Below are 144,179 nucleotides of genomic sequence, written 5' to 3'. Positions count from 1 at the left end.
GAAGTGATTGGAACGCTGAAGGCAAAAGATCTCGAGGTCGTTCTCGAACAAGATGGACCGACCAAATTAAAGACTATTCATCCAAATTCTCCACGGCTCATAGAGACGTGCTAGATAGAAACCGGTGGACAGAGCTCATCTGGTCTCTAGAGTCCGATTCTGACCCCGATCCTCAGACATGAAGGCCACCCTAAGGAGAGAGAGATCATAAATTATGACTATCCAAATGTTTTGAATTTTCTTGAGTGTTAATTGCGCAAATATTCGTCTTCATGTTTTCTTTCTTCACGTATTCGTGTTTCGCCTCTACGAGGCATCCTCAGGAGATGTTGACTCGCCAAACTCTAGCAGGAGACTGCTCTCGCGGAATTAACACTCAAGAAAAATCAAAATATTTGGATAATTGTGGATTTCCACAAAATAACGCCTGTTTCAATAAAGAAAAAAAAATATTACAAAGTTTATGCAATAACCATGCTGATTTAGTTAATTTAATGCAGCTATTTTATAATGTAGGACAAATTATCAATCAAAAACTGCAGAGTCGAAATATATTTAGGTACCGAATTGTTCCTGTCATAACAGTATTTTTGTAATATCGATTTATCAAACGCCATGTTAAAACGCAACTTTAACTCTTTCAGATATGTTTTATTTTTGAATGGCAGGATCCACAGGACAAAGGACCTAGAGCTGGCGAACAAAAACAGCAACTACTAATAATAATAAAATGAAATACAAAAGAATAATTTTGTGTCTAATTATCATTAACATTCTTCTTCGAACAACTGTTAAAGAGAAAAATATTCGACCCGAATGTAACAATAGGTCTTGCGTAGAAATTCAACGAACGACCAAGTTAGAAGTTCATCCCTAACCTACCCCTACGCTCAAACTGTTGACTTGACAATGCGTCAGTTCTGCAAAGTTTCTACTTTCTACTTTACGAATATTAACTCGCGGCGTGCCTATATTCTTTTCTTTTTTATGTCTTATGTTTACGATACCTATAACGTATATATAATAGGAAACTCAATATCGCATTTGTGTGTTTTTGATAAGCTCAGTAAGTTAGTACATCTATGAAAATATATTATACTTTCACAAAAATCTTTATCTTATTTTTGCTCTTAATAGTGATTTTCATCATTATAACACTAGAAATAAGGGATTGCTTGTAACTAATTCTAATAGGCTTTATAAGATACATATTAGCTTTAAGGGTAAATGTATACACTTTTATAATAATGTAACAGCCACTGTTCAGGCATTATCTATAAATAAATTTATAAGTTTTATTTAAAAATGGCTCTGTCGTAAATCCTACTACTCCACAGCTGAATATATATAAGTGATCGGACAGCCTGGGACTAGATTATGATTATTTTATATCAATAGCAATGACCGTACAATATTGTATATTTTATGAAAAAGAGCGCAAAAAAAAGAATGCTGGGAAAGTTTTTTGTGCCGCTTTTTTTCAGAGGGCCATTTGTTTCCGAAGCGGTAGTAGTGTCTAATATATTAGAAATGTCATCAAAAAGAATTCTAATAGAATCAGTTTTGAGAAAATTAATTTTTTATGAATTTATTTCTTTGTTTTGTTTTCACGCCTAACCTGAAGACTGAACTAGACATCATGAAGTTCTGCTTACACATACTCAGGGGTACAAAAACGCATTATTTTATCCCGACATTTTTAATAGCCTAAGCACATGATCGGATTGGTACGGCCTAAACATCGGACGCGGTCTGTTACAGGACCATATTTGACGATATTTCGCATTGGTCATCGCACAAAGGTATTAATATTACCGTTCGGACCATACCAAGTACGATGGCTCCACAGTGCGGTTTTCAAGGAGCTTTCTTCCACGTACTATAAAGCTGTGGAATGAACTTCCTTGTGCGGTGTTTCCGGGACGATACGACATGGGTACCATCAAAAAAAGCGCGTACACCTTCCTTAAAGGCCGGCAACGCTCTTGTGATTCCTCTGGTGTTGCAAGAGAATGTTGGCGGCGGTGATCACATAACACCAGAAGACCCGTACGCTTGTTCGTCCTCCTTTTCCATAAAAAAAAAAATTGTGCGAGGCTCTTACCGGACCGTCCGATGCGGCCGAACCACATCCGACCATATGTTTAGTCTATAAGCGTCCCCGAAGGAACACGTTATAAGCGTTTTCCATGCAAAGTCACGACAGAAGCTAGTGTATGTAAAGATATTATTATAATTTAAGTATGTTATAATAATATGTAATAATTATGTGTGTAATTTGCGCCTCTCTGCTTGCGCCTCTTTTCCTCTGGAGAAGGTTGCGTTCTATGAAGGCTTAGAGGGCATTTGCCCAAAGCCAACCTCAGGTTTTAATGGGTAGGATATTAGGTTTTACGTGAGCCCACATAACCAACGCAGTATGCATGAGCATTCATCACCTCCCTCCCGTCGTTATCCCGGAGGATAGGCCAGGCCTTTCCCTATGTCTGAGCGCAAAAAAAAATGGAATTTAATTTAATTGTGAGTCAACTTTTAAGTAAGACATAATTTTGTGACAATTTTTTTTTAATTGATTATTTTTCTTTTTCATGTACTAATTTGCTTCTTATCATGAATTTTATTTGCGTCTATAATTAAAGTAGCACTCAGCTTGTATATTTGCAAATATTATATTACAGTATATGTATTAGTGTATACTTTGTTGGTGCAATAAATAAATATACTATGTTATGTTCTTAATTAACATCAAACAGCAACCGAAGCATGACTATAGAAGTGGAAACGAAAACTTTGAGTTGTCCTGTGCAGGATTTAAACTCTTTGTGGTTATATCATGCTTACAATAAACTAAAATAGGCATTAAGGCTGGGGACCGAGCGAATGGCCTTGAGGAATCGAGCGAAGCTAGGTTACCTCTCACGTACAAGTCCGCCATAGTTTTAATTCGGAATTAGAAACATTTTTAGTTTATTACAAACATAATACAATCTTCTTTACAAAACTAACAAAACTATGTCATGTTAAATAGTATTGGTGTACAATAATAAATTTTCGTACAATTTTTAGCTAGATTGAATGATTAGCATGGCCTCAACTGTAAAAATTAGGGGTAGGTTTGGGACTTCTTGAAAAAATAGAAATGTAAAGAATAAATGAATTGTTTTCTAATATTCTGTAGATATATAATTATTTTCTGTAAAATATAAGCTTTATATAAACCGTCAAATGGTTTCAATTATGCGCAATTTTGGCGATTTCTTGGGATAGTGGCCTTAATGTGAAAAAAATATTATGGATAGGTAAAACCAGTAACAGCTGCTTTTTTAAATAGCTGTTTTTTTCTTTTGTGTTCTATGAATAAATAAGGGTATGTGTAGAAACCCTAACAGAAAAACCCTAAAACAAAGAAATAATTAAAAATTGATTCACTTAGTTCAAAATGACACTTGAATGAATATCAAAGATTTTACCATTGAGCTTAAGTTGAGCTCTAATGAGAACAAGTGGCAAGAAACTTATTGCCGCTCCATTATATCTATAATTACAATTTCATTATTTCACAATAAATTTTATACAATGTATGGAAAATGATGTTAAATAATCTGCACATAATAATGTCAATATAAACAATTTGATATTGAAGTGATATTTGAATATTTGTAGTGATTTCACTTCCTTTACCAGTGGGAGGCTCCTTTGTACAGAATGCCGGCTAGATTATGGGTACCACAACGGCGCCTATGTCTACCGTGAAACAATAATGTGTAAACATTATTGTGTTTCGGTCTAAAGGGCGCCGTAGCTAGTGAAATTACTGGGCAAATGAGACTACATCTTATGTCTCAAGGTGACGAGCGCAATTGTAGTACCGCTCAGAATTTTTGAGGTTTTTCAAGAATCCTGGCGGCACTGCATTGTAATAGGCAGGGCGTATAATTTACCATCAGCTGAATGTCCTGCTCGTCTCATCCCTTATTTCATAAAAAAAACTTCTTTAATAAAATATATAAAATTTAATTTAATGGACGATGCGGAATTCAAGCTCGCGCCACTCTGAATATTTAGCCAACGATCCTAATGACACAGTATGCATAAATATTGGTATGTTTGTACAGGTCTCAAGTTACGGCGTCATCTGTAGGATCTAAATTACTGTTGATAACATAAATTGGATTAAATTAGTATATTTATTCCCAGCAGTTAGGAACACACACACACATACTCACGTCTTGTTCCTGTCGGAGTATGCAGAGACAATAGAATGCCACTTGCTTATTCTTACAAACCTCACGCGCTTCCTCTACATTCATTACTCTTTTCATACATACTCGCCGACTCTGGGTGCTTCACACCTTTCCTTTTCTCAAAAAGTCCTCAATTTGGTCGACAAATGTTCTACGAGGTCTCCCGCGACTTGCCGTGGAGTTAGGAAATCACTTCAAAATAACTAATTGTTTGGTACATAAGCACTGCAACCGTGACCTAAGTTGTAATATCTCATGTGCCTGAAATTTGTCGAAATATAATTTATATACAATGTTATCGGCGCTGTATATAGACTTCATGTATTGAACGAAAGAAAAAACGTATAATATTGTACAATAAACGATAAGCACCTCATAAAAGGGGATTTAAAACGGTCCGAAAAGTGTAATACCGAATTTTGGGGAGCGTTCTGTACACACAATAGCGTTACCAGAAACAAACATCAGCAAGCGCGCGCGTTAATAACGCCAGCGCCTGCATCCATAGCTCTTTTCATTCGGTGCGACGTGCATGCTATGTCAAAGCACGTAATTAGTATTTAGGAAGGTGGTAAGAAGGCGAGGTCGTGGGCCAGACGTCGGCTATCGATCCGACCTGCCGCACGCTCGCCTCCACCTGCCTCCAGCCAGGGAGTGTGGAGCCACGCACATCACCCCACCAATTGACACACTTTGGCTAATACTTACAACTTACCATACGTATTAAATTTCCAATATGAACTTATACAATTACAATATTCTTAAATTAAGCAATTTAACATAATAAGCCCTTCATAAGAAATATTCTCAACATATTTTATCGGAAAGTTTTTCAATGGTTGTCTTCGAGAAGTGTTTTCATCATACTTAATTTCATAAATTATCATAATTAATCTTTTAAAATAAAGTACAATTCTGAATCCCTTAAATTGGGTATAAAAAATGGATTAAGTATGTAATGAATTATGATTTTCATGTACAAAACCGCATTGGACTTTTGTTTCTGGTTCGGAGCAATCGATGCGCCAGTGTATGCACAAAGTCGGTTATCAACCTTCCAATTAAATTGACTGCAGTTTTGAAATTACGTTTGGTAACGCTTTTTAATTTAAGTAATAATAATTAAGAGATTTATTTGGTTGAAAAAGTTTACAGAAATCTTATAAGTAATAATATGAACAGTGGATTATTACCAGTGGGAGGCTCCTTTGCACAGGATGCCGGCTAGATTATGGGTGCCACAAAGGCGCCTATTTCTGCCGTGAAGCAATAATGTGTAAGCATTACTGTGTTTCGGTCTGAAGGGCGCCGTAGCTAGTAAAATTACTAGGCAAATGAGACTTTTGACATCTTTTGTCTCAAGGTGACGAGTGCAGTTGCAGTGCCGCTCAGAATTTTTGGCGTTTTTTGAAGAATCTTGTTCGGCACTGCATTGTAATGGGCAGGGCGTATCAATTACCATCAGCTGAACGTCCTGCTCGTCTCGGCCCTTATTTACATAAAAAAAAAAGAAAAAGAACATAAAAGAACCAAAATGGTGTGTAGTCAGCATTATATTAAGAATTTTACACCGTAGAAGCCAGACTTCGAGAATTAAATATTTATTAATTAAATAGATATACAATTCAAATTCTGATTCAAATATTTTTATTCAAAATAGCAATGTAATATCGTAAAATAAACATTTATAATTAAAGAGCCTGAGGGTGACCGCTTCATTCCCAGTCTGTGGCATCATTAAGATCAATTCCCCAAGAGTAATGCTACCATAAACATTGACAATGAAAATGATATAAAAAATATTATTAATAAATTATTAATGAAAAATAAGTACGTAAGTAAGGTACTCGTAGAGACCCGAAATAATCGTTATTTTTTAAAAGTCAATCAGGAATGTATCTAAACTATTCCAATATTATATACGAGGGAATGTTGTACTTTATCCATTTTACTAAATTATTTGACAGCTCACGCCTATGAAGTTTCGTATTGTTTAAAATTTCATACAAATAATATTGTGCCTACTTCATGGACGGGTATTAGTGATGTGCCACACATAACGATTACTACGATTGTGCCATAGATTACAAATAATCGGTAGAAATAAATGATAATATGTAAATAAGGTGCAATATGAGAAAAAATTAAAAGAGAGCTGTTGGTGCTATATATCAGCTTGGTTATAGACAGTCCTTCAAAGAAAAATTTAAAGATATATATATATATTATGACTGTCCATTGTCAGTACATTTATGAAAATTTAATATACGTTCACAAAAATCGTCACCTTTTTGCTCTTAATAGTGATTTTCATTATTATAACACTAGAAAAAAGGGATTGCTTGTAACTAATTCTAGTAGGCTTCATAAGATACATAATAGCTTTAAGGGTAAATGCATATACACTTCCGTAAATCCTATTACTCCACTGCTGAATAACTAAATGATCGGACAGCCTGGGACAAGATTGTGATTATTTTATAGCGATAGAAATGACTGTACAATATTGTATATTTTTATTGAAAAGAGCGCAAAAGAAAGGAATGCTGGGAGAGTTTCTTGCACCGTTTCTTCTCTCTCAGAGCGCTATTTGTTTCCGAAGCGGTAGTAGTATCTAGTAGTTATTAGAAATGACATTAAAAAGAATTCTAAAGGAATCAATTTTGAGAAAATAAATGCCTTTTATGCCTTTGTATGTTATTAATAATCTATTTAAAAATACTTAAACGGAACACTTAATGTTATTTTCTCAAGGTAACTTATAATGAACTTTATATATTTATATCTGGTTGTGGCATAAGTAAGTAAAGGTAGCTGCCTGATGCGCTGAAACTTGCAGAAAGCTCGACCCAGTTGGCTTTAAGCCCGACTTTGGTTCGTAACAATATAACGCTTGGTAAGTTTATTACTTAGCCTTGAATTTATATGATTAATCTCGAATCATGTCATTTTTTAGGAAGAAAAAGAAATGTGATTGTGATTCATTAGCTATTAGGTTAAATGATTAAGGAAATTTTAATGAAGAAAATGGAGAAAACGCATTGTCAAGTTCAGGAATATATAGACGATAAAAATGTACGAATAATATGAAATCTGCAAAAGAGGATAAAATTTGCTGAGATTATTTCCGGTTTTTCTCAGAAAAAGGCTCCTGGTAGTCTTTAGAACCGATGGCATAAAAACTGACTGAAATACATAAAAACTTAATAATGAAATTAAATAAAAGAAATTTTAATTAATTTCATTATTAAATACTTACCTTAGTTTAACCTTGTAGATGACTAACATTTAATTCCGGATACGGCGTTAAAAAGAAACATCAGAAAATCTAAAACTCAAAACATTATGAAATATATAACAAACTATGTAGTAACTATTTGAAAAATATACTGTGTGTGTAATAATAATAATATAATATAATAATATTGACACACTTTTACACAAATTATATGTACTATGGGTACAAGACAACGATATATCCTATATATAAAATTCTCGTATCACAATGTTAGTTACCTTACTCCTCCGAAACGGCTTTACTGATTTTAACTAATTTTATTTGCATATTCAGTAGGTCTGAGAATCGGCTACTATCTATTTTTCATCCCCCTAAGTGTTAATCATGCTCATGTTCATCCACCTAATTTTTTTTTTGAATTTTTTTTTTTTATTTTTATTCATCATTGAAAAATACATACAAATTTAAATTTTCGCCCTTTTACGACTTACAACTATTTTTGTATCACGATTTTTATATTATTCTGTTCCATCCACCGAACCGATATAGGGTTGCAAGATGGCAATCAAATACAATAATTGTAGTTCGATATATTTAATAGGTCTGAGAATCGGTTGCATCAAAATTTTAATAATTGTTTTTTTTTTAATGTGTTATATAGCAATACGGCGTTTGCTGGGTCAGCTAGTTTAATACAATATACTTACTTAAACATACATAAATACATATAAACATCCATGACTCGGAAACAAACATCCATATTCATCATATAAACGTTATCTATCTAAATATAAATATATTAACTAATTTAAACGACATATATAAGTACATGCTACTTTTAAAATTAAGCTGATAAGTTTTTGATTCTAATGTTTCAAATAATATATAACATTTACAACAATATTAGACTTAATAACAAAACACCTCAACAGTGAATATCATATTTTAATTAAAACTTAGCTCGTGATTATTTAACTACAACGAAGTTACTAGGTAGATATGTACTTTGCGAAGACAATTTCCTTCAAAGGAATTAGGGTTGAAAATAAGCGAAGCACGCAGATTGTCCGGAAAGACGTCGCCTTGCACTTTGGGTGGCTCGGGGGGGTTCGGGACATTAGGAGAGGGGGGGTTTAGGTGGTGCAAAATCACCCGCAATCATTTATACCCGAATTGCCTCTAGAATTACTAAACCTTACCAAATATCTAGCGCTTTTAGTTGAAATACGTGCATTGTTAGCTTTAGTTTAGACGTCTTGAACAATAACTTTGTAAAGGAGAAATGTATGCGACGCAATTTAGTATATCCGTTCAAACAACGATGCTAAAGTATAGAATATTCGACGTAGTATTCTAACAGTAAAACAATACCTATATACCTAAATCTGACATGACAATAATACGTATTTCTAAAGAACATAGGTTAAGGCGGAACCTGTTGTATGGGTAACCTAACTTTTTGTTCGAGCCTAGTTTTGACTTATTATCACCCAATTAAGTTGGGTGTCAGTTGGTATTACTATCTTACTAAGTACCTAAGATGGAGTCAAGTAATACGTGCCATTTAATAAGTTAGCTAGAGTTAAGGGCTTCTTCATAGGTCTTGGTATTCAATTTAACATTAAAATACCAGACAGTATACTAGGACTTACTGAGCACAATTCAAGATATAAGTAGGTATAATACAGCTTCTTTGACAAAGAAGGCTTACTGTAGTATATTAGATTATATAGACCATATTTTTTCATGGTCTATGTCGGGTTCTGCGCAGGCCACCTAAAATGTTATAAAATGATATTAAGTGGGATAAGTTGTTATATGATTTAAAAGATGGGCTGCGAGTTTCTTATCAGTTTTTCTCTCCGTGTCATAGTCCCTTTACGAAGTGACTTCATGACGTTAACCAAGAGTTATTGCAATATGTTATGTTATTGTCACTCCCTATTTCTATTTAAGTATATTTCAAATAACGTTCTTAATGTCTAAATGTTACGCTTGTTATGTTATAGTTTTGGAAATACTAAGTGATTGCTAAACTGGAATGGCAGTGGGCAGGGCACATTGCTTGACGGACAGATGGTAGTTGCGGCCGTAAAGTCCGGAAACGACTTACCGTAAAACGCAGTGTTGGTAGGCCTCCCACAAGATGGACCGACGATCTGGTCAAGATCGCCGGAATAGGTGGATGAGGGCAGCGCAGAACTGATCGTCGTAGAAATCTTTGAGGAAGGCCTTTGACCAGCAGTGGACGTATTCCGGCTGATACAATGATGATAGTGAAGTATTAAGTGTCTACCTACTTAATCGAAACATCCGCAGTCACGCATCGACCGTAAATCTTGGTACCTATGTCTTGTTCAACTCTCAGGTTGTGGCACCATCTGCAGGATCTACTTTTCTGTTGATGACCTGTCCGCATCGTCCATTGGTACAAATTAGATGTGTTTATATAATCCCAGAAGTGTGAGGTATCACTTAAATATATCGACGACTTAACTTATATATATGACGACTGTATAGCCGAGTGGTTAGCGATCCTACCTACTAAGCTAGAGGTCTCAGGTACGAATTCGGTAGGTGCAAGCCGAATTTATATGATGAATACGAATGTTTGTTTCCGAGTCATGGATGTTTATATGTATTTATGTATGTTTATATGTATTTATCTATGTTTAAGTAAGTATATTGTATTAAATATATCGCTGTTGTCTTGCAACCCATAACACAGGCTATATATGCCTAATTTGGGGCAAGATAATTTGTGTAAAAAGTGTGTCAATATTATTAAAACAAACTGTCACTATAAGAACTAATGTGTTTGGCAATAAAGACTTCTTACCACAGGATGCTGGCCAGGTGATACGGCGACACATTATTCTCTCATGAAGCAGTATTGTGCAAGGATATTGCGTTACCCTTTGAAGGGCACCGTTGTTAGAGAAACAACTGTGCTAAGAGACGTAACATATTATTTCTCAAGGTGAATTTTAGGTTCAATCAAAACTCCAGAGCGGCATTGTATTATAATGGGAGGACGTACCACCTACCATCATATTAAGGTATTACTATCGTGTGGTATTTTTTTTTAAATCCGGAAGTTACAAATATTTTGTAAAAGTACTGAGTAGCTATGTAACATAAACAATAAATGTAAAAACAATAAAACATACAAAAATACTCTAAAAATTGAATCGATCATAAAAAATTGAATTAAAAAAAATAAAAAGCAATTGTGGTGAATCTTATTTAATAAAAAAAATAGATAACATAAATAGAACAACAACAGTCATTACAACTACAAATTAAAAAATAAAAACTACAAAGTAAAAACAAAAACTACAAATTTCTACCATGTAACTGCAGCATCCCTACTATAGTTATAGTTATCTACGTTGAGAATATGAGGCCACGTGGTTGCGATGCCGCTATTTGTGTCAGGAGTTAACATCCGTGACCCACTTACGAACACCCCATCCCTGCTCTATTAACGCTGCCGTATATTTTGGTCTAGGTTATGTCATTCCGTCGAGAAGCTATATGTTATATTTGTATAAACTTACAGCTATTTAATAAAACAAAATATAGATATGAAATGAAATTTTATTTGCAAGAAACATTGTACTTAAGATGTTAACATAATATTATTGATAATCCAATATGTTTCGTCAATTGACATGCAAAATCTTAATATCTATAAATGTCGTGTCACAATGTTTGTCCTCAATGGACTCCTAAACTAATGAACGGATTTTAACGGGGATTACTTCATGGAGTGCAGTTTGGTCAAACTTGAGAGATAGGATAGTTTTTATTTCGATTTGGGACCCAAAATTATTTTTTTATTTTCAATATTTGTTTTGTATGGACATATTTTCTATGAGAGAATTTAGTGACGCACGGTTTGACAGTTCCGCTGTGAAACAATTTCATTATAACAGGAGCATTTTTTACGAAATAAATCTTGATATTTTGAAATATTATTGGCAAATTCCTATAAAACTGTATGTTTTATTTTTATAATCTACAGAACAACGTCTGTCGGGGCAGCTAGTATGTTATAAAATTGTCTAAATACCCACACACTACTGTTATACTGAAACATGTCGGATTTTCAAATGCTATCATTAATATTTATAAAATTAAAATTTAATGATATTATAATATGAGACGTAAATAATTTAATAATTTATTAGTACTTATGTATAATGTTAGCAACTAAGTGTTATTTAAGTGTAAATTTAAATATTAAGTGTTCTTAGTGAAACTGTTTAAGGAGACATCCTTGTGTCCATATTTCTATTTTTTTTTTCTACTTTATGTTTCAGGATGTATCTGTATTTGTTTCCAAATAAATAAATAAATAAATTCAATGTCATAAAAGAAAATAATTTACATAACTATGTTCTCGAATACCATATTGAGCGCATTTATCTGATAACTTTTCATGACAAACATTGTCAAAAGCTTTGCTCACATCAAAAAATACCGGCGTTACAGGAATTTTTTGTCCATGCCTTCTGATATTTCTTTTATTAGTGAAAAACACGCTAAAGTTGTTGATATTCCTTTTTGAAATCCATTTTGTTCCTTCAAAATAATATTATGTTTTGACAAAAAAGATGTTTTTCGCTTGCGCAGTGTCTTTTCGATTTTTTTTGAAATTATAGGAATGAGTGTGATTGGTCGATTCAAATTCAAATATTTTTATTCAAAATAGAATTTAAAATCACTTATTGAACGTCAAAAAACTACCACCCATTCAAAAGAGACTGCCTCAGACCTGAGAAGAATGGGTGCAAGAAACTCAGCGGGCTTTTTTTTTAATAAAAAATATGGATTACAACGTGATATCGTACAATAAACATTTATAACTAAAGAGCCTGAGGGTGTTCGCTTTATTCCCAGTCCGTGGTGTCATTAAGAAAATCGTTAATGCTATAGTAACCTTTCCCACACAAACGTTTTTTAACAATTCTTTTAAATTTCGTAACACATTTGTTTTGTACATTTTCTGGGATCATATTGTAGAAGCATATACATCGCCCAACAAAAGACTTGCTAACTAGACCCAACCGAGTAGTAAGCACAACAAGTTTATGTTTGTTCCTCGTGTTAACATTATGGATGTAACAGTTTCTAGAAAATTCCTCAATGTGGTTATGAACATACATTATCAAAAATATATTGAGAAGCAACAGTCAAAATGTTTATTTCTTTAAAATTTTTCTCTTAATGATTCTTTAGGACCTAGGTTATAAATCGCGCGAATAGCCCTCTTCTGCAGCACAAAGATGGTATTAATATCGGCTGCACTGCCCCGTAACAATAGTTATAACGAAAGTATACTAATCTCGCCGTATCTATGTCAGTTAACCGTCTAATTTTCTTAACCGCATATGCTGCAGAACTAAGCCTATTCGCCAATCCTTCAATATGAAGATAGTTGTTAATTTCCTTTTTGTCTTATGCTTTCAGTAAAGGTGTTACTTTTGACTTTTTTAAATTTGATGGAAACTTACCTTCTTCAAAAGATGTATTAAGTAGGACTGGAGCTAGTTCCTTTGCACATTCCTTTCTTACCTTTGTTGCTATTTCATCACAGCCCGTGGAATTTCAATTATTATGTGACTTAGTAACGGTTATTATCTCCATTTCATCAGTAGGCATTAAGAAAATATTTGAATTATTATGCTTTAATTTATATGCAGGATTTTTTTTTATTTACTTATATAATAAATAATATATATAACATTAGCAAAAATAATTTCTAAACACAGTGAAGTCATAAGACAATATTATTAAAAATTTATTATCTAATAATAATTAAAAAGTATGTTTAGTGTAAGTAAAGATGTAACAATGGCTTATTTTACTTTTACTTTCGAATCCCGGTAGGTGCAACCATTTGTATGGTGAATATGGATGTTTGTTTCCGAGTAATGGATGTTTATATGTATCCATGTATGTGTAGAAAAATCTGGATCAGAGCGAAAACAATCACAAAAACCAATAAATAAACATACAAAATTTCGCCTTTATAATATGAGTGTAATCTTTGATTAAAAACGTAAAAAACCTCCGGCTGAACAGATCTAGATCAGAGAATAGGGACAGACTGACACACGTAAAACTTATAGCAACCCTCTTTTTCGTTTAGGTTTAAAAAAATACCACTGATGTCAGTGTCCAAATTTGGTTCTGAATTCAAAATACGCAGCTTAAACTGAACACCTGTTTACATTGCTGCCTATTGAACAATAATATTTTAAGCAACTGGAGTAAACGCAGAAATGTATAGGCATATCAGTCGAAGCTTATTTATGGTGTCTTTCATGTTGTATGACTTGCATTGTCTATATGTATAGAATGTCATTGCATAGAAATGGTAATACAAAAATAAAATTTGAAATAAATATTACCCTATCTCTTAAGTTAGATCAAACTGCACACTGTGCTAAATTTCATTAAAATCGGTTCAGTGGTTTAGGGTTTCATTGAGGACAAACATATATTTAACTGACCAATAACGTTATGTTGTGATTGTTACCTGACCAATTAGCATTCAGTGCGCCCGCTCACGTCAGCCGGATGACTGAATTGTTTACATTGCTAGTATATACGTGCCTACATATTTGCAAAGAATATATTGTAACTAGTGGACCCAACAGACGTTGTCCTGTACACATGTTTTAAATTTGAAAAATCGGTCCAGCCGTTAGGAGCAGTTCACTAACATACACATGAGCAGGAGAATTATATTATATGGGCGGAATTGAGAATCTAAACCAATCTCAAATTCACTGGAACACACAAAAATATCATCAAAATCGGTCCAGCCGTTTAGGAGGTAGTTCAATTGTGAATCTAAACCATTCTCGAATCCACCTGAATACACACAGAAAGTTTGATTAGAATCGGTCCAGCCGTTTAGGAGGAGTTCAGTGACATACACACGCACACAAGAATAATAATAATATATAAAGATAGTACAAGTTACAACCTTCTAGGTTATAGGGCCGATAGGCATAATGGAGTCTAATCTGGTGAACACCTATGAATAAAAATCTTTAGTCAGCAAAGCTTAAATATGCCCAAAGAAAACAAATGGGGTACCCCGTCCTTTTTTAATTCGGAAAAAAGAAAATAAGAATAAAATACTCTGTACCTTCATTTTCATCATTAAATGTCAAATCCTTCCTATTCCTCTTTTTTCTTTTGCGTTGATTGATTCGTCATTTTACCTGTACTGTTTCCTTTCTATTATAAAGGCTCACAAATTGTTTAGACATATATAAATAAAATAAATCTCGCATTCACCATTGAAAACAACTTCATAATACAACTTAAGTTATTTAATTACGTTGAAGCCACTCCCTAATTGGGAGGTGATTTTTCCTCGAGATTATCAAATGTGTGCGCCAGTAACGATTCAAATTAGCATACATATGCATAATGAACGGGCCGTTGCATCTGAGTCACGATTACCCCTCATTACAAACTTAATTAAACCTAATATCACATCGCACGTGAGATTATTATGAAAACCATCACATTAGACGCATGCGAATCAGTTTTATCATTTTAATGAAAACACCTTAGCAAATCGCTGCTTTCAACGTACACGCTTTCGAGTGCGATTTTATCGGACTGTTCGACTTAAAGAGTACAAATTAATTATAGTTGATCTAATGCACAATGATATGTTTTTTATTGTTTTGATTTTATAAAATGAGACTGCAATTTTTCGAACACATGAAGGGGCAGAAAAGTCCTCGAAAGGGGACCACGTACCGGAAGACGTAAGTAGGCCCCCCACAAGATGGACTGACTGGTCAAGATCACCGGAATACGTTGGATGAGGGCAGCGCATGACCGATCGTCATGGAGATCTTTTGGGGAGGACTTTGTCCAGCAGTGGACGTCTTATGAAATTTCCAAGGATTTCGGGGTGGCTGATAAGGATTCGAAATTGATAACCAGTGCAATTTGTTATATATAATGACGTTCCATACACATATAAGGACATATCATTCGTAGTCTGATAGCGGAACTACAAAAGTGTGCTTAAAGACAATGTAAGCACACTTTTCGCCTTAGTCGCGTGTTATCTGTCACTGTCCGAATCAAATGTTTACTGAATAAAATGTTTTACATTGCTGTTTCAATAAGCAATCTCAAGCTCCAATTGTTTAAATATTCTTCGTATTGATGAAGTATATGCGGCAATGTATACATTTTGGTGTCATTTGTGGCATGTTCCATATTTCGGCTTTGTTTTTATACATGACGTGAATTGTCTATACAATATATAGAACATCATTGATTTCTAAATATAGCTGCATCAAGAACAGACCCCGAGGATTCACAGAAGCGTTGATGGACTTTTAGAAATGTTTACGCTCATTTTTGAAGGTAGGGTAATTCTGGAGTTGATGGCCCATCGAAATAATTCGTGAACTGTTGGCTAGATGGCACTTATAATAGTTTCTATCATTAAGAGAAAAATTTGAAAAAATAAACATTTTGACATTTGCTTCTCAAAAAATTTTTGATAATGTTCTGTATGTTCATAAGCACATTGACGAATTCTCTAGAAACTGTGACATTAATAATGTTAACACGAGGAACAAACATAAACTTGTTATGCCTACTACTCGGTTGGGTCGAGTTAGTAAGTCTTTTGTTGGGCGATGTATATGCTTCTACAATATGATCCCTGAAAATGTACAAAACAAATGTGTTACGAAATTTAAAAGAATTGTTAAAAAACGTTTGTGTGGGAAAGGTTATTATAGCATAAACGATTTTCTTAATGACACCACGGACTGGGAATAAAGCGAACACCCTCAGGCTCTTTAATTATAAATGTTTATTGTACGATATCACATTGTAATCCATATTTTATTTAAAAAAAGCCCGCTGAGTTTCGTGCGCCCTTTCTTCTCAGGTCTGAGGCAGTCTCTTTTGAATGGGTGGTAGTTTTTGAGGTTCAATAAGTGATTTAAAATCCTATTTGGAATAAAATATTTGAATTTGAATTTAGTTCGTTTCGTGACGCACGTTTAGCAAAATAAAATCAATAAGTAACTAAAATTGTTGTTATTTGTTTTGTGTAGTGGAATAATTTTTAGGGGGTTCTTGTTTTAGGTTGTCGTGTAGTTTCGTAAAATAATCGTTATTTTTGGTTTGGTTGCAAAGTATATGACTAAAAATGTGTTATAACCTCGAAATTACTCGCATCGTGTCGCGATCTTTTTTTTAGGTGTGGTCATCTCTCCCGGAAGAAAAGGAGAGATGGTCTTAGTCGGCATATGATGGGCATATATCAAAACTTCGACGTTTTAACAAAAAAAAAGCCACTAAAAATGATAGCAAAGAAGAATAAGAAGTTAAATGAAAGAGATAATGGTCGCGGATGTGGAGAAAATTATTATGAAACTCGTCTGCGAGGAATGGCTTCAATGCACGGTGTGCCAGTTTTGGGTACACTTAAAAATTGCACTGAATTCGAAGACATGTGTTCTAAATGGGGTGCGGAGAAAAAAAGGCTATCAAAAAATAAGAAATAAGACCAAAATTTACGAACAGAATTAAGGATATAGCCATCTTACCTCTTATGCCATGGTCATCATACCCGGATACCGCGGGAGAGACGGCCAATCGTGATATAAAAGATTTTTTTTTAATTGTTCTCATTGGAAATTCTTATTTCTGTTTCTATAATTCCAACGTTAATTGTTTGAAGTTTAAATACAAATAAAAATTTCTATAATATGTAAGGTTTTTTTAACAGCATTTAAGAAAAACTATGGCCAACAACTTACCCTATACACTAATCGAGCCAACATATTGTGTAGTTCAAAAATGTTATATTATGACTGGTTCCCTCATTCATAACGCATACATCGTCCACGTATTTGACAAACATTGACACTATGTCAAGCGCGCGAATAGTTACCGTTATCGTGTCATGTTCAGAACCTATCACGTAAATCACATTGGGCGCAAGACAAAGTAACTGAAAAGACAACCTAATATCGACCTAGAGTCAATACCAATAATGCTCTTTATTCTGCATTGATAGATTACTGTATTGTAACTTTGTGTGACTTGTTGGCGCTAATAATCAATGGTAGATAGTGTGACAAGGCTGCTTCTATCCTACTAATATTATAAATGTGAAAGTATGTATGTCTGGATGTATGTTTGAACTTCTTTAACGCAAACACACCAGAATAACATATAGGCTATAATTTATAAAAATATTGTGTTAATTATCTATTGTGATATTGAAATAACCGTTTTTTACTAAATGTATATTATGAATACATATACGGTACATACACCTAAAATAATTTTTTTACAATTTTTGTTTGGCTGTCTGTCTGTCTGTTTGTTCCGGCTAATTCGGCGACTTTACTCATTGCAATAAGGAGTAACTTAGGCTACGTTTATTTTAGAAAAATAAAGCAATGTCCAAGAAACGGTCTAACTCTAAAAATAATTTATATGGCAAAACAACGTTTGCCGGGTCAGCTAGTGTTTTATATGTGTTGAGTGCACATTATACACCACCAGTTGTCTTAAAAATGTCAAATTCATTGATTTCAAATATGGGCTGGCAGTTTCTTTTCAGTTCTTCTCCCCATGTAAAAGCCCCTTTTCGAACTGATGTAGCTTCATGTCATTTACCGAGTGTTCTTGCAATATGTTAATTTTACGTTACATTATCACTCCCTATGGTAAATAAATATAAAAACGTACTCGCTAAATATTTTTTTTCATTATACCAGATAACGGCCTGTTAACGCTATCTGTCTTACATTGTCCTTTAAGACAGCGTAAAACATAACAACTACACGGCTTACTTTAGAGCTCTTGGTGCGATATTCCGGACGGGAGGAGTTTGGAACACTAAGCACCGAATTTGAAAAGCGCAAATAATAAATCCCAGTGGCAGACAGCTATGCCGCTCAAGGATGGGCAATGCCTTACAATGCCCTGCGGCTACACATCCGACATACTGGCCAACCGACATGCAGAAAATACCAGATATATTGGACATATTTTTCTTAAAAAGTGAAAACTACATCCTCACCAGAGAACGACGCTGATCTATCATCTGAGCATTCCCCGTCATATTAATAGTAAACAACCGCATACGCATACTATGAGAAATTAGCCTAAATTTTATAATTAATGTGGAATGTGTGCCTAATGTGGAAAATATTAACAACAGCATTCAGGAAGCTACGAGAAAGATGACAAAAGATTAGAGATAAACAATACCCCACTATCATTAAGGGAAAAAATATAAAAAGGAAAGCATCTCAGAAAAAAATTGCAAATATCACGGGATCCGGCAGATAAATTCAACTTTAATCGTTACTCAAGACAATTGACCGGTATTATAAGAGACAGTGAGACTTTTCAGCAGAATACTGCTGAAATTCCAAATATGGAAGGCCTTTTACAGACAGCAGAACAGATTACTCATTGTGGAAAACCACTCCAAAAGTTAAATGACCGCCTCAGCAAACACCGCCTCTAAAAATAAAGTCGGTAATAATGGGCTAGTAGATACCAAGGGAAACCAAATCTATTTGATGAGCGAAGTTGTTCAGCCAAATCCCAGAACGGAAAATTCAATGCCTAACGAGGATATTCAGGCATTCTTGGACTCCTGTTACCTACTGTCGCCCATCAAGTGTCTCACCGCGGGAAATTAGATACTTTATAAATTGTCTAAGCCCTAACCAATCGGCCGGATAAGATTTAATAACTGATAGATTCTTCACAGGACTGTCCCGCAGGCCTACGGTGTTGATTGTATTTATATTCAATGCAATATTACGAACAGGGTACTACCCCGCCCAATGTAAAATCGCCCAAGTTATTATGCGAATGTTAAGAGCTAAGCCAGGAAAATCCCTAAATGAGCTAACATCTTACAGGCATTGGCCGTAGACATATTGATGTCTACTGCCAATTTTGTTAAAGCTATTCGATAAAGTGCTACAGGCGAAGGTTAAAACCCAACCTTAAACCAATAATCTATATAAATATTAAATTTCTATATAAATAAAACAAATGTGTAAATATATAACTATTTATTTAATCTTTTTGTGTCTAGCACATAATTATCGATGGCAACGCCCACAAAACGACGCCGCTATCGATATTTCAATATTGCCACGCATGTGATATATCCTGCATCATGGTACGACTAACCTAATAAATAATATTATAAATTGGTTCAACGATTATTGTTCAAAAATGTCAAACAATGAATTTAAGTGTCATATATCACCAAAAAGTTTATATAAAAATTAATGTACATTACTCTTATTATATTCGCTTGATTAATAACGCTACAAGCAACTTCAGTTACTTTCTTAAATATTATAAACAAAACTTACAAATAATGAGAACACACTGAATACAATCGTTCTTATATTTAATTAAAATGCACAATGTTACTCTGTACATTTTAACAATGTTATTTTATCATGGTCCGTGTAACTTACTCAAAACAGACTCAATATCAATATTTTGTATATTTGCAGGATCAAGTAAATACTGTTTATCGGGTTTACTTTTTTTATTTTCACTTGCATTATCATCAGCGCCACTTTGTAGTCTTTTTCTTTTTTTGTTTTCCATTCTACTTACACTTAAGTTATCATTCTCGAAAACTACACTTGTGCTTGTATTTTCGTGTTCCTTAGATGTAGGGCTATTAGCTTTTAATGGCGTATCTATGCTTGTAAGGGTTGAATCAAAAATTTCGAAACATTTGGCTTTGTGATCTTTAATTGGAGTGTAAAGTTTGTCTATATTACAAATAGAATTTACAGCAGACTCTGTTTCTTTTACATCGTAGCTTGGAACATTTTGTGCATCTTGCTCAAACAAAACCTTAAAATCTATAGCTCGCAGTCGAATAGTCACTCCATCATCGATACAAACTTCCATGGAGAATTTATCTTTCAGCACAGTTATATCTGATTTAATTTGACTGTTGTTCTCATCAAACACACAATTAAAGAAGTTATTGCAGTCCAAGTTATTTTCGTGAACGGTAAAATCTAAATCTTCAACATCATCATCTTCATCATCGGCCGCATAGCTACCCATGCATGCATCGGCTTTACTTAACGTTATTTGTTCTTTATTGGTAACAAGCATTTGTTGACTTTTATTTGAATTGTATTCAGTATTTTCCCCACTTGTAGATTGAACAGCACCGTCTTGTATAGGTGGTGTATCCAACAAGTCCCTTTCTAATATTCTAGCAGTCTCCACATCAAATCCTCTTTTAATTAAATCATTTTGTAAGTTCCCGGTTCTTTCATTCATGAAAGGATTTACCGTGTCGATAGTATCTTCTATGTACTCTTTAATTTTAGTTATAATATCATCACTCTCTTTTGTAGTATTTTCTTGGCTGTCTGTGTCTGTCTTGTTTGGTGTTTTGTTTTTTGGTTTGTCATCTAACCGTCGAAGTGATTTCTGGGCATGGTCTGCGTTACTAACATCATGTGCATCTTCATGTAGATCGACCGAATCTCTGCTTTGAAATGTGTCCGGTAGATTATTGTTATTGTTTGATGAATTTAGCAGTTTAGTACAATGAAGCTTCCTAGGGGTGGAAGATTTCCTGCGAGATTTAATAGGTGCAAGTGACTCTGTTTCATTAGTGTATTCAGTTTTATCTTTGCTCACACTTTTTTTTCTACAGCGAGAGGGAGATACTTTATTTTTGCTTACGTCTTTAATGGGAGTGACACGTCTTGGTTTAATCTTCAAGAAAATTTTAGATGAATCTTTCTTACAGGGCGATTTATTCTTACACTTTATATTTTCTTTATCTTTATTATTTTTTCCAACTTTAGGTTTGGGTCTATTGGTGTCCTTTTTAACACTCAAAAGACTACCACTTTTAAGTTTATCTTGCTTGTCATTGTCGGAAACATTTATGTTAGGACTATTGTAATATGACACATTTTTTGTACATTTTCTGACAGGTCTACCTTTGGAAGACTTGCCCTTGTCTTCAGATTTATCTTTGTTTTCATATTTTTCGTCTTTAGGTCCATTTTCTATTGAACTGGATTTATTTTTCACATTTGGGACTTCAATATTATTAAGTTCAGCTTCTATCGGAATATGAATGTAATCATCGTCTGGTTTATAATAAGATCCCCCACTTGAATAATCAGTAGGGCGAGAGGAGTACGAAGGAGTAGCTTGCGCTGGTTGAGGTGTAGTCAAGAATCGAGGTGTTGGAATATTCATTATTTTAATGTCGGACACAGGCTCATCGAGTAACTCAGGTCCAAGAAACCTGGGTGTTCCCATTTGTATATCATAAATGGCTTGCTTATACGGTGTTTCTAATAAATCAGATATGTTTAATTTAGCTCCAATTTCATTTTGTAAACATAATCTTTCTGTTTCGGGAGTCTCAATCAAATCTTCACAATTGTTTGTATTATTATTATCTTTTAAAGTGTCTTTCACTCTGGAAACGGGAACATTTTTACGATCTATTTCGACAACATCAGAATTAAGTTTGTTGGATTCATTTTCACTTACTGAAACTTTTACAGTGCCTCCTTTTTTCAATGCTTGTTTTTTCTTTTCAGGTCTGTCATTTGAGCCACACTTATTTTTTGTTTTTTTGTTTTTCTTCGGAAGTGATTGTTCAATCATTGTGTCACATGATGCTAGAAGACCACGAAGGTCATCATCCCAGTTACGTTTTTTAATAAAACTATTTTGTTTAGTGGTTTTTACTTTTGCCTCCGGCTGAGATATATTTATCACTGGTTTAATTATATTGGTATTACAACTTTTTGTTTCTGTTGTTTTAGGTGAATCACATATAATTACCACATCGTCATTGTTAGGTATTTTTTCGTGATCCAAAATTCGCCGTGGAGTTGCGAAATCAAGAACTCGAACATGAGAAGTACGCCTTGGAGTAGAAGACGATTTTCTTACAGGTGGCAAAACATGTGGGGTACCTATTTTATCCAATACGGTATTCTCTTTTGGCAAAGAGGCATGAACGACGGTATCAACTGTTTTAATAAGACCAATTCCATTTGATTTTGTAACTGTTTGTAGGACTGCAGATGAAGTATCTAATTGAATGCTTTGGGTTGGCACTATATCAACTGAAGATACGTTCACAGTCAGTGGCATAAGGTCGGGAACTGGTGCTTTAGTAACAGTGGTTTTAACATTCATTTGGGCAGTAGTGTTACAATTTTGTCTATTGCTTCCTGCGACTTGCTGAGAGGTAATGCACTTATGCGGCCCTATAAAAATAATAAAGCAACATTTAAAATAAGAATTTTAGATTTTGGCATTCATAAAAGTTTAAGAATTATAATTACCTGAAGAAGGTACTATTATAATTGTAGGCATTGCCATAATTTCATCCTTTGAATACGAACTCATTTTAGATATCTGACTTTTTTTCGTGTATGCAGGAGTACCATTTATCAGCATGGTTTTCATTTGCATAAGTGGAGTTGAGGAAGTAGGTTTAAAACTAGTACAAGGATAACACTTATCGACTTTAACATCTGAGAGAATGGTTACTTTGGAATCATGTGCTCTGTTTACGTCTAAGCTATTTCTCATATTACTATTATTCGGATATAATTCTTGCACTTCTGGTGGTCCTTTTATATTTGTTATTGGAGATATATTTGGTTTCGGTGCTCTGAAATCGAAGGCAGTTATAGTAATTATCATTGTATATATTTTACACAATACGATACATATAAAAGATTTTTTTCATTTTCATAACTAAATGTATGTGTTGAATTTGAGTGTTCGGGTGATAAGAATGATTAGTAAATTAATGCCGACGCAGCAATAAGGGGTTAATACGTTTAAGTGTGTATCGTTGATTTCGCCCTTAGTTGGATAATAGCAGTACTATGAACATTAATCAGCTTCGATACTAAACTTCCTTGCTAAAGTTGAACTTTCCTTCACATAATGTCCACGTCTCGTCGTTAGTAAATGGGAATCAACCAAACACTGCGTGTACAACTCAACGTATGTACAATTTGTTAAGTTTTTAAAGTGATAACCCTCACTTCTAGGATTAATACACAAATAAAATTTGAAAAACATAATTTTATTTGTGTATTCAATCAAGTCAATTTCCTAATATGCAAATATTGGGGTTGAGCAGGTAATCAACTGTAAAGTAGATTCTGTAGATGAAGCCACAACCTGAGAGTTGAACAAAGCAAACAGAATTTTATAACGAGGCGGTAATCGAACGGTTAGCTCAGTGGTTTAGAGCACCGGCACGGAACGCCGGAGGTCGTGGGTTCGAATCCCGCATCGTTCATAAAATTTTGTTTTTCAAATTTTATCAACGTATGTATGCAACTTTCGTCATGCTCACTAATAACAAGTTTCGTCATGCTCACTAAAATGGCATAGCTTGCGGCGACGTCGTGCCGGGTCGTCTCCTTCCTACCAATATGTGCGAAAGGAAACGATGGCTGGTCCATGTGTCAACTCGTGAACGAGTGCTGCTTGAGGTCTCAGGTCGATCTGTTATAATTAATAAATCATTGTATTTGTTGAAGTCGATAACTTATTGTGACAGTAATCACGGCTAGGATATTCACGAGGCATACTAACACATACATTGAAATCAAGCTCTAAAGGTTGATGCATCGTATTGTATAGACAAGGTGTAAGATAATTTATAGTTTATGCTTTATCAATCTTTATGTAATATTTGATATTACATACGCTTTTGAACCTTCAACACGATTCATATATTGGATGCAGCACCTTAGAAACTATTTTTTATGCATATTGCAGCCATTGTAAAATACTCTATTGATTCAAAAGAGTGGCTGTTGAGTTTCTTGTATATTCTCCTCGCAAGTTCTACTTTTTCCAAACATAATGTAGATGAGTTTTTGAGTTTTACTTTGATGACATCTTAACAGATACAATCGTTTGTCTTTCTTATCCCATTAAAATACTCGACAAAACAAAACAAATATTATAGTATGAAATGGAACAGGAAAGTGGTTTCACATCAATATACACTTTCTCAATTCTTTTAAGGCTTTTGTCATTCATTTGCAAACAAAGAGCACTTTTCATATAATTGTAATATGAATATAGCTTTATATTTATCAATAATACTTACATAGGAATGTGTATTGGTGTTTTGTAGTCAGGCAATCTCATATTGTTGTCAGAACCTAAACGGAATAAAAAAATTATCGCCATTATAATATGTACAATTTTTTTTTAAACCGACTAAAAAAACTAGATTGTAATAACTAATAATTTGTCTAAATATGTGTAGTCCTACTAAATTTTGCAATGCAGCAATGAACGTAAGTGCATTGCAATTTGATTACATACAGTTAGAAATTCTGCCACAGATCCCACCCTTACTGTAACTCATGAAGGAGTTCCATTGATCATCATATTCGACTATGACACTTACTTGACCATAACGACGTTACGGTATGTGACTCAAATATCCGAATATCATAAAAAAGAATCGAGTATCGTTAATTTGCTCCTAAGAATTTAAGAGTTGCGTTACTTTGTCGTGGATCCCATTATCAGAACCTAACCAAACTCTTACTTTTGAAATATAACCCTTTCCAATAAAAAATGGACCATCGAAGTCAGTTGGCGCGATATTGAGTTATTCGTATATTTGTCGAGCACATTCTGGTAGCAAATTAAGGCTTTTATAGTTTTCTCATGGATGCCAAAACTCAGATCTGGACCCCCGGAAGCACCAGCTTTCAAATAAAAAAAGAATCATCAAGATCAGTTCACCCAGTCGAAAGTTCTGAGGTAACAAACTTAAAAAAAAATATACTAACGAATATCTGAAGGACTCTTCACAAAGATTGTCACACGTCCAAAAGGCTCAAAGAAAATATCGATGTATATATCTACATACAGGTATTCACGTGAAACAGATATCTAATTATGCTCTCTAACTGTTAAAATTTTAGTTTGCATCTGGGGATGTAACCGTAGTTCGCATTTGTTTAGTAAACTAATGAAATGAAATGAATTGAAATGAAATTTTATTTGCAGGAAACATTGTACATAAGATGTCAAAATAATATTATTGATATGGATTATCATGTTTCGTCAAATGACATGCAAAATATGTTACAAAATTGTCTAAACACCACTGTTATACCGAAACATGACGGATTTCATAATGCTATCATAAACATTTATAAAATTAAAATTTTAAGATATTATAGTATGAGACGCAAATAACTACCCGAAATGCCAGATAGGGCGAACAATCAGTATCAGATTCGACAAAGGAACTAACGAACGAAAAGACCGATCTAGTTCGTTAAGGACCTGCGAAATAAATTGAGCCTAGCTCAGAGGAAGAACTGGCCAAAGTGTGTTATTCTATAGATCATGTCTTGTTGAGTTATATTACTGAATTCTCTTTAAAAAGTTCTAAATTTTCATACCTGCAACACCAGATGCAAATTCCTTGAATCCTTTGGATTGGCAAACATTTGAAGCGAGATTTCCATTTGAAACAATGCTCTCCATTTCAGTATCTGTAGTTGAACTTTTATTGCAAATTTTTTGAAGAATGGAGTTAAATTCATCTTTCAACGGATCTTTGTTAACCTAAAATATAAAGGGTAGAGTATTTTGGTAAGTAAATTGATAGTAAAAGAAAGTTCATTGCAGTTTGATTGTATGTAGTAAAATATTTCTTGAAGAACTAGTATGAACTTCAAATAATTATTTGGTCGACCCGCACAACCGAGTGTATGGGACATTCTCTTGCAACACAAGATAAATTGTGATTCCGGAGCATTGCCAGCATTTTTAAAAGTTGTACTTACGCGCTTTTTTTTAAAGTACTCTAGTCATATTGTCTTGGGAACACCGCACATGGAAACTTATTCCACAGGTTGGTTGTTTGTTATAGAAAGTTTCTTGATAACCACACTTTGGATGTACGTAAACGATCTAACTAATTTGTGGCATGTGGTGGAATTCAGCAGCAGGAGTCATGTCGAACAGATCTTCAGAACACTACCCGTGATAAAAACTGGCAGAACACAAAGAAGCTCTATTCAACACTAAGTGATCTAGCTGTTCACAGAGCGCTGTTTCTTTGGGGCAAATTTGACTTTGCTATCCAGGTGACCCCAGAATTGGCTGTGATACAATAAATTTTGTTTTTTTAAGTGGTTATGAGTGAAACACACAAACTTGAGTTTGCGAATATCATTAATAAAATGAGCTCATTGGTCAACGCAGGGAGATTTTTGTCATTTGATGGCTGACTGCATGACAAAAGTTCTTAGTTATTATGACCCAAGTGAAATCATCATGAAATTTCATACGAACAAAGTAGAACAGAACGTTAAACATACCTGAAGTGGATGAACACTCTGCGAATGTATATCAGCAACACTAATTGGATTATATAAAACATTTGTGCATATATTATCCCCTATTGGTACACTACTCAGTGATATACAGGGAACAGCTGATGCTTCTTTGCAATCTCCTTCCAATGTGCTGACAGTTCCATTCAAAGTTTTCTTTTTCTTTGTTGATAATGTGTTTCCTGAAATTGGCAGTAACATATTATGTTTGATTTTTTACCTAAATGCTTGATTATATATAATTACTAGCTGACCCAGCAAACGTTGTATTGCCTATATTAAAATCGCGATACAAAAGTAACTGTTGATTGAAAATTTTAAGTTGTATGTATTATTAATGCTAACTCATAATCAAACAAATTTAAAAAAAAATGTAAAAAAAATTAAAAAACAAAATTTCGTGTGGACCACCCTTAACCCTTAACATGGGGATGAAAAATAGATGTTGTCCGATTCTCAGATCTACCCAATATGCACTCAAAATTTCATGAGAATCGGTCAAGCCGTTTCGGAGGAGTTCAAAGTTTAACACCATGACATGAGAATTTTATATATTATCTAATCATACATGTTTTACACAATTAGACTGGAAGTTTCTCTTTTTATAACATGGCTACTAATTAACAATTTATTTACAACTAATGATAATTATAAATTGAGGATTGTAAATAAAGGCTATTATTATAATGATAATTAAAGATTGTATAATGAAGTTATACATCATATATATTTAAAAGGCTTAACTCACATTGGTGTAGGCAACTTATTTCAGACCAGTCAGAGCTCCTTTATCAGAATGAGTGTGATATCTTTGCTGACACAACCCATCTCACACTGCATGCTTGAGCTCTTAGCATGCGGCTTTATAAAGAGGTGGACACAGGGTTCACCAAAGGTTTTGACTAACACAGTGAGACCAATGCTTTTATGCCACTATTGTTGTTTGTCTGTGCACAAAATGACCTGGAAATGTCCACTACATAATTTTGTCGACAATAGATAGGTCTAATTGAGAGACACATTCTACACATTATTAACTGTGAGTGAAGCCATTTAAATATGAATAGTTGATAGGTATCATAAATATTTTAATTTATATGTTAAATTTATATGGTGATACTGTAGTCTCAGAATATTGGATAAAATTAAGAATCCTGATTTACAATATACTCCATTATAATATACAGGGTGTACTATTAAAAGATAATTGTTAATGATATTGTAAAACTATATGTAAAAAAAAAATGCATAGTTTTTTTTTGAAGTACCTCTAGTAGTTACATGATTTTATTAGAGAGTTGAGATGGAACACACTTTTGGCATAAATAACTTTATTGCGATATCTAATTGTATGTTATGTGTAAATTTTAACACATAAATTCAAATTTATTAATTTTATGAACATACTTCATAACCAAACTATCTCTTAGATCATAGTGGCAACATCCAAGAATTACAAACATAATTTAATCTATTTTATCATAAACTATGGCAAGTTTTTAATTTTATAAAAATGTGAGATCCATAAAAAAAGGATTTAAATTAGAACAGTAGCATATATTTAAAAAAAAATAGAAGACTTTTTGGGGATACCAAAGATTAGTTACCTGGTAGTTCAGCTAATGGTGTTGCTTCTACAGATTCTGCTACCATCTCAAGACCACTGGAAGGATTCTGTTTGGTACTCAATTCTATATTACTATTTTTATGTTTGCAAACACAATTACTTAAATTCATAGAGTTGCAGACGTCACAATCTGATATCAAACTTGATTTTGATATCTCAGGTTGTTTAGTACAACTGCAATGAAACAGTTCATTTTAGACACAAAATATTCATTTGATAATGGGCATAAATTCAAATACAGAGTTTTAGTTCCAAATTCAAACTGCAATTGTCTCAAAATATTAGTACATAAAAGCAACAACAACATAATGCACTAAGACACATTTTCATAATGCCAGTTAACAGAAACTTTTAACACTAAATCAAATCTTACCTTGGCTTCTCATAGCTTTCTTGAACCTGAAGTTTGTAGGGGTCAATCAAACTCACAAGACATTTTACAACTTCCAAAAGATTCGAGCACTGAAACAACTTCTTGCGCAATGAATGTGGTTTACATGTTTCAACTGAAAAATATTAACATTAAATCCATTTATTGATTATCTTTCACAAGTCCACTTTAGAATTTTTATGGTAACTTATGTACAAACCATATATTTTTATTGCTCTGTATTCAGCCAAAATACTCCTGAGTGATGTCATAAATATTCTGTCAAATTCATTTCTAAAGACATCAAGATATGGGCTTTCTTGTAAAAATTCATCGTATGCAGTCATCAACTGCTCTTCTGCAAGGTATCCTAAGGACAGTAAATATTCTATATTGTAATAAAGAAGAAATAATTGTTATGGATAACGGTTAAAAACAGATGTCGATTACATGCTCCCGCCAAATAAAATATCTCACCCAGAACGAGCTTTGCCAAATCTTGCGGTGGAAACGGAGGTAGAGCCATTTAAATTTTTTACTATTTTATTCTTATTAAGATCCAAGCACATTCTCCAAACAAATACAAATATCAAAGATTTCCTCCAATTGTTTACATAAAATATTTAAATTGATACACGAACAACGAAAACGCGCAAAAGATTACCTACTTATTTTTTGTATCAAATAATCAAAATTCAAAACAATGAAATGTCAAGCTTGAAGTTGTTTTTTTTTTCTTAATTCGTCCATTAAGGGCAGGCTATAGTCTACAAACCATACCGCCTAGTCTTTCATATAAAATGAAGTTGGTTACTTCTTAGTATTTTTTTTAAGTGAGAACTTCTTTAGCGGCATTGAGCACAGTTTTTCTTAGGATGGGCATAAAATGTTAAACGGACATCAGGGCACGTGGCCTGATAGATAATTCGTAAGACAGTCGTTGAAATTATGGATAAAAGAACTTCTAACTATTTATAGTTCGGCTATTTCATCTTAATCAAATCATACGGTCATCAGACCAGTGGTTGAATTATAATGTTTACGAAGCCGAAGCACTGCGAGGGTGAGGGAGCGAATCTCAGCCATGAAGTATTTTTACGCTTTATTATTTTTATGTTTCTAAGACATAAGCTTTTAAAATAATTGTAGTAGGTTGTAAGTGTTAAATTTTTTATGTAACCACATTTATCCTGCCGCCGAATTCCATCTTCGCACGACACGCCACAAGTTAGAATATCATCCCCACCATCTGGATGTGTGGCGGTCCTCCACAGTGCGGTTTTCAACGAGCTTTCTTCCACGTACTACAAAGCAGTGGAATGAACTTCCTTGTGCGGTGTTTCCGGGACGATACGACATGGATACCTTAAAAAAAAGTGCGTACACCTTCCTTAAAGGCCGGCAACGCTCCTGTGATTCCTTTGGTCTTGCAAGAAAATGTAGGCGGCGGTGATCACTTAACACCAGGTAACCCGTACGCTGGTTTGTCCTCCTTTTCCATAAAAAAACCTACAAAAAGGCCTATAGGAGTTTAGTGTTTGTTTTGAGACTCTTATAAGTTTACTAATATCACAACCGTCAAGGTACTTTATAATTCACTGGTAAGGAGTCGTTTGGAGTACAACTCGGCCATATGGGCCCCAAAACAAATTAATTAGGCACCTATACTTCAAGGTATATGGAGTGTACTCATTTTATCCACTTATGTACCCGACACTATTCGTGCTGGGTATGATAGGGTATAATGAGTTGAGCGTCTGTAGGGATTTTTTTCTAGCAGCGTATGTGGTGACGTTGTTGCGCAGGAAGGAGTACAACCCGGGAGTTCTGTACCGCTTGATTTCTATACTACTTTCGTTAAAATAAGATCTATGTTGTATTAACTGTAATAAATAATTGTTCTTTTCTTGTTAAAACATAAGTGTTATTTAATTTTAAGCGGTTTTACACACGGAGCTGCTTCTTAAAGTTTTTGTGTGTGTTATTTTATTTTAAGCCATAAACTACATTGTATTTTAAATAAATGCTTAAAAAATGTAGCGTTTTATTTACTTGATATACCGATGTTATTGGCAACGGTCGAAATTTAAAATTCAAATTCAAAAAATCTTTATTCACTGTAAAACTTTATAAGGTATTTAGTGCAAGTTAGGATGAAATATAAAAGTTACAATAGCATTCAAATGAGTGTAGCAATAAATTAAGAAACATAAACCCAACCATCTATATATCTTTATCATTCAAATAATCTTTCACATTATAATAGGCTAAATGTTAATTTATTTTTTACGATACATTTAATTTTTTTTTATTCGTAATATTTAAACATCATTTGGGAGTTTATTATAAAATATAACACAGTCCACTTGAAAAGATATAGCAATTTTACGGAGCCTAGTAAGTGGAATTGCGAATTTATGTTTGTTTGGAGTAGCTAATATGTGTATGAGCGTACAGGAGGTTCTCGTATATGAACAAGCAGTGTAATGTCTTATTATTAATTTCACTAAACTTTTCTATCAATTAATCCCTTTACAGAATTTTATAGACTGCTCGAATTACCCTCTTCTGCAGCACAAATATCTTGTCGTTGTAGTTGTCAACATCTGCGGCCCTACCCCAAAATATAATTCCGTAGGACATGACACTATGAAAGTAGCTGAAATACAAAAGTCTAGCCGTCTCAACATCTGTCAGCTGCCTAATTTTTTTTAATGCAAATACGGCAGAGCTTAGTCTATATATCGCTGCTTTGGAAGAATAGTGTCTTATTACAAAATACCACAATTTCGAATTGCGACGTGAATTTTAAGGCGAAGACAGGTTATTTCTCCGTAAAATAGTCGTAACGCGAAATAAGACCATGATCATGTGTTGTTTTTTTTTTATAAAAGTATATTGTTTTGTGTTAGTTCACTAATCGATATAAAACAGAGCCATTTTGTTTAATTCGTTTCGCTTTACGAAAACGCTTACGCTTTAAACGAATACCGTTTTAGATACAAATAAGAGGAATAATTTTGTCACTATTCTTATTAAGACGCTTTAACCTAAAATATCAAATAGGTTTTACTACTTACTATCCTATTTAAGAAAGAAACGGTACTTATTGCAGATATATTTTTTAATGTAATTTGGCATGATAACGACACTAAAAATGTTTTTATATTTTTGTGGCTAATCGATGAACGCTGCAAATGTATAAGAATTTGAATATTGTGATGAAATTGTCATGCAGTCACCTTTAATTGAAATTAATACACAAGTGTCTAACGATGCACATTCTAAGAGTAAAGGTGAGTTCGTCACCTACAGTCTCAGACACAAAATCGTATGACAAAAAAACTAAAATCAAAAATGAACTGGATATCTATGAAAGCAATGGTTTCTTGAAATCAAAGTCAATCCTATTCGACAAAAAAACATCCAACTTCAAAAAAACGATTCGAAAACAATATACACTAAAAATTAAATAAATAATTGCGTCTTCTTCTCAACTTTTATATTCAACTTATTTTTAGAGTTAGCCAAATTATTACGACAATATTATAATTTAGTTATTGTAACTACTACTAATAATATAATAATGATACTAATACTTTTTGTTTTCCTTTCGCTTAAAGGTAAGTTATTAAAATTAAACCAATTTATTGCTTCAGCAATGTCGTTGTCAACCGGTCTGAATTTTGCTGGCGTTTTATTCTAAATAACAAAGATGTATCGTCAGCAACCAGGAACAAAAGGGACCCAAATTTGAACTCTGTGGTGCACCCATTGATATTATAGAGCTAGTTGATTTTTTTTCTAATGGCTACTCTTTGAATACTACTACTTAAATACGATTTTATTAAAGCTAGAGAAATATCTCTAACCCCATAGTGGTAAAAATTTTTAGGTAAAGTTTCATGATGGACGCAGTCGAATGACTTGCATAATTTACAAAACAGTAGGTACCTTGTAATAAGATTGGTACCCCTAGCGTACCCAACATAGATCTAAGAGAGTTTCGTTAGGCTGATGTAGTCTGTGGTAATAACTAAGTATAGTTTTTAGTTATGTCGAGATGGACGAACAGAACCAAAAAAGTTTTTGGTTATGGGCGAAAAAAAGCGCGGGATCTCTTGATTGCTTAGGGCGGTCTTTTTAACTATAAAATTAAATATTTCTATTATATTGTATATAATCCTCATATTTTTGAAAAGAATATAAGTATTTGTATATGTTTATCATTTAATTTGTTTAGTATAAGTAAAAGTCTATATATTTAGTGATTTAGGTTTGTGCTAAGAGATGTCGAAAAGGCGGAAAAAAACCAAGCCGGAACGAGATAAAGGTGAGTCTATTTTAGATTCCACCTCTGAAAGTAGCGAATACTCAGATTCGCGTACAGTTTTGGAAGACCACGAGGACTTTTATTTGACATATAGGGTGGCCGACTATTGTCGCCGATATCCGGAAGACGCAGGTGCCGGTCATGAATTTATAGTCTTCATAGAGAGTGTCACTGAACAGCCACTTGGTAGTCGTGACATGCTAACTCTTAGTAGCTACTTATCGCGCTTCATTAAAGGCATTAAATATCTTAAGAAACTCAACAAATATAAGATAGGAGTAGTGTTTGAACGACCCAATTTGGCTAATACATTCCTAGACAACACGACATTTTTAAGGGAACAAAATATTAAGGCGTCCATCCCAGCTGGTGCCACTGAATTGTCTGGAGTGATTTCCTCCGTACCCACTGATATGTCCAACAAAAAAATTTTCAATCTTTCTCAAGTACAAAAAAAAATATTTCTGTTCGGCGTATAATGAAAAAAAAAACAAATCCGATAGTGGTTTTATATTACAACCTACACAGGCAGTCATTATTACTTTTGCATCATCTACTTCACTCCCAGATTACGTTCACTTAAAGGTGTGGCGTCTACCAGTGCGACCTTATGTGCCGCCAGTTAAGCAGTGTTTCCGATGCCTTAGGTTTCACCACTTGGCTAAATTCTGTAAGAATGCTCAGCGTTGCTCAATCTGTACTGAAAATCATTCATATAAAGAATGTACTGTACCTACTGACAAAGCAGTATGTGTGCACTGTAAAGGTAACCATCTTGCAATATCAGGTCAATGCCCTATAAAACAAAAAAAGATATTGGATAGTAAAAATAAAAGTAAAACACCATTATCAGATTTATTTAAACATCCAACAAACTTTATAAGACAGAGAACACACAAGACATCATTAATTTAATTTTATCCAATCCAGCAGCAATGAACCTAATCACAGAATCAATAATAAAAGTCATTACACTAAATAAAACACAGACACAAAGCATTAGCTCACACGCAATTAGTTCAGCTATTAAAGATACCATACAAATTAAAAATAAAACATCACATTCAACTGTCACAAACTTAACATAGTACAGTGGAATGCTCAAAGTCTGTTGAGTAACAGACTTGAGCTTCAAAACCTACTTTATGAGCAGGACATACACATAGCACTTATATCAGAAACTTGGCTTAAACCAAATATACAGTTTTCTATCAGAGGTTATACAATACTTTTTTTTTTTTTTTTTATGGAATAGGAGGACAAACGAGCGTACGGGTCACCTGGTGTTAAGTGATCACCGCCGCCCACACTCTCCTGCAACACCAGAGGAATCACAAGAGCGTTGCCGGCCTTTAAGGAAGGTGTACGCGCTTTTCTTGAAGGTACCCATGTCGTATCGTCCCGGAAACACCGCACAAGGAAGCTCATTCCACAGCTTCGTGGTACGAGGAAGAAAGCTCCTTGAAAACCGCACTGTGGAGGACCGCCATACATCCAGATGGTGGGGATGATATCGTAACTTGTGGCGTGTCGTGCGAAGGTGAAATTCGGCGGCAGGAATCAGGTTGAACAGCTCTTCGGAACACTCCCCGTGATAAATGCGGTAGAAGACACACAATGAAGCGACGTCTCTACGCAACGCCAAATGATCCAGCCGTTCACAGAGTACTGGGTCCCCGACAATTCGAGCTGCTCTGCGTTGCACGCGGTCAAATGGATCGAGCTGATACTGGGGTGCGCCAGACCAGAGATGATAGCAATACTCCATGTGAGGCCGGACCTGCGCTTTGTAGAGCGCTAGAATGTGGGCTGGCTTGAAGTATTGCCGTGCTCGATTTATGATGCCCAGTTTCTTTGAAGCCAGTTTGGCTTTGCCCTCCAGATGGCCACGGAATTGCCAATTGCTCGAGATTTCGAGACCCAGTATTCCGATACTAGGCGAGGCTTTAAGGGAAGTGTTCTCGAAGAACGGTGATACGGCAAATGGGGTTTTTTTTAGTGGTAAACGCGCAAACTTGAGTCTTCTGGGGGTTAAATTGGACAAGGTTCAACTTACCCCATTCCGCGACCTTCTCGAGAGAGGACTCGATAGAAGACACAAGTTTCTCCCGGCACTGGTCGACGTTTTCCCGAGAGAGACCTGCATGGCCCGTGTATACGCCATCACCAGTGCTGTCGTCTGCATAGCAATGCATGTTGGCGGTGTCCAACATATCATTGATATGCAGAAGGAACAGCGTGGGAGATAGCACACAGCCTTGGGGCACACCACACCGGGCTTGGGATTCGAGCAATAACCGTCGATAACGATCTGTATGCTGCGCCCAGTCTGGAAGCTGGAGGTCCACTTGCATAAGCTCTCGGGAAGCCCAAATGATGGAAGTTTTGCGAGGAGCGCCTTGTGCCATACACGATCAAAGGCCTTCGCTATATCCAGACCAACTGCCAGGCCTTCCCCTTGCTTTCAATAGCCGCCGCCCATCTATGTGTTAGGTATACCAGAAGATCACCAGTCGACCAACCATGGCGAAAGCCGTACTGCTGGTCGTTGATCAACTGGTGACCCTCAAGGTATACCAAGAGCTAACGGTTAATTATGCTCTCCATGATTTTGGAGAGTAGGGAGGTAATAGCAATAGGCCTGTAGTTTGCCGGATCCGAACTGTCTCCTTTTTTTGGGATGGGATGGACAAGGGCTGACTTCTATGAATCAGGGACTACGCCTTTTGAATAAGAGTGCCGGAATAAACGCGTTAGCACCGGCGTCAACTCAGGGGCACACGTTGTACTATTGGAGAAATGCCATCGGGCCCGCTCGACTTCCTGACGTCCAACGAAAACAGAGCTCGACTAACAGTTTTCTGTCGGAACTGTACTTCAGGCATGGAGCTCTGACACCGCGGGATGGTTGGCGGTGTTTTTCCGCTGTCGTCAAGAGTCGAGTTGGAGGCAAAAACAGTGCACAGGAGATCGGCTTTCTCTTTTGCCGTATGGGCCAGGGTGTCATTCCTCATGTGCAACGGCGGCATGGACGGCTGGTTGAAGTTACCAAGAGAAGCTTTTGACAACGACCAGAACTTGCGTGTTCCGGTCGGGTAACTGGAAAGCTGCTCGCCAATTTTGACGACGTGCTTTGATTTCGCACGGGCGATTTGCCGCTTAAAAAATCTGGAGGCACGGTTGTATTTCCTCTTCAGAACTTTGCAGTTCGGATCCTTTGAGCCCAGCGCCGCAACCCAAGTTCGATACGCCTGTTTTTTGCAGTCAGATGCTGCTTTAACTGACGCATCGAACCAGGGCTGTGATCTGCCACCGATCGGTACTACAGAGCTTGGTATAAAAATATCCATGCCTTGCAGTATCACATCGGCTACTGCAACGGCGCAGGCACTAGGATCATCCGAAGGGAAACAAACCCTGCCCCAAGGGTAGGATGCAAAAAAGGAACGCATCCTATCCCAATCTGCTGACTTGTAGTGCCAAACGCGGCGGGTCGCTGGTGGTCTGCGACGTTGGCGTCGGATAGGCACTACACTCCTGACCAGGCAATGGTCGGACGTTCCGAGAGGGGCGTCGACAGAGACGTGGTAACCATCGGGATGTGTAGTCAGCAGAAGATCTAATAAGGACGGCATGTGGCTATCCACATCCGGGAGCCGCGTCGGCGACTCAACCAATTGGGACAGACCATACGCCAATGCAAAATTATGCACAGATCGCCCTGCGTAGTCTGTGGTACGTGATCCAAGCCATTCGGCATTGTGCCCGTTGAAATACCAAGACTGTACCCAAGACTACGATTTCAGCGGAGGGGATCTGAGCAAGCACGTCATCAAATGCCGCTTGAACGCAGCCCATGAGGTGATCCGTTTCTGCGTTACCACTATGGGACCTGTAGACACACGCATAGATGCGGAAGCGGTCCTCTAAATCTACGCGGAGCCAGAGAGTAGACAGGCCCCTACCCTCAAAATTGCCGAGACGGCGACAGCAGATATCCTCCCTTACGTACACACATACCCCGGCATGAGGCATGAAATTATGCTCAATTTTGTACCCGGGGTACGTTAAATATGACGTATCGCTAGGTCGAGATATCTGCGTCTCCGTAAGGAAACACAAGGCCGGCTGCGCCGTCTCAAGGTGGTGGTGGACGGCGTTTAAGTTGGAGTGAATTCCCCGGATGTTACAAAAGTCCACCTTAAGCGTGGAGCGGGGTGCCGTGGTGTTGCTGCCCTGTTTGTCCTGTGACATACGCGGTACTGTGCCCTCCCCAGAATACGAGGGGCAGCCCGAGCGCGAATGCTCGGGGAGGGATTCTCCGGCTCTACAAGAGCCGGTACCCTCCTGGGGTAATTTCTTGTTTAGGACCGCTCTCATATTTTGTTGGGGGGGGGGGGAAGGACGGGGGGGAATGGCCTCCGGTCCGCGACACTAACCTATGCGAAATATAGCGGCACTAGGCCGCTACTTCACGCCGGTATTCTGTGCGAGTGTGGTAAGTAACCCGGACGAATCTGGCCCGATTGTGCTGACGTCATAAGACAGCAGCGTGACTCTTCCACTTTCAAAAAGCCCGTAGTCGCCTCTTACGACACCCTTGGACCTGGGACTACCCTATTCTTTTTACGCCCCGGGGCAGCACAGGGCATAATACTAAGAAATGATTGTGGTAATGATCACAATGGTGTAGCAATTTTTGTTAGAAATGGCATTTATTTTCAAAAGTTAGAAACATTTTCTGATAACTCCTTGCAAAATGTAGCAATCAAAATTAAATACAAACAAAAAGACATCTCAATTGTTAGCTTTTATAGTCCTGGCAACAGTGTACCTAACTTTTAAGATTTGTATCTTAATTTAATAGACTGTTGCATATTATTCCAAAACCACTTATAATTGCTGGTGATTTTAATACTCACCATACCATTTGGGGTTGTAATAGAACCAATTCTAGAGGTAGAGACATCATGGATGTAATGGATGATAATGACTTAATGCTCTTAAATAATGATCAACCAACTACAGTGGGTACTATTTCTTGGAGACCAAATGGACTAGATCTAACAATAGTATCATCTTCATTATTCCTGTGCTGTTAATGGCAAGTTCATCAGGACTCTTTGGGCAGCTATCACTTGCCTACAATCACAAAATTTTCCATGGTAGTGTCGGAAACTGAATCTTCTTCAATTCCATCCAACATTCCTCCACACAGTAATCTGAAAATAGTAAATTGGGACCAATATGAGAACTTAGTAAATGACTTGTTAAAACAATTTGATATAAATAATTGTAATCTACAGAAGTCTTACAATAACTTCTGTTCTATAATTCTTAGAGCGGTAGAAAATTCAGTTCCTAACCAAAACCAACTACCACTGTAACAATATTACTAATCTACCTAAAAGAAAGTGACAACTTCCCTGGTGGAATGGGCAATGTACTAAAGTGGTAGAAGATTGCAAACAGGCTTATCTGTTATTCAAATCAAACTACATTCATTTTAAGCAAGCTCAAGCAAAGAAAAAATGTATATTATGACTTGAACGTCGTAAATCCTGGACAGATTTTTGCTCCACCATAAATACAGGGTGGCGCAATAGAACGTGCATATTGCATCATCTTTTTTCGGGGGGTAGAAAGTGCGCGGGCGGGAGGAGTCTACATCGTTGGGTAGGCGGGCTCATGTAGTTTTAGTCACTATGAGTCACTTCGACGGGAAGCGTCGCGCATTTTGCGTGCGCGCATTTTACGAGGACTCTCGTTCATACATCGTTACTAGGCGTTTATATTGATCTGAATATGGACTGCGGCAAATTAGTGAAGCTCCGAGTGCTAATTTAATTAAAATATGGGTACAGCGTTTTGAAGACTGGTTCAACGTTTAAACCACAAGCAAAAGGTCGTCCAAGAACATCTAGGACCGACGACAATATTGAGAGAGTTATGCAGTCTGTACGAGGAGATCCACAAATGTCTACTCGCAAGAGATCGTCTGTCTACACTTATCGAGATAAAGTTTGCAACGAATTTTAAACTTGGATCTTAATCTGCATCCTTACAAGCTGCAATTAACACAAGAATTGAAAGAGTCTGACTTCGGAGCAAGGCTCGCATTTGCTAATGAAATGCTTAATCGATTTTCCAATTTTGACAATATCCTTTTCTCAGATGAGGCCCACTTCCATATCAATGGGTTCGTAAACCGTCAAAATTGTCGTTACTGGAACAGTGAGAATCCCAAACTCAAGCACCAGAAACCACTGCATAGTCCTAAAGTGACAGTATGGGCAGCAATCTCTGGTAGAGGAATAATTGGACCGTTTTTCTTTGAAAATGCACGGGGGCAAAACGTCACTGTTAATACCGAACGCTATGTTGCGATGTTGGAAGGTTTTTTGGCTCCAGAGCTTGAAAATTCAAGAATAGTGAATTCTAGGACTTGGTTTCAACAAGACGAATCTACCTGTCACACATCAAATGACTCCATGGCGGTTGTGAAACAGATGTTCCCTGGCAGACTGATTTCGAAAAGAGGTGATATCCCATGGCCCCCACGTAGTACAGACGTGACGTCTCCTGACTTTTTTTTTGTGGGGATACCTCAAGAATAAAGTCTACAGCAATAATCCGAAAAACATCAATATAAGGAAGATGTTTATAGTATGCTGTCAGAGTGGCAAAATTATAACCAACTTTATACTGATGGATCTAAAAGTAATACTGCTGTCTCTATGGCAGTTTATGACATACAACTGCGGAGTGGGTTTGGTCATAGGTTAAATACCTTGGCTAGTATATACACAGCAGAATGTGCTGCCATATATGCTGCTCTAGAATATATTGGAGAACAGTCATATAATTATTGGATCGTTATAACAGATAGCATGAGTGTCTTTAAAGCTTTACAATATCCTAAATGTAATGTTACAACTAATTTCATCATTTACAATATTAGAGACAAATATCAATGCTTATCCCTAACAAAATATATTGATTTATTCTGGACTCCTTCAGACATAGGCGTGGAAGGAAATGAACAAGCTGATTATCTTGCTAAATCTATTGTGAATAGTAATCAGATACATACTGCTTTGAACATTCCCACACCACACACAGATGCACTGTCTCATTTTAAAGGTACATTCTTGCAAGACTTTCAGAATTATTGGCAACAAGTTGTTCAAACAAAGGGCAAATGGTTAGCCGACATTAAAAACGAAATCTCTCCTCCCTGGTTTGTTAAAAAGAAAAAATACTTACACAGAAAATTTTACACCACAATTTGTTGGTTACGTCTGGGACATTCTCGTAGTGGTGTTCATTTATTTAGGATCGGTGTTTTAGATTCTCCAACTTGTCAATTCTGTAATTTATCCATCGAAACTCTTGATCACATTTTCTTTGACTGTCCCCAATATAGTCTTCAAAGATTTACATTGATAGACTGCCTCTTGGATATTTATAAGAATGCTGAAGACATCCCGCGCTCACTTCAGCAGTTATTGAAAACTTATGACTGCTTCGTGCCGCTTTACAAATTTATAGTTTCAACGGTAGGCGAAATTTGAATATACGGCTTGGCTTTTGACACAATCCCTTACACAGACTTAAAACATATTCGTCCATAAATTATTATTGGACTTGTGTTTATAATGTAAATTTTAATGTATAAATGTAAATATTATATTTGTAGTTATACCTTAAATTAGTTTCATATTATCTTATAATTATATTCAACTAATATTCATCATTACTACTTATAATTCATGCATAATATATTTCATCCAACATTCCTCCACACAGTAATCTGAAAATAGTAAATTGGGACCAATATGAGAACTTAGTAAATGACTTGTTAAAACAATTTGATATAAATAATTGTAATCTACAGAAGTCTTACAATAACTTCTGTTCTATAATTCTTAGAGCGGTAGAAAATTCAGTTCCTAACCAAAACCAACTACCACTGTAACAATATTACTAATCTACCTAAAAGAAAGTGACAACTTCCCTGGTGGAATGGGCAATGTACTAAAGTGGTAGAAGATTGCAAACAGGCTTATCTGTTATTCAAATCAAACTACATTCATTTTAAGCAAGCTCAAGCAAAGAAAAAATGTATATTATGACTTGAACGTCGTAAATCCTGGACAGATTTTTGCTCCACCATAAATACAGGGTGGCGCAATAGAACGTGCATATTGCATCATCTTTTTTCGGGGGGTAGAAAGTGCGCGGGCGGGAGGAGTCTACATCGTTGGGTAGGCGGGCTCATGTAGTTTTAGTCACTATGAGTCACTTCGACGGGAAGCGTCGCGCATTTTGCGTGCGCGCATTTTACGAGGACTCTCGTTCATACATCGTTACTAGGCGTTTATATTGATCTGAATATGGACTGCGGCAAATTAGTGAAGCTCCGAGTGCTAATTTAATTAAAATATGGGTACAGCGTTTTGAAGACTGGTTCAACGTTTAAACCACAAGCAAAAGGTCGTCCAAGAACATCTAGGACCGACGACAATATTGAGAGAGTTATGCAGTCTGTACGAGGAGATCCACAAATGTCTACTCGCAAGAGATCGTCTGTCTACACTTATCGAGATAAAGTTTGCAACGAATTTTAAACTTGGATCTTAATCTGCATCCTTACAAGCTGCAATTAACACAAGAATTGAAAGAGTCTGACTTCGGAGCAAGGCTCGCATTTGCTAATGAAATGCTTAATCGATTTTCCAATTTTGACAATATCCTTTTCTCAGATGAGGCCCACTTCCATATCAATGGGTTCGTAAACCGTCAAAATTGTCGTTACTGGAACAGTGAGAATCCCAAACTCAAGCACCAGAAACCACTGCATAGTCCTAAAGTGACAGTATGGGCAGCAATCTCTGGTAGAGGAATAATTGGACCGTTTTTCTTTGAAAATGCACGGGGGCAAAACGTCACTGTTAATACCGAACGCTATGTTGCGATGTTGGAAGGTTTTTTGGCTCCAGAGCTTGAAAATTCAAGAATAGTGAATTCTAGGACTTGGTTTCAACAAGACGAATCTACCTGTCACACATCAAATGACTCCATGGCGGTTGTGAAACAGATGTTCCCTGGCAGACTGATTTCGAAAAGAGGTGATATCCCATGGCCCCCACGTAGTACAGACGTGACGTCTCCTGACTTTTTTTTTGTGGGGATACCTCAAGAATAAAGTCTACAGCAATAATCCGAAAAACATCAATATAAGGAAGATGTTTATAGTATGCTGTCAGAGTGGCAAAATTATAACCAACTTTATACTGATGGATCTAAAAGTAATACTGCTGTCTCTATGGCAGTTTATGACATACAACTGCGGAGTGGGTTTGGTCATAGGTTAAATACCTTGGCTAGTATATACACAGCAGAATGTGCTGCCATATATGCTGCTCTAGAATATATTGGAGAACAGTCATATAATTATTGGATCGTTATAACAGATAGCATGAGTGTCTTTAAAGCTTTACAATATCCTAAATGTAATGTTACAACTAATTTCATCATTTACAATATTAGAGACAAATATCAATGCTTATCCCTAACAAAATATATTGATTTATTCTGGACTCCTTCAGACATAGGCGTGGAAGGAAATGAACAAGCTGATTATCTTGCTAAATCTATTGTGAATAGTAATCAGATACATACTGCTTTGAACATTCCCACACCACACACAGATGCACTGTCTCATTTTAAAGGTACATTCTTGCAAGACTTTCAGAATTATTGGCAACAAGTTGTTCAAACAAAGGGCAAATGGTTAGCCGACATTAAAAACGAAATCTCTCCTCCCTGGTTTGTTAAAAAGAAAAAATACTTACACAGAAAATTTTACACCACAATTTGTTGGTTACGTCTGGGACATTCTCGTAGTGGTGTTCATTTATTTAGGATCGGTGTTTTAGATTCTCCAACTTGTCAATTCTGTAATTTATCCATCGAAACTCTTGATCACATTTTCTTTGACTGTCCCCAATATAGTCTTCAAAGATTTACATTGATAGACTGCCTCTTGGATATTTATAAGAATGCTGAAGACATCCCGCGCTCACTTCAGCAGTTATTGAAAACTTATGACTGCTTCGTGCCGCTTTACAAATTTATAGTTTCAACGGTAGGCGAAATTTGAATATACGGCTTGGCTTTTGACACAATCCCTTACACAGACTTAAAACATATTCGTCCATAAATTATTATTGGACTTGTGTTTATAATGTAAATTTTAATGTATAAATGTAAATATTATATTTGTAGTTATACCTTAAATTAGTTTCATATTATCTTATAATTATATTCAACTAATATTCATCATTACTACTTATAATTCATGCATAATATATTTCTTATAACGTACATGAGATTTATATTTTAGTATTATATCATAAAAGTTTATTATTAAAAATAAGGGGCTAAGCTTGATCTTCATTGGAACAAGAATATTATCAATAAAAGACTTGGCTTCGGCCTTTCATGCGAACGTATATGTATATGAAGAAAATGAAACATGAAGAACATGAAATACTACTTTTATGGGAAATTGTACTATTTATGTTTGAAGATGAAGATTATATAAATACTTAGCTTGACTTTGAATAAGCTGTGTAACGTGAAGAATAGAAAATTAAGACTTGGCTGTATGGGCTTTTGACCCGTTTGCCTGTCCAGATGGACGAACAGAACCAAAAAAAAATGGTTATGGGCTTGTGAGTGACTGAGTGAGTGAGTCAAAGAGTTTTTTTTTTTTTGGTTCTGTTCGTCCATCTGGACAGGCTGAGTCAATGAGTATAATAATATATGAGTGAGTCCAACTCCAAAGCAGTTATTAGATAAAAAAAGTATAGTTTTAAGTTTTTGTTTTGTTGATTGTAATTATAAGAAATTAGTTATTTACTAATTTGCCTTTTTAGGTTTCGTGCAAATAAAGATCATTTGAAATTACTTTCGCCTTTTGAGCATTTGTTGAGTTTCCATATATTTTTATTTACTTTTAAAAATTAAAATATGGTGGGAATGGACGAAGAAATGAATAGGGACGAAGAATGCGAAAATATTGGCTTAGGATGCGCCTTAGAACACTTTTCCGAAGCAGAGGATGTGCTGAACATAATCGAAAATGTGAAAAATATTTATAAAAGTTCTCAGTTTGAAGTAGAATATGAGAGGCTTTACGGGATATTAAAACAGTACTATGAACAACCTCACTTGCTTGATCCCCATCTCGACAAAATATTGGGAAAGTTTCTGGATACCATTAAAGAGAAGGATTCTCCGCTTGAACTAAAACATGCGACATTTAATTATATGTATCTAATAATGAGAGTGCGAGGATATAAAGTTGCTGTAAGACATCTCCCACATGAGGTATGACTTCAACTTAAGTTTAGCCACAGAATGAGTATAGGTCAATTACAGCCACATGAGCAACATTTATATATTATCAATAACAAAGTTAGTCAAATTTATTTGAGCCTATTAGCTAAAGAGCTAAAGAAGAATAAAGATTCTTCTTATGTTATTTAGTTAATTTGTGTTACATTACTATAACTTATGTGAAATTTTCAGGTATCCGATCTCTTAACTGTTTTAAGTTTTCTTGAAACACAAGATCCTAATGATAAAGAAACTTGGAGAAGTAAATTTGTTTTATTGCTTTGGCTTTCGATAGTTGTGATCATTCCATTTCACATGAGCCGATTAGATGGTTTTGCTCCAGATAAACCAGGTTTGTTGATGTACTCATTTTTAAATTTCTTATTATATAGGAATAATGTCTTAAATCATTTATTTTGTGGATGTTTAAAAATATTGTTATTGAACTTGGGTAATATTAGTGTTTTCAGCCACTTTCTGTAGATTGTAGATATTGAAATATTGTTTGCCTTCAATGTAATTTTCAATGCCTTAGGTGCGGAGTGCTCAAACAAATTGACAGTTATGAAGAGAATCTTCGACATTTGCAAAACATATGCATTAAATAAAGATGCCTGTGCTGAAGCAAGTGCATATTTAGCCTCCAAGTTTTTTATAAGGTATGTTCAGTCAGTTTTGACATTTATTATAAAGTTTCATCCTCACATTCTAACATAGTGACTCATACTTAAAAAAATACAAAATATTCTTTATCATTTCATAAATTCAAAGACATCTAAACAGCTCAATCTCTTGCTGTTGTTTGCCATTACTTACACTCGTAATTGTTGTCATACTAGTGAAATTACTGGGCAAATGAGACTTAACATATTTTCATAAATATCAATTGTAGTAGTATCACTCAAAATTTTTGGAAAACTCAAAATCCTGAGTGGCACTTCAATGTAATGGACAGGATGTATCAATTACCATCAGCTGAATCCCGTGCTCATCTTGTCCCTTATTGTCATAAAAAAACTCACATATTCATCAGTATCGTAAAAATCACAAAAATTGCAAATATTGGTGTGTTTTCTTCTTGCTAGGTCAGATGTCAAGAGCTTATTCATGGGAGAGTTCTTCAATTGGGCTATGGATTTACATTCAAATATGCAAAATGAGAATGAAATACATTATGGTGTACTTGCGGCAGTTGCAGCTGTATTGAAGCATGGGAAAAGAGATGATTTGCTGCCATATGCACCTAAACTCCTTGAATGGGTCACTCATCAAAATTATAAGTCACACAATGCAATTCTCGTCCGAAAATATGGAGTGAAAATTGTTCAGAGAATAGGTAAATTTGTTTTTCTTTACACATCTTTAGAGCTTAGCTAAAAGACAGATGTTAAGTGTTAATTGGAAATACCTACTTGTCCATAGCAGTAACAGTATGATTCTTTTGTGGAAAAGGAGAGCAAACAAGTGAATGGGTCAACTGATATAATAATGATATGTGATCACCATCACCCATACTCTTCTTGCCAAGGCCAATTTACACTAGACAAGCAAATGCTTATTCTATCCCTGCTCTATTAAATTCTTTTAGTGTGAACAGATATAGAGCATTCTTTCGTTGCTCTGTCTTCATTTGCAAATATAATATGTTATGTTTTTAAAGTGATAACCCTCACTTCTAGGATTAATACACAAATAAAATTTGAAAAACAAAATTTTATGAACGATGCGGGATTCGAACCCGCGACCTCCGGCATTCCGTGCTGGTGCTCTCACCAACTGAGCTAACCGTTCGAGTACCGCCTCGTTATAAAATTTTGTTTGTTTTGTTCAACTCTCAGGTTGTGGCTTCATCTACAGGATCTACTTTACAGTTGATAACCTGCTCAACCCCAATATTTGCATATTAGGAAATTGACTTGAGATGTCGCTCTTATAAATCTAAACAATATGTTTTGTTTTTAAAGTGATAACCCTCACTTCTAGGATTAATACACAAGTAAAATTTTGAAAAACAAAATTTTATGAACGATGCGGGATTCGAACACACGACCTTCGGCGTTCCGTGCCGGTGCTCTCACCAATTGAGCTAACTGTTCGAGTTCCGCCTCGTTATAAAATTATTTTTGCTTTGTTCAACTCTCAGGTTGTGGCTTCTATCTACGGCACTAGAGCCCAGAGCGTGCGAACAGTTGCCTAGAGAGTCCTTGCGTGTTCCGCCGTGCTTCATGCTTTATTAATTAATAAATCCCGCGGCCGTAGTCGTCCGAATAAAATAGTATAACACTACCAATCACACATCTTATAAATCAGTGTATTGTGAAATTACAATATCCAGATAATTTAAAAGTTGGCATAGTGAGGTCTATCTACAAAAAAGGTTGTCACTCAGATGTCAGAAATTATAGGCCAATACCAATTTTATTATGTATTGACAAAATAGTTGAGAAGTACTTTGGACGGCCAATAAATAATTATTTAATACTAAATAAAGTCCTAAATGAAAATCAGTACGGATTTCAAAAATTGTTGCAACAACCAACTTCTGGCCATGTTCGCCAATGAGGTCCATGGACACCTGAATACAAGGCAGCATGTGCTAGTTGTTCTTGTAGATTGCAGTAAGGCATTCAAGACAATTAGATATGATATTTTTTATGAGGAGCTCAGCCTAAATGGTATACAGGCTATTAAAGTGGTTTCAGCACTATCATAGCAACAGATATACATCGGTCAAAATACGTGACATAGTTAGTGATAAAATATTAACCAAAGTGGGCACACACCAAGGATCAAATTTAGGACCAACAGTGTACTTAATATTTGTTAATGACATGTGCAATATTTTTGAGGGCATATCTGTATACCAGTTTGCTGACGATACTTATTCATTAGCTGCTCATAAAAGTTCTGGACTTTAAATCAAAAAACTAAAATGGTGCATTGGTCCCATAACAAGTCTATGTTCTCATGAAACCTCGAATGATGTTGTTGCTCATAATCACCACTGTCACCAGTCACCATCATGCGCGAACACATTGCCAGTGCGAGACATTAGAGATAGTAGAGTGTTCCTGGAAGGTCTCATATTGACACTGTTTGCGCAAGGCTAAGATCAGTACTCGGCAAGTTGTATATTTTAAAATATAAGTTACCCTATAGAACTCTTAGGCTTAACTATATGGCTTTAGCAAACTCAATAATTAAGTATTGCTTGAGTAGTTACGGTCGTACTTATAACAGTTACATTGAGAACATTTAAAAATTTCAATTTACATATAAGAAAGAAATATAATAATAATGAAATGTGTTTGTTTAAATTTTGCAGAATTGTAAATGTATACGAAATGATAAAAATTTCTGTTGTAATGAGAAGATATCACAAAAACTAAGTTAAATTAAATACAGCTATATATTATTTTAAAATTTTCATTAAGATCAATTCTGTAGTTTTTGCGTGAAAGAGTAACAACTACCTCCATACATTCTTACAAATTTTCGTGTTTATAATATTCCTAGGATTTAATACCAAGACCTGTGAAGGAGATATAGACAAGGTGAAACTAAATGGGTATACTATGCTTTGAACCAGACATTCCTTAGGTCATCTCTAATGACTATGTGAAGTCAGAAATGAATTAGCATTATATTTTAATACAATATTTAAAGTGCTAAGTTTTCGCAAAAACTATGATTCCCTCAACCCTAATCAGCTGTTTTTTTGAACTCTCTTTGACCTTAAACAGATGAAAAACGTAGATGTGACATAATATCAGATAATAGTAAAATGCCTACGATTTATTGCAGCTGTGTAGCAATTTGTGTTCTCATTTTGCCATGAATGCAAAGTTATTTTGTATGTGCATTTGCTTTAGCTGACATTGAAAATACTTCTAAATTTGTATTTACAGTAGTTATGTATTACCCAATAAAGATTTTTTTAATTCTAATCTTATTATGAAACTATGTTATGTTAGTATTTACTCTGATTTCCGCGAGTGTTACAAATTTAAATAAAACACGTTTAAAAGATAAAAACTAGTGTAATTGTAACTGTGTTTTTACATTTTGTGTTTTTTTTTAAATGTTGGGTTGAAAAGATCGGCCTGTCTGCGTTAATACTCTTTGAATTGTGCTTTGAAACACGATATTTACTGCTCTGTGTGTGTGTAAATGTCTATTCTAAAGGCACCCTACACACTGCACCATTTTTAATTCAAGATTTGTTTATTATGTTCGAAATTAAATGAGTTCACATTTTTGATAAGTTATTACGTAAGCACTTCAATGTAGAATTATTTGAAGTTTTCTTCAAGTTACATTGAAAATAATTCCAAATTTGTAATTGTAGATTATGGGTACCACAACGGTACTTTTTTCTGCCGTGAAGCAAAAATGTGTAAGCATTATTATGGTTTGGTCTGAATGGCACTGTAGCTGAACAGCTTAATAAGAACTTATTACTGGGCAAATGAGTCTTGACATTTTAATTCAAAAATGTTTTATCCAATAAAGATAATTCTATTACTCCTATTAAGAAATTGTTTTTCACGGTTTTTTTTTGTCAAATATTATCCATATTTGACCATCCTCGTATTAATAATATGTACTCCATTCCCGGACCGGGTTTGTACCCGGCCTGGGTATGGAATGGGGCAGTTATTGAGTTTTTCGTAGGAAATTTCTCACTAGCAGCCCATAGTTCAGAAATGTAGATGCTCGGCCCCTATTACGTGGGAATCAAACATAGTGAAACGTGGGTGGAAAAAATAACCCTTCAGGAATACAGACGTGAAACTGTGTAATGTTATGTTATTTCTTATTTTGTTTATTTGTTTCAATAACAGGAAGTAAAAAATTAATGAATAATAACATACACACAAGCCACATTTCATGTAGTGTGCATACTCCTTAATCATAGATTATTGTTTATGTTTAAGTCCATAGGTAGGTGACCTCATTCTGTTTATAAACAAAGGCCCCGCCTAAAGCTGGCAGTCTCTTTAAATTTAGGGTTGTCTAAGAAAAGAAATTGAAAAATAATATTTTTATTTCGTAGGGAAGTCTTTTTCTTTTTTTTTATTTATTTATTAAAACTTAAACATCACCATACTATTGCATATGACCCAAATAATGTACCATTGAAGGGATGTTATACCCTTTCTGGTTCACGTTGTATATACTATAGAAAATAATTTTGGAACTTAACGTGATAAAACTTGGCAGGTTTAACATTCCTCCGACCACGTGTGGCGTCTTGGAGGTACACCCGCGGCTCTCGGTCCCTCGCGGTGACACTGGCTGGGACGGCCGCGGCTGGGGATACGGAACCCATCACCGCACCACCAGATGATGATGACGACCAGGATATACCACAAGAAGTATTTTAGTACTCTTGCATATTTCCTATTCAGGCCATCTAGCAATATTGCAAGCATGCAACGCAGAGCAGCTCGAATTGTCGGCGACCGCTGTGCTCTGTGAACGGCTAGATCACTTGGCGTTGCGTAGAGCCGTCGCTTCACTGTGTGTCTTCTATCATATTTATCACGGGGCGTAAGGCGGGGGTTAGGATATCATCCCCACCATCTGGATGTGTGGTGTTCTTCCACAGAGCGGATTTCAAGAGACTTTCTACCACGTACTACACCAACATCCAATGCTGTGGAATCTTCCTTGTGTGTTGTTTCCGAGACGATACGACATGGCTATACCTTCAAAAATCCAGGTGACCAGTACGTTCGTTTGACATTCTTTTCCATTAAAAAATCTGAACTTGGCCTAATCAAAGGACAACAGGAGAAACGAGGATGTGGGTCACTTACGAATACCTAAGTGATCACTGCCTCATGTGCTGCCTGGAAATATCATACTCTGGAGTGTGTTAGTAGTGTAGTAATATCGTACAGTAATAGTTATTTATGCAACTGTTGTGTAATAAGGGGTATTAAAACACGAATGTGGATTCGATCACACTCGGCTTCGCCTCGTGAGATAATAGTATCACATGAGTGTTTTAATACCTAATTATCAACAGTTGCATACATGTTGGATGATGTTGGATGATGTAATGGTTATTAGAACATTGGGTGTTTTAATATTGGCATTAAGCTAACTGTTTCAGAATCTTTAATAGAGGATTTAAAGCATGGGTGTAGATAAAATTTATTATAAAATAGCTTGAGGGCGTTCGCTACATTTCCAGTCTGTGGTATTATTAACCTTTAACACACACTTTGTATCAACCACTACTACGACTGTTTACGATAATATGTTTGAATCATTACCTGCCCAATTTTCAGTACCCCACCCTCGGTCACTAGAGTGGTTTGACTAAATTGTTTATTTTGCGAATATAAATATATAAATAAATACAAGATGGTTCCTAACCAACCTGACGTTTTTTTTAATATACCCTATATATTAAAAAAAACGTCAGGTTGGTAATGGTTAGTTAATATATTTTTTAATATTGGTATTGGTAGAGGCTCCTGTTTCTCCAATTAAAACACTCATTAGGGTCCATTTTGCGTGCAGTGTTGGCGAGTCATTCCAACTAGCCCAGCTCCTTCCAGAAGGTCAGAACATTCCTGGGGAGCTCGCAGACTTTTTGGAGCATTGGCCCCTGCACATCATAATCCTAGAGATTAAATATAAATTATAAAAATAAAAGTAAAGCAGTGTCTGAAGACGAAGCTTTTCAACCAGTGTGTGTTGCCAGTAACTTACGGTACGCAAACGTGGTCGCTAACTATGGCCTGATGAGGAAGCTCATGGTCGCTCAGAGGGCAATGAAAAGGGATATGCTTGGAGTTTCTCTGCGAGATCGAATCAGAAATGAGGAGATCCGTAGGAGAACCAAAGCCACCGACATAGCTCAAATGATTGCGAAACTGAATTGGCAGTGGGCAGGCCACGTAGTTCGACGGACAGATAGCCGGTGGGGCAGAAAAGTCCTGGAATGGCGACCACGTACCCGAAACGCAGTGTTGGTAGGCCTCCACAAGATGGACCGACGATTTGGTCATGATCGCCGGAATACGTTGGATGAGGGCAGCGCAGGACTGATCTTCGTAGAGATTTCTGGCTGATGATGATGATGAATAGCTCAAAGTCAAGATCGCACTTTAACTTCAATGATAACATAACGTATTATTCTAAACAGTTTGTTATATTTAAGTGATACGCTTGGGATTGGATTAAACATACAAAGTTAATTTGTACCTACCAAAATATATGGACGATGCGGTATTCGAATCCGCGCCTCTCGTGTTAGTCTCAAGGCTCAACTAAGCCAACTGAGAGTCGCGGGTTGGAATGCCGCATATTTCAAAAGTTTTGGTACTTATTAAATTTAGCAATAAAGTTCTCAAATGCGATCACACACGACGGCGAAATTATTTGGGCCCTCACAAGATGGACCGATGACCTGCTCTTGATCGCCGGAATAGATCGGATGGGGGTAGCACAAGACCCGATAGTCATGGCGATCTTTGGGGGAGGCTTTTGTCCTGCATTGGACGTCTTCCGGCTGAATAATTAACAATATTACGACCATGCCTTATAGTGCAATTTTTACATGCAAAAATGATAACAGGATATATTTGTATATTTAAAATATTTTCTCGTTTTTCATAGGTTGAAGACGTTGTGGAGCTTCTGCTGTGTTCTCTTCGCGATGACGACAACGTGGTTCGTTGGTCGGCCGCGAAAGGCGTGGGCAGGATCGGTGCACGCTTGCCCGCCATAGCCGCCGCTGACGTGTGCGAGAGTGTTCTGACGTTGTTCGCTGAGCACGAGAAAGACTCCGCCTGGCATGGTGGTTGTATGGCGCTTGCAGAGCTAGGTGACTATTGTTACTATAGAATATACTTGCGTATAAATCAAATCAAATCAAAATCACTTTGTAGGCCAAGGAAATGACTCTTATGGATGTCAAAAGGTTTGTTTTCTTTTTATATTTAACACCACTTCGGAAAGGGTTGAGCTTTAATGAGATCAACATTTACAGCTTTATTTTGTTACAAGTCATTTCAGTTACGATGTATGGAAAGTGATGCAACAAAAATACTCGGAAAATAGTTGACCTACCAATTCGATAAAGTGTGACCAATATTTATTTGCTCTGGTGTTGCAAGACAATGTGAGTAGCGGTGATCACTTAACATTAGGTGACCCGTAGTACGAGAGCTTCTTTGCAAAGGATGCCAGCTAGATTATGGGTACCTCAACGGCGCCTATTGCTGACGTGAAGCAGTAATGTGTAAGCATTATTGTGTTTCGGTCTGAAGGGTGCCGTAGCTAGTGAAATTACTTTATTAATATCTTATGTCAAAAGGTGACGAGCGCAATTGTAGTGCCGCTGAGTATTATTGGGTTTTACAAGAATCCTGAGCGGCATCGCATTGTAATGGGCAGGATGTATATATTACCATCAGCTGAAGGTCCTTCTCACCTCGTCCCTTATTTTATTTAAAGAAAGTGTGTGTGTACGTATGTTTGCACGCAACAAATTATACTTCTTTGGCCTAACAAAGCAAAAATCCTTAAAATTATTTATTCCTTGTGCTATTCTATGTTTGTAGAAAGAACAATATTGTAAAAGTCATATATTTCCCTAGGGTACTGCGGCAGTATAAGGGCAGTCCATAACGGAACGAATTTTTCTACAAATTCAAATATTTTTATTCAAAATAGGATGTGACATGTGTCACTTATTGAAAGTCAAAACACTACCACCCATTCTAAAATGAATGCCTCAGGCCTGAGAAGAATGGGCGCAATAAACTTAGCGGGGTTTTTTTTTTCATTTTTTCATCAGTATATAGCACTGTGCAAGTGTTTGCAGTTCATATCGGAACATACCCATAAATAGTAATCAACAACATATTATCGCGTAGCAATAATTTTTTGACATTCATAAGTGTCATTTTCGTGACCTACTTGAATAAACTGATTTTGATTTGATTTGATTTCATTTGATTTGCAACGTTTCGGCGTACATTAAGAGAGTTGTCAAACTTCATGTCTCACTTTCCGGACGTTTTTTCCCGGTTAGGGTACCCCGCTGCATTGTCATAAGGAACTTTGTTCCAAAATATTATAATGATTGTGTGTTGTGAATGTATGTTTTGTTTTAATTTTAATTTTTAGTTTTTTTTAGTTGCTTACTTTTACATTATATTACTATACTATTTTTTCATTCTAAACTTGAAACCCCGCACTTGTTCAACTCAAAAATGCATGCCGGTTTGCCTGTAATTGGATTTACACCATAATTAATACTTATTTTGTTATTTTTATAAGCTAGTAAGGGCGCGTCCATGAATTACGTGAGATGTTGAAGGGGTGGAGGGGGTCGAGTCAAATCTTATCTAATCTTATGTTGGAGAGAGGGGGGGGGGGGTCTCGGTAAATATCACGCAATTTTTTAAGTTTTTGCCAGATTTTACATGCTTAAGATTTAATTTCAATCGTAATTGTAATACGATTAAGATCATTCACTAATTCGTTCGAAAAAAAAATATTTGGTTCATATTTCTACGTTATACATCTTTACAATAACAATCCAACGTGTTTATGTAAGAAACCCACATCACATGGGGGATAGGGGACGGGGTTGAATAAAATCTCACGACATCTCACCAGGGGGGGGGGGGGGGGGCAGAAAAGTCAAAAAAACACCTCACGTAATGTATGGACGCCCCCTAATAGTGTATAATATTGACACACTTTTTACACAAATTATCTTTCCCCAAGTTAAGCATTTATAGCCTGTGTTATGGGTTACAAGACAATGATATGTTTAATACAATATACTTACTTAAACATACATAAATACATTTAAACATCCATGACTCGGCAACAAACATCCATATTCATCATCCGGGACCTCTAGGTTAGTAGGTAGGATCGCTAACCACTCGGCTATACAGGTCGTCGTCGTGTATAATCTGTTGGTGAACCTAATAAATACATAAACAAATACATGTAGCCCGACGGGGTCTCCTGTCGCCCCCGCAGCTGGGCGCCGCGGTGGCGTGCTCCGTGCGAGCCCTGCGGCGTGACGACGTGCGCGCGGGCGGGGCCCGAGCCGCTCGCGACAGCGCGTGTCACGCCGCCTGGGCCTTCGCCAGAGCGTACGACGGGCCCGCACTCGCGCCGCACGCGGACCTACTCGCCAACGCTCTCATTGCAACCGCCTGTTTTGACCGAGAGGTGAGTGGGAGGGCTATCAAACTACCCTCATACGTACAAAATATTCAAATTCAACACGTACACCTTCCTTTAACGCCGGCAACGCTCTTTTGATTCCTCTGGTGTTGCAAGAGAATGTGGGCGGCGGTGATCACTTAACACCAGGTGACCTGTCCGCTCGTTTGTCCTCCTATTCCATAAAAAAAATCAAATTTAAATATTTTTAATCAAAATAGTATTTAAAATCACTCATTGAACGCCAAAAACTACCACCCATTCAAAAGAGAATGCTTCAGACCTGAGAAGAATGTGCGCAAAACTCAGCGAGCTTTTTTTTAAATATAAATATGGATTACAATGTGATATCGTACAATAAACATTTATAATTATGAGCCTGAGGGGTGTTCGCTTTATTCACAGTCCGTGGTGTCATTATGAAAATCGTTTATGCTATAATAACCTTTCCCACACAAACGTTTTTTAATTACAATTCTTTTAAATTTCGTAACACATTTGTTTTGTACATTTTCTGGGATCATATTGTAGAAGCATATACATCGCCCAACAAAAGACTTACTAACTCGACACAACCGAGTAGGCATAAAATAGGAATGCGATAAAACTTTGGTACTTTATAAAATCAGAGAAAAATAATTTAATACTATTATTAATTTATAGACGCAAACGGTATGTTTGAAACAATTTTGTTATTTTTTCGAAGTTCGATTTATTTTACCAGTGGGAGGCTCCTTTACACAGGATGCCGACTAGATTATGGATACCACAACGCTGCCTATTTCTGCCATGAAGCAGTAACGTGTAAGCATTACTGTTTTCGCACGTGCATAGTTAAGATATGAATATTATTGTGAATGGCTAATCAATTATGGCTAAAATAATGTGCCGACGTACCTGGTATTCCTGGACTGCTGCTGGGAGCCCCCGCCAGTCCTTTAGGAACTCCTGGTAGTAATTTGCACCCGACTTCCTTGGAGGTGCGTAGAAAAAGGGTTTTTGTGATGCGTTACATTGAGAACTTCTTAATATATATATTTGACCAGTGATTAAGTCTTTTGAAGGCCTTGACTAATTATATTATGATTAAATATGCGTATGTGACGATTTGCGTAAGAACTATATTGCTCAGTGACAGTTTTTTGTTATGTTAGCGGTGAGATAGACAACTGTGTTTATGTTAACGTCACAGATGACAGTGCGTCGGTTGTCTATGGTATTTCTTTGTCTACAGCATAGGTTCTCAGCATGGGCGATAACGCCCCCTTGTGGGCGTTTGAGACTTTCGGGGGGCAGTAGAAGACCCAGAGAAAATCAGGGGGCATTGAGATGGCACAGATGAGGCGTGGGTAGATTAAAAAATATAATCTAAAAAGGCAAAAAAAATCCAGAAAATACTCTAGAAAAAAACATATTCTCATAGTGGGCGGTGAGCAAAATAAGGGTAAGAAACTATGGTCTACAGGAATCATCGACCATAAATTAGGCACAACTAAATAACAATTAAAATAATAATTGCGGCGCATCCAACTACTGTGTTTCGGTCTGAAGGGCGCCGTAGCTAGTGAAATTACTGAACAAATGAGACTTAACATATTATCTCTCAAGATGGCGAGCGCAGTTGTAGTGCCACACAAAATATTTGGGGTTTTCAAGAATCCTGATCGCTCCGCTAAACGTCCTGCTCGTCTCGTCCCTTATTTTCATTAAAAATAGTAGTTACCTTAGATGAATTGGACATAGTTCCTGAGAAAACGTTCCAAACCACAAACATGACATTTTAAGGAATTCGTGCTTAATGTTTAGTAAATATTGGTGTATTCCATACATGTGGGTAGGGCTGCCAATTTTTGTCCGTCCATTAATATGAATCACGTGACCAGTTTTGTATTCTTAACTCAATTTCGAAATGATTCTTGTTTGGAACGTTTTTCTGGAATTACATCCAATTATATGTCTATATAGAGATTTTTGCTGTTAGACAACCGATGAAAACAGGCCAGGTTTTGTGTGCGTGATGAGCTACGTCTTATAATAGCGATTTATACGTCACTTTGTGTTATAGTGCGTGCATTTCTGAAGATAGAGGTTAATGTGATCTAGTGGTAACGACCCTGAAAAATATATGCGTGATTGAGATTTTGTGCGGTACCTACTAAGCTAGAGGTCCCGGGTTCGAATCACGGTCGGTGCAAGCATTTATATGATGAATATGGAAGTTTGTTTCCGAGTCATGGATGTTTATATGTATTTATGTATGTTTTAGTAAGTATATTGTATTAAATATATCGTTGTCTTGTACCCATAGTACAGGCTGTGCCTAGTTTGGGTAAAAGTGTGATAATATTTATTTATTATTATTATTATATGTTTAATATTATTATTTCAGATAAACTGTCGCCGAGCCGCGTCTGCCGCGTACCAAGAGAACGTGGGTCGCCACGGAATGTTCCCACACGGCATAGACGTGCTCACTACTGCCGACTTCAACTCCGTGGGGCCCAGGATCAACGCGTTCCTTGTGATCGCGCCTCAGATCGCCGCCTATCCCGAGTACGGACAGAATCTCATCGATCACCTGGTGGACTTGAAAGTGGAGCACTGGGACTTGGCAATACGGGAGCTAGCTGCCAAGTCGCTCAACAAACTCACTGATAAGGTATGTGTTTGGTGCACAAGTTGTAGGTTTATGTATTTTAGTTGATTTTATTTCAATAAAAACGCAGCTTGCAAAAACAAAATGAAGATATGAAATAACCCTCATACATACAAAATAAGATTGCGATGAAACTTTGGTATTTTATACAAACCGGAAAAAATAATTAATTGCTATCATTAATATATAGACGCGAACGGTATGTTTGAAACAATTTGTTATTTTTTCGAAGTTCGATTTGTCTTACCAGTGGGAGGCTCCTTTGCACCGGATGCCGGCTAGATTGTGGGTATCATAACGGCGACTATTTCTGCCGTGAAGCAGTAATGTGTAAGCATTACTGTGTTTCGGGGTTTTTCAATAATCCGGAGCGGCATTGCATTGTAATGGGCAGGTCGTATCAATTACCATCAGCTGAACGTGCTGCTCCAACAAACATATTGTTGGTGCTAATACTGACCATAGAACTGGAATAAAATAAGAAAAAGGAATAAAAGGCATTTATTTTCTCAAAATTGATTCCTTTAGTCCCAGGATCTAATCACTTAGATATTCAGCTGTGAAGTAGTAGGATTTACGACAGAGCCATTTCTTAATAAAACATTTAAATTTATTTATAGATAATGCCTGAACACTGGCTGGGACTTTATTATAAAAGTGTATACATATAGTGTGTTAGTTGTCACTGCTGTAGTGCCAACTAACTTACACGAATCAAGATAACTAAGGATCTTAATATTATATGCTATTATAGTTATTTCTAACCATAGTGATGATTATCTATCTGCTATCTATATATATATAAAAATGAATTGCTGTTCGTTAGTCTCGCTAAAACTCGAGAACGGCTGGACCGATTTGCCTAATTTTGGTCTTGTATTATTTGTGGAAGTCCAGAGAAGGTTTAAAATGTGAATAAATAGGAAAATGCTGCTAAATTAAATTAAAACAACAAATTTGTTTTTCCTTTGTGTGTCCGTACATAATTTCTATGAGAGAATTTATTGACGCACGGTTTGACAGTTCTGCTGTGAAGCAATTTCATTACGACAGCAGGGTGCATATTTTATGAAGTAATTTTTGATCTTATGATATATTATTTTATTTATTATATACAGAACAACGTCTGTCGGGTTAGCTAGTATTAAATACTATTTAAATATTAACAGTAGTTAAATAAATTTAATTATTAATTCGGATATCTTATGGCAGTTCATGACGTTGGTAGCGCTTGTAAACACGTCAAGCTTACACTACTAAAAGGTAATGAAACTGCAAACCGTACTGACGCACCAGGAGCGCGAAGGGGTGAAAGGGGAACGGGAGGGGGCTTAACGTTCCAGCGAGGTCCATGGATAATGTGGCCGTGAAGTACTAAGACTAAGCCTAAGCCATCGTCCATTTTTCGTTCGTCAGAAAATACGTGTCGTCTGGAGGCCCTTGAGATCTTATTCTATAAGAAGGTCTCCTTTCAAAAACGTGTACTTTTTAACTTATTATTAACTTATTATTGCTGTCAAAGTGCTTTTGTGCCTGTTTGATATTCGCCATTTTGGCGCTGTTGGCCATATAGCGAGAGTCTGCGGTACTAAAACTATTGAAGACAACCTCAGCAAACATCGATAGATGGTGGGAAACTATTTACAAAAAAAAATCGAGCGAAATTTATTCAAAATGCATAAATACTTCAGAGTATTTTACGTTCCTTTGCAGCCATTTGTATTATACGTCAAAATTAGTTCTGTGGACACTTGCTAGTGGCGCTTCAAATAGGCACAAAAAATTTGCTGTCAAACATATGAAACAGCCTGTCCAGTGGTATTTATACAGGTCAGTGTTATTTTTATATTAAATATGGCCTCCTTTAATATTTAAAATAGAAAACTTCAACAGTTGACATATTCGTCAGTTGATTTCTTGTCATAATTATTTTGTAAGTCGTAGGTTTAGTAACGTTTATTTAATTTTTTTTATAGTTTAGTTATATTGCTAAATACAGAATTACAGCAATAGTTATTTCATTATGCCGCAAGTAAGTGATAATTATTATATTTTATAATAAATCTAGCTGAGCCAGCAAACGTATTGCCGATATTAAAATCGCGATACAAAAGTAACTGTTGATCGTAGATGGGTGAAAATTTGAAGTTGTATGTATTTTTTAATGCTGACTCATAATCAAACAAATTTAAAAAAAATGTCGAAATAATTGAAAAAAAAAATATGGCGTGGACCACCCTTAACATTTAGGGGGATGAAAAATAGATGCTGTCCGATTCTCAGACCTACCCAATATGCACTCAAAATGTCATGAGAATCGGTCAAGCCGTTTCGAAGGAGTTTACCTACAAACACCGCGACATGAGAACTTTATATATTAGGTAAAAATTATTTGCTTTTGTCCATACCGTGTGCCTAGTACACGCAATATAATACCGCTGTGTTGAAAAAGGATAAGCTGCACTTGGTTGAAATATTATGTAATAATAACTGAATTTAAAAAAAAATAGGAACATGAAAGTAGCATCAATATCTTTATATATATAATTCTTCTGTACGTGTGTTGACAGTGAACTCCTGGACCGATTTGTATGAATTTTACTGTGTGTGTTCATTATTCATGATTTGAGGATGATAGATTTACAATTGAACTACCTCCTACATGACTGGGGCGAGTTTGATGATTTTTTAGATTCTCAAAACAGTCCATATATAATTCTCAGGCGTTAGTGATCTCCTAACAGTTGGACCGATTTTTCAAATTTAACACGTGTCCAGGACAACGTCTGTTGGGTCCGCTAGTATATATATATGTATATCTAATATATAAAATTCTCGTGTCGCGGTGTTTGTAGTTAAACTCTTCCGAAACGGCTTGACCGATTCCCATGACATTTTGTGTGCATATTGGGTAGGTTTGAGAATCGAACAACATTTATTTTTCATTCCTGATATAGCTGACCCGCCATACGTTGTTCTGTAGATGATAAAAAAATACTGTTTTATAGGAATTTGCCAATAATATTTCAAAACCATCAAGAATTAATTCTTATAAAATGCTCCCTGTTGTTATAATGAAATTGTTTCACAGTGGAACTGTTTTGACAGTGAGTGCGTGAAACCGTGCGTCACTAAATTATCTCATAGAAAATATGTCCATACTAAAGAAATATTGAAAATTTTACTGCCTTATTCATAATGACTAACTGGAGATTTAAAACATCGCTAATATACGCTTGTTAAAAAATAGTATTCATATTAGAGCTAAAACGGTAATTATTTCTTCAATAAAGCTGACGTGACTTATAGTAGCTAGGACCCTTCTATAAACTTATTTTAAGCACTCGAACGCAAAAAAACATGGCTGAAATCGATCAGCTGTTCGTTAAATAATGTGATAAATAGCTTCCCGCTCAAAGTTGTTGGATATTCGTCATAGATTGACAACCGAGAGACTTCAAAACTTTGATTTTTGAAGTTTGAAATTATTTTGACATCGACTTTTGACAACTGACAAACCATCGACATTGAAAAGATGTCTGTTTCCATTGACAGTTCCTCATTAAATTAGTTAAGATCATGTTTTTTGTACGAAATGGCAACATTGCGTACTATAGAGACGTATTATGAGTGATTTATCTAACGAATATGAATAAGGAATTAAATATTTATTTCGTTATTTTATACTTCTTAGTTTTTGAAGTCGGTTTTTTTAAAGTAGTTTTTTTTTATTAATAATCTCTATCTCGAAATATTTGACATTGGTTAAAGCTTGAATGTCTTCTACCTCCAACTCCTGCCAAACGACCGTTGATCCAACCCAATAATAAGCTTAATGCTTGTTATATACTATACGGCCACACTATCTCTGGATATCTCAGGAATGTGAAGCCCCCTCCCGTTCCACTTTCACCCCCTCGCGCTCGTCCTGTAGCATCAGCACGGTTTGTTGATTCATTACGGAAGTACTGCCGGAAATTTTTTTTTTTACCCTAACTCAAATTCTTTCATTGATTTTTCATCATTATAATAATAATAATCAGCATCACAACACAGCACCTTTACTTACATCAATCTATAATACTGAAAAAACAAATAGTTATTAAAATGGTCTTTGTTTGAGGCTCTTTCACGCCTAAATCACTGATCGTATCGACATAAAACTACCACCATTCGATGCGAAATTCATCGTAGATAGTTTATGGCCATTATTTTTTTTAATTTAATATATTTCTTTTTAATATTCGCCAAGCGAAGCGGGCGGGAACGGCTAGTTTATTAATAATAATATTCTAGTGATGCTTGTTTTGCGCACCGTAACAAAACGACGATGTGACGTCATCGACATCAGGTCCGCAGTTAGTGTAATAGGGTTGTATATGTTATTTTTTGTTCTCAGATGCCCGAATACGTGGCGACTGAAATTCTGCCGAAACTCGTGAAAAAAACTGAATCCATTGATTTGAACATTCGTCACGGAGCAATACTTGCCGTGGGCGAAGTTATACATGCTCTGTCGCAAGTCAGGCAACCCAATGGTATGTTTCAGTTTATAATTATGTGAATGCTTAATGTGTTTTAAATATTGCAACCAACCTACAGATGACGCGCGAGTTGAATGCAGAGTTCAGGAATGCGGTAGTGCTGTGACCTAATTATATCGATGACCATAATCATATTAGTGTGTCGATAAATTATATAATAATAATAGTTTATTTCAGAAAAAGTTCCATAATACTTGTTAGTAAAATGTCCTTAATAAATTATGTTAGTATAATTATAACTGAACAGGCACATGAAGCCGCATAAATGCCTTTATAATCGGCGCATCGTAATTCGTAATGACTAGTAATGGTTTGCAGAATGATGTTAGGGCTACCCCGTAACCTCTTCAGCAATGACGCAGTTCTTTTGCGTTGGATGGCATTGAAGTCGGCCACCCTCGCATCCGCGAACCATTCTTGTACTGAACTCGTAAGGCACTAAGCGTTCTTTGAGTAGTATCTAACCCACAGGCTGCTCGTATAGAAGGTTTGACAATATGCTTTGAAAAGCGTTATTTTAACCTCACTGTTACATCGAGCAAACGTGCGATTTAGCATATTACTCCTCACCGCCAGTGCCCTGCGTTCCCTTTCAATATCCATTTGGTCTTCGGTGACAATGACAATGCCTTAAGTTTACCATTTAACCTTATAATCAATCTCAAATGTTTGTTCTGCCTTTCCTCAACACACTCGTCTCAAACATTTTTCGCCATTTCTCATACTGGGCGATAAATAAAAACTCGTTTCAATTGGAACGGAACCTGATGGACTCGGATCAGTTATTATAAAATAAAAAAAATAACACGGGATCGCAACTTTAGTATTAACGCGGTAAGCGTACGGTAACTGTCAACGATGGCACTACACTACACTACACTACACTACACTACACTACACTCAAGGCGCGCGAGACGAGGCGTGCGGCAGCGGAGGACATGTTTCCGTTCTTTACACCAGACCCCGACTGCATTCATTCTACGTAGTGAGAATTCATAACCAAAATGGTAAGACCTGATATCTGGGTGTATTATTTATTTGTGCATAAATTTTCATATGTGTTAATGTAAAATTTATTTGATGGGATTTCTAGAGCTTTTTATTTTATTGTAAATGTCTGATGAATTTTGGAATTCATGAAAAATTATAACGAAATAAACACAACATTGTGAAATCAAGACGTATAACAGGGGAACAATCGGACCTATTCGATTTGGAAGACGTAGAATTTATAAAGCGACATCGGTTGTCTAAACAATAATTAGAACCTAATAGAACTTTGTGATGAGCTGAGGCCATTATACGTATTACCAATGATTTTAAAGTTCCAAGTTAAAAACACTTTCAAATACGAATAATAACTCGTGGTTTCCTTTCATTAATAGTTTGAGATATTTTAACTTTCAAAACAAATCGCGGCACCAACCACCTCCTGTCAAATCAAATATTGTGTGGAGTGGAGGTGCGTTCCGAACTGTTCTATCAATATCAATTTATTTTTACGAAAACACTAAGCAAACCTTTAATTTGTAATTTAAAGAACTTTTTTTATGGAAAAAGGAGGACAAACGAGCGTACGGGTCACCTGATGTTAAGTGATCACCGCCGCCCATATTGTCTTGCAACATCAGAAGAATCACAGGAGCGTTGCCGGCCTTTAAGGAACGTGTACGCGCTTTGTTTGAGGTACCCATGTCGTATCGTCCCGGAAACACCGCACAAGGAAGTTCATTCCACAGTTTGGTTGTACGTGAAAGAAAGTTCCTTGAAAACCGCACTGTGGAGGAACGCACAGTCAGATGGCGGGGATGATATCGTAACTTATATCTTATATTCTTTAGGTGAGAAGGCGTCTGAGCTGATATCGGGTGAGGTGTCGAGCCACGTGCGCGAGCTGGTGAGCCACCTCCGCGACAAGCAGCAGTTCCGCGGATTGGGCGGGGTGCTGATGCGGCAGGCCTGCTGCCAGTGTATCGCCTCGCTCTCGCTGGCGGCCGCACCTTATCACTCCTACCATGAGACTCTCGGTACTATAAATGTTGTTGCATAAAATAACCAGTGGGAGGCTCCTTTGCACAGGATGACGGCTAGATTAAGGGCCCCACAATTCTGCCGTGAAGCAGTAATGCGTAAGCATTATTGTGTTTCGGTCTAAAGAGCGCCGAGCTAGCTAGTGAAATTACTGGGCAAATGTGACTTGACGTCTTATGTCTCAAGGTGACGAGCGCAATTGTAGTGCCGCTCAGGATTTTTGGGTTTTCAAGAATCCTGAGTGGCACTGCATTGCAATGCGTAGGGCGAAAAAACAATAAGATACAAAATACAATACAAAAGTTTGCCTGTGGACAACCGAAAATTTGAAACTAAACTTAAGAAATATTTATTATTCAACACTACCTTAAAATTCGATTTTTATACTATATTGTAGTATAATATAATAATATTGACACACTTTTTACACAAATTATTTTGCCCCAAGTTAAGCATATATAGCCTGTGTTATGGGTTACAAGACAATGATATATTTAATAAAATATACTTACTTAAACATACATAATTTCATATATATAAATACATTTAAACATCTATGACTAGGAAACAATCATCCATATTCATCATGTAAATGCTTGCACCTACCGGGATTCGAACCCGGGACCTCTATAGCTTAGTAGGTAGGATCACTAGTATAGTACACTACAGTAGTACAGTATAATGTAATAGTATAGACTAGTATTTAAAATCAATATTTATATAAGTAACAATGTATAGCAAAGTCACATATATTAGATGTGAGTTGATCTTGCAGACAAACTTTATTTAAGCGCGTGCGTGCTAATACATATAATATTAAAAATGAAAATTAACTATAGTGAAACGTTATAGTACTCATTATGAAGAGGAGCGTACATTTATTCCCTCTGAGGTGGTAACTTTTACGCAAAAACCTAATGTAAAGTTACACAGTTACAAGAACATGCGTTTTAATCTTTTTTTAAAAATTTGCAGATGATTGGCTAAGCCTCATAGAGGAGTGTCTCTCGCATGAAGTGCTGGTCATTCGCGAGAAAGCCATCGAGGCACTGCCGCTGGTGTTCGAACAGTATCTGCGGGACGATGACGTCATCTACGGCGACGTGACCATCAAACAGAAGCGCGCTCAGCTGCTGGAGAAGTACTGCCACCAGCTGGCTAACACTAGCGTCAACGGACTGCCGCTGAGGATGGGATTCTCGAGGGCTGTTGGTATGACGCGTTCCACCATATTCTGGTCATAAAATCAGTAAAAAATAAGAAAAATTTGTATTGGTTTTGCTTGCATGGGGAATATTCGAAATGAAACCAATGTGAATTAATTCTTTATTTTATTTTAATCTTTATTTTATTAATTAATTCTTCTTTTGTCTCAAGGTTACGAGCGCAATTGTAGTGCTGCTCGGAATTTTTGGGTTTTTCAAGAAAATTTATTGAAGTAGGCGTTACTTTGCGGAAATGCATAATTATCCAAATGATTTGAGTTTTCTTTAGTGTTAATGCCGCCAATATTTGTCTTTAAACAATTCGACACGTGTTTCGCCTCTACACGAGGCATCCTCAGGACGTGTTGTCTCGCCAAAATCTGGCACGAGACTGAAATATCTCGGACCTTGCGTATCAATTACCATCAGCTGAACGTCCTGCTCGTCTCGTCTCTTATTTTCTTAAAAAAAAAACAATTCATGGCTCATGTACAAGCTGCTCGAATTGTCGGAGAAAGTGCTCTGTGAACGGCTGGATCATTTGGCGTTGCGTAGAGACGTCGCTTCGTTGTGTGTCTTTTCCGCATTTTGTAAATGAATTTATAAGATGTAGTAATAAATGGTAAGGATTCATATCGTATTTGTAAATACATCTTTTACATCATCGCATTATAATTGCCCATTTTTAAAATGATGTAGTATGTTATTATGAAGAGATAGATAGATAGACGTATGCTATTACGGACTTTTCTGTAAACCTATATAAGATATACAATTCTACCATATATTATATCTCAAAGGGTTAGACCGTGTTTTCTTTGAAAGTTCCCAGACGGCTTACTTTTTTCAACACCTCAAACAAATATCGTTAATATATGTATACAAAACTTAACAAATTATATACTAAAACCTTCCTCGAGAACTTCGGTATCCCTTGGTGAAAACAAAATGAAAATCGGTTTTTGAGTTTTACGTGAACAGACAGACAGACGGCGGACGGAGGACTTTGTTTTATTATATGTAGTCATAATAGTAACATGTGTCAGCAATGTGTTAATAAGCGCTACCAACGTCATGAATTGCCATAAGATATCCCAATTAATAATTACATTTATTTAACTAGTATTACTCATTTTTGAATTAATAATACTATTTAATAGAATTATCACTATGAATAGAAATAACAGCTATAATAGCATAAATATTATCCAGATCTTTAGTGAACTTGATTCGTGTAAGTTAGTTGGCACTACTGTAGTGGTAGTTGGTAGCATCATCACGGTAGACGGTCGTGCTCTATGTAAGCCAGAGCGCTAAGTTCGAGTAGGCATTACTTATTGTGAATTGTAAGGGGTAATGCTGCTCAAATTAAGATTGATTATTGTAATTGTGAGTGGAAACTTTAAAATGCGGATATAACAATTTTTTTATATGCATTTCAATTAACAACCCCTTCTAAACATGTAAAATCACTGTTTGATTCAGGTTCGCTACCAAAGTTCGTTTTGCATGACCATCTCGAGCTGGTGATACGATCCCTGATCGGCTGCACGAAGGTGACAGAGCAAACCATGCAGTGGGCGGAGGCGCGACGCGACGCCGTGCTCGGTCTGACCGACATATGTCAGACCATGGGTGTGCTCGGGGGAGTGGAGCAGTACCTGCGGGACATAGTGGAGGCGCTGCTCGACTGTCTGTCGGAGTACACCATCGTGATGTGCGGCGACATCGGTGCTTGGGTGCGGGAAGCAAGCATGTCAGGTCAGATGTGTGCACTAAACATAATGATATTTGAAAACAAAATTTATGAATGATGCGGGACTCGAACCCGCGACCTCTCGAGATCCGTGCGAGCGCGTTTCCAACTGACCAAACCGTTCGAGTGACGTATCGCTGATAAATATTGTATGCCTTGTTCAACTCTCAAGTTGTGGCTTCATCTACAGGATCTTACCTATCAAAATCAGTTACAGTAACAAAAAACTCGCTTTACTTTTCTATCTTGTTGTATCGCTGTAAGAGATCTTAACAATTTATTATTTTACCTACACCCATGCTTTAAATTCTCTATTAAAGATTCTAAAACAGTTAGCTTATTGCCAACATTAATACACCCAATGTCCTAATAACCATTACATCATCCAAACGAGTGTTGTAATGAAATTCAGTGCAACATTACATCATCCGTATTCATTACAACACTCGTTTGGATGATGTAATGGCTACTAGAGAATTCATATTATGGGTGTAGATATAGTTATTTATGCAACAGTTGTGTAATAAGGGGTATTAAAACACGAATGTGGATTTGTGGAGTGATAATAGTATCCTACGAGTGTTTTAATTCCTATTTATCAACAGTTGCATGCAAGACTTTATCTACACCCAGAATATGAATCCTCTAAAAGATTCTGGAACAGTTGCTTACTGCTAACATTAAAACACCAGTCATAGTAGTAGCCTAACATCATTCATTACTTATTATATACAAATAAACTAAGTAATAATGTATAATTTTTTTATTTAAGTAGTAATTTACATTTTGTATAGTCCAATAATTAAAATTCACTCGAATATTCAGCGTTTAAAATGAATCTCTCATTTTTTGTAAACAAAACAATAAAAATATCGAAGAAAAATGGCGGGGATTCGAATAACCTACTTTTTTTTTAGGGCGCACGACGTTCTGGTATTGTGGAACGCGCGTAAACGAAAATGTTCTTCATTTGAAATTCCTACTAGACCAGTGTCGATAATTTTTTAAACCAAAAAAAATTACAGTAGGATGAAACCCATTGGTAAAGGACGAGAATACAACAAAAATTAAGGAAAAATTAAATTACTGAGGTCGGGAAGTGGAGAAGGGGGGTGATTTAGGGTAAAAAACGGTTTATCTCGATTTCCGGCAAAACTACAAGTCCTATGGCAAAAAGTTAATTGGCAAAGTTGTAGGCAATAAAGAGATCTACAACTTTTGTAATTACACTTTTTTCATATAACCTCAAAATTTAGGTGAAAAATTCAAAAAACCAAATTGTTGGTTTTTATTTCTATTTCAAAAAAATTTCTACGAAATTTGGTGAAAACTTACCTTATTATGTCCCAAATACACTGTAATTTATTTGATTTAAAATATTTATTTTTTCACCTTATTTTAACTTAATATCAAAAAAGCACCCTAATTTTCAATCGAAAATTCTCACGTCAAAATATCAGCTTTTTACAAAAAGTTTGGGGGTTTTTGTTCGTTGGAATATCTACTTTCTGATGGTGTAAAAAAATATAAATTACAATTTTAAATGTTCGGAAAATTTAAGTCCAACAAAAGGCATTTCATAAAGAATTCATACCTGTTGTTTCGTAGCAGCAAAAATATTGATTAGAAAATCATTAAAATTGAACAAAAAGGTTAATTTAACTTTGCCAATTAATTTTTTGCCATAGGACTTGTAATTTTGCCGGAAATCGAGATAAACCGTTTTTTACCCTAAAACACCCCCCCTTTTCCACTTCCCGACCACAGATCGCCCGTAATTTATTTTTCCCTCAATTTTTGCTATATTCTCGTCCTTTTCCAATGGGTTTCATCCTACTATTATTTTGTTTCACTTTTTATCATTTTCAAAGGCTTCGGGCACTGGTCTATACAGAAACCACGCATCGACATTAAGAATGTGGCTGTCTGTTGAAACTCTTTGCGTATGAAGGGATCTCAAAAAAATGGGAGTGTTATGAATGCCCTTTATTACACAACAGTTGCATAAATAACTATTGAAGTGATATCCCTCTCTTCTATCGATAACCGTTCCACTTAGGCATGAATCGTAAATTTTGGTCTGTCTTGTTCGGGTAAAACGCTCGAACGGAACCCGAGATGCGCCGGTTGGTGTTCCGTATCGGCCATAAATTTCGGTTACAAATTTAATCTGTTCGAGATGTTCATCTCTCGCAAACGCATTGTTTGCCTATACAATTGTATATTGTAAGTCAATAGTCGTGATTATGTTACTACTATGATTGGTTTATTTTTTTCCGCATTTATTTGCAAGGCTGCTTGATAATTCAGAATTATCATTTTATTGACAGTGTTGTCAGCGTATTAATGACACACTAACACAAATTATTTTGCTCCAAACTAGGCATAGCTTGTACTATGGTTACGAGACAACGATATATTTTACGCAGTCTGATATCGAAACGGCAAAAATGTGCTTAAAGATAATGTTAGCACACTTTTCTCCTTAGTTGTGTGTCAACAAGCCTAAGTGTGGTATGAAAAAGTGCTAAAATAATACGTTAACGACGCAAAAAAGATGGTGTGACTTATCACCGGTAAATTTATTTTATTCATATAAGATGGGTTGGCAAAACCGTAAATAATTCAGATTAAAACGAATATTTTTCTTTAAATATGGTACAATTAGTTACAAGTATTCACATCCCTTTCTCTCCCGCTTGTCAGAATGAGACAGATGAAAGGACGCGACAAGCACCATTAATATTGACTAATAATATTTTTAACAATATATTTTTGGGGTAAATGCAGAAATGTATACCCATAGCAGTCGAAGCTTATTATGGTGTCTTATTATGTGCCATAATTCGGCTTTGATTTTGTATGACGTGCATTGTTATTGTATAGAACGTCATTGTCAGGTATTTATAAAATGTCAAGTTTATATGAAAGGTTGCATTATACAGGTGTCCCAAAACTTAACGATAACCTGGTACCGGGCGAGAGGCCAAGGTATACCAGTTATGAAAAAAATAAGAAAAAAAAATCTATGTCACTTAGTCAAGCGATGATAGACATTTATCGAAAATGTTAAAAATTTGACACCCTTTGTCGCATTTTTAGGTACTGTGATCACAATTTTCACACTTTGCACTTGCCACTTTTCTTGCCAATAAAACTGCTATTTGGTATTTTTTGCGAAAGGAACTCATGGAAAATTTATTCAAAATAAAACGGTTAATTATCGTAACACTTTATTATCCTCCTAAAATTAAAGCAGATGCTCAAATTGTTTCCCTCCAGCACGAATACAAGCTCTGCATCGCCTCAGAAATGACCTGTTCACCAGTCTTGCAAATCTCCTCGCATTGATTTCTTCTGATGCTGCATCAATTGGTCCAAGGCGTCCGATCCATTTACCGGGATATAATTCGTTTAAATATTCTCTTACAGGCCGGGCATAATGTGCTGGGCAACCATCTTGTTGATACCACATTTCTCTGTACATGTTGAGTGGTACATCTTCTAGCAATGTCGGCAAATCATTTCAAAGAAAATGCAAGTAGGTGGCGCCATCTAAATTTTCAGTGAATTCAAATAGTCCAATTATTTGACCATTTAATATTCCTGTCCACATGTTGACTTTAAATTGGTATTGGGATCGATCCTCGCGCATCAAATGCGGGTTTTCCGTATGCCAACTATGAAGGTTATGTAGGTTTAAATAACCATCTCTTTTAAATGTCGATTCGTCAGTCCACAAAACTTTATTTAGAAAATCCGGATCTTCACGAATTTTCGCTACCATGGTTCTGCAGAAATCAACTCTGGGTGCGTGATCACGTGGTAACAAGCTCTGCACACGTTGTACATGGTAAGGATGAAAATCGTATCGATTTAAAATTCGATGTGCGGTACTCTTCGCCACACCCGTTGTAATTTCAATCGCACGTACTGAGGTACTGGGGTCATTTTCAACTTCATTCAAAACTTCAGCGTCGTAATTTCCTTGAGGTCTCCCACCAGATGTACGAGCACTGGGTAATCGTCCTTCCGAGTATGATGCCTGCACATTTTGGAAGACACGATAATCTGGGTGCCGCTCCACATTCGGGTACCTCTCCCGATACAGTCGGGCTGCCGCAGAGGCATTACAATGGCACTCACCGTAGATAAGATGCATATTTGCATATTCTTGCGGTGTGTACAAATGCGGCATGTTGTTCACACACAGTTTGCACAGCACAAAGTCCAAAAAACAAAGCCAGAGTCGTCAAGTACGGATAGAGTATCAAGTCCAGGGTAACACAAGCCAAAGTCGATGGTACGAAAGTAACACGATTACGAGAGATGCGCAGTAAACGAAAAAACGATGCGTACTAAATGTTATTGTTTAAATTTTATTATCAACGACTGATGAGTTTTCCATCTTTTAAAAAAAACTTGCCATAGGTAGTGCAGTACATTTTTTTTCAACGTAGAGTGTCAAAGTTGACTGACATAAATTTTATAAACCATAACTCGTCAAAATTTGATTTATTTTACTTAGTTAACAATGATTATTACTTTCATTTGTGGTTACCATTAATAGCACTGTTATTTGAGATAACATTATTAAAAAAATAATTTAAATAAATTAAAAAAAAAACTGTAAAATTGTGAAAATTGCGATCACAGTACCTAAAAATGCGACAAAGGGTGTAAAATTTTTAACATTTTCGAAAAATGTCTATCATCGCTTGACTAAGTGACATAGATTTTTTTTCTTATTTTTTTCATAACTGGTATACTCGCCTCTCGCCCGGTACCAGGTTATCGTTGAGTTTTGGGACAGCCTGTATATGTATCAATATATTATGTTTTTAAAGTGATACTCTCACTTCTAGGATTAATACACTAACAAAATTTGAAAAAAAAAATATGTTTTTGAACGGTGCGGGACTAGAACCCATGACCTCTGGCGTTCCGTGCCAGTGCTCTAACCAACTGAGCTAACCGTTCGAGTGACGTATAGTCATAAAATCTTGTATGCTTTGTTCAACTCTCAGGTTGTGGCAACATAACAAATTGTTTAAATTTACAAGTGCAACATCTCAAGTCAATTTCCTAATATGCAAATATTGGGATTGAGCAGGTTATCAACTGTGAAGAAGATCCTGTAGATCATAGTTTCTCAACCTTATTTTGCTCACCGTCCACTTTGAGAATATGTTTTTTGTGTCAATTCAGTTGGTTAGAGCACTGGCACGGAACGCCAGAGGTCGTGGGTTCTAGTCCCGTATTGTTCATAAAATTTTGTTTTTCTAATTTTATTTGTGAACATATTATGCTGCTGTCCAGGGTTGGTGTCGATATGCCGGCAATGCGCTGTGGAGGCGCCCCACCTGAACAGCGCAGGCACGGTGCCACGAGTCATGTGCGGCGTGGCACAGCAGGCCGTCGAGAAGATTGACCGCACGCGCGCGCACGCCGGACGGATCTTCACAGCTCTCATATACAAGTAAGGCCTGCCACACTGACTTTTGTTCGAGGGACAATAACACCTTCGAACATTTATTCGTCTAGATCATAGGTTCTCAACGTGGGCGATAACGCCCCCTTGTGGGCGTTTGAGACTTTCGGGGGGGCAGTAGAAGACCCAGAGAAAATTAGGGGGCATTGAGATGGCGCAGGTGGGGCGTGGGTAGATTAAAAATATAGTCTAAAAAGGCAAAAAAATACAGGAAAATATTCTAGAAAAAAACATATTCTCAAAGTGGGCGGTGAGCAAAATAAGGTTGAGAAACTATGGTCTAGATAGACAGCAGGGGCGTGCATATCATATATTTTTATTTATGAAAAAAAATGAGGGACGAGCCGAGCGGGACGTTCAGCTGATAGTAATTGATACGCCCTGCCCATTACAATGCAGTGCCGCTCTGGATTCTTGAAAAACCCCAAAAATTCTAATCGGCACTACAACTGCTCTCGTCACCTTGAGACATAAGATGTTAAGTCTGATTTGCCCAGTAATTTCACTAGCTACGAAGCCCTTCAACTCAAAAAACAATAATGTTTGCACATAACTGCTTCACGGCAGAAATAAGCACCGTTGTGGTACCCATAATCTAGCCGGCATTCTGTGCAAAGGAGCCTGCACCGGTAAGGCCTCGCCTTTGCCTTTAGGCATTGCCTACGTAGTTATGAAAGTATTAAATAAATAAATACAGTTTATTATTTAATTTTTTATTTTATTATTTATTGATGAGATAAGATGATTAAGTTTAATTTGGTTCCGTTATTCTGTATCCAAACTTCTATTCAACACCGACTCATTAAATTTTTTCTTACGCTAGATACTGAATTCGTATGATAAGCAGTCCCGATATTGCCAATACAACGCAACGATGTATTTCATACATCTTATTTAGTATTGGTCATAGTTATACAACACTCAACAGCGCAGCTAGGACCGCGAGGTAGGCTCGCTTATTAACGAATTGTAACGAAATAAATCATTTACTCCCGAGTCCCGACACCACATCTGTCTCACTCGCTCCATGTAAGGACTTTATGGCTGTTTCGGATTTTTGTCTACATGAGTATCGTTAGAGTAAAATAGGAATATTCATTGATTAATAATTAGTATTTTATTGTTATTTTAGTTCATTCCGTCATCCATGACCACTGACCTCTACTATATACCACTGCACTGGCAGCTGTCAAAGTGCTTTTGTGCCTGTTAGATATTCGACATTTTGGCGCTGTTGGCTATGTATGTAGAGTCTGCGGTACTAAAACCAGTATTGCCAACCTCAGCTAAACAAACATCGATAGTAAAACTATATACAAAGAAAATTGTGAACTTTATTACGTTAATTCGTGAAGATAAATAACACGGAACACGATTGAAATTAATTCAAAATGCAAAATACTTCAGAGTATTGTACGCTGCTCTCGCAGCCATTTGGATTGTACGTCAAAATTAGTTCTCTGGAGTCTCGCGAGTGGCGCTTCAAATAGGCATAAATGAATTGCTGTCAAACATAATATTCAACAGCCTGTCCAGTGGTATTTATACAGGTCAGTGGTGCAGACACTTAAGACATTTATGATTCAAGATATACTATGACAGCTGTTGATGTCGAAAAAGTTTTTAAAAAACTCTTTCATTAGACAATATTTAGTGATAATATATTTAAATAATGATATATAATTTGAATAATGATTTGTACAAGATCTTTTACGTGGCCGGTTTTCATCGGTTGTCCGTTTTTTTTTTGTTTTATAGCAAGAGGCTCTCTCTAGACGTATTATCTAAGGTACATAATATGTTTAATGCTCACAAATGTTAGTTGGCACTGCTGTAGTGATAGGATATGATATCATTTATTGAAAGTCAACAACTACCACCCATTCCAAAAATTATGCTTTAGACCTGAGATGAACGGGCGCAACAATCTCAGTGGTCTTCTTTTTTTTTCATAAAACATCGTACAATTAAACTTATTTAATAGCTTGAGGGCGGTCGCTCCATCCCCAATCTTTGGTATCATTAAGAAAGTCATTAATGTTATAGTAACCTTTACCACACAAACGTTTATTAACAATTCCTTTGAATTTCGTAATACATTTGTTGTGAACATTTTCTGGGATAATGTTGTAAAAGCATATACAACGCCCCATAAAAGACTAACTAACTCGACTTAGCCGAGTAGTAGGCATTATAAGTTTATGCCTGTTCCTGGTGTTAACATCATGGTCATCTAACAAATTCACTTAAGTGCCTAAGTACACACATAACATTATCAAGAATATATTGAGAAGCAACAGTCAAGGTGTTAATTTCTTTAAATTAGGCTCTTAATGATTCTTTAGGACCTAGGTTATAAATAGTACGAATAGCCCTCTTCTGCAGCACAAATAATTAATATAGGCAGCGATGGGGCATATACCATAGGACATAAGACTATGGAAATAAAGTAAACTAGGCCCGCCGTATAACGTATTGTGTGTGTATTTAAATTACCACCCCTTCTAAAAATAAAAATTATGGAAATAGGATTTATTTCAGTGATCCAGTTGTGACGAACATTCCGAATCACGAGGAGTTGAAGCGCATATTCCCGTACGAGGAGGTTGACATCAGGTGCCAGAAGCAGGACGAGAACAAGGAGACGACTGTCAGTGAGAACTTGAATGTGGTGCACTGGCTGTTCCCGGGACACACAATGCCGAGATTCGTCCAGCTCTTGAAGTACCCCGCCTACCGCTACCATATTGTGAAAGGGCTGATCATGAGTGCCGGAGACCTCACCGAGAGCTTGGTGAGTTACAATCATACGTCTTGCAATATGCTAACGTATAGACAAAGCGAGACAGAAAACCTTTTTTTTTATGGAAAAGGAGTACTAACGGACGTACGCACAAGACGAGCAGGACGTTCAGCTGATGGTTGTTATAACGCCCTGCCCATTACAATGCAGTGCGCTCAGGATTCTTGAAAAACCCAAAAATTCTGAGCGGCACTATAATTCCGCTCGTCTCCTTGAGACATAAGATGTTAAGTCTTGTTTGCCCAGTAACTTCACTAGCTACGGCGCCCTTCAGACTTGAACACAGTAATGTTTACACATTACTGTTTCACGGCAGAAGTAGGCGCCGTTGTGGTACTCATAATCTAGCCGGCATCCTGTGCAAAGGAGCCTCCCACTGGTAGCCCCCTCGAAAAATGTGTTCGTTTATTTAAAGGTGAAACACACGACGGAATCGCTGTTCTCGTTCTTGAACACGCTGCACGAGGACAAGCCGATGCTTCAGGAGTTTTGCGACACGGTGATACAAGTGTTCGTGGATAACCTTCACGTGAAGAGGATCACCGGGTCGCCCCTGTTCAAGTTTTTGGATCTTCTTTTGAGCTCAGGTGCTTATATTATAGTTTTAAATTATAATATTGACACTTTACTTATTTCAAAAACTGTAAGCAGTAGTAACATATGAAATATCTTTTCATAGTTTAAATCCTGTGTTTTAATCACATTCCCACCTCCCTCATACACAAACACACACACACACACACACACACATATATATATATATATATATATTGACTACCATCTGTCCGAATACGATCTTAAGCTAAAATTTTTTAATCTCATTAATATGGGTTGATGTTAGATAACTAACAAACAAAAACTTGTATTTTTTTTTCGGTTTTCGTCTTATTTTACCTATTTCAGCACGGCGCGGGGCGGGCGGTCATTTTTAACGCAATATAAGTGACTAAACTATAACCATTTATGCAAACACGAAACTTCTGAACAACTATATAAATACAATACAGGCGTTGCATACTCCTATTTAAAATAATTAACAGATCTATTCTCACATTACAATCACAACGATAAATAAGACGTCTAAGTATGAAACTAGATACTTCTTAATAAGAACAAATTATGGGTAATAATAATAATTTTTCATATCACATAATACGAAGCAATGGTTATATAAAATGAAAATAAAATCGCTTATAACTTGTACCACAACCCAAGAAGCGACTTATAACCTGTTTTGAATTACTTCTTTGAATCTTACTAATAATCTCTTTGTAATAACCACATATTCAATACCGGATAATTTATTAATACTAACCCATTTTATTTAACTTATCTCATCTGAGTGACTTTTTTGTCTAATAGGAATAAATAATTTTATAAACCCAAGTGTGAGGTTACTTAGATGTCGGCCTCTCCCTTTATCAATTTGCAGGATTTACACTACTTTTTTTAGAATAGATTAGAAAATATTCCACCTCCGCACGAGACGCCATAAGTTAGGATATCATCCTCACCATCTGGATGTGTGGTGGTCCTCCACAGTGCGGTTTTCAAGGAGCTTTCTTCCACGTACTACAAAGCTGTGGAATGAGCTTCCTTGTGCGGTGTTTCCGGGATGATACGACATGAGTACCTTCAAAAAAAGCGCGTACACCTTCCTTAAAGGCCCGTAACGCTCTTGTGATTCCTCTAGTGTTGCAAGAGAATGTGGGCGGCGGTGATCACTTAACACCAGGTGACCCGTACGCTCGTTTGTCCTCCTATTCCATAACAAAAAACTTTATTAGCAATAAAAACACACACCTTTAATTTAAAATCATTAATTACAATCTTAACCACCTACCAAAGAATATTAGAGAGATGCCTAAAACATTAATGCATAAAAAATTAAAATTATGGCTAATAGATAAATGCTTTTATAGTTTAAAAGAATTCTTTAGCCAAAAATAATAGTATTCAAATGTAATTTTTGAGAGGTACCTACAAACTAATGTTTATTTTATATTATATCATTGAATTAAAGCTATGCAACGTGTATTAAGAACGTATAAGTATAAATTAAATATGATATTCCAATATTGACAATCAAACATTTGTATGCCGATATATTGGCGAATTGTGCTGTACACTAATTAATTGTTAACTATGTTACCACGATTCATACAAATAAATCATTTCATTTAATTAAATATTAAATTAAATGAAATAAGTAACAAAAATTATTAAAATATTTAAAAAAAAATAAAAAATAACTGTACGGCGTGTGATTCCCTGCTAAAAAGTACATTGTTGGTGAGAGTAGAAGACACCAACATAGCACTGGTTTTCAGCAGCCCCTCGTGACATTTGGAGTTCACAGTTGCCCTAGTCTTCCCATTGTAATTAACTATTTGTTTTAAAAGGAAATAATGAATATCTAGAATGTATAGAGCTGTAAAATATAATTATAAATAATTAATTGTAATAAATATTAAATCATATTATAATTTGTACGAAATGTATACAATACCTATATTATAGGTGGCATTAGGTAGATATTATTATCTACTATATAAAATTCTCATGTCGCGGTGTTTGTAGTTAAACTCCTTCGAAACGGCTTGACCGATTCTCATGAAATTTTGAGTGCATATTGGGTAGGTCTGAGAATCGAACAAAATCTATTTTGCATCCCCCTAAATGTTAAGGGTGTTTTTTTTTTTTACATTTATTTTAAATTTGTTTGATTATGAGTCAGCATTTTTTCTTCATTATGAGTCAACGTTTGCTGGGTCAGCTAGTTATATATAAATTTTACTTTAATACTTTTCACAGAATAGCCTAATACGATTATTTATTATTTATTCCTTCTATGTTTAAATTGTTGTGTTTTTATATTTTTATAATTAATAATATTAATATTTTTATCAGGTTCTATTTCGCCTATCCTAGAAGACCCTGATTCAACATTTGCCATGAATGTGTTCAAGTACTTGCAGCTAGAACTTCGAGTTGGAAAGAAGTTTTATCAGTTGTTGGATTCTATCAATGTGCTGTGTCAATTGATTCAGGTAGGAAATCACGGTAATATTTACTAAGTCCCGCGGGTTCACCCGCGTGTAGTTTGTAGGAAGATTGCTTGTGGCAGTGCTGTGGGGCGGGTTGTTCCTTTTCTAAAATGTGCTCTTGAATGGCAGCTGTTGGGGGTTAATAGAAATCTACTTTTCCTGGCAATAAAATCTTTAAAGCTTTAATATTAAATTTCTTACAAAATATTTACATGTTTTTAAAATACATTTTTTGTTGCATCACTTTTCAAGCTGTTAATGTTGATTTTAAATAGTGGCAATGAGTTCTTAATTTCTCCTTCTCATTTAAGCTTATTTTTTGCGCAACGCAGGATGTAGTGCATAACATTCACAATTGGACGTAATTCCATGTAAACGTTCCAAACCACAATCATGTTGAAATTGAGTTAAGAATACAAAACTAGTCACGTGATTCATATTAACTGACTGACAAAAAATGGCAGCCCAACCCACATGTATGGAATACACTAATATTTATTAAACTTCAAACACGAATTCCTTAAAATGTAATGTTTGTGGCTTAGAACGTTTTTCAGGAGTTACGTCCAATTATAAGTGTATTTTTTTATCCAATTGAACAAATGACGTTTGATGTAATCCTGATTTTATTGTACACTTAAAGCGGTTTACTTTGCGTGTTTGCACACACTAAACTCTAGAACTGACTAGTCGGAACTGAAAAACTAGTAAAATAGACTCCCAATCGCCTCCTAAATTTCGTCAAAAAATATACAGAAAACATTCAAATGAACACCTTATTCTGTGGCACTAATGTTCAAAGTCTATGAACGGCAACTCTGTCCTAATAGACGCGTAGGCAGAGTTTTGCTTTGGACTAGGAGTTTAGTTGTTTTTTGTACTTCAATGGTAGTTGGATACGAGATGTTTGATTTTGAATATAGTGTAATAATAATTGCAGGTGGGTGGGGTCGTGAGTACCAACGCGTTGGGTCAGCTGGTGATCTACCTGTGTTACTCACACAAGTACACTCGGCGGTGCGCGGCCGCCAGGCTCTATGAGGCGCTCACGTTGTACGGAGACGTGTGCGGTGTGCCCGCACATAACCTCGACCAGGTACGTGTACCACTTGTTTATTTTTTTTTTGGCGTCAACAAGATTTTTTTTGTTTCAGTGGGAGGCTCATTTGCACCGGATACCGGCTGATACCCATAATCTATGGGTCCACAACCGCGCCTATTTCTGTCTTGAAGCGCCGTAGCTAGTGAAATTACTGGGCAAATGAGACTCGACATCTCTCAAGGTGACGAGCCCAGTTGTAGTGCCGCTCAGAATTTTTGGGTTTTTCAATAATGTTGAGTGGCACTGAATTGTAATGGGCAGGGCGTATCAATTGCCATCAGCTGAACGTCCTGCGCGTCTCGTCCCTTATTTAAAAAAAAAACTGAAGTAATATACAAAAAGTCTTATTCTAATACTTAATAGGTAAGGTGACTTTGAGTCCCCCAAATTATGTGAAGGAATTCGTTAACAATTATTGTAAATATTCTGAAGGTATAAGGAAATTAAGAATAACACAACGCAAATGTCAATGAAAACAAAGCGAAAAACATTTTTTATACAGAAATTTAATTAATGATTTTTTAAAGGTTAAATATTAGATTAAGTAAAGGCATCTAAATGAGACGCTTGATTACTGTATAGTTTTAAGCAGCGGTGAAACAAAGCATTTGAAGCAAAAAATAGATTTAATTAGTTTGACAGCCAATAAATTATTACTTTTGGAGTTTGATTATATTAAGTTATATGTCATAGCGGTAAATGTGTATAATAATTATAAATAGTGCCTCAACTCGGCTACTAATAATAATAATGCTAATAAAGGTGTTGCAGCGAAGGGTAATGGCTTCTCTCTCTTGCCCGCGCCATATATAGTCGTACCGATTCATTAAATTGCAAATCGGTACTCGAATTTAGTACAAGAAATCAGTTTCACGCGTTTCGGGTTCTCATGCCACAACCTGACTTTGCTACCTATTATACATAATATACTTTAATGTCATTCACATGTACTGTCAATGGTTGTCACCTTATAAACTTATGTAACATCTTAAAATTGTTTTTGTGACAACCCTGGCATAGTCTTATTCATATTTTTACGACTAGACGTTGAGAAAGGCTGGATAACTAAAATCTCTATAACTAAAACCGAAAGCCGAAATTTCGGTCCAAACGAAATAGCGGTGAACTTGGAATTAAATCCTACTATCAAATTACTTCGGATCCGAATAGTGCGGACGATTTTCGTTTCGGAACCATAGACATAACCATAAATAGTATAGTTGTAGTTACGATCATAATGTCAAATAACAAAAAAGTAAATGTCAAGTGAATTTGGCAGTAAGGTAAACGAAAGACAGTGTCTAATCGCGAACTTCGGATCCGAAACACTTTTGTAATAGGAAAATGTAGATTTTGGTAATAGGGCTCCAGAACTTCGTACTCTTGGCAAAGTTTATTTATTATTTACTGTTCAGGTGATGTCCATTCTCGCTGACACGGACTGGGAGCAAGACGTCACCATATTGCGCCCCATCAGGAATGAAATATGCGACCTCATGGAAATAAAGCGACCAGTACTGAAGCAAAAAGCACCATAGTTCTCGGATTTCGAGTGGATGGCCTGTAATCTATTAGAATATTTTGATATTCTTTAACGGCCGTTTTCAATAACCTATCCGTAGTTTAACTTACTAGAGGTAGACAAATCTATCCTTTTACGCTTATTTACATTTCCATAGCCTATCGGCATTGGACTGTAACTATATTGGACATAACTATGGATAGATAAGATCATGTCATTAAACGGTGATAGCAATGTATCCGTAACTAGAGATACGTTATTGAAAACGGCCGTATGTGCGCTTCTATCGACGAAACCGAAATACTGTTCTGTTAATCATTTAATTTTATACGTTTCGCAGTTCTTTAACAGATTAATATGAGGGTATAAAAGGCATTTATTTTTGTCAAATTGCTTCCATTAGAATTGTTTTTGATGTTACTTCTAACATTACTACCGCTTCGGAAACAAATGGCGCTCTGAGTGAGAAGAAAAAAGAATCTGCTAGCATTCTTTTTTTCGCCCTTTTTCATAGAATATACAATACTTTAAAAACATAACAAAGCTTAGATTTACAAGAGCGACATCTCAAGTCAACTTCCTAATATGCAAAATATTGGGGTTGAGCAGGTTATCAACTGTAAATTAGATCCTGTAGATGAAGCCACAACCTGAGAGTTGAACAAAGCATACAAGATTTTATAGTATTGTACTGTCATTGCTATTGCTATAAAATAATCATAATCTAGTCCCCGGCTGTCGGATCACTTAGATATTCAGCTCTGGAGTAGTAGGATTTACGACAGAGGCATTTTTTAATAAAATATTTAAATTTATGTTCAGTCTTTTGTATTTTTTTACTATCATGAAGCAGTGTATTGGACCGTGAAGATGTTTTGTTTTACCCCCTTAATGCTACAGAGTGAATATGACGATTTGTTAATGTTCCGGCAAATTATATGTACTAATCTATTTTTTTTTTAAATGTAACAAGCAAATATAATAGCATCGCTTGTATAAAGTATTAAACATAAGATGTGTGTTTATTTGAATGTCAGTTGTTAACTTCTACAATAGATATACTAATGTATTATTGAAATGAAAATTGATTGACGTACAAATGGCTATTTGGTGACGTCACATGTGGGTCATTAGTCATTACTGGGTCAGCCGTTATATAGCCCCAACCTCGCACCTTGCTATTTTTATTTATTCCCTAATATTAAAGGTAAACTTCGATGGAAACTGTCGAAGAGACCCCTAAGGACGAGTGGGCAAAGTGCTTTTCTCAGTGGTTCTATTGGGTGTAGCGATATGACGTGAATGGGCAATATTTTGAAAATATATAATATACTAGTGGACCCGACACGTTGTCCTGTACACACTTCTTAAATTTGATAAATCGGTCCAGCCGTTAGGAGGAGTTCACTAACATACACATGAGCAGGAGAATTATATTATATGGACAAAATTGAGTCTAAATCCACCTCAAATTCACTAGAACTCACAAAAATTCATCGAAATCGGTCCAGTCGTTTAGGAGGTAGTTCAATTATGAATTTCGATACCATTCTCGAATCTATCTGAAGACAGAAAATTTCATTAAAATCAGTCCAGCCGCTTAGGAGGAGTTACAACAGACGCACAAAAGAAATATATAATTATTAAGATTAATAAGTTGCTTGATTTTATAACAAGATTCAGTTTGACCTTCGTATGTAGATATCGTATGTATGTAGTAGTAGGGGAGCCCAAGCGGGGATTGCGGGATTTACTAAAGCGCGGCAGATTAATATACAGGGGGATACCTTGTAACGGTTATGTACCTCCACCAAATATGAGGCCCATATATAAAGCCGCCCGTGAAGGATACAGGATCAGATTAGTAAAAAAAAAATTGACCATCAGAAATTCTCGAGCGCGTCAGATTAAGGTAGGGTGAGTTAATTACATCCTATAAAGTGTATATTCCACTAATCTGACAATTTGAGAGTGACGTAAAGAAAGGGGAGGGCAGCAAAGTTGTAAAAAAACGTCATCTCGACATTCTCGAGCGTAGCAAATTTTTTTTATTTTGAAGGAAATAATTTAAGAATAATGAAAAATATATAATCTGACGATTTCCGCAAGCCGAAATAACAAAAATTCGTCGATAAAGTTAATATTATTTATGTAAGTTTGTAAATATTTAATATGAGTGATATTAATTTAAAATGTGTATTTTGTGGTGCAAGTGCCTTACAAAAAACAATTAAATTTACAGTAGAAACATTAAAAAAATATGTAAATATTTTGGAATATCGTCGGAGCAAGCCGGTTATCCGAAAGTCTCGAGGAACATATTATGATAACCTCGAATTGTCGATGGAATCATCATTAAATGATTTATATCACGCACAGTGCTATAAATATTTTTTTTGAAAGTGTTTTTTTTTAATAACTTTCAAACGGCTTTATCGATCAACTTCAAAAACTAATCCGCCTTTGAGCTAGAAAAATCACGTCGATCGCCACCAAGCTAGTCAAAATCGGTTGATTCGTTCGAGAGATATCGTGAACGAAAGAAACCCGAAAAAGTATTTTTCGGGATTACTCATAAGTTTTTGGTTCGATCAATTAAAACTAGAAAATTTCGTCCAATGCCGCCAACCGCGTGAAAATTGCATGATCCATTCAAAAAGTATTGCGGTTTGAAAATTCCAAAAATAGTGTTCTATGAAACTTCTATCAGACTGTCGAGCTGGGAGAGCTCAAATGCATAAAAATATTATTTCTTTTAACTCAGCGAGCTCAAAATATCACATAAATTATATTTTGAGCTCAAAAATGTCATAAGTACAATTTTAAGCGCCCAGGAATGGAATTAGCGGGAAGTTGCAGTGAGGGCCTTTAGGGTGAACCTTTTTTCTATTTTTTTTTGTCAGATCAGGCGAATCCCTCTAGATAATTGTCAGATTATGAGACAGTACGTTTAGAACATAAAGATGAACCATATATATCTTAATCTGACGCGTTTGAGTATTTCAAAATGGCGAATTTTTTTTGCACATTATGAAAATGGCCGCGAGTTTGCGTCCTATCGAAATCGTCAGATTAGTGAATGACAGCTTTTTATTGGTGCACTTAACACTCCTTACAAAATGTGACGCACTCAATTAATTTTTTTTAAAATTTTCAACCCTTACATACAACCACCCGCATCATGCAAACGATCAGATTAACATACTTACATTTTTAAAAATACGTAGGGCATTGATGCTTTCAATATCTGACGCGCTCGAGGATGTCCATGCAACAGTTTTTTTTACATATTTAAAAATCTATAGCCGCTTTCCCCACCGATGAGAAGGTATATATCATATAACATGTTTTTCTTCTTATCATCTAAGCTTTGCAACCCAATAGGTCTCTACGACGCTCAAGTATATCCCCATTTAGCATCGTGGGCTCCCCTACAATAGAAATACATTTTTTTCTTATTTGGTTGAGTTCTTTTTTTTTATGAAAATAAAGCTGACGGCGATGGCTCTATTTCCAGTCTCTGGTATCATTAAGAAATTAATTTATGTTATAGTAACCTTTACCACACAAACGTATTTATGTCTGTTCCTGGTGTTAACATTATGGTTATGGCAGTTTCACGAAAATTCGCCTAATATGTGCCTATATACGTACAAAACTGTATCAACAATATGCTGAGAGGGAGCTGTTAAAATATTTATTTATTTAAATGATTGTTTAGGACCTAGATTATAAATCGCGTATAGCCCTCTTCTGCTCCTGCACAAAGATTGTATTAATATCGGCCGCACTGCCCCATAGCAATATACCATAATACTATGAAAATAAATAAACTAGTCGCTCCGTATCTATCCGTCACTTAATTGACTTATCTTTTTACGGCCGTTCCCAATTTTCAATCTATCTCTTACTTGAGATAAAAATCGTAACTATCGTTGACTTTTCTGTCCCAATAAACTTATCGACGGTAACTCACCTTAAATGTACACAAAGTCTGTCAATGGGACGACGTATAGCTTACCAGCGATAGAAGTTTGTATGGAATTAGGAACTCACGCGTCTCAATATAAGGCGATAAGAATGACTTATCGGGTATATTGGGACAGCTTCAGATTATTGACAGCTAATTACTGACAGTAGATGGTAGTAATTCATCTCTATCTGTAGATATAGTATATTGGGAACGTCCGTTAACCGCAATATGACTTACCATCAGTTCCACGTGTTACTCGTCTCGTCTCTTCATCACAAAAAAAAGGAAAAAATAAAACAAGAATTATTTTTAATATAATAATCTAATATAGTATACTTAACATATCTTATTGTAACAGCAATTATCTAGTTTTCAGATGTTAGTAAAAATTATAAATACGATTATATTTATTATAATTATTATAATACGATTGACAGAAAGGAAAACACAATCTCATTGTTACACTAAACTAGATTTTGTCATACAATATTAAGAGTGTATTGACAAACAAATTAACTCCTTAGTATTTGAATACTACATTCTAATTTATTTTTATCTTTTTTCTATTTAACTTTTCGTAAGCGCAACATTTAGATTGCTGGGCAAAAAAGTGGTCCAATAAATACGAGAGCGTCCTGATGAATTTACGTTTCAACTTTTAGTTGATTTCGTAACAAGCGTTCAGCTGTAAGACGTCTGCAACTTTATTGTCTTAATACATCGACTATAATTATAATTATAATCGACCCCACGGTCTTATAATTCGAAAACTTACTAGTTAATTATAATAAAAATATATAACAATAAATCATTCTTATATACTATACTACTTTATAGTTTAAAAAACGGAAACCGCAGTTTTGATGGAGCTAAGTTCAAACAGCGGTATGGCACCCAATACGCTGGCATTTTTAAAATGATCTCGGAAAAAATAACAACGTGACAATCGTCTTGACGCGACATCCGCTACTGCAAGACCGCTTAGAGGCCTCGTCGTTGCGTATGTTTCTGTGAGTGTGTCATTTCGAACGTTTGTAGGTAGTTTCCGTACTGGTACATACTCGTTTGTTTACTGTGGTACAAGTTCATATAGTCAAGATGGACGGAAAAAGGAGAACCTAGACGAACGACTATTTGAAGAATTGGAACAATACAATGTGGAAGATTTAGAGCTTAAGTATGACATCATTTTTATAAGTTCACTCGAATGCCTAAAGCCTCTTTCTACAACATTTTCCAGAATCAGTTTTAACCACAGACATAGATCCAAGTAGATAATGCAAGTCCCTCCGTCTGTATGAAAAACAAGTGTGCCCTTTTTTTGTACTTACTGTGACGTCGTTAAAAATGCCAGTGCAGCAGCATTATTAGTTGATGTTTTCAGTACATCATTAGTCGGTATTGCTTATTACTGAAATCGGCAATGTATTATAAATCATAAAAAGAAATAAAATAATAGCGTCAAAGGAAGAGCATTGCTCCGAGTTTTGTCCACTTTTTGACACGCGAAGTACATACACTCGCGGCATATTTGGATCTATATCTGTGGTTATTACACCAAACACAGCGGAGGTACAAACCAACGTATTTATAAATGACCAGAGATTGGAACTTGTGGATACTACGGTCTTCTTGGCTATCACGTTAGATAAAAAGCTTCAGTGGGGTCCACATATTACCCATCTAGCAGATAGACTCAGCTCTGCGGCATATGCAGTTAGAAAGATTAGAGAGTACACAAATGTTGCGACCGCTAGATTAGTATACTTTAGTTATTTTCACAGCATCATGACGTACGGTATATTACTATGGGGTCATGCTGCTGACATTGATATAGTGTTTGCACTGCAAAAGAGAGCTGTTCGTGCTATATATCAGCTTGGTTATAGACAGTCTCTCAAAGAAAAATTTAAAGAAATAAATATTATGACTGTTCATTGTCAGTACATTTATGAAAATTCGATATATGTTCACAAAAATCGTATCACCTTTTTGCTCTTAATAGTGATTTTCATTATTATAACAGTAGAAATAAGGGATTGCTTGTAACTAATTCTAGTAGGCTTCATAAGATACATAATAGCTTTAAGGGTAAATGTATACACTTCTACAATAAAGTCCCAGCCACGGTTCAGGCATTATCGATAAATAAATTTAAATGTTTTATAAAAAAATGGCTCTGTCGTAAATCCTATTACTCCACTGCTGAATATCTAAATGATCGGACATCGGATCGGACTAGATTGTGATTATTTTATAGCGATAGAAATGACTGTATACAATACAATATTGTATATTTTTATTGAAAAGAGCGCAAAAAAAAGAATGCTGGGAGAGTTTCTTGCGCCGCTTCTTCTCTCTCAGAGCGCCTTTTGTTTCTGAAGCGGTAGTAGTATCTAGTAGTATAAGAAATGACATCAAAAAAAAATCTAAAGGAATCAATTTTGAGAAAATAAATGCCTTTTATGCCTTTTATTATGGCTATATCTGTGGTTTTAACTTTATCGCAATTCGTTTACTGCAAAAAGAATGTAACTACTACGTAATAAGCGGCGGAACTGCCTGAGTATAAATTGAAATTTAGTTTAGTATGAAACGTGTAGTCATTTGACATAACTTTGAAATAGTATTAATTACAATATGGCGATTGGCGATGAAGTATATATAATCCGGCTAAGTTTGAAAGCGAACAGTTGCTTAATACGTAGTGGGTTTCAGCTATCTCCGTTTTTTACAAGATTATAGCCGTCATCTGTCAATATACTTATCAATGACAGCAGGTTCACTGACCTGTATAAATACCACTGGACAGGCTGTTCCGTTTGACAGCAAATTTTTTGTGCCTGTTTGAAGCGCCACTCGTGAGCGACCAGAGAACTAATTTTGCTGCGAAGGAATGTACAATACTCTGAAGCATTTTTTCCATTTTGAATTAATTTCGTTCGTTTTCCGTGTTATTTATACTTCAAGAATCAACGTAATAAAGTACACAATTTGTTTTTGTAAATATTTTTACAATCATCTATCGATGTTTGCTGAGGTTGTCATCACTAGTTTTAGTATCGCAGACTCGCGCTACATGGCCAACAGCGGCAAAATGGCGAATATCAAACAGGCACAAAAACACTTTGACAGCCGCCAGTCCAGTGGTATGTAGTTAGTAGAGTTCAGTGTTGCAGGTGTCATACAATCGAGTGAATCGCTTTTTTATTACAGAGTTTTGCTAGGCAACGTGAAAATGTTGCTGGTGAATCGGTGGTGGATCAGCGTGCGCTAGTGGCATGCGAGTTATCGAATTAGTTGTAGCGCATGTGCTAAGTTCCGCAGCTCAGGCATCAAACGAAGACGCAAAATGAACAGGAAAACACTCTAATGTAGATATAGTGTAACACATAGTAACTATTATACAGTTTTTTTAATGTTAGCGGCCTAAGACTTGTAGGTCTGCTGGATCTTGTGGTGTTTCTGCAATGAGGTTTGACCAAAAAGTTCCATAATTTTTCAAAACTGTCCCTCTGTAACAAAAAGTATTTCGATATTGAGAACGTCATACAAGCTATTAATAAATTTTGTCAAGCGACTGTCCTGTGGTGGGACAGCATTAGCGCTATCCAAATCACCCCCATTTATGTTCCACTATATTAATAGTTTTTGACATATTTAATTAGCCTTAGTTAGCTCCCATTATGTTTTATGTCTTCGGCCTATCTAAACTTAAATGGAAATTCTAAGGGTTCCATCAGTTAGACCTTAACTATAACAGCTAATATATTAACATAAATGACTTTCTTAACGATGCCACAGATTGGGAATGGAGCAACCGCCCTCAGGGTTATTATTTAATGTTTAATTGTACAATATTACTTTGTAAACATAATTTTTGATGTAAAAAAAAGGCTAAAAGCGCTGAGTTTTTTGCGCCCATTCTTCTCAGGTCTGAGGCATTCATTTTGGAATGGGTGGTAGTTTTTGACTTTTAATTAGTGATATCACATCCTATTTTCAATAAAATATTTGAATTTGAAATTAAGTCAAATTCAACATTAACAGTCACGTTGACTCTAACATAAACTGTGGAATGTGTTGTACCATCGTATTCTTTGGCATAGTTAAAGATAAAAATGAAATATCAAGTCAATATTTATTTGAAACTTTTGACAGGTTTCTATTAAGCTATTTAATATTAACAAAAGCTTGAACCGGCGAAGATTGGACGGTTATGGCTAACAGTTAAAGTTATGACGTCATCTAAAAATTGTTAAATGGTATGCATCAATGAAAGGAATAATGAAAGTGGACGAAGCAAAACAAGTATGGATGAAGTGGTCTCTGCCTACCCCTACGGGAGAGAGGCGTGATTTTGTGTGTGTGTGTGCGTGTGTGTATTCTATATAACTCTTATTCCATATTACAAACATGATATCTATGTATATAAATTCTATTTTTATTTTGTGATTGGACATTCTTCCTATAATTTTATTTATGTTACTTTTAAGTAAGTATATAAATTTCATCACTGCTTATAGCAAGCATAGGCTTATAGCTGATCTAAAACATGTTACTTGAAGGCCATACATTACTATCCCTCGTAACTTGCGACATATGACTTGTACTAAGTGAAAGGAGTCCACCGTGCGTGCGTGATCTATAAACCGAATTCAAATACCGGTACCGTACCATAATTACCGTGAGTGCCGATCATACATAAATGTTTTGGTTACCATTGTGTTATGGTAGGGCAATATATAATTTTTTTACCTACCTTTTCAGATAGGTTTGAAAAGGGCAACATTTCTTTAGTTTCTTACACCTTTTTTAGCAAGGCTCGGTCGTCCAGGTACCTACTATTATAAAGTACTAGCTGACCCAGCAAACGTTGTATTGCCGATATTAAAATCGCGATACCAAAGTAACTGTTGATCGTACATGGGTGAAAATTTGAAGTTGTATGTATTTTTTAATGCTGACTCATAATCATACAATTTAAAAAAATGTCAAAAGAAAATAAAAAAAAATTTAGCGTGGACCACCTTAACTTAACACTTAACATTTAGGGGGATGAAAAATAGATGTTTTCCGATTTTCAGACCTACCTAATATGCACTCAAAATTTCATGAGAATCGGTCAAGCCGTTTCGGAGTAGTTCGGTCCCGCACACCGTGACACGAGAATTTTATATATTAGATAAAAGGACACACCAAGTTAAGTATTAGCTAGGTATTTCCAATTAAACATATAAGTATGTGACCAATTATGGTCGATAAAGTAAAGGTTTCTAGTTCAACTTGAACCAATGAGAATATATTACTTACCTACATCTAAATATTAGGTTGGGGAAAAATTTCTTCGCATTTCATTTGAAAATTCACCACATATTTATACGAGCATATTTAATTACATTAGATTAGGTAGTAATCTTGTAGGTTATGGTTCTATTGCTATAGAAATATTGGAACTTCTAATCTAGTAGTCTATAAATCTATATAATTAATACCATCAACTGTTCGTCTCGTCCCTTATTTTAATTAAAAAAAATCACCCTCTCTATTGACCCGTTCCGGCTGCTAGCCCTCGACTTCTTGGTTTAAACCAGGTATTGGCAGGAGAGATCTCCGAATCGGTGGTTCTGGCCGGCGGTAAATCCCACTATGCACACAGCATCACCTTATTTCGAATTAAAACGAGTTTTGCCGCAGTCTGCGACGCCTGACCGACCTTTGCGGCCTTTTTCGGACGAGCTTGTTGTGCGTGATCCACTTTTCATGACCAGCTATTAATCTCTTCAAAAACGGTTCGGTTTCAATACTTGTCAACAATGAATCGTAAATTAGTTCACGGTTCATTATGTTTCTTTGGGTGCCAATACAAGTTATATGTACCGGAAGATGCAGTGTTGGTAGGACAAGATGGACCGACGATCCGATCAAGATCGAATAAGAATACGTTGGACGAGGACAGCGCAGGACCGATCGTCGTTGAGATCTTTGGGGGAGGCCTTTGTCCAGCTGTGGAGGTCTTCTTACTGATGATGGTGATGATAAGGGATTTTTTTTTCTCCCGACACCTATTATGTAAACCTATTTTTTAGATAATAATTTATATGCAAACTTATACGTGGATAATGTTATAATGTACTTGAGTACATTTTTTATGGAACAGGAGGACAAATGAGCCTACGGGACACCTGATGTTAAGTGATCACCGCCGCCTACATTCTTCCTGCAACACCAGAGTAATCACACTAACTTTTCTGGCCTTTTAGAAAAGCCTCTTGGGAAAATGAAAAAACTTCATTAGTAAGTAATTTGTAAGGGTAGCAAGAAACTTAAATTTATGCTACATTTATAATCACAAATTAAGAAAAAATACATTTTTTAGATGCTCATGTGACTTTTATAATAAAATTTTAATTCTCACTAAGTATTAGTTTATATAACAGAAAAGTAAGTGAAGTGATGTTTGTTTAAATTTTTTTTCTTCTTTTTATTATTATTATATGTTTAATGTAGGTAACAATATAACTGTTAGTTTTTAAGTGAATATTTGTGAAATATATTTACCGACCGTCCTTTTGCTTTGGAACTTTAAGTTTGTTTCTGCTTAATTTGAATTTTACTATATTTTGTTAAAAACTGTTTGATTTCCTAAACAAATAAATATAAAAAAGAATTTACACTTTAAATACTATTTGTAGTTCAAATTCAAATGTAATATTAATAGGGCACATTATTTCATTAGTGAAAAATAATAGTGGCCTGTGCGTTTTATATACTTCTTTTGTTAAGAATTAACATGCATGTATTTTATACGTACGTAAAATAAACTCTTCCGTGCAAATTTCCTGGTGCTCTCCACACGAGGGTAGCCCTGGCCTTGTCTCTCGGGTCGGCGTGGGTTATCGAGGAACATTCTGGGTGTACTGTGGTGTTGGGTGTTTGTTCCCACTGGCCGATCCAAGCGTCCGTCTCAGCCGAACGAGCTTGAATGAAGAAACCCTTGAAGGGCGTTGACCCTTCGATTGTTACTGTAAAAGGGATAAGTTTACGCTGTTGCTTTTAAAACTAAGTATGATCATGGTATGGATAAGTAATCACAATCACATATAGGTAATTTACTTAAAGTTGCCCTCATAATAAATATTTTACATAATTGGAAAAAAATTACCTATATTTATTCTAATCTAATAAGCCTTTGTCAACAAATAAATTGTTTGTTTTATCATCTTTTGCCAAATTGTTTTTTTTTTCCAAAGGACGAGACGAGCAGGACGTTCAGCTGGTGGTTAATGATACGCCTGGCGCATTACAATGCAGGATTCTTGAAAAACCTAAAAATTCTGAGTGGCAATACAACTGCGCTCGTCAGATGTCAAGTCTCATTTGCCCAGTAAATTCACTGGCTACGGCGCCCTTCAGACCGAAACACAGTAATTACTGCTTCACGGCAGAAATAAGCGCCGTTGTGGTACCCATAAATTAGCCGGCATCCATTAGCTGGTAATAAATTGTACAAAAGATTATCAATTAAGATACTTTATACCTAGTTAACACTGAAAATGTTTAGAAAATGATAAACGGGTTAATGTAGAAAGTGCCAATATTTTTGTTGTTTTTCGAAGTCGGATTCGATGGAACCACTGAGAAAAGCAGTGGGCCCATTCCTCCTTAGGGGCCTCTTCTATGACATTTTCGTACGCTTTCACCGCATCTTCTCGTAAAGCGAATACCTCGAATTGTATGTTTAGTTCTTGGGAATAAATAATAGTCACAGTGCGCCAAGTCAGGACTGTATGGCGAATGACTCATTATCTCGACACCTGCCATAGTCAAATATTCAACAGTCCGTTTTTCGGAGTGCGCTGAAGCATTGTCCTGGTGAAGGAGGATCGTGCTTCGAGGGCGCTGCTGTCGAATTTTTTCCAAGACAACAGGCAAACAGCGATTGACATACCAGTCTGCAGTAACTGTCCTTCCATCTTCTAGCACAACTATCGCGAAATCACCTTTCCGACCAAAGAATGAGGCTGTCAACTTTTTTCCTTGACTTCTTCCTTTCTTTACCTTAGTTGGCCGATCCTCGAAAGGAAACACCCACTGAGCTGATTGTCTTTTGGTTTCGGGTTTGTAGCAATATATCCAGCTTTCATCACCTATAACGATGTCAAATACAGCATTTGAACCACCGCCGTTGAACTTATCTAACATTTGGCGACACCAGTCCATGTGAAGGTGTTTCTAGTCGTCGGTTAAAGTATGGGGAATCCATCTGGTACAAAGCTTCCTGACGCCTAAATGTTCGTGTCACCAGACTCATACCACCAATGCCTAGGCTTGCCCGTATCTGTTGATAGGTCACTCTCTTATCTTCCTCTGTCATGTGTCGCACAGCACTGATGTTATCTTCAGTAGTCGCTGTTAAAGGACGTCCCTCACGCGGATCATCATTCAGATTGCTACGTCCACGCTTAAACTCATCAAACAAATTGTAAATAGTGCCTCGAGATAGGGCTTCATTAAGAAATGCTAATCGCAGCCTATCATAGTTTTGTTTTTCAGTAAGCTCACAACGAAAGTCATAATAAATCATTGACCGAAAATTTCATTCACGGTTCATTTTCACGTGTAACAAGAGATTCAGATTTGCCGCCAATTCACAAAAACAAATGATAAATATACTACATTGGGTTACCAAAAAGTACTTAAATTTAAATTCAAAAAAAGTTTTCATAAGTAATGTTTCTAACTGGCCAGTTCTAAACATTTTCAGTGTTACCCACGTACCATAAGATAAGTTTGATAGTTTTTCAGTTTGATAGCCTTGAGGTTCATTACTTTCTACTGCATCTACAGAAGTACATATTATTATTATATATTAAACACACACCATCACGGTGGTCTTGTTTCTGTAAAAAGGTTGTTTTCGAATTGATATTCCAGTGACCTTGCAATCTGCAGTTACATTACCAACAGTAGCAATTAATGGCTCTTTCAAAAATCGATATCCAATGAAATTTTTGTTTTGATGATTATTGTGTTGTTATAAATCTACCACGATGCTTTCTCATCTGTGAATTATCAGCTTCAATTGCGAGCTAATTTAAATAGCGATAGCTACTAGCTAGTGAGGTTACGCGAGTCTCTTGCCCGTTTGCCCCTAAAAATGTGGTCCTAAAATACCATAATGGAACCCAGCAACTAAAAAGATAATATTTTATTTGTCTGTAAAGGTCACAGTTCATTTTAACAACTTAAGTTTGAACCAGTTGTGTACACAACGTACCATAACACGAGTGACCCACAATAACATCGCTATTGCGTTATTCGTATCTTAAAGATTGCTTAAGGCGCTTTCAGTACCGAAATGCGGTTCTGCTGTTCGAGAAATTTCTTAGTATTTGGGCGATAAATAAGGTGGAAGTCCAGTGTTTTAATTAATTATAATTATTACATTACTATTATGTCATCAAAGTATTGTAAATATACTTTTATGATTTGTTTTTCTTTTAATTAATTACCACGTTAACGAAAACACGCGGGCGAAGTGACAATATATAGGCTTTATATACACCAGATTTGTGCGAGCATGCGTTTCTAAATAAAAGTAGTTTAAAAAAACTAAATAATACGCTTTGGTTTAAAAGATAAAGGTTGAAATTTAAAATGAACATAAATTACTGCCTTATCGAAGGCAAAAATTAAAAAAAATTATATAAATTAACAAAAATCTTATTTTGCAAATTAAAAATGGAATAATTTTATCAAATTAATGTATTGTCATCGGTCCTTGATAAATCTACGAAATTTGAACGAAATCTGGCCGTTTAAAGTGGGCCAAAATCGCGCCCAAATGAGTCGGTTACAAACACGTGAATTCATTTTCTAGCGTCATCACTCAGCGACCAGCGTAGCTCTGAGCGAGGTAACATGAGCGTGGGTCAGCGAAGTGAAGTTGCTATGCATTTTCTCACCGCTAAGCGTTAGCTTATTATATTATTATTAGTGAGTTATCACTCATCTCTGGACGAAACACTCACATCGTTTCCAAGAGCTGCTATGCGCTACACGATTACACTACATCCGCGTAATATATACATATATTATATCATTTTCTTTTCAAGAATAAATAAAAAACGCAAGCTGCAAGTCAAGGTGTGGCTTATATTGTATGTTGATAATGCTATTACCGTTACTTACGTTTCCAATGATGCAAAATTTAGTTTCTGGTTCTAGATAGACTTATTAAACATCATTATAATATATAAATTATATTTGGTAAAGCTTAAATTTTTTAAATTCTTATTTGTTAAGTTATGCAATTTGCAGAATTTTAATCATCAACAATTATTTCATTGTTCCCTGTAAAGAAATAATGTTTTAGCAATGTGATACCGGGTGAATTAATGGCTACCACAACTGCTCCTATTTATGCCGTGTAGCAGTAATGTGTAAGCATTATTGTGTTTTGGTATGAAGGGCGCAGTAGGTAGTGAAATTACTGGGCAAATGATATAATTTTTGGGTATTTACAGAATCCTGAGCGGCACTGCATTGTAATCGGCAGGGCGTATCAATTACAATCAGCTGAACGTCCTGCTCGTCTCGTCCTTTATTTTCATAAAAAAGTCATCTTTCGTACAAAAATAAATTTTGAAATTAAAATTAATTAACGATCACAAATCGAAATAAGAACCGTCCATCTCAGAAGTTGGATCAAACTCCACTCAGTTTGCAAAATTTGATTTAAAAGCGACAGTTTACGAAACAATCAGAACATGTTTATAACCTTATTAATGAAAAACTCAAGATCTATACGCTTAACAAAGTGGAATGTAGACGAAGTTTAACCACTTGGTTGAAATCTATGAATTATGTGGAAATGGAAGAGCTCTTTAAATACACGGAGTTAATTTTAGGTATACATTCTTGATAGTACAATAAGTAGTGTTTAACGAAAAGTAAGAATAACACACACCACACAAACGCACACATGCTCACACACACACACAAACACACAGACACACACAGAAATTATGTTTGTATAATATTTTTCCTTTGTTACATTATATTTTTAGAGTTAATTTGTGATCCCTAGTTTTTGGTACTGTTAATTTTAATTGATATGGAAGAGTGTGGCCTTCTGGCACAGGTGTTCCTCACTCAATAGAAGGTCAAGGTGGAATAAATGTTTTTCATTTTCAATCTGTTCAGTAGTGTAGAAGTTCATCGCGAACAAACGTGACACAAAATTATAATATAAAAATAATATTGAAATGTTAACTGCACCGCCTTAACTGTGGGCACACGCTGTTTTATCAATAAACTTTAATTACTTTTAATTTATCGTTCGAACCAGATAGCTTATATTCAAAACGCAGTTGGTTTTTTTTTTTTTTAAGATAAAATGGTTATACACGTACAAACTTATATCAAATTAAAAACAACAAAACTGAGTTTTATTTAAAAATATTTATATTATTTATTTTTATATTATCTATCATTTCGAGGTAAGTAATAATAAAATTGTAATATTAGGGGTTAAAGTATAAAATTGCCAATTTGTACTGAAAAGTTGAAATTAGTTTTTTTTTTTCAATTTAACATATTTATTTAATCAAAATAATTACTATTATTATTGCTGCATCTAATAGGAAGGTCATTTATGCCTTTGCGATAGAACTGTGGTGAATCTAGATTCGACAAACTGTGTAAAAGCATTTTGTACTGCCTTCTGAGAAGAAAAGTTTTTGTCACGTAGCGTAATTGGCCAAATCACGAAAAAAATGGTAGTCCGTTGGAGCAACGTCTGGCGAATACAGAGGGTGACGAATGGTTTCTAATTGTAGTTCCTGTAGTGATAAACCTGTTTCTCGTGCTGTATAAGGGCTCATGGAGCAATAATGGTGAAGATCGGTTCATGAGTCGGGGCTGTTTCACTGCTAGTTTTGCTATAATTGTTCGGAGTTCTGCACATTGGACATCTGCCGTTATTGCTTCACCAGATCGGATAATGCTATAGTGACTAACCATGGTGAGACCACCAAACAGTTACCATTACCTTTTTATTGGTAAGCTTTGCTTTAGGACACTGTTGTGGCGTTTGACCTGGGGTCAACCATTGCATTTTTTGCTTACGGTTATCATAAAGAATCCATTTTTCATCGCATGTCACAATGTTCATTTCTGTATTGATTCAACAAGGCAACACAAGTTTCAACACGCGTTTCTTTTTGCAGATCAGTCAAATCATGAGGCACCCATTTTTCATTTTATTGATTTGACACAAATGAGTCAATATCGTTGGTAAGGTAACGTTTAACCATGCCGTTATTTCCACCATCTCTTTCAATTCATTGTTATTCATCGTGTCTTCCACGTTATTCGTTCTTCAAATCAAAGATTCCGTCACGAAAGCGTTTAAACCAAAATCGCAAGGTGCGTTCATTAGCAGTCCCCTCTCCAAACGCAACATTGATATTGGGAGCTGTTTCTGCCGCGTTAGTTCCGTTTCGGAAGTCGTATTCAAAAAACATTCCATTTTTCTTGTCTAAGCTGAATAGAAAACACAACTGAATGTCGATAATCGATTGTTGCACATTTTTTAACGGCCGTTTTCAATAACCTATATATCCTTAGTTTAACTTACTAGAGGTAGACAAATCTATCCTTTTACGCTTACTTACATTTCAATAACTTATCGACTTAAAGGATTGGACTATAACTATATTGGATATAACTACTGGATAGATAAGATCTTGTAATTAAACAGTGACATCACGGTATCCGTAACTAGAGATACGTTATTGAAAACCAATGACGTTCTATACATAGTTGAAAACGGCTGTATAAGAAAAACTACATACGTAACATGTAAAAAAAAATCACTCAAAAATCTAAAAATATGAAGGTTCTATGTCAATTCGAAGTACCTATTACAAAAAAACGGCAATTTCATAATTTAACCGCTATTATTTTAATTTGAAAATTTAATATGAGCTCGCGAATTCATCCACGTTAATTATGTATCGATCTCCCTCAAGACTCCAGAGGAACCACAGGAGCGTTGACGGCCTTTTAGGAAGTTGTTTGTGTGAGTATTTACAGTTTCATTATATGTATATATATATATATATAAATAGTGAGAAAACGAACCAGTTATCCTGGAGTCGGGTTCAAAGGTAGCAGATGAGGCTATGATTCTGTAAGGAAGAATTCCCAACGACTGCGGCCTGTGCTGACCGTGGTTTGGTTGGTTAGCCCTGTCCTTGACGCATGCATCTATCGGCGCTCCATCGGGAAACCCCTTCACTCTCCAACAAAACAAAAGAACCGCTGCGAGATTGATAATCATTTTGTAAGACTCACAATTTAAATTTGGTAATCACCACTAACATCTAACGATCGACTGCGCACGAGTGCGCTCTTGGTTTTACTTTTGTATCGAGAGAAAGGATCTAGTTTTGAGCAATTGGAACGAACAATTTTTAACAAGTAAGTTGCGTGCGAGAGGCCTTGCGTAAACACACATGGGCGTATATACTGGCGTATAGACGAACTGACATCCTAATAACTCTCAGATCACTTGGAGTTGCGTAGAGACGTCGCTTCATTGTGTGTCCTGTACCGCATTTATGCACGCGCACGGGGAGACTTCCAAAGAGCTGTTACACCTGATTCCCGCTGCTAAATTCCATTTTCGCATAACACCCCACAAATAAACATATCATCATTTAAAATATGTAAAGTATTGCCAGTAATCTTAAAACATAAGTACTTATTAGCCATTAACAATCATGGCAATCAAGAACATAACCCAATAATGCACAACCACGATACTCGGTTGATGTCCGCTGGTAAGTTGGAGGTTCCTAGAATCAAAAACTACTACGGAGATAGAACTCTGAAAAAACGCCTACCTTATCTATTAAACAGTTTGCCTGAGGACATCCGACTAGAAACCAGTGAAAGAAAATTTAAAACTAAACTTAAGAAATATTTACTGTCAACACTGCCGTAAAATTAAAATTAGATTTTTTATTATATTTTTATCAATATTTGTTAATTACACTTGTATAAAACCAATGTTCTAATAAGCATTAATGTATTACAAGAGACTTGATCCTGCAGACAAACTGTCCAAACAGTTTTGCGGGACTATGTTAGCTTTTAAAATTCTTTCTGTAAATGATTAATAGTATAAATAAATAATAATCCGCACCATCTGGATGTGTGGCGGTCCTCCAGGGTGGGGTTTTCAAGGAACTATTTTCCACACCAAAATTGAGGAATGAGCTTCCTTGTGCGGTGTTTCCAGGACGATACGACATGGGTACATTTAAAAACACTACTAACTTACCTAATAACTAAATTACCTTAATTGGCAATAACGTTTAACGGCAACGTTTACTGGGTCATCTAGTAAAACTATATAAATGTATCTTGGTATATTGGTATGGGGCAACGCTGCCGATATTAATACAATATTTGTGCTGCAGAAGAGGGCTATTCGCGCTATTTATAACCTAGGTCCTAAAGAATCATTGAGAGCAAAATTCAAAAAAATTAATATCTTGACTGTTGCTTCTCAATATATTCTTGATAATGTATGTTCATAGGCACATATGTGAATTTGCCAGAAACTGTCATAACCATAATGTTAATACCAGGAACAGACATAAACTTATAATACCTACTACTCGGCTAAGTCGAGTTAGTAAGTCTTTTGTGGGGTGATGTATATGCTTTTACAACAAGATCCCAGAAAATGTTCAAAACAAAAGTATTATGTTATTCAAAAGAATTGTTAAAAAACGTTTGTGTGGTAAAGGTAAAACTTTCTTAATGATACCACAGATTGGGAATGGAGTGACCGCCCTCAGGCTATTAAATACTAAGTTTAATTGTACAATATTACTTTGTAAACATATTTATTCGATGAAAAAAAAAAGCCCGCTGAGTTTGTTGCGCCCATTCTTCTCGGGTGTGAGGCATTCATTTTGGAATGGGTTTGACTTTCAATAAGTGATGTCACATCCTATTTTGAATAAAAATATTTGAATTTGAATATCTCTATAGAGCTTTACAATTACAATTAACATATTATACTGCTTTTAAAAGAAAACAGCTTCAGTCATTTTACTAGAATATTTATTCTAGAATTAGAACATTTTTCTAGAATATTTGCTCTTTTGTTTTTTTTTTACCCTGGGTCAATATTTTTTCAAATAAGATCATCATTATCGACATTGTCGGTCTCTTTTTTTATTTTTAAGTGCTAGATTAATGCAAACATGGCTTAAACCATTAGGCTGCAAATAGAGGAGCCTTTTTTATGACAATAAGGGACAAGACGAGCAGGACGTTCAGCTGATGGTAATTGATACGCCCTACCCATAACAATGCAGTGTGTGATTCTAGAAAAACCTTAAAATTCTCAGTGGCACTACAAATGCGCTCGTCACCTTGAGACATAAGATATTAGTTCTCTTTTGCCCAGTAATATCAGTAGCTACGGCGGCCTTCAGGCCGAAACACAATAATGTATACACATTACTGTAGTGAAATCCATTATCAAGCCGGCATCCTGTGCAAAGGAGCCTCCCACTGGGAAAGAGTCCTAGTACCTAAATCCAACGAAATATGAAGCAGAAAAATTAAGACAGTTAGATATTTCGTTGCCATTGAGTTTCCAAAATTTGGTTTCGATTGTATAGTTTTTAAATGTACCTGCTTGTGTCGTCTGTGTCGGGAGGTAGTAAAATAAATTATTACGTTACATTTCCATATTTGATTCTTATTGTTCAGCTATATGTATGTATATACGTTAGGCTGCATTTAGTGCGCGACCGACCGTCAGCGCTGACATCGGTCGAGCGTAGCTAAAACTATTAAACATAAATGAGACCGTTCAGCATGAATTGCTCCGCGAGTAGAGCTACGTCGCACTGACGAGAATCTGGCGGTATGCGTTGGATGCTTTCCGACCATGTTCGCGGTGACGATAAACAGGACGGGGAAGATCTCTCTTAAGTAGCAGTTACTTATTTTCAGTTATGTTCGGGCAGTAGAAGACCCAGAGAAAATGGGGCATTGAGATGGCGCAGATGGGGCGTGGGTAGATTAAAAAATATAGTCTAAAAACGCAAAAAATACACGAAAATACTCTAGAAAAAAACATATTCTCAAAGTGGGCGGTGAGCAAAATAAGGTTGAGAAACTATGTATTAGGCGATCTAGAATCATTGAGTGAACATGATATGTTCTCCGACTTTAATTCCGTAAGTAATACGCATATATTAAAGAGGTTAAAAATGAATTTATTTTTTTTCGCAATAATTGTACACGCGCAATCAAGTTTGTTGTCAACATGGTTAGTGCGTATGGCACGCACTACGCTCGACAAATGTTATTTAATGGTGCCCCAGATACGGGAAAAGAAATAGATGAAGACAAATAATCAGATGGGAAGATGATTTAAGAAAGGCGGCAGGAACCACCTGTAAAAGAACTGCTATGGAGAGACAGATATGGAAGGATCTGGAGGTGGCCTATGTCGGAAGACAAGCGGACAATAAAGAATCTAGAGAGTAAAACAATTGCCGTGTTAATGTACTATATTGTTTGCAAATAAAGGCTTTCATTCATTCATTCATTCAATTGTAGAATTATTTATTTATGATGACGATGCTAATAAATAAAAAATTACACACTTTTTAGACCTTCAAATATATTTAATTTAATTCTGCATTATGGCAATAGCGAAAAAAATAAGATTAAACTTTTAATCTGCATATTAAAAGAAGAAACTACTATTAAAGTTGTGATGGGTCAATTCATAGCAAAATTCGAAAGAAAATGCTCGCCATAGCCCGCCGGAAAATAAATAAAATCATCTCTAATGGAATGTTATACAAATTAATTGTCTACAAATATAATTTTATCTTCCTCTTTTCTATTTGGCGACAACGCGTCCGCGTCTAAGATATCGTTAGTTCCAATATACTGCATGATTTCGTCAAGCATATCAGCGTTCTCATAACTATGTTCCAAATTTTCCTTGCCTTGTATGACGTCATACATTTCTTGATCAACATTTTCATATAGCTTGTTACCCGGTCCGCATTTCTGATTCAAATCATTGTTTGTGACATCGGATACATCTGTATCATTATCTCTTGAAGCGAAGCCATTGAACGAATCTCGGTGAATACTATTCGGCGACTGTTTCAGCCAATCACGACAGCCAATAGATACACTGGACGCGTTCGTAAAATTATACTCATTATCAAGATAATTGGGCCTTTCTAAGCAGTCGTAGCCTCCAATGACCGTTGTACTGTCAATTGTTTCATAAATTGGATCGAGAATTTCGGCAAGTCTTTCACTGGCTTGTATGGATATAATTTCAGCAACATGAAGTTTTGGTTTCATGGTTGTGTATTGTTCTTTGTCGTTGTTGTTCATAGTTACGCCGGTACTGTAGGTGAGTCGTCTGTCTGAAATGGGGTCCATTGTAACGCAGGGACCGTTAGCACCACGGATTCTTGATGCGACGGCGATCTCGGTCATCTTATACGTCTCTTTGATTAGAACGTGAACCTGAAAGTTTTATACATGTTAAATGATATAGGCACATCAATTATTAAAACGAGAATAATTCAGTTTAACAATTTTAGTAATAATTAGTTAAATCATGATTTGATTAAATTGTGATGTGAAATTATTGTAAAAAAAACATGAATTGAAAAAAGCACGAGTACCGAGCCCTATAAATACGGCCACACTGCCGACAATCGGGGGGGGAATGTCACGAATGCTCGCATAGTGTACGGACCTATTGTTAAGTCGCGAATCGCTTTTGTGTTCAAGTTTTCTGAGAAAATCTCTGCATAGAAGCACCCGTTGTTGAGGCAACGGAGGGGAGTGTCTGCGCAAGCCGAAGCCGGACCTAACATCACGCATGGTTAGGCCCCCAAGGTCACACGCATACGTCGAAAGAAGAAGCTACGATGGATCCTCTCGAGGAACCACCACCTGGCCCGTCACAAGGCCTAACAACAGAAGATGAGGAAGTCATGAAGACGCAAAACGATGTTGAGGGTACTTCACAAAAAGTGCCCCCCCCCCCCCCAGCACACCCGCCGCTGACATCCGCGCCGAGAACGCCATACCGCACCAATTATTGCCGACAGGACTTTATGAGCGTGATATCCTCACGCTCTCTCAGTTAATGCTTACTGAGGTGCTGTCGGACGGTATGCTGAGGTGGATGGCCATATATCTGCGCATTCAGAAGGCCGAACAAGAAGGTACGGAGCTTTCAGTAGACGACTAGGTCGCACTTGAGTTCGCGCAGAAGTCTATCCTTACACTGCCGCCAGTAGCTGCCAAAACGTCGCCGATGCAAATAATCGACGACAACAACCAAACGTCTCGCAAGCGACCTCTGCGACGCTCAACATCACCAGCGCAGCCAACCCGCTGGAAGCAGACAAAAACCGATGTGTCTCCGGTTTCGTCTCGACCGTACACAGAAACACCGAAACCACAGAGGGTGACTTTCGCCAAGGCGACCGCTGCACGCCCCACGCAACCCTACGTTGCCCGTCCAGCGCCGCCAAGCGCCGCTCGTCCGGCACCGCTCAATGTCGCCAGACTTGCGCCGTCCAAGGGCGCCGGGCAAGCACCGATAGCCGCAACCCGCCCATCGCAGCCCAACGCTGCGCTTCCTACGCCACCCGCTTTAGAAACGCAACCCAAGAAGCCTCGGTACCCGCCAGTAGTGATCGAAAGGCTGGAAAACTGGTCTAGCCACTTCAAGATACTGGCGGGAAAACTGAATCGACCGCCAAACGGCCGCCCGTATAAAAACGGATTCCGATTCCTGCCGGACGATGAGACTGAGTACAGAATGCTGCAGGCCTATTTCTCGGATCTCGAGAAAGAGACAGGGCTGGAGTGGCATTCAAACTCACCACCCGAAGATAGAAATGTAAAGGTGGCGATCTGAGGGCTGCCAACGGAGACTTCTACCGAAGAGATCACTGAAGCCTTAAATGCAAAGCAGTTTGACGTTGAGCATATTAAGAACATTAAAGGCAGACAAGGACATCCCGGCAGTATATTTTACGTGTCACTTAGAAAGACACAAAATATACAGTCGATATACGGGGTGACTGAATTACTAAATATGCTGGGGATCACCATTGAAGCTTGGCGAGGCAAGAAGGGCCCTTCGCAATGTCACAGATGCCAAAAGTTTCGCCACAGCTCCCACAACTGCCACCGACAGCAGGCGTGTATGCGCTGTGGAGAGCCTCACAGGGCCAGCGAATGCCCACGCCCAAAGGACGAGGCCGCCACGTGCAGGAACTGTGGCGGACCGCACCTGGCAAACTATAAAGCCTGCCCGGTATTTGTAAAAGAGATGAAAAACAAGCACGGCGGTACGGTACCCAAAACAAGTCAACCTCGGGGGAGAAAGGGTACTGTACTGACCGTGCTATCGACGGTGGAAGAAACGGCTCCGACCTCCCTAATGGCCCCAGCAAACCCATACGGCGGTTCAGTTGATAAGAAGAAGCGGGGCAAAAAGACAAAGTCAAAACCAAACGCAGAGATGCCAGCAAAATCGGCGGAGATGGGGCAGAACGTCAATGTCTTGAAAAACATGATGAAGCTGCTATATAAATAACCTATAGAAATACCTAACTATCACATATATAGAAAAGATGAGGTATCGCCGTCGGGACAGGTGTACCGAGGACTAGCAGTATTAGTTCAGCGAAGAGCGATACACCAGTTGATACCCGTCACAGAATACGGAACATTCCAAGCATTGGGAATTCTTATCAATGTGGCGGGTAAAATAATGCGTATTTATACAATTTACAGGGGAACATTCCAACGATAGTGGCAGGCGACCTTAACTCCAAACACACCGCCTGGCACTCAAGCAAGATATGCACGACGGGGCGCATTCTGTACAAGGAGATGGTTGAGGAGCGCTATGATGTCACAGGCCCTACATCGTGGACCCACTATATGCCTGACGGAAGCGGTGACGTGATCGACCTAGTGCTACACAAAGGACTCGACACCGCAATTCCAGAGTTGAGCGTACTGCACGAACTCGACTCTGACCACAGACCGGTACTGCTCACTCTGGAATTCCTTCCCTGTAGGGTCTCACATCCCCCTGCGAGACAGAATATCAACTGGGAAGTGTTCCGAAACGAATTGCATACAAGAAGCACAACAGGGCCTATAACTACAAGCAAAGACGTAGAAAATGAAACCGAGGCACTCACGAACGCCATCCAGCTCTCTCTCAAGTCAGCAACGCGCACCTCCAAGCCGGGGAAAAAGCAAGAACAGCTCCCGGCGAAGATACGGATACTAATAAACGATAAGAGAGAGACAAGGAAACTGTGGCAAAACACAAGATGTCCTACAATCAAACGTCGACTCAACCATCTCATAGAGCAAGTACGCATAGCTTTGGACGAGTAGGCAGCCGAGGGGTGGGAAAGTCACATTTTAAAAATAAATGACGAAGTACCCTCAGTCCACAAGCTATGCAAACAGCTCTCCAGCAGCCCCAAACCAGTCCAACCACTTTTGGACCGCAAAGGCCTTCTGAAGTTCGCAGCGGCAGACAGGGCGGAAATCCTGGCCGACAGTCTGGAGCGACAGTTCGCACCAAATCCAGACTTGGATCCCCAGCACACCAGAAGGGTGGAGGAACTTGTGGAGGCATATCTAGCAGGAAGAGAGATCACAAACGACCAAGACCAGCTGTTCGTGACTCCAGGCCCGGTGTCGAGGCTTATCAAACGCCTACCTACAAGAAAAGCACCTGGTCTAGACCAAATTACCAATGAAGCACTGAGGAACATGCCAGGGAAGAGTGTGGTCGTGATCACCCGCATCTTTAACGGCATATTCCGCTCCGGCCATTTTCCAGACGCCTGGAAAACAGGCAAGGTGGTGATGCTTCTAAAACCAGGGAAGGACGCCCGCAAACCGGAAAGTTACAGACCCATCACATTGCTAAGCACTCTCTCCAAACTGTTCGAGAGAGTCTTACTGAAACATGTGACGCCATACACAAAACCGAGAGAGGAGCAATTCGGGTTTAGAGCGGAACACTTCACCACCTTGCAAATCACACGAATGGTAAACGAGATGGCCGTGAGCCACAATAATAAGGAATATGTCGCAGCCGTACTGCTAGATATGGAGAAGGCCTTCGATCGCGTATGGCACGAGGGGTTGCTGTACAAGATGATCAAAACTGAGATGCCAGTGCAAATAATCAAAATATTAGCTGCATTTCTCACAAACAGAAGATTCCTTGTCTGTGTGGAGGATGCCCAATCTAGTGTTAGGCCAGTGAGAGCCGGAGTACCTCAAGGAAGCTGTCTCTCTCCGCACTGCTATGCCTGGTATACTGACGATATCCCGGTCGTTGGGCAGGCTAAGCTAGCACTATACGCGGATGATGCAGCTTTCTACGCATCCTTCTACAGACCTGAGTTTACAGTGAAAAGACTCCAACCAACACTAGAAGCGCTACCAGAATGGTTGAAGAAATGGCGATTAGTTGTGAACGTAACGAAAACGCAGGCGATCATCACCGGAAATACAAAACTACCCTCACCCTTGAAGCTGATGTCGGAGGAACTCCCATGGAGGCCGGACGTCAAATACCTGGGAGTTACCATTGACCGGAGACTCAGCTTCAAGAAGCATATTGACAACACCATCGGGATGGCGAGGGGTGCTCGCGCCAAGCTCCAGCCCATCCTGCGGTCCAAGCTGCCACTAGGAAATTGATGATATACAAAACATACATACGGTCCAGACTGACCTATGCAGCAGCAGCTTGGTACCCGTATCTCACAGCGTGGAACCGGGATCGCCTGCAAGCACATGAAAACCTCGCGTTGCGTGCCATAGTGGGGGCACCGCGATACGTACGAAACGCAACAATCTCCAAAGATTTGAAAATTGAAAATCTAGACGCCTTCGTAAGAAGGATTACAACAGACATGTTCCGGCGAACAGACGCCTCGTCACACCATCATCTGGTGGGAATTGCCCCGCTACATGCAAGACCCCCAGACGAGGAGGGTAGACGAAAAATGAAGGCGTACTCAAGGGACTGCGTGAATGAAGAGGAGGATGAAAACTCCACTAGATCCCGGAAAATTCGAAAACTGACAGACTGACCGACTAAGCTACGAGCTAAGGCAAAAAAAAAACAAAAAAAAACCAAAAAAAAAAATAAAAAAAAAATCTTTGTGCCCCAAGCAAGTAGCGACGACTCCAACTATAACCAACTGACTCTCCCAACGTCTTGGGAGAAGAAGTGCCAGGGTATAGGGCCCCGCCCTGACACCCTCCTTCCGCCCTCACACAGGGGGTGAGAAGAAAACTCGACAACGGCAATCGGGGCATTCGTGCTCAGGCTGTCGTACGGTACGGACCTCTCTTGGACGTCGTAACGCTGCCCATGGAATATACGAACGTGATAAAATACTCGAGCAGTTTTCTTTCGATAATCCAATTATGAGTGATCACCAGCGAGTCAACAATTATGACGTCACACCTTTTAAAAACAATAGACAGGTCCATTCTTCGTATATATTATTTTAAATATTTTATTTACATTTTTTTTAAATACATCCAAGTATATTAATTCTTTCAGTTTTAACACACTTAGTAAAAAGCTTACATTAAAAAGGTTTATTAGAATGGAACTGATAATCTATTCCATTTGCCAGTGGCACCTAACAATCTAAAACAATTGTTCTAAAGGAGTAAAGTATTTTACATACTGAACAGACTCTAAAAATTCAGATCAGAGTACTAACAGTTTCTTAAACAACTTCTTCTCTCTCAGATAACCATTTGTTTTCGAAGCGGTAGTAGTATTAGAAATGACACCAAAAATAAATTGTAAAGGAATTAATTTTGAGAAGATAAATGCCTTTTAAGATTTAGATATGGGATCAATCTTCTTATTTTACTAAATCTTTCACATATCTTTATTGTTTTCTTATTAAATGAATGAATGAATTCTGAATGGCCCACATGACCTTTATAGTTTCAAAATGGATGCCTTTTCAAATTAAAACGGAAATATCATAAAATGAAATATATTCCTCTTATTGATCCACACGGACCAAACACAAGTGTGTATCATGGAAGGTCGAGGGAATGAAGTTGTTTAGCGGACGTTTGAGACTGGTCTGTTTGTCTGTCTGTCGAAATATTCGAAGTATTCTACAAGTGCTTAAAGTGGGAGTGGAGCATTATTATGACAATAAGAGACGAGACGAGCAGGACGTTCAGCTGATGGTAATTGATACACATTACAATGCAGTGCCGATCAGGATTTTTGGACAACTCAAAATTTTGAACGGCACCACAATTGCGCTCATCAGCTTGAGAAGATGTTAAGTATCATTTGCCCAGTAATTTTGCGGATTCTGCGCAAACGAGCTTCCCACGACACTCTTGGGCCTGGGACTTTTTGGAGGGTGTTGTATGTATATTTTGGTAAATGTAGTATTATTATTACCTAGGGCCTCACCTCTTTGTTAACGTAGCAATACAACAGAGCGACAATGAAGCCCTGCAGCCCTTCGACCGAGTACGCCACGTAGTAGTAAATCTGTTCGTGAACGCAGCTCAACGTGTTGGGCCTTATGGCCGTGAAGATGAACTGAGTACCAAACAGCGGCATCAGAAAGAGGGTAGCTTTTGTTGTACTCCTGCGAGATATAAAGTAATATATATAGTCTAGTCAATTTAGACATTCGAAGTTACATAAAGTCCCAACAAGCTGAAAATCAGTGAAATTGTTCAAAACATAATTATAAACAATGTTTAAAAGTTCCCCATCATTCCCGTGTATGGAATATTTTTATTCAAGGTCAAAGGTCAAAAAAATGAGTTTTTCGTGAATACAGCAAAACGGTAAGTTTTATCATAAAAGTAGGCAAAAATTGTAGATCATAAAATTATCTATAAAAAATGTTTCAATACTTTTTTTCTTACGAGCCACCGTTTCTGAGAAATAACGATTCACAAAGTTATTTTTGGTCTAAATTGACCGGACTAATATGATAATAATAATATATTGACACAAATAATCTTGCCCCAAATTAGGTATAGCCTGTGTTATGGGTTGCAAGACCTTCGGTGCCCTCCAGACCGAAACACAATAATGCTTACACATTACTTCACGGCAGAAATAGGCGCCGTTGCGGTACCCATAATCTAGCCGGCATCCTGTGCAAAGGAGCCTCCCACTGGTAAATAGCCCTAGTCCCTCTTACGATACATTTAATACAATATACTTACTTAAACATACATAAATACATATAAACATCCATGACTCGGAAACAAATATATGTTATCTTTTGAAATTTGATACTCACTTCTGGTATTAAATATAAAAAAATGTACCAAAATTTATTGAATATGCGGTACTTGAACGTGCTCGGGTTCCGTCTGAGCGCAATTTGTCCTATTACAGTTCAGGTTCCCGTTTTCGCTCCCGTTCCCAACATATTACATATATGAATCTTATCTCGAAGATGATTACTATGGCAAACTAAACCTACTATTGGTATAAAGATAGTTATAACTCATCGACGTGAATTGCAGTTTTACACAAATCCCGTGAAACCCATATATTTTTCCGGGATAAAATGTAGCCTTTGCACTTTCCCAAGCTCTAGTCTATCGCTGTACCAAATTTCATCAAAATCGGTTCAGTAGTTCCGAGGTAAAAGCGTTTCAAAGAAACTTCCATTCACATTTAAAATATATGTAGGGCTATCAGGTAAAAAAAGTTACCCGAATTGGGAATGAATGAACTAAGACTAAAATTGATTCATACTCATAATCGCTAACAATTAAACAATAAACAAAGACACTCACAATTGGTTAGCATTTTCTGAATTCCGTAACTTTGTGAGCAGAACTCTCAAAACGTCCACGAACAATATGGTGTTTATCAACAGGATCAATATTCTAGGGCCGTCAAGTATCCATTGTACGTGGTCTACTGTATACACGACCCAACACGAATGGTCATTCTTTTGGCCCATCACAATAGACCAAGCCACAACCGGTGCTATAGCGATCACTGAAAAAACAATTGGTTTGTGATAACTAAAATAAGAAATAATGTCAATGATCACAAATTAATTGAAAATAAATAAAATCATATCTGTTGGAATGTTATACAACTTAATTGTCTACAAAAATAATTTTATCTTCCTCTTTTTTATGTGGCGACAACGCGTCCGCGTCTAAGATTTCGTTAGTTCCAATATACTTCGTTCTCATAACTATGTTCCAAATTTTCTTTGCGTTGTGTGACGTCATACATTTCTTGATCAACATCTCGATTCTGAACACAAAAATAATGCTGGGAGAATTTCTTGCGCCGTTTCTTCTCTCGCACAGCGCCATTTGTTTCCGAAGCGGTAGTAGTGTCTAGTATATTAGAAAAGACATCAAGAAGAGTTCTATAGGAATCAATTTTGAGAAAATAAATGCCACAGTGACACAACCGGTGTAGAGCAGCTGACAGTATCTTTCTCGCTCGGGTACACTTGGCGGCCCCGAGTTCACCCGATCGTGACCTTTCACATCAGAGCGTGATGGATCAGCCTTACCTACTACCATGGAGGGTAGAGGCAAGAAGAATCATCTCATATGGGAGAAAAATTGAAAAAGTGTCCAGCTTATGCTGTAAATAACAGTTCAAAATGCTTAACAGTGGCGCTGGTGTGGGATGAAGTATGGTGAATGTAGCAATTGTAAACGAATTGAAGTATGCCGCGTTAATTATTGGAAAGTTCAACAACTTTCGTTTTACAAAATAATGTAGTAAATACAATCTTAAATAAATATTATGTGGAAACGTGCACCTAGATTGATGATTTTTTTTTTTGAGAGGAGGAAATACTGTTACGTATTTACGCCCATTTACGTAATATGTCGGACTCGAGTGTCCGCGTAAGCGGATGCCCCATACCGACTAAAACCTCCTCTGTGCTGTTAGCAGTCCTGGCTTTCACAGCGAAGTAGGACATGGGCCGTGGAGGCCGCAAAGACTACGCAACAACAGTCGCGGGGCGTCTCCTAAGGAGACTCGAACCTCAGACCGGCTGTGTGCTTGTGGGAAGATTGATGATGATTTGTATTATTATTATTTAGATTATTATTAGTTTAGATTGGTATTATTTTATATATAAGATCTTCTTTTAAGATTTATCCTGATGCTACTGTAGCGCCACCCTAATTTAATCCATATTGACGGACACATTTTCATATACACGGATTCTCCTTACCTTTACCTTCCATACCTACTAACTACAAAAATCAGAAAACATCTCAACCTACGACCTGGGATCGGTTGAATGCCTGATCTATTTATCCAGGTCGAACCTGGACTATGATATACAGGCTGAATGAAATAGGGACTGCTCTACTACTTCACGTCGGTTATACAGTCACTCAGGTGAAATAGATGTACTTTCTGGGACTCGTACAAATACAATTACGAATAAAACGAATAGTATAGAATATCCTACTGCACCGTCAGTTTGATATTTACATCTTGTACAGTATTCGATTTTAATTTCAACTTGATAACTCCACAAAAACCTCTTCCACAAAGGGTCTTCACAGATAGTGTCTTCTTCAAAGAAGAATGGGGAAAGTGGTCCAGCTACTCAACACTAATGAAACCTCTCTCAAGAAGATCGCGGAATGGGGTAACTGGACTTTGTGCAATTTAACCCCCAGCAGACTCAAGTTTGCGCGTTAACCACAAAAAAACCCCATTTGTCGTATCACCGCTCTTCGACAACACATCCCTTAAAGCCTCGCCTAGTATCGGAATACTGGGTAACGAAATCTCGAGCGATTGCCAATTCCGTGGCCATCTGGAGGGCAAAGCCAAATTGGCTTCGAAGAAACTGGGCGTCATTAATAGAGCACGGCAATACTTCAAGCCGGCTCACATACTAGCGCTCTACAAAGCGCAGGTCCGGCCACACATGGAGTATTGCTGTCATCTCTGGTCTGGCGTACCCCAGTATCAGCTCAATCCATTTGACCGCGTGCAACGCAGAGCAGGCGAATTGTCAGGGACCCAGTGATATGTGAACGGCTGGATCACTTGGCGTTGCGTAGAGACGTCGCTTCACTGTGTGTCTTCTGCCACATTTGTCACGGGGAGTGTTCCGAAGAGCTGTTTAACCTGATTCCTGCCTCCGAATTCCACCTTCGCACGACACGCCATAACATCACCAAATCATCCCCACCATTTGGATGTGTGGCGGTCCTCCACAGTGCGGATTTCAAAGAGCTTTCTTCCACGTGCTGGGACGATACACGCATGGGTACCTTCAAAAAAAGCGCGTACATCTTTCTTAAAGGCCGGCAACGCTCCTGTGATTCCTCTGGTGTTGCAGGAGAATGTGGGCCATCACTTAACACCAGGTGACCCGTACGCTCGTTTGTCCTCCTATTCCATAAAATAAAAAAAACCTACATCAGTGATAGGCTAAGCCTGAAGCCTCATTATTTTTTGTATATTTTATTTGCTATAAATTAACCCGAAAAAGGAACATACTTTTTCATGGTCAAGTCGGATTTGCAAAGAGTCAGAGAAAAAACGGTCGAACGAATACATTACTTACGAACCCTGCCTTAACGATGAGCGATATCTATATGATTGTTTAGTATATATATCTGGCAGTATTGGAACAACAGCTAATATAGTCATCGTATTCGTATCGCTTCGTCCGCATTTACCGGTGTGGTATGTCGTGGATACCAGCTAATACAAAATATAACGAATACAAGATTGACGATACGCCAATACTTTTAATTATCTACAATCTCATGTGTAGCTCCACGAGTAAAGTACCAAGTTGCGATGGATTGATGCAATTGAAAATGCCAGGGAAGTATATTAAGAATCTGGCTCAGTATGTATAACTATATGTACCTATTTATTATACAAGATTAACGTGATTGATTGTATTTATATAAGGCTGTTTTAGTTCGGAGTTTTCCTGCGATATCGTATCAGAGATGAGGAGATCCGTAGGAGAACCAAAGTCACTGATAAAGCCCAAATGATTGCGAAAGTGGCAGTGGGCAGGGCATATAGCTCGTCGGACAGATGGCCATTGGGGCAGTAATCCTCGAATGGCGACCACGTACCGGAAGACACACTGTTGGTAGGCCCCCAAAAGATAGACTGATCCTGGAATAGGTTGGATGAGGGCAGCGAAGGACCGATCTGCGTGGAGATCTTTGGGGGAGGCATTTGTCTAGCATTGGGCGTCTTCCGACTGATATGATGATGATATAAGGGAGATTTGTGTAAACTATACCAGCTCCGAGTGCGTTCAGCCATTTCATGTTCCATTCTTTGCGGAAGACGGCGACAATGAGTCTGTGCACGTACAATCCTTCAACGAGCATGCAGACGAACACAGCGTTTGCTGCAACACGCTCTGCTATGGCGAGTGCTCGACAAGCGATGCCATGCTGGGACATAACTGTGTCTTCAGCGTTTGTTAGCTCGTCTATATAGATCTGAAATACATTGGTGAATTGGTGAGACAGTACAAAATCATAATTCAGATTATTTATTGGGATAAATTTTCTAATTTGAACACTTCATCAAACTTTCCCATCGGCAAACACTCGAATGACGTTAGAATTACTCATAACGTAACGCGTTTATACGAAATTATCGATTAACGGCCGTTTTCAATAACCTATCTATCCTTAGTTTAACTTACTAGAGGTAGAGTAGTAGTAATCTTTCCTTTTACGCTTACTTACATTTTAATAACCTATTGACAGATAGCATTGGACTTTATTATAACTATATTGGACATAACTATGGATAGATAAGATCTTGTCATTGAACGGTGACAGCAATGTATCCGTAATTTAACAAAGGATAGATAGGTTATTGAAAACGGCCGTAAATATATATCAGGAATTAACCTTCCGAAATCGGCAAGTGTGATCGGCGTGATTTTGGCGCACGCACAGCGGTCTGTCAATGCGTATCATTTTACGTGTATTTATGGATTGCTTATAATTATGATGATTTGAGTGAATGTATCACAAAGCTATTGAAACACGCCATAAGACCTTGCAAAATAAACTATCTTATAAACAAAATAAGGGTCAAATTTTTGTCAAGGCGTAGTGTGCCATACGGCACTTCCGATTTTCATGTATCTGCAAAATCTATTGCCCTGGTGCACTTGCCGATTTCGGAAGGCAAGGAATCAGGCGAGGCCCATGATTGTTATAATATAAAGACTAGCCAAAAATTATTTAAAATAGTAAAGAAAAGTGAGCACACTTAGTCCCTAATCGTAGGTTACTTCTTAAAAAGAATGTTCTGACTTGGAATCGACATATGTCTACTGTGTCAATTTACTTGAATTGATACGCCTAAATCAACTTCTTTTTTTTTCTGATTTTAGGCACTGAAAATTTCGGGAATCAAGCAAGTGACACAACATTATTATTTAAAAATGTATTTATTGCTTTTAGAAGTATTCTCCGCGGATGGAAATCCTATTTTGAATAAAAATATTTGAATTTGAATTTGAAGCATTGAAGCAACCATTCCATTCGGAAGTTGGGGTCTCCAAAATGGCCGTTTTTTAGGCGTCCACAGTTTCTTCAGGTGATGAAAATCTCAGACCACGCAATTTATTATTTATTTTAGGGAAAGTATAGAAATCATTAGGGCTTAGGTCGGGGATGTACGGCGGATGGTCTAATAATTCTATGTTTTCTTGCTCTAAAAACTCTTTTGTTCTGTGCGCGGTGTGAGAACTGAGAACTCGCATTGTCGTGATGGAGGATGATGCGGCGGTTGCAGTTCTCTTTACGGAGTTCAGAAACGAACTGTGGCAAACAAATGCTAGCATACCATTCTGCATTAACCGTTCTTTGTCCCTCAAGAGGAATAGTGGCAACATGGCCGGTTTTGGAGATAAAAGTGGCCACCATTTTTTTTGCAACACTCCGTGAACGAACAATTTTTGTTGGCTTTAACTCATTTTCGAACACCCAAACCCGTGACTAGTTATTTGTTTCGGTTTCGTACGCATATATCCAGGATGCGTCAGCTGATACGATGTTGTATAAAGCATTTGAGGATCCTGCGTGGAATCTTTCGAGAGTTCTGACGCACCAAGTAACGCAAGCCGCTTTTTGCTCTTCACAGAGTAAATGCGGTATCCATCGGGAAAACAATTTTTTAACACCTAATTGTTCATGCAAGATTATTTGTATTTGACTCATGCCAATGTCTAAAGTTGCCTGAAATTCGCGGTATGTCACATGTCGATCTTCTTTAATCAGCTTACGCACAGTATCAACGTTTTCTTTGGTGATTGCAGTTTTTTGACGACCTTGACGGGGATCATCACTGAGCTTGACACGTCCACGTTGAAATTCAGCAAAACAGCGATAAATTGTGGTTTTGGATGGGGCTTCATCACCAAATGCAGAAATCATCCGGTCAACACACTGCTTTTGTGTTAAACCACTTCGAAAGTCATAATAAATCATCGCTCTAGAATTTTCTCGAGTCAATTCCATTTTCTCAACGACTAAACAAGTTTGACAAGACCTTGTGACAAGACCGAGATTTTTTTTTAAATAAATAAATGGTATTCGATTTTTAAAACCAAGGAGTTAATCGGAAATTAAAAAGATTTTAATATGACAGGAACAGTGGAAATATTCCATTCCCGATACTTTCAGTGCAGCCTATGTATAAATTCCTATTCCAATAGGTATATGGGGCAACTAAAAGTTTTGCACTTCTAGCTAATCGGAACTATTTGAATTTCCAATGATTTGAATTTTTTGAAACGTTGCAACCTTCTTAGTAATAAAAAAAAAACAATTGGCGGGAAATCATTTGTCAATTGTTTTTTATCGCACATCAAAGTTCTACGTATGCAACGAAAATGGAATTAAGTCGAAAAGATTTTAGTGCGATGATTTTTATGATTTTAGAAGCTCAACATTTGTCACATTGTCAGAAACGTGGATTTATTGTCTTGAACCCGAAAAAAAAAACATCTTGTGAATGGGTGTTTGGAAATGAGAACAGGCCAACAAAAGTGACGCAGGCGAGAAACGTTGGTATATGGAATTATCGCATTTTTTTTTCTCAGCTACTTTCCCATCTGCTCAATTCCACTTGAAGATGCAAAGAGTGTTAATGCCGAGTTGTATTCTACCATTTGTTTACCCAGGGTGTTAAAAAAGTTCGCGAAAGACGACCAAAAGCCGAGTTCTCATACCTACATCATGATAACGCTTCTTCACAGTCGGCCAACAAAGCCATTAATTCAAACTAAGGCATTTTTAGCTTCCGAAAAAGTACAAATCGTCACCCATCCTGCACATAGCCCCGACCTAGCACCCTGTAATTTCTGTATTTTCCCCAAAATCAAAGATTTGATGAGAGGTTTCACTTTACCAACTCCGAAGAGGCAGTGATAGCATTTAATCAGCACGTGGAAAACATTCCTTCAGATGTGTGGTCCTCCTGTTTTCAAGAATGGTTGGATCGCATGAAAAATGTGTTTAAAATGTAAAGGAGAGTATTTTCAAAAGCAATAAACATAATATTTTGGTTATAACATGTTGCTTTTTTAAGTTACGCAAAATTTAGTGTGACCTACGTATTAAGTATCATAAATACTAAACTTATTTACCTCGCTCCTGCTAACAATCACGAATAAGTTCCTCAAAACAATAGCAATCAATAAATTCCTGTGTAATATCACCCTTGTGACTCTCAATCTTTTGTAGAAATAGAAAATCAAAATGGCCGGAACACAAGCGGCTATTGACAGTGCCAACATCACGATGTGCAGCCTATATCTTCTCAGTAACCTGGGCGTGACGCTGCAAGTACTGTAATCAGTCTGAATCTCCCACGTTCCGTTTTGAAAGCACTTTTTGCTGCTGAAATCTGAAAAGTGATACATGTGTCATATACTAATGCTACCAACGTTATGGAGCGCCGTTAGATATCCCAATTAATAATTACATTTATATAACTGCTGTTATTTATTTTTTTGAACGAAGCGGGAATCAAAGCCGCGACCTCTAGCGTTCCGTGCGAGTGCTCTTCCAACTGACTTACCGTTCGAGTGACGTATTGTTGATAAAATCTTGTATGTTCAACTCGCAAAATATTTGTTTTCAAATTTTATTTGGGGTTTAATCCCAGAAGTGATGTTTCTCACTTTAAAACAACAAATTGTTTAGATTTGCAAGAGCGACATCTCAAGTCAATTTCCTAATATGCAAATATTGGAGTTGAGCAGGTTATCAACTGTAAAGAAGATCCTATAGATGAAGCCACACCTGAGAGTTGAACAAAGCATACAAGATTTTATGGCGATACGTCACTCAAACGGTTAACTCAGTTGGAAGAGCACTCGCACGGAACGCGAGAGGTCGCGGTTTCGAGTCCCGCATCGTGCATTTTGTATTCAAATTTTATTTGTGTTCGGTGATCAATTGCTGAATTTAATATTATTACCAATAACCAAGACATTCGTCATTTTAATTAAAAGAAGACTTACGGTTGCATGAAGGGCCGGCGTTGGAGTATGCGAATTCAGAACACACGGCGTATGCCGTCGTTCCCAGCTCACCAGGAAGCCAGCATGTCCAGCCATCAAACGTGGTGGCACAGTCTTCTCTTCCTGAAACATTATCATTTTAAGGGTTTCATAGCCAAAGGTTAACCAAACAAATAGATTTACCATATTTCTTCAATAAGCATCAACACTTGATGGGCCTAAAAAGTATATACCATACTTTTTATAAATTAATTATGGACTTATGAGACCTTTTTTATGACAATAAGGGATAAGACGAGCAAGACGTTCAGTTGATACTCCCTGCCCATTGCAACACGATGCCGCTCAGGATTCTTGAAAACCAAAAAATTCTTAGTAGCACTACAATTGCGCTCGTCACCTTGAGATATAAGATTTTAAGTCTCATTTGCCCAGTAATTTCACTAACTACGGTGCCGGTCAGACCGAAACACAATAATGCTTACACATTACTGCTTTGCGGCAGAAATAGGCGCCGTTGTGGTACCCATAATCCTGTGGCATCCTGTGCAAAGGAGTAATGATAAGGAGTCTAGTACCTAAATCCAATGAAATAGTAAGTAGAAAAATTACAGTTAATTACAATTGAAATGTAATTATTTAGCAAAATGATTAAAACGTCTAGTTAAACAATTTTGCTAGTTTCAAGGGGCTCTTACCAAAACACTTTGTCTTTGCGTGGCGTTGTATTCAAAGCGCGGTCGAAACACAACTGAACGAAAACTCTGCTAAATAGCAGGACCTAGCGCGGTCATACGTTGTAATGGGCAGACGTTTTTAAAGTCTTACCATCGTCAGTAAGAATAGACTTGTTCATGTAATGGCTGCAACAATCGCTGGCCTCATAGAAGCACTTCTCCCAGCGCCCTTGTGCCGCTGGGACCACGGCATTTCTCACGGCAGCAGCAACCTCTTCAAATGCGGGGTCGAATGGATAACAGGCACAATTACCGTCTTGTTTGACCTAGGCACATGAAAGACATAAGTTAAAAATATAAAATTATTTACATAGCAGTCTTATAAACAAACTTATAGGGAATTAACATTATTTTAAAGCATAATAGTATACATAAATACAATATCCAAATGTTTTGGGCTTTCTTGAGTGTTAATTCCGCCAATATTTATCTTTAAGCAATTCGACACATGTTTCGCCTCCACACGAGGCATGCTCAGGAGAGGTTGACTCGCCAAACTCTGGCACGAGACTTGAATCCGCCCATCTAAATTCAAATTCAAAATTCAAATTCAAAAACACTTTATTCATGTAGGTCACGGAAATGACACTTATGAATGTCAAAAAAAAAATATAAAAAAAAATAAAAATATTGTTTCATAATTGAATTTACCGCTACTTCGTAAAGGGTTGAGCTAATGAGAAGAAGTAGCAAGAAACTCATTGCCACTCTATTAAGTCATTTACATTTTAATTGTTTTACAAATCATTTCAATTACAATATATGCAAAGTGACGCAACAAAGATACTCAAATGGCAAAAACTGAAAAGCTTACACGAGTAAGTCAAAAAAAGAAAAAAAAGTAAATTAATACTTATAAACACAAGAGTTATTGAGTAAAGTAGATGCATCAATCCACACATACCGTAAATAAATAGAGGCATTATGTGAGCATTTCATAAAATAAAATACATAATAACTTTAACTTTAAAGGAAATAATAATTATAATAAACACATCAAGCAGACCTCCCGGTAACAAGATCATCCAGCCACCACGAGTAGCACCCGTTCACGACCAGCATCTATGTGTTAGGTATACCAGATGATCGCCTGCCGACCGACCATGGCGAAAGCCGTACGGCCGGTCGTTGATCACCTGGTGACCTTCTAGGTATACCAAGAGCTGGCGGTTAATTGTGCTCTCCATGATTTTGGAGAGCAGGGAGGTAATAGCTCTAGACCTGTAGTTTGCCGGATCCGTACTGTTTCCTTTTTTTTGGATCGGATCGACAAGGGTTGACTTCATTAGTCAGTGACTACGCCTTTTGAATAAGAGTGCCGGAATAAATGCGTTAGCACCGGCGTCAACTCAGGGGCACACGTTCTAAGCACGATTGGAGAAATGCCATCCGGCCCGCTCGACTTCCTGACGTCCAACGAAAACAGAGTTCGCCAGAAGATTGCCTGCCATGCCGTTTGCCGAATATAAAAAAACTGCACAATGATTAAAAATAATATCAGTATTCAAAGAAAAATATAATATGGATAGGTATCCGATATCTTTTGAACTCGTAGCATCATACCAAAGTATGCCAACTAGATCTGCATTTCGTGTTTTTTTCAACTTATTTTCGTAGCTGTTTATTGAAAAGCAAAGTATGCTTCGCCGAACATCTTAACTTCGACAAACAACAGCAAGTAAGGCCACAGAGTACTTACAATACACACACAACAGACTATTTATACATGTATTGTGTTGTTTGATCTTTTAACGCGTAGCTAGATCGTTGAAAAATCCTACGTGGCTTAAAACCAATTCATTAAACATTATTATAATATTATAATTTCCATTAAACCGTGGACTCATAACACTAATAATCATTGGCACGGTCGCACATTCTACTAGGTTACCCGTCACCACAAGGTGACGTCCAACGAAAACAGAGTTCGCCAGAAGATGCATGCCATGACCATGGCGAAAGCCGTACTGTCGGTGCTTGATCAACTAGGCGACGTTCTAGAGTCGTAGTCTAGAGAGTAGAGGTATACCAAGAGCTGGCGGTTAATTATGCTCTACATGATTTTGGTGAGTAGGGATAGTATCTTAAAATAACTACAGAACAACTAGGTTCATAAAAAAATTATAGATACTTTTAAAACAACTTTTTAAACTATACAAATAAATAAATATGTATATGGAATTAAAATTTTATGATGAGAAATATTAGTAAAGAGATGCGTTCTATTTAAGTAAAATAACTTATGTGACGTTAAAAATATTAACAATGTAATATTATTAAAATGTTAACATACAGATGGAAAGAGATTATATAAAAAAAATTGTGATTAGTGAAGATCTTAAAATACATACAAATTTAATATTATGATAATCATTATAATGGAGGGTAGAGGCAAAGCAATCCGTATATATAATCTGTAAAAAGTATCCGTTAAAATGCGTTAATTAGGGTGGCGCCACAGTCGCATCAGGGTAAATCTTAAAAAAAGCGCAAAATATAAAATAATACTAATCACTCTAGGTGCACGTTTCCCTATAATAATTCTGTAAGCTTATAATATTTACAACATTATTTTGTACAACATTAGATGTTGAAATTTTAAGTTAAATAGTAACTACTAGTCGACAATAGTAGACAATAATATTAATATTTTTTAACTCAGCATACTTTCAATTCGTTCACAATTGCTACATTCACCATACTTCATGCCATACCCTGTGCCTACACCAGCGCTATTATACTAGTCCATATGGATTACCTAATAAGTCATCAACTGCAGGTTTACATCCAAAGAATTTTGACTTATATTATGAAATAATGAATATTATATCTAATCTATCATAAAAATAATGCAAACCACAAATCAATCTCACTCAATAATGGTCGTTTTATCTGATTTGTGTGTCAACTAATTATTTTTTTACATAATACAGTAGGTAAAGTGTCGGTTTTTATCTTAATAATAAAAGCGATGACGAATATTTAATGTTTTGATTACAATCGCATAACGAAGGTCAAATTACGTTACTTATTGACATATCTTTGTGTGCAAAGTGTGATAGGGCAGTAGCCCTATTCTCGCAACAAAACAAGAATAGGAGCTATTCCTGTCAAAGTCACGCGTGGCGAGTGTAGGTACCTACTATTACATTTGGCTTGGCACCGACTTCAAACCTATCATTTGGTAGCAATAATAGTATTTTATTAATATTAAAGGTATTAGGTTTGTAGAAGAGGTGAATTAGATTAAGTCTTTATAAAGTTATTTTATACTTTTCAGATTTTGTAGTTTATGTTTCATGACCTCATCAGAGTACGTTTTCATTGGGATAAGAAAAAGGCAACTTTTAAACAAAATCTAATATAAAAACACAGTTACAACCCACGCCTTATTAATCCTTTAAAAAGTGTTTTATTTAAATAATTACAGGAACTTAAAACTATTGGAAGTATACCAAAAATATTGGCAGCAGAATCGCTTTGGATAGAGAGGCTGGTCCGCTTGCCGAAATAACTGCCAGCGCTTAGTAACTACATATTAATAGTAATTGATATAAATAATCAATAAACGGATATTAATCGGAACATTGGTATAAGTGGCGGCACGTAAGTCTAGCTGAAGGAAACGTGGAGGGGATAACTGCTTATGGGTACTGTCGCGGACGCTTTACAAATATAACTTTAATTAATTAATAGTAAAATAATATAATGATAATTAGCACAGAGCGAAGAGTTGGCAGAACAAATAAACGGTGGACTGATGACTTAATAGAGATAGCAGGAAAAGACTGGATGCATAAAAGCAAAAATCTAACACTATGGAAAAACATGGAGGAGGCCTTTACTCTAACGAGATCCACAACTCAAATAAATAGAAGCATAAGCAACTAATCTTACTAACACCAAACTATTAGAAATATATCTTACCTACTAATACTACTAATAATTCGCTTGTGTAAAAAGAGTTTTGGATTAAATGAGGCTTTATTATTATTATTATTATTAATTAGCACAGAGCGAGATGTGGAGGAGAGCTGCGTGTCGGTAGGTACTGTTGCGAATGCAAATATTATGCTTTGAAAAATATTTAATGTTAAAGTGTTAAGTACTTCTGTACAAAGTTAATTACGCCAGAGTTGTCAAAAAAATTCTCAACAATAGTGTGAGTGTATGTGTATTTAGCCTACCAACTCAAACTTAACAATAAACAACAAAAAAAATAACAATACAATTCAGAACGTGACTGTACACTGGAAATGCCCGGAGTGCCGTATCGGTACGGGGGACGGAATACGACTGGAGAGCCAATCCGCACTACGCAAGCTCACATTAAAATTAGAGAAAGTCAAAATATACGTACGATTTCTAAGCAAGGTGCAAATAAATCTCCATAAATACACCCGGCACCCAAATTGATAGGGTTGGATCCGTTTATATACAAGAAGTTGGGAGTATATTGCAGGCAGCCCCTGCCGGCGACCCAGCGGTAGATTTGCTCGTGGTATGCAACATTGCGGTAGTTGCAGGTATTGTCGATGAATGGTGGAACAGCATCCGGTGGTTCCTGGTGCAAATTCATTTTTATATTAGAATATAAATACTACCTGGTGCTTACTCTTTTAGTAAACTAGCCGTTCCCGCCCGCTTCTCTGGGCGAATTTTAAAAGGAAGGAACGTTGGAATTCGAAAAATAACCTATAAACCACGTAGGATAAATTTTGCATCGAATGGTGGTAGTTTCATGTCGATACGATCTGTGGTTGAAGCTTACACTAACACAAAGTGTCATACAAATCGCGAGTGTAAAACGTAGCTTGTCACGCACACTAAAGTAATACACCTGGCCTGTTTTCATCGGTTGTTCAGAAGCAAGAGGCTCTATCTACGTATAAATTATATAAACATAAAATTAAAAAAGTCTCTTAAAGATTTCAGAAAACCGGCGAGCCGTCACGTGTGACACTACAAGTCAGCAAATTAAAAAGCATTCGATCTCATTCATCCTAATACATCGTACCTTTCCTTTTTCATCCAAACGTACCCTGAGTTACCCAGGGTTTTTCATCCTACCCTCATTTTTGGGTTTGTTTTCCTTCACATTACTTTTATGGTGATTTTTTTTTATAGAAAAGCAGGACAAACGAGCGTACGGGTCATCTGGTGTTAAGTGATCACCACCACCCACTTTCTCTTGCAACAACGTCACAATAAAGATATTATATAAAATAATTCCTTATTTTAGCTTGTAAACTAATAAGAAAAGTGAAAAATATAACTAAATATAAGAAATTTAAATAAATTACTGCAATGTGTTTCTGTTACAATAACTTATAATTTTAAGTTCAGCATGTGAAACTGATCTGATCAAGATCACCAGAATACGTTGGATGATGGCAGAGCAGGACCGACCGTCAGGGAGATCTTTGAGGAAGGCCTTTGTCCAGTAGTGGACATCTTCTGGCTGATATGTTTATGTCGAACTGATGACTTTTCTATTTTCATACCAAGCTCAGTGTATGGTGCTCGGTGGCAAATCCCAGCCCTAGTTCAACGCGTTGGCTAAAGTTGCAGCTGTGTACAAACAACTGGAGAGTAGATTATTTGTTGCAGCGCTGGTCACAAAGGACTGAACTGCAAAGTTCTATAGAGAAATCACAGTCGCCCATGGGATATCTATGCTGTTGCATAGAGATGACTTGAATGACAAGCTTTAATTTGTCAGAAACACTTAAGTTCTGGGCGTTGCAAAAGCTGCTCTTTTTAACTGCAGCCAGCCATCTATTCTGCCATGCTGATGAAGCCTCATGCCCTGGTAAATACGGCCATACTGTTTGCCTTAAACTCGACTTTTAACTACTATGGAATGACAAAACCTTTCAATATGTGAGGGCGATAGCGTATTAAGTAGTATTCCACACCAGCGGCCTTCAACGGCTTCAGGGATTCAACGTCATGCCATCAGGTCTCTTGCTATCGTCACGTGAAGGTAGCAAAAGTTCGACTGATGACTTCTGACTGAAGGTATGATAGACCATGGTTACCAAGGCTGTTTACTTTGACTCCATAGTGGTACCCAGGCACACTAAACCAAAGAAAAATACATAAATCTCCTTTGGAAAATTTATCGGAGAGATGAAGTCGTTTTTATCACAATGTGACCAATCGGTTCCTTGTTTTCCAAATCGGTAAGTCAAAAACAATAAATCATATTGTCTAAAAATATAAATCACACAAACCTCACAAATGTATATATTCGGCTTTTGGCAAATGAGCTGGTCATTGGTCTTCAGTGCCAATCGAGGATAACGTTGGTGCCACACATTATGGTCCAAATTCAAGAAGTCATCATTGGTATAAGCTAGGACCTGTGTAAAATTAAACTCGAATTGTAATAGAAATTATTAAGAAAAGGTATATGACTAAATATTATATGGTCACAAAGCCAGAAACTTTATTTTCAAATAATATGTTTGTCATCATAGTTTATGAGCTTAAGATAAAGCATATTGTCAAACCTTCTATATGAGCAGCCTGTGGGTCAGATATACTCAAAGAAAGCTTAGCGCGTTCAGAACAACAGTGGTTTCAGGTTGATGTTTGGGCTGCCCCGCTTTTGCAGTGCTTCAGCAATGCTCGCGGATACGAGGGTGGACGGCTTCCATGCCATCCAACGCAAATGAACCGAGTCATTGCTGAAGAGGTTGCGGGGTAGCCCTAACATCCTTCTGTAAACCATTACTAGTCATTACGATGCGCCATTTTTAAAGGCATTTATGCGGCTTCATGTGCCTGTTTAGTTATAATTATACTAACAAAATTTAGGACATGTTACTAACAATTACTATGATTTTTTTTTAATCAAAATATTATTATTATAATATAAACCTTTAGATCGACCAATATCCAACCAATCCACGCAATCAAAGGTTTATAGGGTCTCGTCATCATGATTCACATAACTTTTCACATTCTCTAGTACCATAATGTAATATTGAAAACAGCACTTCGTCCACATGTAACTAACGATCAGTAATCACTAAACAGGCTCCTGAAGAAGCACTCTATTTGGCAACTGGCTTCAAACTTAGCACGGGTCAAAACCATAACAATCTTTGTTTGTAGTGTGTATTGAATATATTTTGTTTCGCGTCTAGAATGCCACTGATTGTGTTATACGGTGTTTACAAATTATCTTCGCGACAATCATATATTGTTATCAGGAATAATTCGAAATACGCCGTGATTGCAATGCTTACTGGAATAAAAATGATATTAATAATATGTTATCTACAGTTTGAAAATCATTTAAAGTCATGGGCTACCTATGACTACTAGGTAATACATACGTAGAATCCTTTTATTTTAATCAATTTGTTATGTTTTTTAGGTGATAACAATCACTTCTGGGATTAATTACACAAACAAAACTTAAAACAAAATTTAATGAACGTTGCGGAACTCGAACCCGCGACCACTCGCGGTCCATGCGAGCGCTCTTTCAACTGTTAAGATGTCTTTAAGCTTCTGGACTGGAACGGACTGGGCATCAACATCACCAGCGAATACATCACTCACCTTCGATTACTAATCGTAACGATATCGTAATCATGGCAGAGACCATGGAAGACTTAAGCCATATGCTCGATGGCCTCAATACACCTTCCCAAGGAGTAGGGCTCAAAATGAACATGGACAAGACGAAGATCATGTCAAATGTCCATGTCGCACCTACTCCCATAACAATTGGTAACTGTACTCTCGAAATTGTTGACGAGTACGTCTACCTCGGACAAACAATCCAGTTAGGCAGGTCCAATTTCCAGAAGGAGGTCTCGTCGAATCCAACTCGGATGGGCAGCGTTCGGGAAGTTCCGTAAAATCTTCTCGTCCCAAATACCGCAGTGTCTGAAGACGAAGGTTTTCAACCAGTGTGTGTTGCCAGTATGACTTACAGATGAATTACGGTACATAGACGTGGTCGCTAACTATGGGCCTCATGAGAAAGCTCATGGTCGCTCAGAGGGCAATGGAGAGGGCTATGCTCAGAGTTTTCCTGCGAGATCGACTCAGAAATGACGAGGAGAACTAAGGTAACCGACATAGTCCAAACGATTGCGAAACTGAAGTGGCAGTGGGCAGGGCACAAAGTTCGACGAACAGATGGCCGTTGTTGACGTTGAAGACGCAGTGTTGGCAGGCCCCCCACAAGATGGACCGACGATCTGGTCAAGATCACCGGAATACGTTGGATGAGGGCAGCACAGGACCGATCGTCGTGGAAATTTTTTTGGGGGAGGCCTTTGTCCAGCAGTGGACGTTTTTCGGCTGATGATGATGATGAAGTAAATATTGCCCTGTACTTTCTCCGGGGCGTAAAAAGAATAGGGGAGTCCCAGGCCCATGGGTGTCGTAAGAGGCGACTAAGGGCTTTTTAGAAGTGGGAGAGTCACGCTGCCGTCTTATGACGTCAGCACAATCGGGCCAGACTCGTCCGGGTTAATTACCACACTCGCACAGAATAACGGCGTGAAGTAGCGGCCTAGTGCCGCTATGTTTCGCATAGGTTAGTGTCGAGGACCGGAGGCCATCCCTTCCCCCCCCCCCACACAAATTATGAGAGCGGTCCGTAAAAAGATATTACCCCAGGAGGGTACCAGCTCTACCAGAGCCGGAGAATCCCTCCCCGAGCACTCTCGCTCGGGCCGCCCTTCGTATTCTGGGGTGGGCACAGAACCGCGCATGACCGAGGACAAACGAGGCAGTAACACCACGGCACCCCGCTCCACGCTCAACGTGGACTTTTGCAATATCAGGGGAATTCACTCCAATTTAATCGCCGTCCACCACCACCTTGAGACGGCGCAGCCGGCCTTGTGTTTCCTTACGGAGACGCAGATATCTCGACCTAGCGATACGTCATATTTAACGTACCCCGGGTACAAAATTGAGCACAACTTTTTGCCTCATGCCGGGGTATGTGTGTACGTTAGGGAGGATATCTGCTGTCGCCGTCTCGGCAATTTTGAGGGTAGGGACCTGTCTACTCTCTGGCTCCGCGTAGATTTAGACGACCGAGTCCGTATCTATGCGTGTGTCTACAGGTCCCATAGTGGTAACGCAGAAACCGATCATCTCATGGGCTGCGTTCAAGCAGCAATTGACGTCGTGCTTGCACAGATCCCCTCCGCTGAAATCGTGGTCTTGGGTGATTTCAACGGGCACAATGCCGAATGGCTTGGATCACGTACCACAGACTACGCAGGGCGATCTGTGCATAATTTTGCATTGGCGTATGGTCTGTCCCAATTGGTTGAGTCGCCAACGCGGCTCCCGGATGTGGATAGCCACATGCCGTCCTTATTAGATCTTCTGCTGACTACACATCCCGATGGTTACCACGTCTTTGTCGACGCCCCTCTCGGAACGTCCGACCATTGCCTGGTCAGGAGTGTAGTGCCTATCCGACGCCAACATCGCAGACCACCAGTGACCCGCCGCGTTTGGCACTACAAGTCAGCAGATTGGGATAGGATGCGTTCCTTTTTTGCATCCTACCCTTGGGGCAAGGTTTGTTTCCCTTCGGATGATCCTAGTGCCTGCGCCATTGCAGTAGGCGATGTGATACTGCCTGATGGATATTTTTATACCAAGCTCTGTAGTACCGATCGGTGGCAGATCACAGCCCTGGTTCGATGCGTCAGTTAAAGCAGCATCTGACTGCAAAAAACAGGCGTATCGAACTTGGGTTGCGGCGCTGGGCACAAAGGATCCGAACTGCAAAGTTCTTAAGAGGAAATATAACCGTGCCTCCAGATTTTTTAAGCGGCAAATCGCCCGTGCGAAGTCTAAGCACGTCGTCAAAATCGGCGAGCAGCTTTCCAGTTACCCGACCGGAACACGCAAGTTCTGGTCGTTGTCGAAAGCTGCTCTTGGTAACTTCAACCAGCCGTCCTTGCCGCCGTTGCACATGAGGAATGACACCCTGGCCCATACGGCAAAAGAGAAAGCCGAGCTCCTGTGCGCTCTTTTCGCCTCCAACTCGACTCTTGACGACAACGGAAAAACACCGCCGACCATCCCGCGGTGTCAGAGCTCTATGCCTGAAGTACAGTTCAGACAGAAAACTGTTAGGCGAGCTCTGTTTTCGTTGGACGTCAGGAAGTCGAGCGGGCCGGATGGCATTTCTCCAATCGTGCTTAGAACGTGTGCCCCTGAGTTGACGCCGGTGCTAACGCGTTTATTCCGGCACTCTTATTCCAAAGGCGTAGTCCCTGACTCATGGAAGTCAGCCCTTGTCCATCCGATCCAAAAAAAAGGAGACAGTTCGGATCCGGCGAACTACAGGCCTATTGCTATCACCTCCCTGCTCTCCAAAATCATGGAGAGCATAATTAGCCACCAGCTTTTAGTATACCTAGAGGGTCACCAGTTGATCAACGACCGACAGTACGGCTTTCGCCATGGACGGTCGGCAGGTGATCTTCTGGTATACCTAACACATAGATGGGCGGCGGCTATTGAAAGCAAGGGGGAAGGCCTGGCAGTTAGCCTGGATATAGCGAAGGCCTTTGATCGTGTATGGCACAAGGCGCTCCTCTCAAAACTTCCATCATTTGGGCTTCCCGAGAGCTTGTGCAAGTGGACCTCCAGCTTCCTCACTGGGCGTAGCATACAGGTCGTTGTCGACGGATATTGCTCGAACCCGAAGCCCGTGAATGCTGGAGTGCCCCAAGGCTGTGTGCTATCTCCTACGCTGTTTCTTCTGCATATCAATGATATGTTGGACACCTCCAACATGCATTGCTATGCAGATGACAGCACTGGTGATGCCGTATACACGGGCCATGCAGGTCTCTCTCGGGAAATCGTCGACCAGTGCCGGGAGAAACTTGTGTCTTCTATCGAGTCCTCTCTCGAGAAGGTCGCGGAATGGGGTAAATTGAACCTTGTCCAATTTAACCCCCAGAAGACGCAAGTTTGCGCGTTTACCACTAAAAAAACCCCATTTGTCGTATCACCGCTCTTCGAGAACACTTCTCTTAAAGCCGCGCCTAGTATCGGAATACTGGGTCTCGAAATCTCGAGCGATTGCCAATTCCGTGGCCATCTGGAGGGCAAAGCCAAATTGGCTTCGAAGAAGCTGGGCGTCATCAATAGAGCACGGCAATACTTCAAGCCGGCCCACATTCTAGCGCTCTACAAAGCGCAGGTCCGGCCACACATGGAGTATTGCTGTCATCTGTCATGATCTGTTTGATCCATTTGACCGCGTGCAACGTAGAGCAGCTCGAATTGTCGGGGACTCAGTGCTCTGTCAACGGCTGGATCACTTGGCGTTGCGTAGAGACGTCGCTTCATTGTGTGTCTTCTACCGCATTTATCACGGGGAGTGTTCCGAAGAGCTGTTTAACCTGATTCCTGCCGCCGAATTTCACCATCGCACGACACGCCACAAGTTAGGATATCATCCCCACCATCTGGATGTGTGGCGGTCCTCCACAGTGCGGTTTTCAAGAAGCTTTCTCCCTCGTACTACAAAGCTGTGGAATGAGCTTCCTTGTGCGGTGTTTCGGGGACAATACGACATGGGTACCTTCAAAAAAAGCGCGTACACCTTCCTTAAAGGCCGGCAACGCTCTTGTGATTCCTCTGGTGTTGCAAGAGAATGTGGGCGGCGGTGATCACTTAACACCAGGTGACCCGTACGCTCGTTTGTCCTCCTATTCCATAAAAAAAAAAAAAAAATATATTGTATTAAATATATCGTTGTCTTGTACCCATAGTATAGGCTATGCCTAGTTTGGGGCAAGATAATTTGTGTTAAAGTGTGTCAATATATGTCGATACATATCAGTAGTAGTTGGCCGTTGCATTCGCAACTAAAGGTTATATCTCAATATTGCCTGTCAGCCATTAAGTTGGCATAGCAACACCCCATTATGCGCGGACGCATGCCAAGAAAGGGAAGATATTATTAGAAATCTTAGTGAAGGGAATTTGAGTAGGGAAAATAAGACATATAAACACCTTTCAACGTCCAAAGAAATACACAAATCATGTTGTTATACCGTCCTGGAAACACGTCTAAAGCCAAAGTATGGAATAGTCTTTGTATTATTTCGTCTCTTATGGATGATTAAAGATAAAGGGTCGGAACTCTACTTAAAAGGCCAATAATTTGCGGAGTTTTTTCAAAAATATTAACCGACAAAATATCCAAATGTTTTCAGTTTTCTTTAATGTTAATTCCACCCAAATTTGTCTTTAAACAATTCGAATGTGTTTCGCCTCTACACAAGGCATCCTAAGGAGATGTTGACTTGGCAAACTCTGGCATCAGGCTGCAACAGTATTTAACTCTTACATTAAATAACAGTAAAAAAAATCTCGTGACACAGTTTGGCGAGTCAACATCTTCTGAAGATGCCTCGGTTAGAGGCGAAACACGTGTCGAATTGTTTAAAGACAAATATTGGCGGAATTAACACTAAAGAAAACTCAAAACATTTGGATAATGAAGTATTTCCGCAAAGTAACGCCTACTTCAACAAATTTTCGACAAAATATCTTTAATATCAAGCATCTAAAAACTGCGCATAATATAAATATCACTAGATCTCGTATCAAGATGTGAGTTGATTGTAACAGCGACAACATTATTCAGAATTTCAATATGTTCAAACTATTATGATCCTACAAAAATAGTCACATTTCATATTTATTTACAACGGCTTGAGTGCAAAAGTTGAAAAACGACATATTTACTTCAGCCGAAAGACTGCTGGACCAAGGCCTCCCCCAAAGACGCCACGACGATCAGTCCTGCGTTGCCCTCATCCAACCCTTTTACGGCACCTAATGACGGGCCTACCAACACTTCGTCTTCCGCAACGTGGTCGAGATTTGATAATTTTACTGCCCCAACGGCGATCTGTCCCTTGAACTATGTGCCCTGCCCACTGCCACTTCAGTTTCTCAATTATTTGGGCTACTTCGGTGACTTTGGTTCTCCTACGGATCTCCTCATTTCTGATTCGATCTCGCAGGGGTGTTTCCCTATAACATATTCTACTAAATAAAATTGGGTTTCATTTTGTTTTTGGGCATTTAATTAAGCAACATTCGCCTTTTACTATATCCCTACTAATATTATAATTAATGTGAATGTAACTTTCTTTGTTACGCTTTTACGCCGGAGCTACTGAACCGATTTTGATGTTATTTGGTGCAGCGATAGACTAGAGCTTGGAAAAAGACATAGATTACATATTGTTGACATACATTTTGTTCTGGAAAAATCCATGGTTCTCACGTGATTTGTGAAAAACTGAAACTCACGTCGATGAGCTATAACTATACCAACTGTAGGTTTAGTTTGCCATAGCAACCTTCCTCGAAATAGGATTCATATAATATGTTGGGAACGGGAGCGAAAACGGGAACCGAACTGGAATAGGACATGAGATAATCTTCAATTCCAAACTTGCCTATTATTTTTAATATCCCTTTATCAACGCGGACGAAGTCGCGGGCATCAGCTAGTAAGGTTATATCTTGTCGCACTGACTAGGGGACTATTCATATCTACTAATCTTTCGAACTATTACAACTTAGCTATATCGATATTAGCTGTGAGGTAACTTTCGAATCCCAGTTTATTCGATACATGAGGGTTTTGCTTAAACACTTATTTACGATTTAAGTAGTCTGATCGATGTACGAATTTATTCAATAGATTTTGAGTTTAACGGTGATCAAAGCAGTGTCACTGATGATTTGCGATATAATAATAATAATAATATAATATTGACACACTTTTACACAAATTAACTTGCCCCGAACTAGGCATAGGCCTGTGCTATGTGCACAAGAAAACGACACACATAATAAGATATGCTTACCTAAATACAAATACATATCCATGACTTGGAAACAAACGTGCATATTCAACATATAAATGTTTGCGCCTACCAAGATTCGAACCTGGGCCCTCTAACTCATAGGCAGGGTCACTAACCACTGGGCTGTATTGGTTGTTGATATTGCACAAAGAATGTCCTTCTACGATGACCACTGAAGATAACGTGACGACTACGAACTGATAAAGGCTTGATATCAATGGATTCGGGCAAGCTAAGGTATCCTTATAAATCAAGTGCAGTATAAGTGTTACGTGAAAATTTAGACATCAAAAAGTTCTGCACGTAGATATATAATACACATCCATGCTAGTGTGAGTGTTATACTAGTGTGAGTGTTCGAAGTAAATCCATCGAACAGCATTATGTTACAAATATTGCTTAGTAGATAAAATTAATTATTTATAACCATGTGTTGCTCTCAGTAAGGCAGTACGCGGGTAACCATTGATCGGCCTGGCCCGAGTAACCATTTTAACCATTATTACCAATGCATAGTAGAGATGCTGTACGCGTGTAACCATTGATCGGTCCGGTCCTAGTTACCATTAACCATTCGTCTATAACCATTACAGGACTGGTCCTAGTAACTATTTTAACCAATTAATAGTAGAGATCCGCGTACTCACAAGTAGAACCATTAATTTTAGTTATTTAACAGGTGTCATAGATTAATTTAGTACCTTAAGTAAATAAATACTTTAACCATAAAACCAATATACATATATCTACCCCTAAGTTCACCCCTTTTCAGTGAGTGTAAGATTGTTTGTAACGCTTTCACGCCTAAACCACCGAACCGATTTTGATGAAATTTAGTACAGAGATAGACTATAGCTTGGAAAAGGACATAGGCTTTCTTATTGCGAAAAAAATAAATGTAAGGGTTGAGATAGGAGATGGAAGCTTGTATGGAAGTTCGTCTTTATCGAAGATGATAAAAAGTAATTTATAAGTACCTAATTTGACCTATATGGGGATGAAATAGAAGATTAAAGTTCGCAGGGAAATACTATTAAAGAGACTGACCACATTGACAAAGGATATCCGCTGTATCACAGAAGAGCACCGCCAGCAGCGGAAAGAGCAGTTTGTTTGTATTATTTGAAAAGTATCCCAAAAATTAAAAAAAAAATGCCCAAAGTATCTATCTAATCTATTCCACGCAGACGGAGTCGCGGGTAAAACGTAGTAGCTCATAATTTGACGTTTTATATTAGAGGGGCAAGCTAGTCAAAGTCAAAGTCAAATAATCTTTATTCAAATAGGCTTAAATTAAGCACTTTTGAATTATCATTATAAATATTTGGATAAAAATTATCTTTGGAAAAACTAGAGCTCATGAGGAGAACTAAATAGAAACTCAACGGCCACTCTTTTAAGTTAAATACTATAGGTATTTTATTACATTTGCTGTAATATGCATAACAAATGAGTTTATCTGGTGCTGCATGCAATAATATATTAATCATGCTCAAAGTTTAAAGCGTATAAAATATGGAATATTTAATAAAAAGTAATAAAAACTGTATAAATATAAATTATATATTGAATGCGTTCATCTTTAGAGGTTGAATTTATTTTTTGGGTAAGGATGTGTTGCGGTCCTCCACAGTGCGGTATTCCAGGAGCTTTCTACCACGTACTACAAAGCTGTGGAATGAACTTCCTTGTGCAGTGTTTCTGGGACGATACGACATGGGTACCTTCAAAAAAAGCGCGTACACCTTCCTTAAAGGCCGGCAACGGCTCCTGTGATTCCTCTGGTGTTGCAAGAGAATGTGGGCGGCGGTGATCACTTAACACCAGGTACGCTCGTTTGTCCTCATTTTCCATAAAAAAAAAGTATGATTCATGATCGTGATGGCTCGTTAATCTGTTAAAAAATGAATACCAGACGCCATTATGGATAAGTACAGTCTAAGCTTGAATCAACACATAAACGTAGTGCTGGCTGATCTGCCCATTCTGGAGTAGAGACGTCGCTTCATTATGTGTCTTCTTCTTTTTGTGTAATAGAAAAGGAGGACAAACGAGCGTACGGGTCTCCTGATGTTAAGTGATCACGGCCGCCCACATTCTCTTGCAACACCAGAGTAATCACAGGAGCGATGCCGGCCTTTAAGGAAGGTGTACGCGGTTTTTTTAAGGTACCCATGTCGTATCGTCCCAGAAACACTGCACAAGGAAGTTCACTCACTTAACGTGAGGATATCCGTACGCTAGTTTTTACTCCTCTTCCATAAAAAAGGAGGCAAAAACCGCGCAAATGGACCTGGAGGATCAGGTTCACTGTGGACTTTTTTCAATCTGAGGCGGCTACGTTCTAATTGATGATCTATCAATTAGGTAATTTCACCAGCTACGGCGCCCTTCAGATCGAAACACAATAATGTTAACACATTACTGTTTCACGGTAGAAATAGGCACCGTTGTGGTACCCATAATCTAGCCGGCATCCTGTGCAAAGGAGCCTCCCAGTCTTTGATACAATGTCAATATTTTTTATGGAGGAAGAGGACAATCATACATCCATACGAGTCATCTGTTTGTATGTCATTACCACAGCCCATATTTTTTTGTAACACCAGAGGATTAACAACAGCGTCGCCGACCTTCATCAAATGTAAACGTACAAAAATATATTGGAAAACCGAAAATACATTGGTCCGTGGCCAGCGAGGATTGAACCGGGGGTTCTGTGGTGAGAGGGAATGATTGTACCTATTGCGTCACGCGTAACCGACTCTTTTATTCTGGTTAGAAGTTATCCATCTAGTAAGATTTATAATATGATCCGATGTATAAAATTGGGCATCTAGGGGGATCCTGCCTAAAATCGGCAGGCCGTATCAGTCATGCCAGTATTAATGAAGTCATACGCAGGGCATTTGCCGCTCTTAATGTACCAGCTGTTTTAGAGCCAAATGGCAAGCGTCCTGACAGAATGATTCTAGTGACTTGGGCACGGGGAAAGGCGCTGGTCTGGGAGGCGATTTGTGTCGACACTCTGGCTCCTTCTCATGATCTAATTACATTAGTTGGTGCTGGGGCTGCTGCTTAGACTCCCAAAGACAGCAAGACCCAAAGCATCTTTGTGCCGTTTGGTGTCGAGACACTTAGCCATGGGGCCCCGGAGAATGTAAATGTATCTTCTCGCCTCAATAGGGCTACTAGCAACCCAAGCGCTGGCAGCTATTTCGGTCAACGGATCAGCCTAGCTATCTAACGTACAAATACTGCCAGTATTCTTGATACACTTCCCCGTAGTGATAGTTTTAATTTATTATAATAATAGTATTGTAAATATAGTAACAAGATTTGTTTTGTTTGAATAAATAATATTAAGTATCGTATAAAAATTACTTGGACTTGTTTTGATGGTGCGATCGAACAAGGCTTATCTTGACACGTGTTTGATGTGAAAGTCACGACCTGCAATTATCTAGATAGATATAATACGTATTATTGTATAGTCGGATATTATACAAACAAAAATTGATGAAAGTTATATAATGCTTAAATATTTTCAATCCTTATTTTATGATAAAACGCGACTAGAAGGGAGAGAATGCTTCGATCGCTCCTGCAATGTTGTATGAAACGGCGTGATGGGGTTATTAAATACTCTTTGATCGGATCTCTTTTGTCAATCTTGGCATACCATAGTCTCTTTGCGTTTGCCTGTCGGCACAGATGATAAAAAAATTGGCGGCAAAGCTGAAAATTTGTCTTGATTTGTTATTTACATACCTATTTATATAAATATAAATTTAATAATAATTAAAATGAGTTTCAACGGTCCGGAGAGTGAAATGGAGATTGATTGTACTCCACCAGATTTAATATCAGAAGCCAAATTGGCAATGGAAAACCTGCTTCCAACAAAGTCAAAAGAAAAATACATGAAAGTAAATGAAAATATTATGAGTTGAAAAAACGAGAAAAAGGTGAACATTTTCTCCGAAACAGTATTTTTGGAGTATTTTATTGAGATTTGCAAAAGTAAAAGCCAAAAATATTATGGGCAATTTAGAACATGCTGAAATGTGCTGTTCATTTTAAAAATGGCATAAATTTGAGAAATTATGGGAATTTAACTATTTTTAATTTATATTATATATAAAACTGTGTTTTATTTGCCTGCATTCTTTTGAGAAAAGCACTATATATGCCTCGGCGGGAAATGGCAATTGCCTGTCTCGTATTTAGTGAAGCCTTCAAACTCATACTCGACCTGCGATTGCCTACTACTGCTAGGCCTTTGCAATAATGTACTATTTTTTATTTATGCATTAGGTAATCTTACAGCAATACAATTTAATTAAATATAAAAATAATATGACCAAAAATGGATTACACATTCAAAATTAATAAAAGGTTAAACTGTTTCTGTGTTGTGTGTTTATTGCGTTCCGTACATTCTACTTTATTTAAGATTTTATTATAATTTTAATATAAATTGGGCCTTCTAATAAAAAAAACCTACAGACCTAGACGAACCCATAGCTCAGTGGTTAGTGACCCTGCCTACTGAGTTGGGGTGCCGGTTCGAATCCCGGTAGGTGCAATTATTTATGTCATGAATATGAATGTTTGTTTATTTGTTTTTATGTAAGTTTAAGTAAGTATATTATATTGAATATATAGGTGTCTTGTACCATTAGTACAGGCTATGCCTAGTTTGAAGCAAGATAATTTGTTTAGGAGTGTATCAAAATTATATATTATTATTATATAAATTAGGTCTTACTAATATTCACTTTATCACTTTACATATATTGTAAATGAAATGATTTGTAAAATGATGAAAATGTAAATATTGATTTAAAAGTGTGGCTATTTCTTGCTACTTCTTCTCATTAGAAAATTTATTGAATTAGGCGTTACTTTGCGGAAATCCATGCACGAGACTCAATGTTTTAAAAACAAATATTGGCGGAATTAACACTAAAGAAAACTTAACAAATTTGTATCATCTCATTAGCTCAACCCTTTACGGTAGATTCAAGAAGAAATTTTGACATTCTGATTTTTCAACATGATTTAAGTGATTTTGATTTGATTTATTCCGTCTTGAGAAAACACGGTGTCGGAGACGTCTGCCTGGTAGACATCAAAGTTGAAGGTTGTACTATGTTTATTACAAGGGCGTCAGCCGAAGACAATAATCTATCTATATATATATAAAAATGAATTGGTGTTCGTTAGTCTCGCTAAAACTCGAGAACCGCTGGATCGATTTGGCTAATTTTGGTCGTCAATATATTTTGACAACAAAAGTACAATTAGCCACGCTTATTATTTGACCAAAGCTGCATACCACGTTGCTTACACTACAAATGCCAAAAAGATACCCTGGAAAATATTATGTCAAATCAAATCAAATTAAAATCACTGCATTCAACAATGTCAAAGATATTATGTCACTTATGAAAAGTCAATAGATATACTTTTTTACAATTTACCACCACTTCGGAAAAGGTTGAGCTTTATTGAGAAGTAGTAGCAAGAAACTTATTACCAATCTTTTAAATAGACATTTATAGCTTCATCGTTTTACAATAGTTTTTTGTTCACCAAGTGAGCAAAGTTATATTTTGCTGCGAGTGCTAACTTTAAATAACGAATTGGCGAAGTTGGTGTTAAGTGATCACCGCCGCCCACATTCTTCAACACCAGAGGAATCACAGGAGCGTTGCCGGCCTTTAACGAAGGTGTACGCGCTTTTTTTGAAGGTACCCATGTCGTATGGTCCCGGAAACACAACACAATGAAGCTCATTCCACAGCTTTGTATTACGAGGAAAAAAGCTCCTTGAAATCCGCACTGTGGAGGACCGCCACTCATCCAGATGGTGGGGATGATATCCTAACTTGTGGCGTGTCGTGTGAAGGCGGAATTCAGCGGCAGGAATCATGTTAAACTGCTCTTCGGAACACTCCCCGTGATAAATGCGGTAGAAGACACAATATGAAGTGACGTCTCTACGCAACGCCAAGTGATCCAGCCGTTCACAGAGCGCTGGGTCCCCGACAATTCGAGCGCCTCTGCGTTGCACGCGGTCAAATGGATCGAGCTGATACTGGGGTGCGCCAGGCCAGAGATGACTGCAATACTCCATGTGTGGCCGGACCTGCGCTTTGTAGAGCGCTAGAATGTGGGCCGGCTTGAAGTGTTGCCGTGCTCTATTAATGACACCCAATCTAGAATTGAATCACGAGCGTAGCGAGTGATTATAATATAGACTACTGAGGTAGTGATTGATTTAAAGGCACGAGCCAAAAAAGAAGTGTTATAGGTTGAATATAGTAAGAGAAACAATTAAGATAATATTTAACAATGTTTATTATAAATATTAAACCCTCACAAAAAAAAACAAAAGTTGAAAGTAAAATTACTGCAATTTTGCAGATTAAAAGTAAGTTTTGTTTTGTTGGAACTGTGATTCTCGTATTATTGCGTATTAGGTAAGATTTCTGTCTCTAGGTGCGCGTGTGCGTTGCGGAGGACATTCAAAATAGCGTGGTGAAAGTGGACGACTCTCAATAACGTCTTCTTTCAAACTAGAAGGGCGGGAGCTGTGAGGGGATTTTTAAATTAATTGACTCTATAATGCTCTTGCAAATTTTGGATTAACTCTAAACAGAATCTTCAATATATCCTTAAGCAACTCTACTGGACTTCCACGCGCCGTGGCGTTTTAAAACAGTAAGATCAGCTCCTGAATTGGCCAAAAGCGTGGCTGAAGTTCGTCGTAGGCAATGACCAGTATATAGATGAGGGTTTTGACTTTTAAAAAAAGTAGCTTTCGTGGTATTTCGCCAATTTTGTTACTCTCCCTAGGGCTGTTATGTTACATTTTCCATTGTCGTATTGCATGAAAATTCTAGGCGTTTTTGCATGAGCGGCACGCAACGCCATATAATTGTCTATAATTTTTATGTATTCCTCACGTATTACGAAAGATTTATCAATTTTCATCTTTGTATTAAACAACTTTACTAATATTACCTTTTGTGAATGTTTTTCAATGTCATTTACCATTACCATACTCCATTTATTCCCATAATGAGAACGACCTGTAACAAAGTATAAAAATAAATTAGTTTGACATTAATTTTTTAACTAAAATATTAATCCAGTATACCAGGTGCTTAATAATAAAGCTAGTATCGATTTATTTACTTTCATACCAAGGACATTGTAGTCTGGTGCTTCGTTAAGAAATATCAGGTGCAGTGAAAACATTAGATTTTTTAGACTTGTATCCTTCCGAATTCCTTTTTAAAAATGCCAACAGTTTCAGATATGTTTCTTTATTCACATCACGTTTTATTTAATAACAACTTTTACCATAGAATTCTTAGCCCCATATAGCTTCTCTCAATTCCTCTCTGACAATTTTCAAATCAAATTTGCCAACGAAGCTTAAAACAAAAGCTATGGAGACCTGTTTAATGGCATGCCTCACTTACGCTTGTCAGACATGGACTCTAACCTATAGAAACTTAGAAAAAATTAAAGTTTAGACTAAGAATAAGAGACAAAATTAAAAATGTCACAATAAGAAATAAAACAAAATCAAAAAATGTAGCCTTATCTGTTCTACGTTTAAAATGGAAATGGGCTGGACATATACAAAGAACAAAAGACGAACGATGATGGTCCAAAGTAGTAACGAATTGGTACCCTATAAATAGGAAACGAAATCGAGGCAGGCCTAATAAGAGATGGAGCGATGAGATAGTAGAAACAGCAGGAAAGATGTGGACAAGAATTGCAAGAGACAGGAACAAGTGGAAATCAATGGAGGAGGCTTTTACCGCTAAAGGCGGTCCTTATGTCGAAATTAATAACTAATTATACTAACAAAATTTATATTTTTATTTAAAATAGTGAATACTAACACATACTAACAAATACAATTTATAAGTAAATATCTTAATGTATATCTTAGTGTAAGGAAATAAAGCTATAAATAAATAAAAATAAAATTTACCATAGAATAAATACTCAATAGCGTATTCAGTTACCGTGATTCTGATAATTCCATAAAATATGACAACAACACAGTTTCCGAATAAGTTTTCGCACATTTTGAGAGTCGCCTTAAGTAACTCGTACGCCTTGAGATATTTTTTACGTCACTTTTCTGGTATTAAGCTAAATTCAGCATTAAAAACTTGTTCCCTGAACTCTTGTAGAGTTAGAAAACTATATTCATTTTACGTTACATTTTACGCCCTCATTTTACGTAATATACCACAAAAAACTAATTCAAGTGACCTAATGCTGAACAGAATTGATTCCCGCCATTTCGTTTTACAAGTTTTATTTTTTTATTTAGATTTTGCGTTCGGAAACTGCACTGCTTGAAATTTTAATGAAAACCAAACATGATATTTTTATGTAAGCGATAATAATGTTTTCTAGTATTTATTTTAAATATTAAGTCTTTAAAAACGCAAAAGTAAAATTTATAAATCTAAATTTCGATAAGTAATGTATAAATTTTTGTGACAATGAGATAACACGCAAGGCTAAAATGAGTTTCGGAACGCACCGGATCGCATTATTTATTTTTTTAACGCGGAGTAATTCCCGGATGTATGGTCACGTGGGGTTCGAAATTTAAATCACTTTGCCTCACGCTCGCAGCAAAAACCGTTTTTGCTGCGAGTTTTCACGTAGCAATAGCGCCCTTTTCGTGCTAGAGAGGTGAAAATAATTTTAATTACAATATATTCTATTCTTCCTGCGGCTTCTGTGATAGATTCAAATTTTTTACAACTTATCTCATTTAATTTAGTATTTTAAGATTAATATTGTAAATTGAAGATGTGTGTTTTTTATTGTTATTAAGTGTTTACTATTCTATTATATTATTAAAATAACTACTACGATACTAAAAATACATATTGCTCACCTCTGACTTCCTAGTTATCGTTGTCTTTTGTCATATAGAGGTCGAAAACAAAATATAGTACATGATTTCCTCTGAATCGCAGTATTGTTTATCACAAATAGCGCTTAAAAGATGTTCAAGTACAATTATCACGTGCCTGATTCATGTATGCCATGTGATGAGAGAACATGAGTTATATAACCAAGGTTTCTAATGCAGCAGATAAAAGCAGCAGCTTCCCCAAAAAACGTTGAACATGGTCTTGTGATATTGAATGTTACATGAGATAATTCTGTTGAGATAATTAACAGAGGTTATCGCTAGTTACGACAGTTTAAATGATATTTGTGCATCCTCTATAATATTGATGGTTTTATTTTAATTAAGTAAATAATTGATTTTTTTTACTAACTCGTGTCAGGCATTACTTTTAAGTATTTGACGTTTGAGTATTTTTGTTGCGTCACTTTACATATCAGACATTGTAGTTGAAATTATTTGTAAAACGATGAAGCTGTAGATGTTGATACAGTAAGTGGCAATTACTTTCTTGCCACTTCTTCTCATTAAGGCGTGGAGTGACTTGGATTGTAAACGCTACAACCAATAGTACAATATTTGTGTTGATCATGAGGCTAAGCTGCAAATGGGCATTTATTTTACTGGTTTTCTTTTCTTTTTTCAAAATATACATATTAAATTGAATAATTGTTCGGTTTAAGTTTTAGAAAAATACTAATTCTATTAAATTCTTTAAAAAAAGAATGTTGTTATCGCTGAAAATTCAGAGATTTTAAACTCCAAAGTTTATTTTTGGGAAGCAACTTACAATTTTTATTGGACATTTCAAATTAAATATATAAATATTCAATTCGGTTTAAATTTTTCTTTAAGTCCTTCATTAAGTAATGTATTTTTTGCGTAGGAATATCTTCATTGCGTTATGTTGTAATCGACTATCTAAGAAACCAATTTTTGTGGATATTGAGGTATGACCGCGCCTTAAAGCTTCAACCTTTTGCGAAGTGGTAGAAGATATTTGAAAAGAAACCTTGACATTCATATGTGTCATTTCCTTTACCTACACGAATAAAGTGTTCTTTATAATTTTTTAAGCCGTCTGCAAACATTTGCTAGATGTTATTTGAAAATATCATCAATAAAAGCGTTGTAAATTACAGGACCAAGTTTTAGACCTGAGGTTTGCGGCTGCGCTTTTGCTGAATACACAACCTCGATCGTCGGGATAAGGCTTGTGTGGCGTTTCGCACCATCGACGGTGTTATTGATGTGAAAGCCGATCCAACGCGCTATTCCATCTCGGCAACCGTTGAGCAATTGGATAGATTCACTGTGTCCTTAACATAACCATTTTTTCCAACTTGACATTTTTTGAATCCTTGAGTATAATGACATCCCTGTATTGAGGTAGCAAACATTTATGAATGAAAAATAGAGTGCCTATTAAAGTAGACAATTATTAGATAAAATAGGTACGTAGGCCTTTCTGTTTAATAATCTGGTTCCCTGACATGACAGTTTATCACGTTTGACAAAATTTGTGGCTTTGATAATTAGTTATATTTTTTACGAGGTTATTTTGTAACACGTTGTCAGGGGCGTGCACATCATTTAAGCAATTGCTTGGCTGCTTAATTAGTCACTACCTACCTCGTTATGAACCTAAATAAATATAGTGTTAAAGTTAATTTAGTTTAATTTGATCCCGTTATTTTATAATCAAACTTCTATCGAACCCCCACTTATAAATTTACCTAAATACCTATGGTAAGTAATCTCCAGGCTCAACTACCACTATTTAGATTTACAGTGCCTACCTTGCTAGAAATGCAATGCACGCCCTTGCACGTTATATACCCTTATTTTCATAAACTTGTGAAAACCCCTATGGCTTTTTCATCTTTCACTTGACGATCTGTAGGTAATCCGCCTCCGAAGTATTCGTGGACACATTATTGTCTATGCTTTCCCGTACGTATAAAGTCAGCATTATCGCTCACACAATTCCAAAAGTGGATCACAAAACCGCTCTTTCCCAAATTTATCCCGAAGGCCAATTGAATCGGGAATGTTTTTTGCGCAATGCTATAAGGGACTGCTGTTTATCTTAAATTTAAGTCAAAGTTCATGGCACATCTTGATACGATACCGTGACGCTATTGTGGACTGATAATAAAATGACGACAGGAAAATCAAGAGTCATTCTGATTTACGATTAACTGCATAACGTAACAATATACAACTTGCAATAACTTTTATAATAAGTCGTGCATTTAGAAGAAAGAAAGAAAACTCTTATTTGATCACACACTACAATGAACCTTCAAACGAATTAAATCAATTTTCATAATTACACAAATATGTAAAAAATATACTAAATATAGTGTCATGTGTGACCAAATATAGGTCTCCCACTCAGCATCATGTTACAGCTTCGTTTTGAAGAAGGAGAAAAAAAGAGAAAAACAAGAAGAGCTATAATTGCATTTAAAAGCCAAAATCAAAATGAAAAGCAGCATTCGTAAATGCCAAACCCTTTTAGAAGAAACTTTAAACTTGGAGAACTTTATCCATTTATGTGGCCAGATACTACGAATGACCTACTTATATAAACAATTATAGTTTCTACAATATTCTAGAATAGGCAATAGGTAAGTTAAGAACAATAATATGCATTGTGTATATCATCATTACATTAATACCGGGGGCTGTGAGCTGGAAATCCGAAGGTGATGTGCTATAACCAGGTCTGCGCTAGTGAAGCTCAATAAGATCTGGAAGGACAGAAGGATCACCAAAACCACCAATATTCGACTTATGAGATGAGGCTGAAACCTGGTAGTCCCCTAGACTGCAAGACCGCCGTAAAATTGATGCCTTAGAGATGTGGTATTGG

General features: G+C 37.2%; 4 protein-coding genes across 6 annotated transcripts; 1 reads left to right on the top strand and 3 right to left on the bottom strand.

The window, feature by feature from the left end:
* Positions 1-19,577: 19,577 nt before the first annotated feature.
* Positions 19,578-29,595, bottom strand: LOC126964955 (uncharacterized). Its single transcript, XM_050808309.1, has 9 exons — positions 29,414-29,595; positions 29,157-29,306; positions 28,940-29,072; positions 28,547-28,740; positions 26,925-27,121; positions 26,001-26,166; positions 24,683-24,737; positions 22,887-23,218; positions 19,578-22,808 (listed from the first exon to the last, which is right to left on the bottom strand). The coding sequence occupies exons 1-9, from the start codon at positions 29,460-29,462 to the stop codon at positions 19,990-19,992; spliced, it is 4,095 nt and encodes a 1,364-aa protein (XP_050664266.1). The 5' UTR covers positions 29,463-29,595; the 3' UTR covers positions 19,578-19,989.
* A 14,412-nt stretch (positions 29,596-44,007) lies between these two features.
* Positions 44,008-82,054, top strand: LOC126964959 (tubulin-specific chaperone D). Of its 3 annotated transcripts, XM_050808313.1 has the most exons (19): positions 44,008-44,140; positions 44,213-44,666; positions 44,868-45,027; positions 45,211-45,334; positions 45,761-46,011; positions 49,899-50,053; positions 52,311-52,518; positions 54,667-54,890; positions 57,274-57,543; positions 61,940-62,078; positions 63,926-64,111; positions 65,091-65,327; positions 66,806-67,081; positions 72,396-72,555; positions 75,109-75,361; positions 75,786-75,957; positions 78,281-78,420; positions 79,358-79,513; positions 80,935-82,054. In XM_050808313.1, the coding sequence occupies exons 2-19, from the start codon at positions 44,307-44,309 to the stop codon at positions 81,055-81,057; spliced, it is 3,594 nt and encodes a 1,197-aa protein (XP_050664270.1). In that variant the 5' UTR covers positions 44,008-44,140; positions 44,213-44,306; the 3' UTR covers positions 81,058-82,054. The 3 variants fall into 3 exon arrangements, with proteins under 3 accessions (XP_050664270.1, XP_050664269.1, XP_050664271.1); XM_050808312.1 differs by lacking the exon at positions 44,008-44,140 and having other exon boundaries at positions 44,155-44,666; XM_050808314.1 differs by lacking the exons at positions 44,008-44,140; positions 44,213-44,666; positions 44,868-45,027; ... (4 more) ...; positions 54,667-54,890; positions 57,274-57,543 and adding an exon at positions 59,466-59,572.
* Positions 82,055-85,482: 3,428 nt separating this feature from the next.
* On the bottom strand, positions 85,483-98,497 carry LOC126965125 (putative defense protein 3). Its single transcript, XM_050808591.1, has 3 exons — positions 98,164-98,497; positions 91,829-92,039; positions 85,483-88,529 (listed from the first exon to the last, which is right to left on the bottom strand). Exons 1-3 carry the CDS (start codon positions 98,360-98,362, stop codon positions 88,436-88,438), a joined length of 504 nt encoding a protein of 167 aa, XP_050664548.1. The 5' UTR covers positions 98,363-98,497; the 3' UTR covers positions 85,483-88,435.
* Positions 98,498-101,717: 3,220 nt separating this feature from the next.
* LOC126964986 (parathyroid hormone 2 receptor-like) lies at positions 101,718-125,584 on the bottom strand. Its single transcript, XM_050808370.1, has 10 exons — positions 125,321-125,584; positions 124,672-124,800; positions 122,796-122,999; positions 118,527-118,701; positions 117,699-117,821; positions 116,820-117,079; positions 113,445-113,649; positions 109,966-110,173; positions 108,611-108,791; positions 101,718-102,609 (listed from the first exon to the last, which is right to left on the bottom strand). The coding sequence occupies exons 1-10, from the start codon at positions 125,381-125,383 to the stop codon at positions 101,926-101,928; spliced, it is 2,232 nt and encodes a 743-aa protein (XP_050664327.1). The 5' UTR covers positions 125,384-125,584; the 3' UTR covers positions 101,718-101,925.
* Between the last annotated feature and the right edge of the window lie 18,595 nt (positions 125,585-144,179).

This window comes from Leptidea sinapis, chromosome 6, assembly GCF_905404315.1.
Source record: "Leptidea sinapis chromosome 6, ilLepSina1.1, whole genome shotgun sequence".
NCBI classification, from domain to species: Eukaryota; Metazoa; Arthropoda; class Insecta; order Lepidoptera; family Pieridae; genus Leptidea; species Leptidea sinapis.
This window is presented reverse-complemented; position numbering and strand designations above follow the sequence as displayed.

Excerpts from the sequence above, each read along its gene's own strand:
- LOC126964955 (XM_050808309.1), bottom strand. The coding sequence starts at position 29,462 with ATGGCTCTACCTCCGTTTCCACCGCAAGATTTGGCAAAGCTCGTTCTG. Across the intron at positions 29,307-29,413 it reads TTTGGCAAAGCTCGTTCTGG|GATACCTTGCAGAAGAGCAG; the intron begins GTGAGATATTTT and ends TACTGTCCTTAG. Across the intron at positions 27,122-28,546 it reads ACCATTAGCTGAACTACCAG|GAAACACATTATCAACAAAG; the intron begins GTAACTAATCTT and ends TGCCAATTTCAG.
- LOC126964959 (XM_050808313.1), top strand. The coding sequence starts at position 44,307 with ATGGTGGGAATGGACGAAGAAATGAATAGGGACGAAGAATGCGAAAAT. Across the intron at positions 50,054-52,310 it reads ACCAGGATATACCACAAGAA|GTTGAAGACGTTGTGGAGCT; the intron begins GTATTTTAGTAC and ends CGTTTTTCATAG. Across the intron at positions 57,544-61,939 it reads TCAACAAACTCACTGATAAG|ATGCCCGAATACGTGGCGAC; the intron begins GTATGTGTTTGG and ends TTTTGTTCTCAG.
- LOC126965125 (XM_050808591.1), bottom strand. The coding sequence starts at position 98,362 with ATGATTATCAATCTCGCAGCGGTTCTTTTGTTTTGTTGGAGAGTGAAG. Across the intron at positions 92,040-98,163 it reads ACCCGACTCCAGGATAACTG|TAACAATCGAAGGGTCAACG; the intron begins GTTCGTTTTCTC and ends TCCCTTTTACAG. Across the intron at positions 88,530-91,828 it reads CACGGAAGAGTTTATTTTAC|AGGGACAGTTTTGAAAAATT; the intron begins GTACGTATAAAA and ends TTTTTGTTACAG.
- LOC126964986 (XM_050808370.1), bottom strand. The coding sequence starts at position 125,383 with ATGATGACGAGACCCTATAAACCTTTGATTGCGTGGATTGGTTGGATA. Across the intron at positions 110,174-113,444 it reads GCTGAACGCACTCGGAGCTG|TGATCGCTATAGCACCGGTT; the intron begins GTATAGTTTACA and ends TTGTTTTTTCAG. Across the intron at positions 102,610-108,610 it reads ATTGCTACGTTAACAAAGAG|GTTCACGTTCTAATCAAAGA; the intron begins GTGAGGCCCTAG and ends TAAAACTTTCAG.